At 48.5% G+C, this 107,986-nt stretch overlaps 2 protein-coding genes across 3 annotated transcripts; both read right to left on the bottom strand.

The window, feature by feature from the left end:
• Nucleotides 1–23,218: 23,218 nt before the first annotated feature.
• On the bottom strand, nt 23,219–77,753 carry TUFT1 (tuftelin 1). Its single transcript, XM_040999019.1, has 13 exons — nt 77,649–77,753; nt 50,282–50,383; nt 44,688–44,774; nt 43,368–43,457; nt 42,193–42,246; nt 41,886–41,891; nt 39,438–39,557; nt 32,901–33,029; nt 32,314–32,408; nt 28,937–29,042; nt 27,614–27,697; nt 26,747–26,847; nt 23,219–24,776 (listed from the first exon to the last, which is right to left on the bottom strand). Exons 1-13 carry the CDS (start codon nt 77,706–77,708, stop codon nt 24,713–24,715), a joined length of 1,098 nt encoding a protein of 365 aa, XP_040854953.1. The 5' UTR covers nt 77,709–77,753; the 3' UTR covers nt 23,219–24,712.
• Nucleotides 77,754–79,408: 1,655 nt separating this feature from the next.
• CGN (cingulin) lies at nt 79,409–100,015 on the bottom strand. Of its 2 annotated transcripts, none has more exons than XM_040998544.1 (20): nt 99,149–100,015; nt 98,381–98,481; nt 98,223–98,289; nt 98,008–98,106; nt 95,042–95,169; nt 94,246–94,378; nt 93,320–93,532; nt 92,779–92,927; nt 92,415–92,547; nt 88,383–88,592; nt 87,932–88,138; nt 87,460–87,717; nt 85,294–85,464; nt 84,815–84,976; nt 83,271–83,360; nt 82,851–82,934; nt 82,638–82,756; nt 81,979–82,087; nt 81,156–81,319; nt 79,409–80,832 (listed from the first exon to the last, which is right to left on the bottom strand). In XM_040998544.1, the coding sequence occupies exons 1-20, from the start codon at nt 100,013–100,015 to the stop codon at nt 80,691–80,693; spliced, it is 3,606 nt and encodes a 1,201-aa protein (XP_040854478.1). In that variant the 3' UTR covers nt 79,409–80,690. The 2 variants fall into 2 exon arrangements, with proteins under 2 accessions (XP_040854478.1, XP_040854479.1); XM_040998545.1 differs by having other exon boundaries at nt 98,008–98,079; nt 98,220–98,289; nt 99,149–100,010.
• Nucleotides 100,016–107,986: the final 7,971 nt, after the last annotated feature.

Below are 107,986 nucleotides of genomic sequence, written 5' to 3'. Positions count from 1 at the left end.
GATCCTATGGCCAAGCCAGAACCCAGAGAGTTTCCTTGGGATCCCCTTCCATTAATAACTAGGAAATGGATCCAGTGAAAAACCACAGAGTCAGCAAGCTGGGAGCACCACAGCCGGGGATCGTGTAAATCAACAAAGTGGCATTTGGAAGTAGGACTTGGAGAGTGCGTCCCATCCCAGATCCTGTTCTCACCATTACAATGTCAGTACAAGTATCCATTGTGGGGCCGGCAGGATAGTATAGTATACTAACCCTCCACCTATGGTGTCAGCATGTGGGCACTGATTCATGTTCTGGCTTTTCCACTTCTGATCCTGCCTGAGAAAGCAATGGAAGGTGACCCAAGACCTTGGGGTCCTGCACTCTTGTGGGAGACCTAGAAGAAACTCCTGGCTCCCAGCTGCAGACCAGCCTGGCTTTGGCTGTTATAACCAATTTGAGAGTGAGCCAGCATGTTTCCACCTCTCTCTCCTTCTCTCTGTAACTTTCTGACATTCAAGTAAAAGTTAATCTTAACAAAATAAAAATAGCAGCTGGTATGGTGGTATATCAGGCCAGCCCTCTGCCTGCAGCACCAGCATCACGATGGGTACCAGTTAAGTCCTGGTTGCTCTACTCTGATCCAGCTCCCTGCTTGTGGCCTGGAAAAACAGTAGAGGATGGACCAAGGCCTTGGGTCCTGCACCCGTAGGGGAGACCTGGAAGAAGCTCCTGGCTCCTGGCTTAAGACCTGTGCATCTTGGCTTTTACAACCATTTGAGGAGTAAATCAGTGTCACCGTCTCTCCCTCTCTCTGTATAACTCTGACTTTCCAAGTAAAAAACAGTCTTAAAAAAAAAATAGGCTTCGGGCCATGAGGTTGGGGCAAATGCAGCTCCCTGCAGGGTGGCGGCTGTGGAGGGGTGCCACAGCCAGGCTGGACCCAAGGCTGGGGACTCAAGCCAAAACCATTGCCGCCAGGCAGTGACTGAGTCCTAGGCTTTGGACAGCCAGTACACCAAGTGGTGCAAGGCTCTGCTTGCTGGCTGGCCGGTGGCAAGCTCTGGGGTTTTTAGGATATGTAATTGCTGCCTAGGGACACCCATGAATAAGGCCAGTGTTAGTGTAGGTGACAGATGAATTCTGGGTGATTCCCAGTAACAGGGTCACGAAACTTTCGAGCAAGCATGGGGAATGAGACCTGATGGTTTGGAGGGGAATGTCCATAAGATCTATTTGGGCCAGACTGATTCACCAGCCCAATTAGGAATCCTGAGATGGGCTGTTGGCATAGAGCATCACTGACTGCCACACACCAGTCCATACCAAAGCTATGGATGGGGGCCTGTCTAGCAAGGCCAGGTACCAGTACCTGACTGGGTGGTAGAATAATGGACTGGTCACACTTGGCAGGGTCAAAACACTAACCAGCACGTGAGAGAACTAGGTCCGGGGGTAGATTCTATGGGGGAAGTGTGGGCCCAACCCTGTGGAATATAATTCCCACAGGTTAGCTCGCAAGCTGGGGTGGCGATGGGTTGAGCTAGGTGTGACCATGGCATCTGCCATCACTTACAGGTAAAGGAACCGATAGCAATCTGGGCAGGTCAAGGCAGCACCACTTGAAGGTGCATCCTAAAACAGGATGTGAGGTGAGCCGAGCTGCAACTGGAAGGGGGTGAACAGGGCAGGGTCAAGCAAACCTCAACTCATAAGAAAGAACAGAAATCAGGATGGAGCACATGTCATGCCGAACTAGGCTCTTACACAGACTAGTCTGCATGAGGCAGGGATAATAGGCCATAGCACCGAAGGCAAAGGCTGAGACAGGTGAGGGGCTAAGCCAACTGGGTCAGAACAACTACTGGCACGTGCGTAATCTAGGGCTGGAAATAAATTCAGTTGGGGAGCTGTGAGAGCACACCCTTGATGGGTTGGGGTTCCCATAGGAGAGTGTGGGGGCCGGAGTGGGGGCTGTGTTCCAGTCGGGATTTGGCTGCAATCTCCCTTTGCACAAGTATGGACTGGGGTTGGGCGCACCGAGCCAGGCTAGATGCCAGCACCATCTGGTGCTCTGGAGAACCCAGGTAGATGTAGGATGGAGTAGGCTAGGTCTCTGCTCCTACTGAGCCATGTGTGAGCAGTGTCTGGGTAAGGACAAGCCTTGGCTGGGCTAAAACATCCAACAGTAAGAACTGGAATGGAGTGAAGCCCAGCAAAGAGGGCTGGCCCATGGAACCACCATTATGCGCAAGATCTGGCATTGGGAGAGGTTCTGAAGGAGGAGCTTGGGAAACTCCTCTGTTGGAGCACAATCCCTACAGGTGAGTGCAAGAACCACCATGATAGGGAGCAACCCAGACCAGGCCAGAGGAAGATACCCACTGGCATACATATGGCATAGGTGGGGGGCAGACTGGGCTGAACCGTTCACATCAACCGCTGGCGGATCCGAGCACCAGAATAGAGTGTGGGTCGGGCCAGGTTTGGTTGCAATGCATACCAGTGCACATTAAGGAATGCCAAGGTGAGGTGAGCCATACCAGATGTGGTCGCAGCACCCAACCAGCACACATGAGTAACAGCAGGGGAGGGAGCAAAGCAGGCAGGGGAATGTGGGCTCTCCTGCTGGATAGCCACTCCCACTGGAGAGCGTGAGTTGGGATGGAGGCAGACCAGACCAGGCAGGGCTACAACACCTGTGGGCCTCATGTGAGCTAGATCAGGGAAGGGCCAGGTTGGGCTGACTGTTCCAACTGGTGCAAGCAGAAATTAGAGTGGGTGAGAGTCATTTGTGCTTTGCCGCAGCATCAGTTGGCAGAGGCTGGCACTGGGGGCTTAATCTGTCAAGTTAAACTCCAGAACCACCTGAATAGTACTGATCCAGGAGTGGGAGTGGCCTAGCAGGGAGATAATGGGCACCTCCCTTTTGGGTTACCACTCCCACTGGAGAGCATGAAAACCAGGCCAGGGCAAGGTGGTTAGACAGAAAGGCACCCGCCAGCATGTGTGTGGCTGGATAGTAGGATTGGTTGGGTTAAACTAAACTTCAATACCCATTGACATGTATGAGAGCTAAATGGGATGTGGGACAGACTGAACAAGCCTGCGGTACATACTGGCATGCATGGGAACCAAGGTAGGGGGCAGGCCTGGTGAAGGTTATGCGGAGTCGCCCCAACTAGGCTGCAGCTCCCACTGGTTTGTGTGGGGCTGAGTATAGAGTGGACAGGATTGGGTTGGACTACAACACCCATAAGTTTGCGTGGAAGACAGGGCTGGAAACAGAACTGATCCAGCCTTTGCAACCACCAGCATGTGTATAAGCTGATTGGGGCGACGGATGGTACCAGACCCTGTACTGGCAAACGCAAACAAGAATCGGGTCTGGGATCACCTCAGCTGAAGTTTCTATGGCGATCCCTCCAACTGAACTGCTGATCTCAAAACCCCAACCATTAAGAGACCAAGTCAGTCAGTGGATTCTGAATAGGTTTCATCATGCTTGGAACAGCGAGATTGGCAGTAATTCATAACTGTTGAACTATCAAAACTGCTTGAGCAGGACCCTCGGAGCATGCCCCACATCGGGGACCTGGGATGGGTGGGCAGCTGGGTGGGATTTCTCCCTTTCTCTCCTGACCCCAGATACAGGGGGGAAAAAGTGATAATATTAGTGTGGAAACAATGGTCTTATCCACTTTCCTGTAGTCCTTGACCCTTTGTACCCTAATCAACTAAGTAGGATTATTTAAAAATATAATAAATAAATAAAATAAAAATAGGGTATGGTGCGATAGCATAGTGGCTGAAGTCCTCACCTTGAATGTGCTGGGATCCCATATAGTCTCTGGTTTTAATCCCGGTGGCTCTGCTTCCCTTCCAGCTCCCTGCTTATGGTCTGGGAAAGCAGTCAAGGACGGCCCAAAGCCTTGGGACCCTGCACCTGCGTGGGAGACCCAGAAGAAGCTCCTGGTTCCTGGCTTCAGATTGGTGCAGATCTGGCTGCTGCGGTCACTTGGGGAGTGAACCATTAGACGGAAGATTTTCCTCTCTGTCTCTCCTCCTCTCTGTATATCTGCCTTTCCAATACAAATAAATAAATCTTTTAAAAAAAACAATAAATTTTTTTAAAAGGACATATCCATAGTGAGCTGGGGTAGATTACTCTTACCCAGGCTCTTGTCTCACCTACAGACACACACAAGGTGATCACAAAATTGACTCAGAAGGTAAGAAAGTCGGTACACCTGTGTGTGAGTATACAGGCTACCCCACGTGGACAGTCACTCTGAGCGGGCAGTGTGGGTCAGAGGATTGCCCAAAGCAAGAAGGGGCTGGGAGGACAGATGGACGCAGCACCTCCAGCCGCAGTGAGGGGCAACAGTGACGGGCACAGTGAGGGGCAACAGAGAGAACCCCTCCCAGAAACTGATCTCTTTCATGAGAAAAGGGGCTGGTGGGAAGCCACCTCGGAATTCTAAGACACTCGACAAGTTCTGCTCACAGCTTAATATTGTCATGACATTCCTCCTTACAGCCCAGGGTAAGCAGAGGCGTCCCCAGGAAAGGAGGTGTTTTGACTGACAAGTACAAGCGTAGAATCACGTACAGGGACTTGCAACTTCCAGCTTCAGCAGACCTAAGCCGGCCACCTGCCTGCGGAGCTGACCCCATGAGGACACCCAGCGTGCTGGACAAGCAGCAGCCCCAGCCACACTGAACCTTGAACCCAAACGTACGTCTGCTCCCTATCTCTACCACCCTGCCTCCTGTGAGCTGGAGAAGATAAACTTCCTCCCAGCCTTCACCACCTGCCGAGTCGCCGGGTCTGCCTGACCTCCTGTAGCGAGGACCAGCTTTCTTGGCCAGAAGCAAAGCACATGAGACTCCCACCTCCACACGTGGCTTCTGGGGTCCTCGGGTCTGACGTGGCCCGCCTCTCCTCTCAGCCTCCTTGATGGGCTTCACCCTATAGACCCTCCAAGTTCCAGCTCAAGTCCCTTCAGAAATTCTCCCCCAAGGACTCCGACATTTCCCTTCGGCATTCCCCAGGCAAATATACCTTCATACCTAACATGAGTCATGCTCTTGAGTCATCCCTGGCCTTTGAGATCGGGTCAGGCTGTGCCTTGCTTCTGGCCAAGACGAGGACTTGTCACTCCTGTAAGTACACAGTGTTAGGCATGAACATTGTGACTTTTTTTTTCCCCCTTAAAGCAGATTTATAGAGAAAAGAAGAGACAAAGATCTTCCATCTGCTGGTTCATTCCCTAAATGGCCGCACAGCCATTGTGAGCCAATCTGAAACCAGGAAGCAGGAGCTTCTTTCAGGTCTCCCATGAAGTGCAGGGTCCCAAGGCTTTGGGCCGTCCTTGACTGCTTTCCCAGGCCACAGCAGGGAGCTGGATGGGAAGCTCAGTAGCCAGAAAAGGAACCGGTGCCCATATGCGATTTGGGTGGATGCAAGGTGAGGATTTAGCCATTGAGTCATCGTGTCAGACGCATGAACATTGCTTCTTCACTTGATCTTAGCCAAAAGGCCGGAAGTGATTGAACATTGCTTCTTAACAGACTGCAGCAGCAGCCCCTGCCGCTGGTCCCAAGGAGGCAGGCGGGCATGCTGTGAGCTACCTGCCGAGGGTCCCTGGATCTGCGGGCAGTTTCCAGCTGACAGGAGAGAATGGGGCCACCAGTCTTGGACCTTTGGGAATTCTGCCAACAACGATAGGAGCTCGGAAGAGGGTTCCAAGCAGCACAGCCCAGATGGCCTTGTGAGACACTGGAGCAAAGAGTTCCGATTCCAGGCACCTGCTGGCCCAGGGAGGACACAGACTTTAAGCTGCTCAATGGGCGACCGTGTGTTACATGTAACACACAGCCAGTCTAGCACCTGTTGTGCTTCCAGCCAGCACCATCTGGCTTAGGCTCTAACAGTAAATGGTTTGCCTTTACCATGCTAATCTGAACATCAGCTTCCTGGACCCCAGAAACTGGTGTCACAGGACTTATGGTGCCACCACAGGGTGTCAACGTGAGAGGCACCGACAAGTTGCCCAGCGAGTGTTAATAGGTAGTCCAGGAGATGGCCCCAGTCTGGCCAGTGAGACCAGCCGCACAGGGCTGTGGGGCGGCACGTGTGGGTAATCTCTGGAAAACACCTCAGATAGCGCTTGCCACACACTGGTTCATCATTCCAATATCACACCTGGCTCCATTCCTCATTTTCTCTGGCGAAGAAATAGCTCCTGTTGAAACTGATTTACTTATTTGAAAGGCAGACTGGTAAAGAGATCTTCCATCCAGTAGATCATTTCCCAAATGTCCACAACAGCCAGGGCCGGGCCGTGCTGCAGGAGCCAGAAACCCACCCCCACTCGTGGGGAACCTCAGGGAAGCTTCCTCCAGGTCTCCCTTCTGGACGCAGGGGCCCGGGCACTTTCCAAACACATTAGCAGAGAGCTGGATCAGAGGCAGAGCAGCAGGGGCTCCCGCTGGTGCCCGGATAATGGGGTGCTGCTGTCACAGGCATTGGCCTAACCCACTGCGCCACCATCCACCGAAAAAAGCTCCCCATGCAAGGTAGAGCAAACAGTCAAAGGTCACTCCGTGGATCAGTAGCCAGAGCTTAAGCCTGTGAAGAAAAATTAAACGGCTGGACACGAAAACAAAGGGGTGCCATGGCCTGTCGACTCGTGGGTTGAGAAAACAAAAGAGGGGATCCATTTGTAGGCCTTCTCCTGATTCTCCTTTTCTCTTCATTACTTTTTTTTAAAAAAATTTTATTTTTAAGAATTTATTTATGTTACTTGAAAGAGTTACAGAAATAAGGAGAAACAGAGAGAGAAGAGAGAAAGTTCATCTGCTGGTTCACTCCCCAAAATGGTTGGGCCAGTCTGAAGCCAGGAGCCTCTTCCATGTGTGCCATGTGGGTGCAGGGCCCAAGGTCCTGGGCCATCCTCCGTTGCTTTCCCAGACCAGAAGCAAGGAGTTGAATCAGAAGAGGTGCAGCCCGGTCTAGAACCAGTACCCATAAGGAATGCTGGCATCTTAGCACACTGCACCACCGCTCCTGCCCCTCTTTACTGCCTTGCTAACTCCTTCCATGGACACCTCAAAATCACTTTTTTGGTGAACTGAGTAAACATTCCTGGTGACCTAATACCTAGAGACTAGAAGATGTATTTGTCAAATTATTTTCTGGGGGGGGTGGGAAGAGACATGTAATCACTGATTTAAAAATTATACTCACAGATTTTTCCATTTGCCTCTTATTTCTGTTCATCTCTGCTTCTCTTTGCCAGCAGAAAACCACACACACACAACCCCCTTGTTTTTCTCAGCATCTGCAGGTGGATTCCAAGGCAAGGACTTCGTTCATCTCTCCCTTGGGTCCCATGTCCACAGCGTGGCCCCAGGAGAGTTGCTTAGGAATCAGGATTGTCGGGTCCAGCATGATAGCTCAGCGGCCAAATCCTCACCTTGCATGTGCCCAGGATTCCATATGGACACTAGTCCACGTCCTGACTACTCCACTTCCCATCCAGCTATCAGCTGTGGCCTGGGAAAGCAGTCGAGGAAGGCCAAAGTCCTTGGGACCCTGCATCCACATGGGAGATGCAGAAGAAGCTCCTGGATCCTGGCTTCAGATTGGCTCAGCTCTGGCTGTTAGAGCCACTTGGGGAGTAAACCACGGATAGGTGAACTTTCTCCATCTCTTCTCTCTGCAACTTTGGCCTCCTAATTAAAAAAAAAAAATCTTAAAAGGGGCGCACCCAGCACGACAGCCTAGTGGCTAAAGTACTCACCTTGCACACGCTGAGATCCCATATGGGCACCAGTTCTAATCCCAGCAACCCTGCTTCCCATGCAGCTCCCTGCTTGTGGCCTGGGAAAGCAGTCGAGGACAACCCAAAGCCTTGGGACCCTGCACCTGCGTGGGGGACCCGGAGGAGCTCCTGGCTCCTGGCTTCAGATTGGTGCAGATCTGGCCGCTGTGGTCACTTGGGGAGTGAATCAGCAAATGGAAGATCTTCCTCTCTGTCTCTCCTCCTCTTTGTATATCAGCCTTTCAAAAAAAAATTATTTTACTTTTAATGGAAAGTCAGACTTTATCTGCCTCTCCTCTCTGTAAAGCTGCTTTTCCAATAAAAATAAAAATTAAAAAGAATTTTAAATGCTTTTAAGAAATAAGACTTTGCAGGACACTTATATAAATAGTCCCAGTAAATAACCATGGCCATTGAAGACGCTAAGCTCAGTGATGGAAGTCAACACAAAAGACAACATTTGTGTGATTCTTTCTTTAAAAAAAAAAAAGATTTATTTATTTTTATTGGAATCAGATATACAGAGAGGAGGAGACACAGAAAGGAAGATCTTTCGTCAGATGATTCACTCCCCAAGTGAGCGCAACGACCGGTGCTATGCCGATCTGAAACCAACAGCCAGGAGCTTCTTTCCAGGTCTCCCATGAAGTGCAGGGTCCCAAGGCTTTGGGCCATCCTCAACTGCTTTCCCAGGCCACAAGCAGGGAACTGGATGGGAAGTGGAGCTGCTGGGATATGGACTGATGCCCATATGGGATCCTGGTGCGTTCAAGGCGAGGACTTTAGCCACTAGGCCACAGTGCCAGGCCCCTGTGTGATTCTTTCTACATGCGATCCATAGAGTAGTAGAATTCATAGAGGCAGAAGACAGAATGGCAGTCGCCAGGGGGGAGGGGGAGGGGCTGGGGAGATAGAAGTTCATGGATACAGAGCTTCAGCTCGCGAGATGGAAGGCAGTAATGGCTGCGTAACAATGTAAATGGATCCAATATTGCAGGATGCGTGTTTAAAAACAGCTAACATGGTACGTTTTATGTTATGTGCATTTTAGTCAGAATAAAATAAAATCATACACAGTGAGGCTATTTCAAATATGGAGCAGGGGCTGGTGTTGTGGCACAGCTAAGCCACCGCCTGCCGTGCCGGCATCCCACGTGAGCGCTGGTACAATCCCGGTGGCTCCACTTCTAATCTAGCTAGCTGCCTGCTGGCACCTGGAACACAGTGGAAGATGGCTCGAGTGCTTGTGCCCTTGCCCCAAGTGGAAGACTCTGGAGGATTTCCGGTCATTTGGGCAACGAGCCAGCAGATGGAAGAGCTCTTTCTGTAACTCCGCCTTTCAAATAAATAAGTAATTTAAAAAAAAAATCGTTAACATGGTAAATGTAATGTTAAGTGTGTTTTATCATAGTAGAATAAACAGGTTATTCATGATGCAGAGCAGAGCAATTGTACTAAACTTGAAAAAAATGTATATATTTTTAAAAATTATTGTTGAACTTGTGCCTGTTTTCAGTTGCGATGTGACCCTATCCGTCTCCACTTGTGGGCTAGGGAGTTCATTAGCGTTCCTTGGGCTGGGCAGGAACAGGAACTGGGCTTGTAGCTAAGAACACCTAGACTAATTGGACTCATCTGTATCCAATTTCCTGATTAAATTGGGATGGGGCAGGGGGGAAGAGTGAGGAGAGGTGAAGGAGCAATAAAGAGACTTGGCAGAGACGTCTACATCACTGGTCTCCTGTCGGTGCTTCACCCCCAGACCCTCTTCCTGTCCACGTCTGGCTCTGCTGGTCGGAGCATCCACTGTTGCTTCTTTCCCAAGGATGTGCCATCTTCCCCTGTCTCCCCAGACCCTTGGGTGTTTTGCTTAAAGTGCAAATCAAGAAACCCCATGCCTGGGGCCAGGGTAGTGGCACAGCATGCTCATCTTCCACCCTGTGCCATCAGCATACCATTTGGGCACCTGTTCGTGTCCTGGCTGCTCCACTTCCCATCCAGCTCCCTGCTGAGACTTGGGAAAGCAATCAAGGATGGCCCAAAGCCTTGGGACCCTGCACTTGCATGGGAGACCCAGAGGAGATTAGCTCAACTCCAACTGTTGGGCCACTTGGGGAGTGAATTAGTGAATGGAAGAGCCTTCTCTCTCTTTTTCAATAAGCTGTTTTTCAAATAAAAATAAATAAATCTTTAAAAAAAAAAAAAGAAAAGAAAAGGAAAAAAAGGAATGGGCCTGGCATATTAGTCTAGTGGATAAAGTCCTTACCTTGAACACACCAGGATCCCATATAGGCACTCGTTCTGATCCTGGCAGCCCCGCTTCCCATCCAGCTCCCTGTTTGTGGCCTGGGAAAGCAGTCGAGGACGGCCCAAAGCCTTGGGACCCTGCACCTGCATGGGAGACCTGGAAGAGTCTCCTGGCTCCTGGCTTCGGATAGGCACAGCACTGGCTGTTGCAGCTACTTGGGGAGTGAATCACCGGATGGGAGATCTTTCTCTCTATCTCTCCTTCTCTCTGTATATTTGACTTTCTAATAAAAATAACATAAATCTTAAAAAAAAAAAAAAAAGAAAAAAAGAAGTACTGTGTCCAGAAAGTAAGTGCCCTGCACAGAATGGACCCCATCCCCATGCCACATGTCTGTCCAGTGGAAGGCTTCCTCCACCTTGCCTCTGCGGCTGTTCAGGACAGCTGGCTCTCCCCAGACCCACACAGGAAGTGTGGGGACAAGGAAGCACCACCCCCAGAAGCCCTAGTGGACACAGGCACCTGCCGGGGGTCCTGTTTACAGGCAACCCAGCTGCACTCATGTTGCCAGATCCCTGCGGTGCTGCCCGGTGAGGTCAAGCTGGTGGGAGCTGCTCTCAGAGGTCACACCACCTGGAGCCAGGTAAGCCCCACCCCTTGCCCAGAGCTGACCGGAGTCCTCCCCTATTCCATCACACACCTTTGAAATCAGAAGCCATCCACTCACATATCAGCAACTTGCTCTAAACTGTGTTTTCTGAAAAAGCACATACATTCCAGAGCCTAGTCACACCATCAGAAAGTGTTTCCTTTCTAATTAAAACACAGCCTACACAGTCTGCATGGCGTTTTGAATGGCATCTGCCCTCCAGTGCCCATGTCCTTAAAATGCCAGCATTCGGTTCTGTGCCTGTGTAGCTCTGGATGCCAGGCAGGTGCCCAGGGGCTCCCTAAAGGGGTGATTATCTTTGCTCTGAAATCCCAGCTGACAAGCAGCATGACATCCTGCTGGCTGGAGGAAAAGGAATCCACTTAATTTCCACCAGCATCATCAGCTGAGAACCTATGACCTACCAGACACGGGGCCTGGGGCTGGGGACAAGGGAGCTTAGTAGTCAGGCCCAGTCCCCCAGGACTCGCTGGGTCTGGCGGGAGAGGCAGGCAGGAAAATAAACAAGGGCTGTGGGCACCTGGAGGCAGGGTGATGAGCTCCCGCTGGGATTCTCTGGAGAACGCCACCAAACAGGTATCACTGAAGTGGGACTTTGAGAGACAACTTCAAGTTTCCCTCAAAGCACAAAGCAAAGGCTTCCAGACAGAGGGGGTCGTGTGCAAAGGCAAGGAGGTGGGTGAGGAGGATGTGGTATGGCTCCAACCCCAGCCAGGTAGCAGAACTCCAGAAATGAAGCTGAGCCAGTGGGACAGCATGGTCCCACTCCTTCCCCTTGCGTGTCCCAGGGTGAATGCAGCAGCAGAGTGGAGCTCCAATGACCAGCATTACCCTTCCACGCACAGATCCCATCCTGGGGGCCTCGGAAAGGCTGCAGCCATGCCACCAGCATCCCCTGGGAGCTCCGGTGGGAGGCCCAACTGTCCTACTGTCCCTTTGGGAAGTGAATCAGTGGATGCAAGATCCGTGTCCCTCCCTCTCTCTATGCCTCTGCCTTCCAAATCAAGCAATCAGTCTTCAAAGAAGGCAGGAGCAGGATTATGGTGCAGTGAGTTAAACTTCTACCTGCACCGCTGGCATCCCATATGAGCAAGTCCCAGCTGCCCAACTCCAGTCCAGTGTGAGGAGTCAGATGGGCCAAGAAGCAGTTAGGGTCTCGGTTCTGGTGAAGATACCTTTTAAAGTACAAAATCTCACTTCTCCCACTTTTTTTTTCACCCTTCCAAGAACACTTTCTCCCTAGCTTTGTTCCTCAGTCCCTTTGAGGGAGAACAAAGGGACAAGATCAGAATATCAGTTCCCATCAGCTAGAGTTGTGTACAGCCCAGACAATGGAAAATGGTGACAGCAAGGTTAGGTCTTCTGAAACACTGCTGGGACATGTCCATAACATGACCTTTGCCATCAAAGTCCCAAAAGGGAAGTCTGAGTGCTTGTCACAGACACTATCTCATTGAGATGCTTTTCTTTTACAGCTGAGGCAGTAAGCTGGTTGCATACATGGATTTGGGAAGTCCTATGTACCCGGTTCTGTTCAATGGGATGAGACTCTTACTGATTGGATAGTTTAGAGTATACGACGCTTAAGCGGATTGGGTATTTGGGTTCCACGTCACTACAGATGATTGGATCATTTGCGTTGTGCACTGATGTAAGCTTGATTGATCGAATGATTCATATCAGTGTCAGTGCTCCCTAAGAGCCCCTGAACACGGCTGATCGGAGCAGCTCCCCTCTTTCACGTGTGTTGGAATGGGATGGTCCACTGGTCGGCACCTGCTAATGAATAAAGACACCACTTCCGCCATTTTCCTGGGTCTTTCCTCCCTTAGACTTCCCTGCTGTCACTGGCTGGAGACCTCTCTCTCATTCTATCTTAAACAAATCTTGCTTTGCACACTCAAACTGTCCACATGAAAATGTTTCTTTGGTGGGAGACAAGAAACAAGGTTGCTGTGTCTTTTTGCGTCAGATTCCTTGCAACACCAGCTCCCTGTTAATGGTCCTGAGCAGACAATGGTCCTTAGCAGATGATGGCCCAAGTGCTTTGGCCTCGTACCTGCATGGGTGACCCACATGAAGCTCTGGCTCGAACTGGCCCAGCTTGTCAGGATGGCCATCAGGGAGGAACCTGCAGATGGAAGATCTTTATCTCTACTTTTCTCTAACCTTGCCTTTCAAATAAACAAAGGAATCATATTTTTTTTTCAAAGATCATGCTGAAAGTTCCTGTTCAGTGGATGTTCTCAGTCTTCTATGAGATTAAAACTACTGGGGCCAGCGTGATGGCTAAATTCTCACCTTACAAGCACTGGCATTCCACAAGGGTGCCGGTTTGTATCCTGGCTGCTCCACTTCCTTTCCAAGGCTCCCTGCCTGTGGCCTGGGAAAGCAGTCGAGGATGGCCCAAAGCCTTGGGACCCTGCACCCACGTGGGAGACCTGGAAGAGGCTCCTGGCTTCAGATCACCTCAGCTCCAGCTATTGCATTTATTTAGGGAGTGAATCAGCAGATGGAAGATCTTTCCATCTTTCCTTCTCTCTGTAAAGTCTACCTTCTAAATAAAAAAAAAGAAAGAAAAAGAAAATGATTCATTTGTTTCCTGCACTAGGTAGAGATCTTCCACCTTTTGTTTCGCTCCCTACATGTCAACACAAACCCAGGCTGGGTCAGGTACCAGGGACTCCATCCAGGTCTCCCCATGTGGGTGTCAGGGACCCAAGGACTTGAGCCATCATTTGCTGCTTCCTAGGGCATACTGGGATTTGGAACAGAGCTGGGATTCGAATCCAGGGACTACAATAGAGCATGTGGACATCCTAACTGGCGATTTAACCACTGTGTCAAACACCTGCTCCTAAATATTTAAAACCAGCTTTCAACCTACCAAAGCATTTATCAGCTCTTTGCTTCTAATGATACAAGCTGTAGGCAACATAAACTGGGACAACGATACATTTTCAAGCTGTCAAAATATTTACTTTCCTAAAATCCAATCTCTTTGTAGGCCTTTTTTTTTTTCCTGGCACTAATTTGCAAAGCTGCTCCCTCATCTTATCCTAACACGGCTGGGTGCACTTTGCTAAAGAACTGAATTTGTGATTTATAGCATGTATCAATTCCCTCCTTCCCACACTGGCCCTCCCCAGAGCCGGGCCAGGACTGGACAGGTCCTATTGTCTTCTCAACAGGCCGGTGGCCACCTGCCCAGGTGTGCGAGGATCTGCTGCCCCCTAGCGGCTGAAGCCTGAGACGCTGTAACATCTCCACTTGGCAAAGAAAGAAAAACATTTTTTTTTCTCCTTTGGAGGTTCACTGGCGAAATGTACTCTAAAACTATGGCTTCCCTTCCACTGCCAAGACCCACATAATTTTAGAGCTGAGAGATTTTTGGTCAAGCATCCACATTTTTCAGTGTTTTTTTTTTAAGTGTCCTGAAACGATTTGATTTTTTCAGCAAAGGATGTGGTGGAGAGGTAACTGGGAAAAGGAGAAGACAGTTTCCATTTGCAAAGGAGACAAGCTGAGGCTGGAGAGCTGGGGACTTGATGATGATCAAGGGGGTCTAGCCGGGGAGAAGCTCGGCCAAACACCGGGCCTGTCCCACCTCGGGTGCGGGAGGGGCGTGCTGCCTCCCCGACCCCACCCCTGCCTTAGGGCGCGGTGGGGACCACCCAGGAAATCTTGTAGTCTGGCCCTGCTGGTGTAACTGCAGGCAGGAGTCACAGTTGCATCCAACGACAGCGGGCTCCTTTTCGAGTTGATGATCATTTTGTGTGTGGATAATTTGTATAAATACTCACACAGCCCTCATGGAAAAAAATAAAATCTTCCCCAGCCTGCTTTGGCTCAGGAAATGGTGCTGTAATGTGATTCTGAGTCTTGTCCAAGTTGCAGCTTTTTTTTTCCCCCCAAAGATTTATTTATTTTTATTTGAAAGGCAGACTTTATAGAGAAGGTCTTCCATCTGTTGGTTCACTCTCCAAATGGCTGCAATGGCCAGAGCTGAGCCAATGTGAAACTGGGAGCCAGGAGTTTCTTCTGGGTCTCTCTCGTGGGAGCTGGAGGGCTTGGGCCGTCCTCTCCTGGTTTCCCAGGCCGTAAGCTGGGAGCTGAATTGGAAGTGGAGCAGCCGGGACATGAACTGGCATCCATATGGGATGTTGACACTAGAAGGTGAAGGATTAGCTTACTGAGTCACTCACTGCATTAGATCCGAAATAGCAACTGTCAGAACTCAGAACTCCACCTAGTCTTGAGTCCCAGGACAATCCAGTAAAAAGGTGAGAAGCAGGATGAGGAAGCTGGGCTGGGGGCTTATTCTCCAGTGGCACTTCTGGACTGGCAGGAACTGGAGGGCACTCTTCCCTCTGCACAGAAGCTCATGGGATGCCTTTGACAAAGTAAGCACTCCACAATACTGACCAACAATGGCACATTTTGATTCCCCAGCTAATGGGCACCGCTGAAGCGCTGGCCTACACTCTGCGCTGTTGAATGACTGAGGCAGAAACTAGTTGAAGGAGGTCACAGGTACTTTATCGCTGATGGCAATAGCGTCGGACTCCAGGGCTTCAGATTCCTTCCCAGGCACCAGGAAGAGCCAGGCAGGAGACAGCTCAAGGAGAGCAGTGGGAGGTGTGCTTTCCCCCAGGAAGAGCAGGTTCTAGACCAGGAGTGCATGCTGGGCGGCGTCTACTTGCTGGCAGGACTAGCTTCGGGCCCTGCGGTGCAGAGAGCCCCAGGCATTCTTGACTCCTGGTTGGGGGGCAAACGCACGCCACGCCTGAGTGAAATGCCAGCTAGTGTGTTACTGACCCTCCAGGAAGATGGGATGGATTCTGGGGGGAACATGGTACATTCCTGAGACTCCTGGGGGGCTTCACGGCAGGTGGGCTAAGCCTTCAGAGAAGGAGTAAGTTCCTTAGGTGCTCTCTGGGTTTTTCCTTCATCTCCAGCCTCCCGCTGACTCTCCAGGCCCTCCTGGCCTCCTGCTCGGAGGTGCCCTCGCATCTGGCTGGACCATCTGCCTGGGCAACTTCAGCTAGCCGCTCCTTGGCCCAGCCACCTTATTTCATCGTGCATCAATCCTGTCATTCACTCGATCCAGCGGGGGCCCTTTCTCCTTCCATCCACCTGCCCAAACCCTTCCTTTAGCATAGACTTCTAGCTCCTGTGCTCTGCTGCTCTCATGTTAGCCTTTCCCACATTCGATTATTACTCAGCTATTGTTGTCCCCTACCACAATAAGTGGTGGATGGCTGAAGGGCCACTATATGTGTGTGTATACATAGCTATAAGATTTATTTATTTATGGGCCTGGTGCAGTAGCCTAGCGGCTGAAGTCCTCGCTTTGCATGCACCAGGATCCCATATGGGTGCCGGTTCTAATCATGACAGCCCTGCTTCCCATCCAGCTCCCTGCTTGTGACCTAGGAAAGCAGTCAAGGATGGCACAAGGCGTTGGGACCCTGCACCCGTGTGGGAGACCTGGAAAGGGCTCTGGGCTTCTGGCTTCAGATTGGCACAGCTCCGGCCATTGAGGCCACTTGGAGAGTGAATCATCAAATGGAAGATCTTCCCGTCTGTCTCTCCTCCTCTCTGTATATCTGACATTCCAATAAAAATGGAATAAATCTTTTTAAGAAGATTTATTTATTTTATTGGAAAGGAAGATATACATATATCTATATATGATATATATATATAGAAAGAGACTATTTATCTATAAATATAGATATAGTCTATATCTATATATAGATAATATATATATAAATATATATAATATTATATATAATATATAAACATCATGTTTATATATAATATATGATACATAAATAAATATATATAATATTTATTCACTTTTAATTAAAAGACAGATTTACAGAGAGAGAGAAAGGAAGAAGGAGAGGGATCTTCCATCTACTGATTCACGCCCCAAACGGCCACAATGGCTGGAGCTGAGCCAATTCAAAACCAAGAGCCAGGAGCTTCTCCCAGGTCTCCCACGCGGGTGCAGGGTCCCAATTATTCGGACCATCCTTTACTGCTTTTCTCAGGCCACAGGGAGCTTGCTGGGAAGGATACAAGCAGGCACTCTTATGGGATGCTGGTTCTTACAGGTGGAAGATTAGCCTATTGAGCCACCACACTGGACCCTGGAGAGCAAGTCTTACACTTTCCACCTGTTCTCCCTTCAGTGTCCGCCCCTGCATTATGCAAATAGGCTTTTTCTTCCCTCCCCCCTTTTTTTTCAACAAATTGTTTTCCTATAATTTATCTTCCCTAAGCTACACAATACCCTCATATTGGCGATCAATTCATACTTAATGGATTCACAAGTCAAAAGGGGAAGTCACCAGAAATGAAGGCGATAATAGGAGCAAATGTACAAGGATGACCACGAACCCAGCAGGTGCCAAAGACAGCGGCCACAGAGAGAAGAGGGAACCATCCAGGAGATTTGTAAGATGAGTAATAACAGTAACACACAACAAAGACCAAAGCCACCTCACTGACATCTTAGCAGCAGGTGCACTTACGTCCAACCTCTCGGGAACTTTTCTTCTGCAGGGCTGTGATAACTGTCCACAAAATGTTGTGTCCTACTTTGCTCACTTAGCGTTCTGAGCGCTGTTCCCTGAGGAAACGGAGCCTTCATAAGTCATCTATAGTGAATGCCTAATACATGGCGTGGCTGTTTCCTCGTGGACTAAACCATTTCACTATTGTGGGACGTGCTGCTTCCCGGCTTACAACAAGCACAGTGAGTAAAACAAGCATTGCACAGGGAAAAAACAGAAAGAAATTGGGTGTTTGGTGAGACCCTCTCACGCCAAGCTACCTTCTGATGGCTTTCCTGAGCCTGCAGCTTCTCTGGACTCTTCCATCCACGAGGTCAGTAAGAAGGACCTGATAGTGTTCTGCATTTTTCTGATTTGCAACCTGAGTTATCTGACCGAACACCAGCTCTCCAGGGACAGGGCCACACCTGTCATGCTCGCTGCCATGGCCCTATCCCAAGCCACTCTCCAAGGTATGGCGGAATGCAGAAAATAGGAAATATGCAAAAAAGTAAAACCAAAACAAACAAAACCCCAAACTCCAGGAAATACCCATTCTTGTTTTTTTTTAAGATTTTTTTTTTTTTAAATTACAAAGTCAGATCTACAGAGAGGAGGAGAGACAGAGAGGAAGATCTTCCGTCCGATAATTCACTCCCCAAGTGAACGCAATGGCCGGTGAGCACCGATCCATAGCTAGGAGCCAGGAACTTCTCCAGGTCTCTCATGCGGGTGCAGGGTCCCAAGGCTTTGGGCTGTCCTTGACTGCTTTCCCAGGCCACAAGCAGGGAGCTGGATGGAAAGTGGAGCAGCCGGGATTAGAACCAGTGCCCATATGGGATCCTGGCACGTTCAAGGCGAGGACTTTAGCTGCTAGGCCACAGCGCCAGGCCCTTGTTTGTTTTAATATTTTTAAATTTTTATTGAAAAGACAAATTAGATTTACAGAGAGGAGAGGCAGAGAAAAAGGTCTTCCATCACTGGTTCACTCTCCAAGTGGCCACACGACTGGAGCTGAGCAGATCCAGAGCCAGAAGCCAGAAGCTTCTTCTGGGTCTCCCCTTGGGTGCAGGGTTCCAGGGCTTTGAGTCATCCCCCACTGCTTTCCCAGGCCACAAGCAGGGAGCTGGATGGCAAGAGATGCAGCCAGGATAGGAACCAGATTCTATAGGGATCCCAGCACTTGTAAGGTAACGATTTAGCCATTGAGCTATTGTGTAGGACTCAAGCTATCCATTTTTATCCTGATCATTGATACAGTGAGATCTTAGTATGTATATTAATTTGTTATAAATTGGCCAATTTATTGTCTCATGATCACATTTGCTCTCACTCTTTCAGACTTTTTACGTTTTATTCATTCAGAAATGTTACTTTGAGAGAGAGTTCCCATCTTCTGGTTCCCTCCTAAATGCCTACATTGGCTGGCACTGTACTGGGACAGAAATTAGAAGTCGAGGATTTGACCCAGGTCTCCCACATGGGGGGGTGTCATCATGGTTCCTTCCCAGGACGTGGACATTGGGAGCAGGACTTAGATCCAGTCCTTCTGGTAAGGTATTCCGGCATTCCAACCAGCCTTGGTACCCCCCAGGCCAAATGCCAGTCCCTAGAAACATCACACGAGGGTGTTTTCTTTTTTTTTTTTTTAAAGATTTATTTTTATTATTTTTTTTATTGGAAAGGCGGATATACAGAGAGGAGAGACAGAGAGGAAGATCTTCCGTCCGATGATTCACTCCCCAAGTGAGCGCAACGGGCCGATACTATGCCGATCCGAAGCCAGGAGCCTCTTCCGGGTCTCCCACGCGGGTGCAGGTTCCCAAAGCTTTGGGCCGTCCTCGACTGCTTTCCCAGGCCACAGGCAGGGAGCTGGAAGGGAAGCGGGGCTGCCGGGATTAGAACCGGCGCCCATATGGGATCCCGGGCGTGCAAGGCGAGGACCTTTAACCACTTGCGCCACCGCGCCGGGCCCACGAGGGTGTTTTCTTACACAACTTTAACACTAAAACTCTGGGCCAGTGTTGTGGTTCAGCCAGGCCAAATCACTTCCTTCAATGCCAGCATTCCATATGGGTTCTGATTCAAGTCTCAGCTGCTCCATTTATGATTCAGCTTCCTTCTGATGTGCCTGGGAAGACAGCAGAAGCTTGCCCAGGTGCTTGGGCTCCTGCACACACATGGGAGACCCAGATGGAATGCGAGGCTGCTGGCTTTGGTGTGGTCCAGACTGTTCACTGCAGACATTTGGGGAGTGAAACCCCTCTCCCTCTTATCCAGCTTTCAAATAAATATTTAGGAAAGACCACTACAATTCTTTTTTTTTTTCTTTATTTTTGATGATCTTTACATAGTTAATTAGGGCACAAAGGTTCAAGGGCTACAGGAAAGTGGGTAAGAGTATTATTTCCATATGTTTTTTCCTGTATCTAGGCAAAAGGGGGAGGTGAAGGGAGAAGCCCCACCCAGTCTCCCACCCATCCCAGGAGTGTAGGAGCACAGGGAGCAGGAGCGCAGGGTGCAGAGTGCAGGGTGCAGGATACAGGGTGCAGGGTGCAGGGTACAGGGTGCAGGGTGCAGGGTGCAGGAGTGCACAATGAATGCATACTCCTAAGCAAGCCCCGAGTCACAAAGCCTGACATGTCACTAAATACTGCTCCTTACTGTTACACACTAGCTAACGTTGTGTCACATTCATTCATATTTCATACATCTCATACACCAGTTAACATCTGGTTTAATCAGTTCACATTCCACATACTTCACATTTTAAGGGGATGGGTTACATGCAATAATATTAACAAGTTTCATTATTATGCTTACCACATCTACACATTATGTGATTCCATTTGTTTAGTTAGTTAGTAAACGCCCATTTACAGAGAGGAGACAGAGAAATATCTTCCATCTGTTGATTCACTCCCCAAATGGCCACAATGATCAGAGCTGAGCCAATCTGAAGCCAGGAGCCAAGAGCTTCCTCTGGGTCTCCCATGTGAGCATAGGGACCCAAAGACCTGGCCCGCCCTCTGCTGGTTTCCCCATCCATAAGCAGGGAGCTGGATCATAAGTGGAGCAGCCCAGACTAGAACTAGTGGCCATATGGGATATTGGCACTAGCACACGGAGAATTAGTCTATTGAGCTATCGTGCCAGCCCCTAGGTATACTGCTCAAGAGTCATTCTTTTTCCCCAATTTTAAACCAAATGATCAAATGTCTTTTCCCCTACTTTTTAAAAAAATATATAAAATTGGGTCTATTCCTGCCTGGCTGATCTGTTACATTAATGTTCATTCTTTTTTATGATTTATTTATTTATTTTACCAACAAAAATCAGTATACCCAGGGAGAGATGTCTGCCCTTCAGAGCAGTTTTCTTCAACGCCAGTTCCAATGCAAATACAGATGGCAGACAGCAGGGGCGCAAGGCTCCCGCAGGCCTGTGCAAGTCTGGGCCCGAGTGCCAGTGAGAGGGAGGAGAGGGCTGGCACGAGGCAGAACTGAGGTGATAAATTAAGTCATGAGCACCAACGACTTCCTTTGTCCTGTGGTCTAATCCTTGGCAGGACGCTCATCATCCTGCGACCGTCTATTCCCTGCCCATGTCCCAGGGTGCTCCTGGGGAAGAATATTTCAGCAAAGGGTCACACACATCTTCAAGTTCAAAGCAGGTCCTGCTGCCAACCCACAGCACATGCCGCACTGGAAATGACTCACTATAGGAAACACCTCTTCCATTCTCAGGATGGCTAAGGATCCTCCCTGCACCAGCGGGCACTGGCAGGTATCTAGTCTCCATTTTGGAGTTTCAAGGGCATGGCACTTAGAACTGGGACGGGGAAGATAGAAAACAATTTCTCCCCGCAGAGCTAGAGCTCTAAATGGAAGCATGGAAAGGAGGCCAAGGGCCCTAGGCAAACATCTGCTGTTGGGTGGGAGCCTGAACAAGCCCAAGCCCAAACGCTTGACGCTGAGCAAGGAAGGCAAGAGGGGAGGAAAACAGAGGCGGGGCCATCAACACTGCAGAGCTGGCTGGCAGCAGAGGGAACTCTGTTTTGCAACACAAAGGGCGTTCCTCTCCCCATCAGATGTGATTATTGTCACATTAGAGCATCGTTCCAAAGCGCAAACATTTCACTGTGCAAGGTGCAACTGATCCTACATGGAAAGGGCCCAATCCGTTTTTGTTTTTTTTTTTAAGACTTATTTATTTTTATTGGAAAAACAGATATACAGAGAGGAGGAGAGACAGAGAGAAAGATCTTCCGTCTGATGATTCACTCCCTAAGTGATCGCAACAGCCAGTGCTGTGCTGATCCAAAGCCAGGATCCAGGAACTTCCTCCAGGTCTCCCACATGGGTGCAGGGTCCCAAGGCTTTGGGCCATCCTCAACTGCTTTCCCAGGTCACAAGCAGGGAGCTGGATGGGAAGTGGGGCTGCCGGGATTAGAACCAGCACCCATATGGGATCTTGGTGCGTGCAAGGTGAGGACTTTAATCACTACGCTATTGCGCCGGGCCCTTCAATCCATTTTTGGCCTTGGAAAGTTAACTTCCAAAACTGCTCCAGGGAGGCATGTGGTGGTAAAGCTTGCTTTTGAGAAGGCACAGAGGGAGGCTGGAAGATGGGCAGCTCTTGAGGTGGTAAGGAGGCTGGCACTCTGTGACACCAGGTCTCCTGTGTGGCTGTGTGTGTAGGCAATCACTCCCAGCTCACAAACACAGAGGCAGAGGTCTCAGCACATCAGACTCTCTCCCTCCACCAAAAGCAAAAAACCAACATGCAGAGGAGCTGGCTTCGCAATCACAAAACACAGACAAGGATAGCTAAGATGCTGAACCAGACCAAAAGGGTTCCGTTTTGTTGGGGTCCCTTCCCTCCATCTCTAATCACAAAGATTGTCAAGACGTGAGCTTCACTTCGCTGCACAATTTTCTCTTTCCATGGCGGGTCCCCTGTTCCTTCTGGCAGGGGCATAACTGAATGCTGGGAGAAGACACCAGAGGCATTTGTGTGTGTGTGTCTGTATGCGCACACGCGCGTTCAGGCTCAGGAAAGCCTCCAAGCCATTTCCTTAACCTCTGTCCCCACTGCACGGCCAGCAGGCCCCTGTGGCCAAGCCTCCCACTCCCTCCTCACGCCCACTGCTCCTCCAGCCCAGCCAGTCTTCTTGGCACCTCAATGAACCCCACCCTGCTTCAGTCCTGTTAGCATTCTGCCAACAAGCATGGTCTAAATCGACCCTGGGGCCAAAGGAGACTTCCAAGCGAGAAGGGAGGGGAGTGGCAGTAACAAATCCAGGTCCAAGGTAGAGGGAGGCTCTCGGTGCTGCAAGAAGTAGCTGAGGGCCAGGGGTCACGGGATTTGCGGGGTTGGCGGGGTGTGCGGGGAGCAGGACAGAGGGAGGGGCTGTTTCCAGTCTTTGGTTCAGAGAGAATTCATGTAGCTTCAGCTCTTCCTCCTTTGGCTCTGTAGTCAACTGTCTTCTTGGTAGAAAGAAAGTAAAAAGAGAGAGAGAATCTCGGAACTAATTGAACGTTGCCTAGAGACAGTAAGAGACCAGATCCTCAAGCCAGGGCAGTGAGCACTGCGCAGAACCTTTGATCTCTGCCAGGAGTGCAGTTACTCATCTCTCTCCAGTGCCCACGGGCACATCCTCCAGGGTCACAGGACCTTTGACTGGAAAGAACACGTGATGGCCAGTGGCCGGACACAGGACCCCCATGAAGTCACCACCCTGGAACAGTCAACACAAAAATCAGGAGTCCCCCACCCCCACCCACGGTGACTCCGACCACGTGGCTGAGCTGCTTCTGCGTCTTCTGACCACCACACAGTGCTCCCTGGAAGCGGTGCTTCTGCTGCCGGCCCTCGGCTCACAGGCGTAGGCAAAAGGAAGTCGACTCTAAATGATGTTCTCACATCCTCCCCCCAAAAGCCAAAGGAAACCAGGATGGGTGGTCCAAGAGCCGCATCATCATAATTTATTAAATTGACCTAAGAATAGGTGGGAGAGGGGGAAAAAAAAAGCCCACATGAGAAGTGGGAGGGACATGGAAGTGTCTGAACTGACAGCTTCATTTAATAGAGGTGGGGACCACTCCTCAGTGTGGAGAAAGTGAGCTTGACCCGAGGCAAGGGTGCACGCGGCCTGAGGACATAACCCACGGCTGACTTTGAACTTCCTGCTTCCTCTGGTATAGCACTCTGTGCTGATCCGCCTCTTGGGGGCTGCAGAACCAGGATAAAGCTGGAGAGAGCTCTTGGGAGGTGTGTTTGGGGGGGGGGGTTGGATCTGACTCCACCCTAAGGTAGTCCTGACTGCCCTTGTCCCCCAGACATGACGCACGCAGACCCTGGTGCCCAGAGCACTGCACCTTTTTGAGGGACAAGTCAAATTCAGAGAAGGGGAAAGCAGCATGTTGAAGACAAGGAGGGGAAAAAACCAAAAGTGTTCTGCTACCAACAGGTTCCACAAACACGCTTTTCCCAGCTTCAAGCCAACCCAAACTCCACCAGAGAAGGCTGTGGCACTCTCGCATGAAACAACCACAAGATGAGAGCAGAAACACCAATAACTTAGCAAAAATAAATACAGTGGGGTTGTTGGCTTTGGGGCTTTTTGCCTTTTTTTTTTTCCTGGGACTTATAAGACCCAAAGAAAAGGTTTTAGGCTCTGGTGGCACACCTTAGGAGAAAAACCCTACAAGACTGCAAGTTTCCGCAACAGAGAACTCATGCCCCCGACTGTGCATGGCCCTAGCCAGTCTTTTCTGCTAGACCCTTTCCCCAGAGTGACAAGGCTGTGCAAAGTTCAGGTTCAGCAGCTGGCCAGACCTCCACAGGGAGCCTTCCTGGCAGTCTGTATGAGGCCCAGGTCAGCCCCTGGCCTGCACCAAGCGTAGAGTGAGGAGGAAAAACAGAGTTTGCTGCTAAGAACCCAGGTGTCTGCAGAAGGAACTTCGTTCCCCTAGGGCACACTGCAATCACCCTGGCCTCTGTTCCTCCAGTATTCAGGGCTGAGCCAATCTTCAACACCGTCACTGGTTTGGCTGCTCCAAGGAGGACCTGCCTCTGGGGTGGCCCAGCTCCCCTAAATACCAGAAGGGAGGCTCTGCTACAGGGCTGAACAAGAACTCTGGGGATGAGGATGCTGCCCTGGCTCCTGCTGGCAGCCACAGTCTTCCAAAGGGCTGCAGACAGCATCCAGGGGAGGCACCCGTGCTCTGTCTGCCCAGCAAACAGAGGCCAGCGCTTGGCACAGGTGGGACACACGAGCTCCAAGCCCTGGGGTTGCAAGCCAGGGAACGGTGACAAAGTCAGAGTCAATGCCAACAGCCTACAGGGGTGGTGGGCCTGTTCACAGGTGAGAGGTGGCAGCAGCAATGGCTGGCTGGCGATGTCCATCTTCCTGGCAGCTCAGGTTTCCACAACACGAATGAGTGGCATGGGCTTGGGGCTGGGCGGCTTGGATATCCTGACACTGCAAGAAAAAGCAGCAAGACTGAGTGCTACAATGTGGCCTGCCCTTCACCCAGCCTCCCCTCTACCTCTGCCTTCAGGATCTCTCATGGTGGAACCTTTGAAGCAGCCCAGTCAGGGTCAGCTAAGAGAAGACATGTGGGGATGTAGGGGGTGGGGCTGGCACAATGGCTCAATTGGTTAATCCTCCATCTTCAAGCATCAGGATTCCATATGGGTGCTAGTTTTTGTCCTGGTTACTCCACTGCCCATCCAGCTTCCTGCTTGTGACCTTTGAAAGCACTGGAGGACAGCCCAAAGTCTTGAGACCCAGCACCAAAAGGAGAGACCTAGAAGAAGCTCCTGGCTCCTGGCTTTGGATTGGCTCAGCTCCAGCTGTTGCAACCATTTGAGGAATGAACCAGTGAAGGGAAGATCTTTCTGTCTCTTCTCTCTGCAAATTTTTTCTTTTTCTTTTCTTTTTTTTTTTTAAATTGGAAATGCAGATATATATAGAGGAGGAGAGACAAAGAGGAAGATCTTCTGTCTGATGATTCACTCTCCCCAAGTGACCACAACAGCCGATGCTGCACCAACCTAGAGCCAGAAGCCAGGAGCTTCCTCCAGGTCTCCCACGCAGGTGCAGAGTCCCAAGGCCTTGGGCCGTCCTCGACTGCTTTCCCAGGCCATAAGCAGGGAGCTGGATGGGAAGTGGGGCAGCCAGGATTAGAACTTATGCCCATATGGGATCCTGGTGCGTGCAGGGTGAGGACTTTAGCTGCTAGGTTACTGAGACAGGCCCTCCTCTCTGTACATCTTTTTAAAAAATCTTTACATACATTAAAGCAAGCAAGCAAACAAACAAAACAAGAGCAAAGACCTAGGGAGCATGACGCAACTGTCTGGTAGTAGGGGTGGTGAACAGAAGGGGGAAACTAAGTAAGAGTGGGGATGGCTGTGAGTCTCAATTTCCTTCCCAAGACTGTGTGCATCTCCCAGGAGCAACCACACCCTCTTCTCTAGAAATACACATGCATGCAACAGGCCAGAGTTACAAAACACACTTGCATGTACTTCCACACACTTCCAGAAGTCATTCGTGGACCTCCTTGGGTTCCTGGTTTGGGGCTCTACTCTTACGTAGAAAATGGGTTTCATCTATCTATCTATCTTTTCATACTTCCTAGTTATTTGTATCTTTCTCAATAAATCTCAATAAATGAGGTGATTCATTCATCAATCATCCATAACAGACTGATGGATTGTAAACACCTGAGATTGCTAATGTCCCTCTTATCACTGTTATTGCTACACTGCATGAGTAACAGTGTCCTAGTCTTTACTGCAATTTCTTTGGCACCACGTGAGTCATGCGCTGGCACCTATTCCTACATGAAGGTTCTCGATATTCTTTTTCACCACCACAGTGACACATTGGCATTTTTGTTACATGTTCATTAACTGCATGTGGATGAAAGTTCACCATTTTTCTCCCTGTGGTGAACTGTGTACACTGGCTCTGTATTTAAGGGGACGCATAATGGAAGTGTAGCGGAAATTGATATGTTCCTAGGTGGAAACAGAGAGAAGCATGTCTCTGTGCATACAGTACAAGGATGGACTCCCAGTGAAATGGCTGATGATGTCCTGACAGTTGGATGGTGGACTCTCCGACACTGTCCACACCTAATTGTTGGCAATCAGTGGCAGCACGATGGACTTATGAAAGTTCATGAAAGACACCCATTGTAAAACTGGAAGGGAAGTCAGTGGGGAGGGTAGGGACAAGGGGAGGGGTAGGAGAAACCCCAATGCCTATTACACTGTGTCATAAGACAAAATGATGAAAAGAAAGAAAGAAAGAAAATGGGTCTGGTGAGAAAGGGTCAGATTAGAGACAGAGGCAGGAAAGCTGGATTGAACAGAGCCTTGCCCTTAGGTTTGGTGAAGCTCTGTCTCTCCTTCCTGGCCACTCGGAACAGGTGCACTCACCTGCCCAGGTTCTCCGTCTTGGCTCGGGTCTGAGTGCTGAAGTTGCTGTGACTGATTTGTTTTTCTATCAGGTGTTCCATCCGGTCGTGCATCTCTAAATTCTGAAACACAAGCCGCAGGGTGAGCATGGGCCTGTTCCCCCGTGTCCGCATGGCTCCTTCCAAGCTCTCCTGTGCTGCTGCTCTGATTCTTCCCCTGTGTGCCAGGACCCAGGTCCTGCCTCTCCCCATTTCCATCACTACAGATCACCTCTTTCGCCAGTCCCTACTCCTCAACAATGTTGTAGAACACCAATCATTTCCTGGATAAACTCCACATAATCTCCTGTATAAAATTTCTTCTTATTGGGTGAGATGTCTATTTGGTTTTTGTCAACATGCTCCTCTATAGAGCATTCTTAGTCTTTTTGTTGTTGTTTTTTAATGTATGTGATTGCTAACTCTACACTGCAAACTCCTTCACAGTGAGCAACCTTACTTCTCATTTATAACTGGCACTGGAAGGGATGTTCACACTTTCTTTACACAGTCACTGGATGGGAGGCTCTGTAGCAAAGAGGACATTAGACCAGAAAGACATAACAGGCCTGAGCCTTGGAGGAGCCTCCGGCTTTGTCACACCTCCTCCTCCTCTTTCATAGCCTCCCAGGCCCCTCATTAAGAGGTGGCCTCCAGGCTGTCCTGGGACTCAGCTCACACAAGTTGCCTGAGCTGCCTGCAGGCTGTGTCAGGTCTCACTGTAGTTAGTGACTCCTTGAGGTTCTCAGAAAATGTTTCAGCTGCTGAAGGGAAACTAAGGGAGGCTTCATATAGTCTCACATGCCACATGGGTGGACAGCACTGAGACGCCCTCCCCGGGCGCACACACCTCTGCCTCCAGATACGCGACTTTCTCCTTCAGCTCTTGGATGGTGGCATCCTTGGACTGGATCACAGATTTTGAATTCTGGAGCTGCAGAAACAGACAAGATGCTGGAGCTCATTCCACAGGCACTCATGCTCACTCAATGCAAGGCAGAGCCTTACAGCTCTTTTCTTTTCTTTTCTTTTTTTGAAAGGCAGAGTTACAGAGAGAAAGAAAGACACAGATCTGCTGGCTCACTCTCCAAGTGGCTGCAACAGCTTGGGCTGGGGCTAGGGCTGGGCCAGCACAAAGCCAGGAACCCAAAGTTGCTTCCAGGGCTCAAGCACTTGAGCCATCCTCTGCTACTTTTCCAGGCATATTAACAGAGAGCTGGCTAGGAAATGGAGCAGCTGGGTCTTGAACAGTTGCCCAAATGAGATGCTGGTGTTGCAGGTGGCAACTCAACTTACTCTGCCACAGCATAGACTCCAAAAGCTTCATTTTAGTCTAACATTACTCTGGATTATAGTGGTACTGTGCAGGCAAAGCCACCATCTGAGGCACTGACATCCTATGAGGGCATTGGTTTGGTTGAGTCCCAGATGTTCCACTTCTAATCCAGCTTCCTGTTAATGCTCCTGGGAAAGCAATGGAGGATGGCCCAAGTGTTTGGGCCTCTGAATGAGAGAAAGCTCCTGGCTCTTGGCTTTGAAACCATCCAGCTCTGGCCACTGCAACATTTGGGGAGATAGAAGATCTCTCCTTCTCTGACTTTCAAATAAAATAAATAATTAAAAAATAAGAATCATCTCTGGATTGTTCCAGGGTTGTTGAGGGAAAAGTGTGAGGAGAACCCTGAGGATCCGAAAGGGTCTTGTGAAACCACTACATCTGGCTTTGGAAAACAAATTATTTACTACTTTCAGAAATAGTCACCGAATGCAGACTCTATGATGGGCACTGTTCTAGAGAATGGAAAACAGCAGTAAACAAAACAAACACAAATGAGCTCGCATGAAACCAACATGCCCCTCCTAATTAGCACATCTTAGATTCTCACAATTCTGCAAACCGGCATATCCTGAGTCTGCTGCCCTAAGGTTCAGGCAGGAAACCTGCCATGGGGCAAGGGGACTTCTCCTGCACGCAGGTTACTGAGTGGAAGGTGACTCAGTAACTCACTTACCAAGACTCCTCACAGAAGCTACAGGAGGTAAGCAAACCCCAATAGCAAAGACTCCTAGCATCAGGTAAGTACAAGACACACAGGGATATAAGCCAAGCTCCCTAGGAGAAGAGCTGAGCAGAAGCAGAGACTTGGGCTGGATAGGCTCCTTCCCTGCTTACCTGCTCTATCATCTGCCGGACCTTCCGCTGCTGGCTCTTGAGCATGTCATCCAGGTGGTGGATCTTCTCCCGCAAGCCAGCTACTTCCTTTTCCAGGGTGGCAACCCTGGGCATAAAGAGCAGAGGCTGAGGCCAGGGATGGAGATGCTTTTTCCACCCAGGCACAGCCAGAGCCTGGGGCCTCGGGAGGCTGTCAGCAGGTGAGACTCCCTCAGCCCACACCCCTGCTTCTCCAGGTGTCTACCTGTTAGGTAGCAGGACACCCTCAAGTGTCCCACTGGAAGCTTCATCAGAGATCACCTAGTACCAATAAGGAGACGGAGGCTCAGAAGGGAGAGAAGCGAAAGGTTATTCTGGCTAGATCAGAGCTAACTGGTGGAGGTGAAAGGGGAGTAGATGCTATCTACAGGACAGATTTCCTTGGTGCTAAAGTTATCAGAAGGCGGGCTGCCACAAGCTTGACAAGTTCCTGTTACTGGAAAAGCTCTAGGAGAAGACGGATTACTTTACACAACACCACTGAGCTGCTGCAGGCATTTTCTAGACTAGAGGGAGCCCTAAGGCATCTTCCCACAATTCTAAGCCTCCCAATTCTCACACCATCATTGGCTCCTCTGCATCTTACCAGCAGATGGAGCCAAGACACCCAAAGGCTAGTGTGACATAATATGACACAGGTCTTTGATCCCTATCTGAGTTTCCAAAACAGATTTCCTAAAACCCTTGCAAATTCTTGCATATAGGAGTGCAAGAACATGTTTTGTTATAATGTTTGGTTTTAGTCCCCAGCTCCTGATGAGCGTCTAGAAATGTGTGCCGTGCCTTCTTACTGTCTGCTGGTCATGGTCCCGGGTCTACAGAGACTAGTCACCAGAAAAAAAAAACCAAAGTGTGATTAGAGGGTTGTCAGCTTTCAGCCCCACCAATCCCCCACTCCCAATCTCTAGAGAGAGGAGAAAGCCCAGAATTGAAGATTGGGTTAATCACAAGAGCCCAACAATTTAGTCAATTATGCTCACATAACAGAACCTCCATTAAATCCTGAATGAGGGGTTCCAGAGAGCATCCAGGGTGGTGAAGGCAGCCACATGCTGCAAGCCTGGCACACCCCAAATCCATGGGACAGAAACCCCTGCACACTTCTGGATCCTGCCCTGTGCTTCTCTTCATCTGTTCATTTGAATTCCTCTTTAATCAAGTACTGCCTGAGCTCCAGGAGCCATTATAGTAAATTATCAAATCTGGGTAGGAGACTATAGGAACCCCAATTTGTAGCCAACTTGGCCAGAAGCACTGCGTATCCCTGGACATGGTTCTTACACCTTGTGTCTGACATGGGGCTGGTGTCTTAGTTAGTTTCCATGCTAAACTAGACTGTAGGACACCCAGTTGGTGTCAACAGAGAATTGCTATGTGGAAAACCCACACATGTGTTAGGAGTAGGTTAGCTTTCTGCTGAAAGAGATTCTAGGATTTCAGGATCTTGGGGAATTGCTGGTACCCAACACTTCCCAGCTCTGCCCGGAAGCTGACTATTGCAGTGACAGAGGGTGGGCAGCAATGGGGTGCAGTGTGGCTACAATTTAATCTGAGCTGCTCCATATCCTCCCAAAGCTTCAGACATGCTAAGTTTCTACCCTCAGCTCTACAGTGATCTACGTCATCTCCTTTTATTTAGAAGACAAGTATTCAGGGCCTGGTACAGTAGTCTAGTGACCAAAGTCCTCGCCTTGCATGTGCCAAATCCCATATGGGCGCTGGTTCTAATCCTGGAAGCCCTACTTCCCATACAGCTCCCTGTTTGTGGCCTGGGAAAACAGTTGAGGATAGCCCAAAGCTTCGGGACCCTGCACCCGTGTAGGAGACTTGGAGGAGCTCCTGACTCCTGGCTTCAGATTGGTTCAGCTCTGGTCATTGTGGTCAATTGGGGAGTGAATCATTGACTGGATCTTCCTCTGTCTCTCCTCCTTTCTGTATATCTGACTTTCCAATAAATGGCACATTTGCATAGATATCACATAAGCCTCTCTTATGCTTTATTTTTTACATTTCTTTAGTCATTTTGTATGCTTGAAAGGCAGAGCAAGAGAAAGGTATCCTCTATCTAGTGGTTCACTTCCCACATGTTCAAAACAGCCTGGGCTGGGCCAGGCCAAAGTCAGGAGCCCACAACGCCACCTGGGTCTCTTATATGGGAGGCAGGGTCCCAGGCCCTTGGGCCATCATCTGCCACCTCCCAGGGTACACAGTAACGGGAAGCCGGATTCCAATGGGAGTGGTGGGGACTTGAACTGGTACTCTGCTATGGCATGCAGGTGTCCCAAGCCGCTGTTCCTCACTGCCCATCACCCCGCCCCCTTTTATTTTAGTTATCTCTAGGTTACTTGTTATAGCTGACACACTGTAAATACTATGTGGAGAGTTGCTATACAACATCATCTAGAGAATAATGACAAGAAAAAGAAATCTGTGCAGGTTTGCTCAGATATGATTTCTTCATTTTCTAAATATTGTTTTAATTCTCAGTTGGTTGACTCCATGGATATGGAATCCACAGATCTGGAAGACCAAGTGTAACCTAAAGTAATTCCGACATGAAGCCAAGATGGAAGCAGGGCTTTAGCCCTTCCATGCCAGGAAAGTCAAATCTGGGTGCTCCTAAAAGACAGAACATACACCCAGAAGATGTAGGGTCTGGAAGGTAAGTATCATGTCTGTTAAGAAATTCCTCAGAAGGACCACAGGCAATGTCTGCTGAACTTGCAAAAACCTCAATATTGACATTCAACAGAGACTATATCCCATACGCTGATGTTAAGTTTGATTTAGTGGGGCCAATGCTGTGGCAAAGCAGGTAAAGCCATCATCTGCAGTGCTGGCATCCCAAATGAGTGCCACTAATTCTAACTCACACAAGCACCATTTATGACAATGTCAATCGACTTTACCCTCAGAAAGGTCAGTCTATTTTGGGAGGAAAGGTTGTGATATGATTGTATTTCAAAAAGTTCAAGGGAAATAAAATTAAAAGATAAGTTCATTTAAAAAAAAGAAAAAGTTGAAATCCCTACAGTTTTTTCATAATGTGTACCTCCCTCGTACTTGGGATGTCCCTTCGCACACCCAGTGTGACAGCAGATGCTTTGCCACCCTCATTTGACATTGACACCAAAACCAGAAAAGCCTTCTCTCTGGGTTCTGACCCTCAGGGACAATAACACCTCCCACCCGCCCTACCCCACTGGCAAACCAGTCAGAGCTGGCAGACCTGAGATCAGCACCAGCTCCCTCCCCAGGCCTGGCCACCATGGGAGCTGCAGGCTGCACGGCCCCGCCCCCTCCCTGCACCCCAAGTGCACAGCGAATGGGGCCCTTACTTGTCTCTTTCCATCTGGCAGTCTGCGTTCTTGCTCTGGAGTTCCTCTAGGGCCACTTCCCCTTCCCTGACTTTTGCCAGCAAAGCCTGGTGCTCCTGGGTAACCAAGGGAAAGGAAGTCAAGGACGAGACGACCACGGCAGCAGCAGCTGTTTGGAGCGAGATGGGCACTGCTGGACCTGGCACAGCTGCCTGAGAGCAGCAGGTCAAGCTGGTTTGATGGGCACCTTTCGCTGTCAGGGATCACCCTTCCCACCCTCAGCACTGGGGCCCTGCCCAACCTCACCCAGCCCCGGCCTGCTTGTCAGCCACGGATGGCTTCTTAGGAACAGTTTGCAAGAAGCCCAAAGGGACATCTGTGCAAGAACCTCATAGAGGTGGCACTGGGCTCCACTCCTGCTAGGGGCAGACAAGCTAAACGAGAAAAAGGCTTATCCATTTCACAAAGAGCTCGCCACCGGAGGCCACTGCTGGGTGTGCCTGCACAGTGCTGTGGGGAAGGGCAGCCTTGGGCGCTGCCTGGGTCAGTCTCGGGGCTCCTTCTGATGCAGGGGTTCAAGCCACAGCAGTGAGAACCCAAGCAATCACCGTCTCCATTCCCAGCAGGCGCCTCTGCAGCTCTACGACTTCAGCCTCTTTCTGCTCCACTCTGCCCTCCTCTCTCTGGAGGGCCATGTTACTCTGTTCTGCTTCTCGCTGGTACCGGCTCAGCGTGACCTATGACACGGGATGGAGAAACAGTCAATGATGGCAGAAAACAAGAAGATCTAGTGTGGACAAAAACCCTACTGAAGAATGCTGGACCCAAGATTGGGAAAAGGAGGCAACATGGTTGCCACCTCCATAACCCCGACTGTGTAGGACTGTCACATGGTTGATGGCCTCACTTTAAATTCTGTTGACTGAGTGCCCACTCTTTGCTATTCATTTGAAAGGCAGAGACACAGAGAGAAGAGTAGAAAGAGTTCCCTCTCACTGGTTTATCCCCCGGCCCCTACCACCACCAATGCCTGTAGCAGTCAGGACTGAGCCAGGGGCTGGAACTCCATGTCTGTCTCCCGTGTGAGCGGGAGAGAGCCATCATCTGCTTTCCTCCAGGGTGCTCACTGGCAGGAAGGTGGACTGACCTTGGTGGTGGGGAGGGAGGGCGGGGAGGGGCACGGCAGCAGGGAGTGGCACTGTGTATAGTGAATAAAGCCACAGTCAGCCATGCTGGCACCTCTTATGGGCACTGGTTTGCATCCTGGCTGTTCTACTTCCGATCCAGATTCCTGCTAATGGCCTGGGAAAGCAGGGGAGGATGGGCCGAATGTTCGGGCCCCTGAGCCCATATAAGATGCCTAGAGGATGCTCCTGGCTTTGGCTTGGCCTAACCCTGGTTATTGTAGCCATTTGGGGAGTGATCCAGTGGATAAAAGATTTCTCTCTATGTCCACTTCTTTCTAGCTCTGCCTTTCCAATAAAATAAAAAGATTTTTATATATTTATTGGAAAGGCAGATCTGATTATTGGAGAGAAGGAGAGAAAGCTCTTCTATCCCCTAGTAGCTGCAATGGCCAGAGCTGAGCCAATCTGAAGCCAGGAGCTTCTTTAAGGTCTCCCATGTGGGTGCAGGGTCCCAAGGCTTTGGGCCATTCTCTGCTACTTTCCCAGACCACAGCAAGAAGTAGATGGGAAGGCCTGGCGGCGTGGCCTAGCGGTTAAAGTCCTCACCTTGAACACGCCGGGATCCCATATGGGCGCCGGTTCTAATCCCGGCTGCTCCACTTCCCATCCAGCTCCCTGCTTGTGGCCTGGGAAAGCAGTCGAGGATGGCCCAAAGCCTTGGGACCCTGCACGTGTGTGGGAGACCTGGAAGAAGTTCCTGGATCCTGACTTCGGATTGGCATAGCATTGGCCGTTGTGCTCACTTGGGGAGTGAATCATCGGACGCAAGATCTTCCTCTCTGTCTCTTCTCCTCTCTGTATATCTGACTTTCCAATAAATAAACAAATCTTAAAAAAAAAAAAAAAAAGAAGTGGATGGGAAGTGCAGTAACTAGGACATGAACCAGAACCCACATGGGATCCTGGCACTTGCAAGATGAGGATTTAGGCAATGAGCCATCGTGTCGGGCCATAAATATCTACATCTTAAAAGAAAAAAGAAAAGAAGAAGAAGAAATTGGAGGCAGGACTCAAACCCGCTCTAACATAGGACCTGGGTGCTCCAAGCGGCAACTTAGCCACTGTGCCCAATGCCTGCCCTGACTGCTCCACTTTGGAAGGTGCAAACACCGCTGTTTAGGGGACTTCCTCAACCTCACATGAATCTTCCATTGCCACCCAAGCTTAACCTAAAGCTATGGCTTTCCTACCAATTCAAGAATAAAAGGCTCATGCAAAGCCATGTTCTCCTTCCTGTTCTCCCTGCTCTTCCTCACCTTTTTGACAAGGAATATTTCATCTGAAAGGGCTACTGAGCACCATTAGGAAGAATAAGTCTTTGAGCAAAGACAAGAGACCAATTAGGGGTGGAATGTTAGATTGTTAGAATAAGAAAGCAAAGCAACCCCTTGCCTCACTCCTTTCTCCCATCTGCATTTTAACAATTCCTCCTAGTTCTTCAGTACTCAGGCACCCCATCTCCTTACTTACAGGGCATAGGGGCGTCCTCCTAGCCTGAGGGAGGCATCCATGGAGGACCCGCATCCCTCCCTCGTGTAGCACTGAGTGGACCTGACCCAGTCACCTGTGTGCGACCCAGATTAGCCCAGCAGCTTCAAAACAGCCTAGACAATTCCAAGGTCACAGACGTTCGTGATCATTGTAGCATTTCCAGCTTTCTGCAAGGTCCTTAACACCCAATAACTGCTCAAGAAAATCACGAATGGAACTGATGTGCAAACCTGTCCAAACCTGAGTCCAAACCTGTCCTTTCACAAGGGAGTCAGCTGAGCTCCTCAATGTTATACAGCTAGCAAATGATCAAGGCAGTGCTAGGACTTGGTTACCCACCCCCATCCCTGTGTCCCCTGCCTAACTCCATGTTGCCTATCGAATCCAGAGGAGAGAGGGGTGTTCAGTTGAGCAGTTAAGACGCCTTCACTCCACACCCAAGGGCCTGTGTTCAATTCTCAGCTCCAACTCCGAACACCAGCTTCCTGCCGTTGCAGAGCCCGTGAGGAGGAAGCAGTAACAGCTCAGGTAATTGGGTCCCTGACACAAGGAGAACCTGGGTTCTCTTCCAGGCTTCTGGCACTAGACCAGTCCTGGCATCTGAGGATGGAACCAGCGAATGGCAGCTCTCTCACTCTCTTTTTCTGTCTCCTCAATAAATACATTCTTTAAATATATATATGTATATATATAAAGATATATATATTTAATATAAAAATATGAGCTCGGGAAGCAGCATAAGGACAGTGGTGTTGGGATGATAACTGGAGGGACAGGGAAACCCATGCTGATACAGAAAGCTGGGGGAAAAATAGAAAAAACAAAAGCAGCAGCAGCCAGGTAACTTCTGGAACATTTAACCTGCCCTGGGAAACCTAACACAGTAGTCAGTTGGTCCAGCTTCTCCAGAAGACAGATTCAGGGAGGGGAAAGTGCACGCAGGGTGTGTGTCCCTCGGCACGCAGGCCCTTGTCAGCCACAAACTCCCTACAAATCCTTTCTGACAGCAAGCAGCCAGTAGAACAGGAAACACATGCTAATGCCAGGTTATTCTTCTGGTAATTGACAACCTTGCCCTTCCTCCACCCTCCCCCCCCCCGCCCCCAAGTTCACAAAAGTTCAAAAAAGTACATGCAGAGCCCAACTCTCCAGGACAGCTAGAAAATGGACCCAAGAGAACCACATAGGTCTGAAGCAGAGCAGCTCCCAGGGCGAGAACTTAAAAGTCAGGGTCCTTGTGGCTGGACAGAAACACTGCCCACACCCAGGGGATGTGTGCTCAGAACATGTCTTGACAAAGACACCGTCCAGCGCTTGGGACCCTGTACTATCCTTCCAGCTTCGGGCTCTGCTGGAGAATCACAGGAGCCAGGAGGAAACAAAATGGACACTCTTTGCCCACCAGGCCCTGCAGCTACAATCAGCCTGGCCACCACTCTGGCACCTAGTATTGCAGCTGGGTGCTGACACCATGAGGGTTAAGACAACAGCCCTTTCTTCAGACAGCCTTTTACAGTTTATTTATAGGGACTAGCACTGTGACACAGCAAATAAGGCTGCCACCGATGGTGGCATGCTAATATTCCATGAAGTCACAGGTTCAAGTCCCGGCTGCTCCACTAACTCCCTGCTAACGTACCTGGATAAGCAGACGAGGATGACTCACTGTGAGAAATCCTGAAGAGAAGTTCTGACTCTTAGCTTTGGACAGGCCCAACTCTAGCAGCTGAGTCCATTTGGGGAGTGAACCAGTGGACAGAAGATCTCTTCCCGTCCCTCCCTATCTCTTTCTCTATAATTCTGCTTTTCAAATAAGTACTTTTTAAAAAATGTATTTATTTTTATTGCAAAGTCAGATATACAGAGAGGAAGAGAGATAGAGAGGAAGATCTTCCATCCGATGATTCATTCCCCCAGTGGCTGCAACCACCAGTGCTGCCAGTGATGCACTGATTTGAAGCCAGGAGCCAGGAGCTTCTTCCAGGTCTCCCATGCATGTGCAGAGTCCCAAGGCCTTGGGCCATCCTCGACTGCTTTCACAGGCCACAAGCAGGGTGCTGGGAAGGAAGTGGAGTTGCCAGGAATAGAACTGGTACCCATATGGGATCCTGGCGCATTCAAGGCAAGGACTTCAGCTGCTAGGTTACTGTGCTGAGCCCAAAATTTATACATCTTCTAAAAAAATATATTTATTTATTTATTTGAGAGGCAGAAAGCCAGAATTCTGATCTCCTAGTCCACATTCCAAATGCCCACAATGACCAGTACTGGGCAGAGGTTGAAACCGGAAGTCTGAAGCCAGGATGTAACCCAAGTCTCCCATGAGGGTAGCCGGAACACAGCCATCTGAGCCATCACCGTTGCTTCCCTGTGTCTGCATTAGCAGGTGGATAGGAGCAGGAGCTTTACCCAGCACACTGTGGGATACAGGTGTCTCCGCTGCTAGGCCCAACGCCCACCCCAAGAGCAGCCCCTCCTAAATGGTGGGCTGTTGGCTGCCCCGGTCAGGGGCCTTCCAGGCTGAAGAGCCAGGGTGCTGGGCTCAGGGTCCCTCATACCCCTTGCTATGTGGTCAAAACCAGAAAGTATTTCCCAATCTTCTGCAACTTCATAATGTCTGGAAACATGAAAATTTCTTTACAATATTCACAACCTGACCAGGGCTGTGGCCACACCCGCCCCTGCTTCCTGCTTTGTTCCTTTTAAAAACGGGGAAACGGTTGATGATGGGAATGGATGAGGACAGAATTGATTCAGCTCCAGCCAAATTATTCAAATTGTGGAATGTGAAATAGATACAGCTAACACTCCTTTCCCACAAGGCTATTTTGTTCTAAGGCCATAAACTAATCTTACTATTGTTCTCAGTCAAAACTACACACAATAGGAAAAAAATCTGCTTGTTAAACTGATAAGAGAAAAATGTAATAACCTATATTATTATATATTATATTATTATAGTCATAAAGGGATCTCATATGCCTTTTCCTTCCCTCAGCACACGTGTGAGGTATTATTTCATGATTCCTTTTTGTAAAAGGTGAAACTCATGTTTAAGGAAGTGAAACTGCTGGAAACTCTAAGTTAACGGTTGGTACCCTGGCACAGCAGGCTGATCTTCCCACCTGTGGCACTGGTGGGCACCAGTTTCAGTTCCGGCTGCTCCACTTCTGTCTAGCTCCCTGCTAATAGTCTGGGAAAGCAGCAGAAGATGACCCAAGTGCCTGGGACCCTGCAACCATGTGAGAGACCCAGAAGAGGCCCCTGAATTTGGACCAGAAGAGCTCCAGCCATCTGGGGAATGAACCAGAAGATACAAGATCTACCACTCCCTCTCCTTTATAACTGCCTTTCAAATAAAAACAATTACGCTTAGGGACAAAAAAAAAAAAAAAAACCACCCTATAACCTAGACACAGTTGATCACACTTGATTTCTTCATTGCTCTCTCACTTCTCTCAATAAGTTCCATGAAAAAAGTAGAGCTCAAAGCTTTCTTCTTTCTACCAGTTCTCAGCATGCCTAGGCAGGATTTAATGCAATCATAACATATTTATGACATTAAAAATGCTGTGGATGAACAACAGTAGGTAACAGATGGTTAATTCATAGAGCTGTTTGGAAAAACTGCCCAGTGAACTTCATTTTATATTCAAATAATTTTTTAGAAAGTATACACAAAACCTCATATACTTTCAATCATAGAGAGCCTTCACTCGTTCATTAAAAGTTTGTGTTTTCTAAAAATTCTACAATAATCTACTTATAATACTTCTTTAAAATAATCTATCACTGTGTTTTGTTTTGTTTTTTAATTGGAAAGGTAGATTTACAGAAAGGAGGGACAGAAAGATCTTCCATCCACTGGTTCACTCCCCCAAATGACCACAACAACGAGGGCCAAGCAGATCTGAAGCCAGGAGCCAAGAGCTTCTTCTGCATCTCCCACATGGGTGCAGAGAGCTGGACGGGAAGTGGGCAGCTGGAATATGAAATGATGCCTATATGGGAGCCTGGCGCATGCAAGGCAAGGACTTTAGCCATTAGGCTATCATGTTGGGCCCAAAAATCTATTACTTTTATAACAATATAATGTAATATAGTAAAGCTAAGTCCTCTGACTTTAGTCATAGTTCTTCATATCTTTACTTATCTGAAAGAGTTACAGAGTCAGTCGCATACACACATATCTTTCATCAGCAACTCTGTTTTTCAAACACACACACACACACACACACAAACACAGACATATTTAAAAGCTGATCACTGAACTGTGGGCGAGATGGGACAGCAAACACTACAAATGTCCAGGAGAAAGGCAGGGAAAGCTCCAGGCCTTAAAGCCTTGTCTTTCTAGTCGGTGGCATCCAGCCAGAAACACATGAACTCCATGTCGAGAAAGTCCTTGGCACCTGCATCCAGTCGCCCATCCCTGGGGGCACCTGCTCCCTCCATCTCAAATCTCACCTCAAAAGCCACACGGTCCGACTGGTGTTGCCGCTCAGCCTCCTGCAGCTTGGCAAGCAAGTCCCGCACGGTCTGCCTTAAGCTCTCAGCATCTTCGTTTGCGTAGGTGTCCGCCTGCAGCTGGTGAAGCAGAGAGGGAAGGTGGAGCCACTGTCTTTGTAACCTTGTGAGAGCAGGTCCCCTCCCTGGCACAGCCTGGTGTAGAGCTCACACAAAAGAGCTTAACAAGGAGAGGGGAGAGGGTTTGTACTGTTGGCCAACAGTTCTGAGTTATCCAAAGGAAAACATTCTTCCTTTGTAGCGGCAGAATTTAGCTGACCTCAGCTAAGTTCACTCCTCTGTTGTAGGACACATTCCAACATTCACACATGTTATCCACTACAGGGTTTCCTGATGGGCAGGTGTCTCCATCTTGGCATGCAGCCTACTTGTCCACCAGAGCTCTGTCAGCCCAGAGCTCTCTGAGAGCAGGGGGCCTGTAGGCCCCTCAGGAAGAGGGCTCTCCAAGCAAGGACAGGGCCTGTGCCACAGCATCACAGGGGAGCACCCTCCTAGCCCTGCATCTATTTCATGTTCTGCTCTGCACCCAGCAGGGAGATGGGCTTTGAAGGGTTACTGACGGATGGACAAGGAGAGGGTAACACAACCCCACCCGATGAGGAGTGCGGGCACCTGGCTGGATGTGGAAAAAGGTGTCTCATCAAGGTGACTGCTCAGCCTCTCTCCCAGACACACCCAGCCGTGGGCTGCTGGTTATAGGGCTGAGCCGGCGACGTGTAGGGTCTTGCCCCCAGCTCAGCAGCGCCAGCCCAACCGACACTTGGGTTACAAACTCCCATGGGAGTTAGACAGAAAAAAAAAATCTCTCGCCTTCCTCACTCAGTGGGAAGTGGCAACATTTTTGGACCAGAGCAGAGAGCAGGGAGAGAGGGTCCCTGTCACTACCTCATACCAGGTCCTGTGGCCCGGTGGCATTTTCTTTGTGAAGGTGTGAGAATTCAGACTCCCCACCACACCCTGCCTCACGGGCTATCCCAGAAATGAGCCAGATAATATCCGGCGGGGCCTGGAACTCGTGAGAAGAAAAGCTGAAGGGATATCACTGGTTATTATTATAATTTGTGGCCAACAACGTATTTCTGCCAAATGGGATGATTCAAGGGGAAGAAAAAAATATCAAAACTGCACATGGAAAACAAGTAGTTGGAATCACAACCATTTCAAGTCTAGATGTCAGCAAATCAGCTAGCTGATTCCCTCAGGACCCCCGTCTAGGCTGCTGGGGGTAATAAAAAGGGGGGAGGTTTGCATAGAACAGAAATCATGTATTCATTTCAAACAGGGTTTTCATAAGACTATTTCATGGCATGGAATTTTTTTTCATGAAGATAACATCTCATGGTATGAAGGAACACAAGTTATACAATTTTACATGGAGGAGGCAGAAACAACAAACTAGATTTGACTACAGTGATGCATAGATGCTAAAAACATACTGGCTGGTGTGGGGGAGTGTGTGGGAACCAGGGTGGGGACAGGAAAAAAGTCACAGTCCCAGTCCCTCAGGTGAATGCCACAAAGAATGGCACTGTCAGGCCTTGAGGGGACCCACGGTGGCAATACACTACGGACTCCCACTATTTTTGACATCTCAAAAAAATACAACATCAACCAAAGGGAAACAACCCTAAGGCTATCTATAGCACAACCTCAATATTGTAATGACCCTGAATTTGTGAAAGTATGTAGACTACACACACACACACACACACACACACACACACACACACACACACACACACATACACACACACATATATATGGCATTTAAAAAGAGATTTATTTTATTTGGAAAGGCATATTTAGACCGAGAAGGAGAGACAGAAAGATCTCCCATCTGTTGGTTTACTGTCTAAGTGGCTGTAATAGCTGGAGCTGAGCCTATCTGACGCCAGGAGCCAGGAGCTACTTCTGGGTCTCCCACGTGGACACAGCATCCCAAGGTTTTGGGCCGTCCTTGACTGCTTTCCTGCCACATGCAGGGAGCTGGATGGGAAGTGGAGCAGCCAGGACATGAACAGGCACCCATATGGGAACCCGGCACTTATAGGAGAAGAATTAGCTAACTGAGCCATCACACCAGGCCCCCATACATATATACACACACACTTCTATATATGTATAATTTTAACATAGCATGTATATATATACACATGTATCTATGTACGTATAATTTTAGCATAGTATGTATTTGACATATGTAGTATTTAAGCCTGACTGTCCGTATACAGACAAACACTCTAGAATACTGGTACTCACTTTGCCTAAATAACAAAAATATCACCTGAGGATTGTCTAAAGGTCTCAGGGACCGGGCCATCCCTCAGAACATTAAGATGCAATTTCTGGGGATGGGACCCTGAAGTAGTACCTCCTTTAAAGACTCACAGGGCTCTGGATGGCTCCATGTCCTCAGTCAGGCCCTTGCCACCTCTGGCCCAAGAGTGTGGGGGAGAGTCCCACTGTCTATATTTCTTGATCGTTCAGATTTTTACATCAAGTGGTTATTTCTGTTGGGTGAGGGTACTTAAAACTGTGTAAAAAGTAGAACCAAAAGGTAATGCACATTTTCTGCACACTTCTTGAAGAACTCGGATACATAAAGAGAAGGAGATAGAGAGAAAGTATAAGGGAGGAGGAGGAGTTCCTGCCCCGGCTAGGCAGCAGTCCGCAAAGGGTCCGCCCCGCAGCCTACCTCGTACGGGGCCGAGGCACTCTGACTCCAGCCATGGGGTTTTTCTAACACCACCTTTTCAGAGAAAAATAAAACTGGTCAGTAAAACGGACCCACACAATCAACTTGGAAACACCATTTTCCAAGACCTCACACCTTAGACAGAGCAGGGAGGAAGAAAGGGACGGAGGCTGGGTGGGAAGATGGAGAGAGTTGGGGGAGAGCCACAGAATCCAGAAGGGTAGAGGAGCGTGGCCTGGACAGGAAGGAAGGAAGAAGCCTCAGGTTGAAAGCTTGCTGCAGATTGCAAAAACAGAGAGGGCCCCCTCTTGCCAGGATACAGGCAGCTGCTTGTCCCAAACAAAGAGTTGCCCTTGCCCTCCGGGGATGCTGACAAGGTTTAACAAAGCCTGGATCAAAATCGGAAGCAGCTTTCGATTCAATTCTGCCCAGCCCTAAGCCTGGATATCCACAGGACTGCTGACTTGGGCCAAAGAAACTTTGGGGTCCCATCTTTTGACGTAGCAGTTCTTTTGCCACCTGACCAAGTTCCTTTGCTGGGCCAGAGATAAGTTGAAGTACCAGAAGTACCCTGTCAGGCAGAGGCTACACGGCTTAGAGCAGTGCTGTTCCCCTGCAGAGGAATCTGGGGAACCAACTACTGTGAAAACACAGATGATCCCAACTCCCGCCAGCTGTGCTCAAACCAACTGCATAAAGAAGGGCCAAGGGGCAGCTCTCCTGAGGATGTTGTCATTCTCAGATTTTGCCAAAGCTGAGGCAGGATTATCCACCCCCAGGAACAACTTTTGCAAGACTCCAAATGAAGCAAGATCAACTTATGAGCAGATGGGATTTACAGGGGATTGTACTTTGGAAGACTGTCTTACTAGAAGACATACAAAGAATCCTTATAGTTAAGAGGCTTTGCCGATGACCCCCAAGAATTAACTGATATAAGCTCAGTGTCTGCATAGCGTTTTAGGAGCAGGTGCGCTTAGAGGCTGACAAGGTTAAGCGCAGAAGCTTGTCTGCCGGACAGCCCACACTAGATTGTGAGCACCGGGCAAAGCCAGCATCACCCATCCATCCGTTCTCCCTTCCTGGCAGCGGTGCCAGACTTGGTACACAGCGGCGAAGCCCACATGAGACTCTCTGGCAGACCCCACCTCCTCAGGGGCAGATGGGTGTGTTACCTGTATCTCCTGCCGCTGGGAAGGGCCTCCTGGATCTCTGTCAAGCTTGCTGCTGATATCCTCCCGGAGCTTTTGCAGACAGTTTCTGGCCTGGGAGGGAGGACAGGAACCTTGAACGTTAGGGGGCGGGGAAAGAGAGGGTGCTCACCCACCTTCGTGCCCCACCCCCACCTGTACCTGAACCACCTTTCTAAGCAACAAAATAAACACAATTCCCTGCCCTAGTATTACTAACATGCTAGCTGGGAAGATGCACATTGCTGGAGACAAGTAAAATGTGTAGCACGTTCTATCCTGATCTGGACCATTGAGAAACATGAGCCAGTGGAGGGAGAGAGCACTGTGAAGGGAGGGGGCTTGGCCAACAATTTCAGACTGCATGGCTGGAACATAGTGGGAAGCATGAGCTCCCTGATAAGTATTTGTTGATAACTGACTGATCCCATAAAAAGGATAAAAACATTTGAACACATGGGAGGGACTGATGGTCACTTCGGAGGGAGCACAGAACCCATAAAGAAGGAAGACAGGGACTGATGACATAGCACAGTGGGCTAAGCTGCCGCTTGTGACATTCCAATAGAATGTTGGTTCGAATCCTGGCTGCTCTGCTTCCAATGCAACTGCCTGCTAATGCATCGGGGAAGGCAATGGGAGATGGCCTGAGTGCTTCAGTTCCTGCCACCCATTTGGGAGACCAGGTAGAATTTCTGGCTCCTGGCTTAGGTCTGGTCCAAACTTGGCTACTGAAGCCATCTGGGGAAAACCAGGGGACGAAAGATTGCACTCTGCCTTTCAGATAAATACATCTTTTTAAAAAATGAAACAAAGGGCGCGGTGCAATACCATAGTGGTTAAGGTCCACACCTTGAACACGCCAGGATCCCATATGGGCGCCGGTTCTAATTCCAGCGGCCCCACATCCCATGCAGCTCCCTGCCTGTGGCCTGGGAAAGCAGTAGAGGATGGTCTAAAGCTTTGGGATCCTGCACCCACGTGGGAGACCCAGAAGAGGCTCCTGGCCCCGGATAGGCTCAGCTCCAGCCATTGCGGCCGCTTGGGGAGTGAATCATCAGAGGGAAGATCTTCCTCTCTGTCTCTCCTCTCTGTATTTTTGCCTTTCCAATAAAAATTAATGAATCTTTTTAAAAAATGAAACAAAACAAACAAATATAAAACAGATCATTTGGGGAGAGGACTAGTGAATGAAAGAGCTTTTTCTGCCTTTCAAATAAATAAATATTTAAACAAAAAACAGGAAATAAAAAAAACAGCTTTACAAAAGTGTCCTGGACACCCCTCAGAGTGAGGGGTACCCACCTCCTGGATATACTGGACCTCACTCTTGAGCTGATTAATGTTCTTCTCGTGGATCATCTTATCCCCAGACCGTCCCTTCAAGTACACCTGAAATAGGAAAGGCAGGTCTCATGAGTCAGGAAACCGAAAGTAAGTGACTTCCACGCAAACCAGCACCTCCAGCACGTCTGCTAGTGAGGGAAGCACTTAGTACCAGCCTACTAGGCGACAACGTAGTGTGATTTACATCGGGGGACTGAAACAGAAAATGTTTCCTTCTGATCTATCATCTGTTTCTGGAAACTTAACCTGATGCCATCCATGTAGCTAAATGACACACAGCAATCCTGGTGCAAAGAGGCACGGAGACGCAGGAAAAAACTCATCACCCAGCCTGTTTCTAAGGAAAAGAGGGACTGAAACACTCTGAGAAAGTATTTCTGTGGTTTTTATATCTTAAAAATGCACGCACAAATTTAGTGTTCAGCAAAATACCATGTATGGCTACAAAAAAAATGAAAACAACAAAAATGTTGAATACCGGATATGTAGTTAAACAGATTATAATTAAGTCTAGAATAGTATGGAAGCAAGCATGTTAAAATGCCAAACCTTTACACTTGTAGACACGGAAGATGCTGTAGTTAAAGTGCATCTGTGTGGGGGGAGCAGGTTGTAGAACACAATGTGTGATCTTTTTTTTTTCAAATACATACACATGCGGGAGGTAGGAGGCTACAGAAAACTATGTTAATTAACAATGCTACACTGATAGCATGATGGATTAGTTCTATTTTCTTCTGGGACATGAAATGACTTTAAGGAAAAGAAATGAAAGGATTCTAAACGAGAATAAAGCTATTTCTATTTGCAGATGATCTAATCTTATATTCATATGCAGAACGTCCTAAAAAATTCACTAAAAATCTATTGAAGTAGTAAATAAATGCAGCAAGGTTGGAGGACACAATAGCAATATAAAATTAACCATATTTCTGTAACTAGAATAAAACAGTCCAAAATGAAAGTAAGAACCCAAGTCCGGGGCTGCATCGTGGCACAGTAGGTAGAGTCACTGCCTGTAATGCTTACATCCCACACGGTTCTGGTTCAAGATGTCGCTGCTGTACTTCTGATCCAGTTCCCTGCAGTCGAGGATGGTTCAAAGCCTTAGGACCCTGCACCCAAGTGGGAGACCCTGAAGAAACTCCTGGTTACTGGCTTCGGATCCGCTCCGTTCTGCCAGGTGCAGCCATATAGGGAGTAAACCAGAGGATGGAAGATTTTTCTGTCTTTATCTACGTAAATCTACCTTTCCAATAAAAACAAATAAATCCTTAAAAAATAAAAAGTGAGTGGGATTTCATGTAAAGTATAATTAAAAAGTAAAATCAATTCTACTTATAACAGCACCAAAAAAAGGAAAAAAAAACCATTAGGAATCAATGTAACAAAAGCTTAAGATTTATTCTTCAGAAATGAAAAAAATATTGTTGAAAGAAATAAAAGACCTAGAGAGAGAGAGCATCTTACTTCAATAGGTCCGAAAAGTATAATTTTTTTTTAATTGGAAAGTCAGATTTACAGAAACAGAAACAGAAAGACAGATCTTCCATCCGCTGGTTTACTCCCCAAGCAGCCACACCGGCCAGAGCTGAGCCAATCCAAAGCCAGAAGTCAGGAACTTTTTCCAGGTCTCCCATGTGGGTGCAGGGTCCTAAGGCTTTGGGCCATCCTCAACTGTTTTCACAGGCCACAAGCAGGGAGCTGGATGGGAATGGAGCAGCCGGGATACGAACTTTTTTTAGTCACTATGCTACCGCGCTAGACCCAGAAAACTCAAAATTGTTAAAACAGCAATACTCCAGGGTCAACACAATAGCACAACCGACTAATCCTCCACTTCCAGGTGCTGGGATCCCATTCAGGCACTGGTTTGCATCTCAGCTGCTCTGAAAAGCAGTGGAGGATGGCCCAAGTGTTTGGGATTCTGCACCCACTTGGGAGACCCAAAAGAAGCTCCTGGCTCCTGTGTTTGGATCTGCTCAGCTCTGGCTGTTGCAGCCATCTGGGGAGTGAACCAGTGGATGGAAGATCTTTCTCTCTGTCTCTCCTCTCCACAAATCTGCCTTTCCAATAAAAACAAATAAATTTCATAAAAAAGACAGCAATACTCTCCAAACTGACTGACAAGATAAAACACACTTCCTATCAAAATCCAAGCTAGCCTCCTTGCAAAAACTGATCCTAACATTCATATGAAAAAATGCAATGGATCTTGAGTAGCTAAAAAAATAACCAAAACAAACAAACACCTTGAAAAAGAACATAGGTGGAAGCTAGCTTTTTCCAATTTCAAACTAATTCAAAGCTAAGGTGATCAAGACAGCATGGCACCTGCATAAGAGCACGGGGGAGAAGGGAGCTGCACAACCTGCTGGGATAACTGAGTATCTACAAGCCAAAGAACAAAGCTGAACTCCTTCCTCATACTATACAAAAAATCATTTCAAACTGGGTCATAGATCTATTCATAAGATCAAAAACTGTATCTCTTAAAGAAAATATGGGAATAAACCTTGGGTTAGACAAGCCTTAGATATGACACCAAAAGCAGAAGCAATAAAAGAATAAGTAGACAAATTGAACATCATCAGAATCAAAAACCTGGGTGAGCTGGCACAGCAGGTTGAGCCAGCATCCCATGCAGAACTGGTTTCAATCCTGGCTGATCCAGCTCCCTCCTAATGTGCCTGGGGAAGGAAAGGAAAATGGCTCAAGTGCTTGGGCTCCGGCACCCACACAGGACACCTGAATGGAGTTCCAGGTGCTTGGCTTCAGTCTCAACTACTGTGGCCAGCTGGGGAATGAAGCAGCAGATGGAAGATCTCTTTTTCACTCTTTCTTGATCTCTCTTTCTCTATATGGCACTCTGCCTTTCAAAATAAATAAAAATAAAACCTGGGGGCTAGCGATATGGCACAAGAGATTAAGCTGCTGCCTGCAACATCAGCATCATATATGAGAGAACTGGTTCAAGTCCCAGGCACTCCATTTGTGATCCAGCACCTGGATAATGCACCTGGAAAACCAGATGATGGTCTAAGTGCTTGGGAAGAGAATTAGCAGGTCTAAGATCTATTCCCGCCCCATCTTTCATTCTTTGCAATAAATAAATAAATAAACAAATATTAAAAAAAAAATCTTCTGAGCCTGGCACGGTGGCCTAGCAGCTAAAGTTCTCGCCTTACACATGTTGGGATCCCATATGGGCACTGCTTCTAATCCATGCGGCCCCACTTCCCATCTACCTCCCTGCTTGTGGCCTGAGAAAGTGGTCGAAGGTGACACAAAGCCTTGGGACCCTGTACCTGCATGGGAGACCCGGAAGAAGTTCCTGGTTTCATACTGGCTCAGCTCTGGCCATTGTGGCCACTTGGGAAGTGAATCAGCTGACAGAAGATCATCTTCTCTGTATATATAACTTTCCAATAAAAATGAAATAATAAATCTTTTTTTAAAAACCTTCTAAGAATTTTAAAACTTTGGTATTTTAAAGGCTATCATTAAGAAAGAAGGGGCTGACATCATGGCATAGTAGGTTAGGCCTCATTCTGCACTGTGGATATCCCATAAGGTTGTCAGTTCATATTGCAGCTGCTCTACTTTCAATCCAGATTCCTGTTCATGGCCTGGGGAAGCAGTGGAGGATGCCCTGAGGCCTTGGGCCCCTGTATCCATATAAGAGACCAGGAAGAAGGCCCTGGCTCCTGCTTTGGACTGAATTCAGCACCAGCTGTTGTCGCCATTTGGGGAGTGAACCAGCAGATAGAACATCACTCTTTGTCTCTCCTTTCCTATGTAACTCTGCATTTCAAATAAAAAGAAAATAGATCTTAAAGGAAAAAATAAAGTAAGAGGAGGGCTAGTGCTATCATACATGAGTGAGTAAGCCATGGCCTACAATGCTGGCATCCCACATGGATGCCGATTCCAGTCCTAGCTGCTTCATTCCTGATCAAGTCCCCTGGTAACACTCCTGGGAAAGTAGGAGAAGATGGTCCAGGTCACTGGACTGCAGTATCCCCGCAGGAAAGACATTTCACCCATTAGTTCACTCCCCAAGTGGCCACAACTGAGCCAATCTGAAGTCAGGAGCCAGGAGCTTCTTCTGGGTCTCCCACATGGGTGCAGGGTCCCAAGGCTTTTGGGCTGTCCTCTGTTGCCTTCCCAGGCTATAAGCAGGGAGCTGTGTGGAAAGTGGAGCAGCCGGGATTAGAACTGGTGCCCATATGGGATCCCAGCGCTTGAAGGGGTAGATTAGCCAATTGAGCCACTGCACTGTGCCCAACAAGTTATTTTTCTAAAGAGAAAATGAATGGGCATTTGGCACAGCAGCTAAGGGGTCACTTATGATGCCTGCACCCTGAGAGCTGGTTTGTATCTCAGTTTCTCTACTTCCAGTCCAGCTCCTGCCAATAAACACTCTAAGGGCAGCAAGTGATGGCTCAAGTACTTAGGTCCCTGGCATGACAGACCTGGATTGAATGCTGTGTTTCTGGCTTTGCCCCATTCTGACCCTGGCTGTTGCAAACATATGGGGCATGCACCTCAGACAGATGATTTCTTTCTCTCTTTCAAATCACATGAAAATAAGCAAAAATAAATTAAAATGAAAGAAAAGGAAGGGCAGGTGATTAGCTGGGTAGTGCAGATGCCATGTCCTATATCTGAGCACCTAGATTCTATGCCCGGCTCTGGTTCCTGAGCCCACCTTCCTGCTAACTCAGATCTCAGGAGGTGGCAGGGATGGCTCAGGTAACTGGGTCTCTGCCATCCATGTGGAAAACCTGGTTTGAGTTCCCGGCTCCTGGCTTCGCCTGGCTAAAGCAGGTTTTTGCATGCATTTCAGGAGCACACTAGCAAATGGGAGTCTAGCTTCTCTCTCTCTGCCTCATAAATTAATTACTTAATGAAACATTCTTCATCTGAAAGACAGGGGCAAAGAAAGATCTTCTATCTTTTGGCTCACCGAATGAACAAAACAGCTGGGGCTCAGGCAGGCGAAATCCAGGAGCCAGAAACTATATCCAGGTATCCCATGTGGGTAGCAAGGACCCAAACACTTCCATCATCATGGCTGTCTCCCAGGGTACGAGGCAGCAGAAAACTCGAGTCAGAAAGAAGTAAAGCAAGATTCCAATGCCAAGCATTCCAACATAGGATGCCGGTATCTCAGACAGCATCTTAAACCCTGTGCCAGACACTTACCCCAACTATGCTCATTTAAAAAAAAGAAATTCTATAGACTGATCTATCTGTCTCCATAACCTCTAGCAGCAAAACACAACTCATGGGCAGGTCCCTCAATAATTCACCCCAGCCATCTCCAAAGTGGGGGCCAGGAGGCAGTGGGTCACTCTCAGCAGACTGTGGTTCCCTTCTATGTAACTGAGATCCATCTGTCCAGGAGTTAACCAGGACCCAGCCTCTTGATCTAGTTCCTTCTAGTCAAGACTCTAGTTAGTTCCCTTTGGTGATGTCACCTGCTCCCTTCCAGGGAGGGAGCCTACAGGGAGAGAGGAGTGAGCAAATGTGGAGGTGAACTAGCTTACCTTAATGATCTCCTCATGTCCATCGTTGGATTCGATCAGTTCTGAGGCCAGAGAATGACCAGTTGAGTGGCTGGACACCATGGCATAAGTCTTCCGGGCCGCCTGTCCGAAAAAAGAAGAGAAAAATACAAGTGTTTCAAAACCACACGGCAAGCCTGCAATGCCTGCCCCTCGACCAGTGCAAAAGACCTGCTCCTCCAAAGATGGGAAGGGTTAGTCTGATCTCCACCTCTAGAAATCCACTTTGGAAATCTTAACAGAAACCGAACCACCGCAAGGACACCAGATGGAGAGAATGAGGTGCAGTCGTGGTTAGTTTTCACTTTAGTGGGAGCCTGTCTCCCCACCCACAAAGCAGTGCATACTGTGGAGGTCAGCTGGATGTGCTGCAGAGGAGGTGCCCCCAAGCTTGCAGGTAGCACTGGGGTGGGGTGAGAGGTCACCAGCAGGACAGAACAGACCAAGGGGGGAGAGACCTTGTCCAACAGGAAACCTCAGTACCTTCTGGGCTATGTGCTCAAGTTCATCTCCTGTCAGTTCACCCTGGAGAGTCAGCCTGAGAACATCCACGCCGCCCTAGTAATGACAATGACAGCCACGATAACCCATTTACCTCTATAGGCCACAGGACCCAAGTGCTACTTGCCACACAGACATGCTAGCAGTGGCCTTAATCATCACCACTTACAGTCAAGGGAGACTGAGGCTCAAAGAGATAGCATTAGCTCACCCAAGATCAGGGCACTCTGGGCCTGAGGGTGTCTCTGGGAAGCCCTCCCCAGGGCATGGTGGCTGCAGTTCTTCCCTCCCTGCAGCCCCAGGGGAGCCTCCTTGCTTCTTAGATTATAGAGAGCACAGAGCCTGGGCTGCCCTCACGCTGGTTGTGCAACGTGGCATATGACACCAGGAATGCCTACTCTGACCACCAATGGGAATCTAGGGATGCACTTGACAAGATCAGAATATCCTTCCTGAACCAAACTACAGGAAGGCACCAGTGTCCAAAGCCCCCTTTCAATGAGCTGCACAGAAATGAAGCAAATGAGAGCGGGTAAGATGCATTCACCTAGAGATCTGCATCATTTCAAAGCATGAAGTAGGTTCTTGTTCACTGTTCAAAAAAAAAAAAAAAACCGCACAAATGCACGCTCAGGGATCCCATGGATGCTGGTTCATGTCCTGGTTGCTCCACTTCCCATTCAGCTCTCTGTGGCCTGGAAAAGCACTTGAGGAGGCCCAAAGCCTTGGGAGACCTAGAAGAAGCTCCTGGATCCTGGCTTCCACTGTGGCCACTTGGGGAGTGAACCAGCAGGTGGAAGATCTTACTCTCTGCATCTCCTTCTCTCTGCAAATCTGCCTTTGCAATTAAAATAAAATAAATCTTAAAAAAGAGCAATATCGTGGGCAAAATTAAAAACCAGAAGGGAAAAGCACATAGTGAGAGGGAGAAGGGGATTTAGTAAGAAAACATTGAAAGACAGAGAGAAGGCCAGCTACGCAGAGTGGGTCTGGCTCTGCCAGTACCTGTGTTCGGGACAGAGGAAGGCAGGGGAACCTGGCAACCCTGGGCCTGTGGCTCGTGCTGCTGTAAAGGGCAGCACCAAGTAGGTCCCAGCCTCCTCTGAGTTCCACACTGTGGGCAGCACAAAGTACTGGGAGTGCTCCTTCTAGTGCAGGGAGTGCCTGGGAGTGTCTACCTCTCCCAGGCAGTAAAGGAAAGGTAGATAAGTGCTGGGCAATCCACACATAAAAGTGACCATGAGGGCCCGGTGTGGTGGCCTAGCGGCTAAAGTCCTTGCCTTGAATGCGCAGGGATCCCATATGACCACTAGTTCTAATCCCAGCAGACCCTCTGCCCATCCAGCTCCCTTCTTATGGCCTGGGAAAGCAGTCAAGGACGGCCCAAAGTCTTGGGACCTTGCACCCGTGTGGGAGACTTGGAAGAAGCTCTGAGCTCCTGGCTTCAGATTGGCTCAATTCTAGCCGTTGCAGCTACTCGGGGAGTAAATCATCATACGGAAGATCCTCCTCTCAGTATATCTACCTTTCCAATAAAAATAAATAAATCTTAAAAAAAAAATTAAAAAGAAAAAAAGAAAAGAAAAGAAAGTGACCTTGAGGCCACCTCAGGCCCATCTTACTCTGATTTTTTTTTAAGATTTATTTATTTTTATTACAAAGTCAGATATACAGAGAGAAGGAGAGACAGAGAGGAAGATCTTCCATCCGATGATTCACTCCCCAAGTGAGCGCAACGGTTGGTGTTGTGCCAATTTGGAGCCAGGAGCCAGGAACCTCTTCTGGGTCTCCCATATGGGTGCAGGATCCCAAAGCACTGGGCCGTCCTCTACTGCTTTCCCAGGCCACAAGCAGGGAGCTGGATGGGAAGTGGAGCCGCTGGGATTAGAAGCAGTGCCCATAAGGGATCCTGGCATGTTTAAGGCAAGGACTTTAGCCGCTAAGCCACACACCACCAGGCCCATCCTGATGGATTTTAAGGAACCCTCCTAAGCTTCCCTCTTGGTGGAGGAGAGAGCAGTCTCAGGCATAATGCATAATTCTCGGTGTTCTCATCAGTAAAAAAGGGGACTACTTCTATACCATCGAGAGATTTTTCTCAAGATGAACTGAAAGTACATGGAGGATGCACTCATGCAAGAGGGAGACAGTCAAATTTACCAGCCTCCTCCTACTTCCTGGACCCTGAAGCCATCCCGATCCTGGCAAACTAACTGCTTTTAACAAAGACAACCAATTCCTACCCAGTGCAGGCCAGATCCCTGCAGCACCTGGTTCCTTTACTTGTGTTTCATGAGCAATCACCCCTTTTTAGCTGCTCATTCCTTAAAGTTTGGTGTCTGCCCTAAGCACAGGGAAACAGTCTGTGAATGCTCTGTGACGTCTAGGTCAAGAGAACACTTCAAAAGAAAAGAAGAATTCGTTTTCAAACAGCCACAGTGCCTGCCTATTCCTTTTTCCCAGTAGGCAGGTATGCAACGGGATTAAAATGTCCTGTACCTGGGGACAGCTGGGGAGGGCAAGAGCACCCTTGGTCAGAACAAAGGGCTTGTCACCAACAGAAATCATCCGGTCTCATTATTTCACCAACGAGGCATCCCAATTATAAGAACACAGACAAGTTAGACTGGGTTTGAGCATGACAGACTGCCTACTCTTGTTACCAGAATCTCAGGGGAAAAAAAATGAGACATGGTGAGTTGTGAATTGAAATGATACCAGGAGTGGGAAGTATGGGGGTGGGAGGAGTGTTGCTGTTGTGGTATAGTGGATTAAGCCACGACCTGCAATGCTGGCATCCCAGCATTTGGGCAATCAGTTCAAGTCCCAGTTGCTCCACTTTCAATCCAAATCCTTGCTAAAGTACCTGGGAAAGCAGCAGAGGATGGCCCAACTACTTCAGTTCCTGCACTCTGGCTTCAGCACAGCTCAGCTGTCCCTTACCCTGGGCTTCCATTCCTGTGTGTTACAGCCTTTTGGAAAGTGAAGCAGCAGATACAAGATCTCTTTCTCTCCATCTCTCCTTTTTCTGTAACTCTACCTCTCAGATAAACAAATACATCTAAGAGAAGAGATGAAATAAAGCACAGGGGCGGGCATTTGGTGCAAGTCATTACTTAGGATGTCCACAACCTATATCAGAGTGCCAGGGTCGAGTCCCATCTCCACTTCCCATCCACTTTCCTAACAAGGAGTACCGGGGATGCAACAGATGATGTCTCAGGTATTAGGTCCCAGTGACCCATGAGGGAGACCCAGATGGGATTTCTGGCTTCAGCCGGGCCAGTCCTGGCTGTTGAAGGCATACGAGGAATGAATTAATGTTGGAAGATCTCTATCTCCCTGTTGCTCTGCCTTATAAATAAATAAAAAATCAATGAGTAGATAAACTTTTTTTAAAGGACAGGCATCTGGCCTAATGGTTAATTGTTAAGGTGCCCACCTTCCACTTGGCAGTGCCCAGGTCTGGTTCCTGGTTCTGGCTCCTGATTCCAGCTCTCTGATAACACAGATCCTGAGACGCAGCAGAGAAAACTCAGGGAGAGGAGCCTGCCATCTTCATGGCAACTGGGTTCCTATTCTGCCTGTGGCTGGCATTCCCCCATCCCCTTGCTCCCGTTTTAGTTATTGGGAAGTAAGTCAGAGGATGGGAGTATTCCCTGTCCTTTTTGTACCTACTAAACAAACAAAAGGAAAAAAGAAAAGAAAAGAAAAAGTACTTAAATAATGGCAGCGGTGGAGAGGGGCAGGCTACTATTGTGGCTCAGCACATGAAGAGACCACCTGCTACACCACCATCCCACATAGGACTGCTAGCTGGAGTCTGCTGCTTCACTTCTAATCCAGTTTCCTACTAAAGTGCCTAGAAAGGTAGATATGCCAAATACTTGGGCCCCTGCCACTTACGTGAGAGATCAGGATAGAATTCTGAACTCCTGGCTTCAGCCTGCCCAACTTAGAGGCTGTAGCCATTTGGGGGATTCAAATGTCTAGAACATGTGCACATTCACAAAATATTTAGCACGGGTAAAAGAACTTTCTTTCTGCCTTTCAAATAATAAATAAATATCTTTAAAAATAATGCCTGTAAGCTTTCTAAATTTGGCAAAGCACATAACCTATAAATTTAGCAAGCCAAGCAAATTCTAAAGAGAATGAACTTGAGGGGCTGGCACAGGTTGTAACACGCCAAGTCTCCTCCTGCAGCACTGGCATCCCATCTGGGCATGGTTCCAGTCCCAGCTGCTCCACTCCCAATCCAGCTCCCTGCTTGTGACCTGGGAAAGCAGCATGGGGTTGGCTCAAGTCCTTGGACCCCTGCACCCTAGTGAGGGACCTGGAAGAAGCTTCTGGCTCCCTGCTTCAGACTGGTCCAACTGTGGCTGTTGTAGCCATTCAGGGAGTGAACCAACAGATGGAAGATCTCTCTCTCTCTCTTTCTCTCTGTGTCTTTTCTTCTCTCCCTGTAACTCTGTATTTCCAGTAAAAATAAATAAATCTTTTAAAAAGAAAGAATAAACCTGAAATGTGCATCATGATACATCATAAACTTTTTTTCTTTAAGATTTATTTATTTAGTTTGAGAATCAGAGTTTGAGAAAGAGAAAATCTTCAAGTTGTGATTCCCTTCCCAGATGGCCACAATGGCCAGCACTGGCCAGGCCCAAGTCTAGAGCCAGGGTCTTCTAGGTCTCCCAGGAGGCTGATGGGGAGGGGCCTAGGTAATTGTTTTCCCCAGGCGATTAGTAGGGAGCTGATTAGAAGTGATGCTAACATCACAGGTGTAGTTTTGTGCACTACATCACAATGAAAGCCCTTATAATTAAACTTCTGATAACCAAAATCAAAAATGCTTGAAAGGAGACAGAGAAAAATGACATGTTATCTGTTGGGGGAATCAGTCTAAATGGCAGATTTCTTATCAGAAATGACAGGCCACAGAAAGTAGCTTATCATCTTTCAAGTGCCAAAAGAACTGTCTACTCACAATCTTATACCTAAGAAAGTAAATCAAGATATTCTTGGATATAGGAAAATTAAGATAATTTCTCCCTAGCAGACCTCCTATTAAAAGAACAGCTTTAAAAAAAATAGTTCTATAAACAGACAACCAAAAAGCATCACTGAAACTTTAAAATGAAACACAGATAGAGAAAAAAAAAAAAACAGGTAAACCCAATTAGGGTTTCCTTCTTCAAACCTTGCCAGTAATTACATCAAATGTAAGTGGTCTAAACATACCAACTAAAAGAGATTGGCAACATGAAGTTTAAGTAATGAGAATATTCTTACCACAAAAACAATAGCTATGTGAGGTACCATTTATGTTAACTAGATTTAGACATTCCACAAAGACCAAAACAATGTGTTGTATGTGGTTTAAAAAAAATCATCCAATAATCCAATATGCTCACATACTATCTGCAAGAAACACCCTTCAAATATAAAGATAGTAGGTTGAAAGTAGGATAGGCAAAGTTACATCATGTAAACATCAAAGTGGCTAAACTGTTCTCGGATAACTTTAGAGCAAAGATTAACCAGAGACAGACAGGAACATTACATAATGATAAGAGGATCACTTCACAAAAAAGGACATAGCAACTGCAAATGGATATGGGACAAACCACAAAGCTGGAAAATGTGACACAAAACTGCATAGACCTGAAAGGAATAAAGCCCAAATCCACAACTTCAGTTGGAAACTTCAACTTTCATCTCTTAGGAGCTGACAGAACAGGAAAACTAGACAAAATTATCAGCAAGAGGGTTCAGTGCAGTAGCCTAGCAGCTAAAGTCCTCGCCTTGAACATGCTGGGATCCCACATGGGGGCCGGTTCTAATCCCAGCCGTCCCATGTCCCATCCAGCTCCCTGCCTGTAGCCTAGGAAAGCAGTAGGGGATGGCCCAAAGCCTTGGGACCCTGCACCTGCACGGGAGACCTGGAAGAAGCTCGTGGCTCCTGGCTTTGGGTTGGCTCAGCTCTGGCTGTTGTGACCACTTGGGGAGGGAACCAATGGATGGAACATTTTCCTCTCTGTCTCTTTTCTCTGTACATATAATTTTCCAATAAAAATAAAATAAATCTTTTTAAAAAATCAGCAAGAATATATAAGAATTCAATTCCACCACCAATCGACAGAATCCAAACAACGTTTATAGAACACTCAAAAACAGCAGAGAATACATTCTTTTCATGTGTTTATGAAGCACTCGCCAGGGTAAGCCATAAACTGAGCCATAAAACAAACCTCAACAAATCTAAAATAGTCAAAACCATAAATTGTACCTGATTTGATCCAATGGAATTAAACTAGAAATCAACAGAAAGAAGGTAAAAAAAAAAAATCTGCAAATACTGGGAAATGAAATTATATACTTTTAAACCACCTTTGCATCAAGAAAGACTTCTCAAGGAAAAATTTAAAATAATTGAATATACTGAACAAAATAATAAGCTTCTCTATGTGAAATTCATTAGAAGAGAGGCTAGGCACTGTGGTGCTGAGGGCTAAGCCGCTGGGGGAGACATCAGCATTCGCATTGGATCACCGGTTTAAGTCCCAGCTCCTCTGTTTCTCATCCAGCTTCCTGCAAACACACTTGGGAGGCAGCAGATGATGCCTCCATACTTGGGCACTGCCACCTGGGTATGTGGAAGACCCGGATGGAGATCCTGGCTCCTAGCTGGCTTTAGCCAGGCCCAGTCCTGGCTGCCGCAGGTATTAAGGCAGCAAACTGGCAGATGGAATTTAGTCCATCAGCAACTCTTTCTCTCTTTCCCAAAACTCTCACTCTGTCTTTCAAAGAAACGAATGAATACATTTTTCAAAAAAAAAAAAAAGAAAAGAAAAAGAAAACCTTAGTTAGTAATATAAGCTTTTACAAGAATTTAGAGGAAAAAAAAAAACTGAGCCTCAAAGCAAGTATAAGGGAGAAACTAATGAGCAGAAATTAGCAATATTTACCAGAGGAAAATAGAGAAAATCAATGAAAACAAGGATCTTGGTGATTTGGAGAAGACAAACGAAACTGACAAGGCTTCAGCAAGACTTACAGAATTAAAGGACAAATTAACAATATTTGAAATGAAACAGGATATCTTTTAAAAAGCCCTGCAGATGCCAGAAAGACACAGGATTTAATACTATGAACAATTCTATAAAGATAAACCTGATAATTTAGATGAAATGGGTTTATTTCTGGAAAAACACAAACTATTACAACTCTTCTAATACGAAATGTATAACCTGGATAATCTTGTATCTATTAAGGAAATTAAATTCATAACTTTTAAAAAAAATCCTCACGCCCAGATGGCACCACTGAAGAATTTCAACAAACATTTCAGTCAGTACAAGGAGGAGTCAGAGCGAGGAGTGAAGTGAAGCGAGAGAGAGAGGAAAGGGGGGTACTCCACCAGATGATATCTCTCACAAGCATCAATTCTATTCTTTGGTATCTCATTGCAACCCAGGGAAAACATAAAGAGCATTTCATTGAAGAAGACAAATAGATGGGCAAGTAAACACACAAAAATATGTTTAACATCAACAGCCTGTAGAGAGATATAAATTAAAACTACAGCAAGATATCATGGCAACACCAAGGGCTTCACAGGATGTGGAGAAATTGGGTCCATCACACATGACTGGTAAAAAATGCAAAATGACACACTTACTCCGGAAGATAGGCAATTTCCTTTAAAAATTAAATGCGCGACTACAATAGCAATCACTATCCTGGGCATCCAGAGAAATGATGAGACAGTTTCACACAAAACCCATGCAAATACCCGTTCACGAATATTTATAGCAACTGTGTAAACACCAGAATCTGGAAACAACCCAAATGTCTTCAGTAGGGTAGGCGTTGTGGCACAGTGCCCGCTGTAACATCAGAATCCATACCAGCTCCGCTTCCCACCCATCTCCCTACTAATACATTTGAGAAGGCAGCAGATGGCCCCAATATGTGCACCCCTGCTACCCATGAGGAAGACCCAGATGTTGTTCCTGGCTCCTGAACCAGGCCTGACCTAGTCATGATCGTTCATGGCCACTTGGGCAGTGAACTAGCAGGTGGAAGAGCTTTCTCTGTCTGTCTCTCTCCGGTACTCTGCTGTTCAAATAAATAAAATAAATATATAAATATTTTTTTTAAAAAAAAAACCTGTGACATATCCATTATTATAGAATATCACTCAACAACAGAAAAGAACCAACCATGGAGACAGGCAATAACAATCTCCAGAGAGATTTGTGCTGAGTGAAAAAAAAAATCACAAAAGGTTACATCTTACATGGTTCTGTTTACATAACATTCCTTTCCTTGCATGACAAAACATAGACATGAAGATTAGTGATTGCTAGGCCTTAAGACAGGAGAAGGAAATAGTAACACAGATACCGGAAGATAGCCAGGGCATATCTCCTGAAGGCCCAGCAGAATGTAAGCGTATTGTTGGCAGAAAATTACTATAGTCAATGAAATCTGCTTGACAGCATCATATTGAACAAGTGCAGAATTTGTAGCACTGAGGCAAAGAAAAGTGTTGTCCACTGTTTGGAAAATGACTTATGTCTCACTATGAATCTTCATGGAAAACACAGATATTCAAAATGTATGCCAGCAGACTTGTTCAACCTGCTTGGAGGACAATTCATGCCTCCTGTGTTGCTGCTTGTGTCTTTCCAGGTGGACTCCCATCATGTAGAACCTCTTGGGAAAAAATGCTCAAACAAGGCTGCCCATGTTCACTAGATACGTACCCTGCTTTTTAAACAAAATCAGATATGGGAGGTTAGCCCGGGGATAAGATGCCATCAGGTTGTTGGAACGTGACCCCCGATGCTCTCTGCAATAACCTTGTAACAGATGGTCCACAGCCCAGCTCAGTACCTTAGGCACGAGATGTAGGATTTGTGAATCCTACAACACAGCTCTAGCTGGAGCATGCTGGATTTCACTGCAACTGCAATGACCTGCCTACATTTCACTCAAAAACCCAGCATTTTCTTAGTATTCTATTGTCATAATGTGTCATAATCTATGCAACAGGATTCATATGTTCTGTTACTATCGAAGCATAAAATCAATTATATTACAAATACCTAAGGATTCAGAAGCCTGGCATTATGGTATTGTAGGTAAAGCTACCACCACCTGCACTGCCAGCATCTCATATCAATGCCACTTTGTGTCCTGGTTGATTCACTGCTGATCCAGCTCTCTGCTAATGGCCTGGGGAAAGCAACAGAAGATGGACTCCTGACACTCACAAGGAAGACCCAGATGAAGCTCTTGGCTTCAGCCTGTCCAGTGCTGGCTGTTGTGGCCATCTGGGAAGCAAATCAGCAGATGGAACACATTCTCTCTCTCATTATTCTCTCTCTCTCTCTCCCTCCCCACCCCACCGCCTTTACCCCTATTCCCTCTCCCTATAACTCTGAGTAAATAAATCTTTAAAAATAAATTACAACTTAGGCGCAGTGCAGTAGCCTAGCAGCTAAAGTCCTCACCTGGCACACACCAGGATCCCATATGGGTGCCGGTTCCAATCCTGGCAGCCTCGCTTCCCATCCAGCTCCCTGCCTGTGGCCTAGGAAGGCAGTAGAAGATGGCCCAAAGCTTTGGGACCCTGCACCCGTGTAGGAGACCTAGAGGAGGCTCCTGGCTCCTGAGCAGCTCAGCTCTGGCTGCTGGGACCACTTGGGGAATGAATCAGCGGATAGGAGATCTTCCTCTCTTTCTATTCTCCTCTGGATATCTGACTTTCCAATAAAAATTAAAAAAAAAAATTTTTTTTAAATTACAGCTGTATATTGGATGAAAGACACAATCTTGGGTTTTGATCAGCAATTCCTTTAGTGTCAAATGTTGGGAAGCTGACAATTTGTCAACAATATTAACATTTGTAAAGTTATGGAGTATTTTCATGATATTTTAAGAGATGCTAAACATGCAAGTTGTTTCCTAGTTTTTTATAAACCTGCTTTCAGTTCTGTGTTTCAGGCACTGTTATAATTTATTTATATTTGTAACCATAGTATCATATTGTATTACACAATTGGAGCATAACAGAATAATGAATTAGCAATCAACCAAGGTAAATTTTCAGACAATATGAAATAAGATACTTTTTCCACTAGTCACGAGTTTGCTTCATAAACGAAAACAATTTAGACTTTGTAAATCTCAGTAGTACTCTTGACTTTAAGGACTATGTAACAGTAAGCTCTACCTAACTATGAAATCTAGTTATATACGCTTTAGAATTTTCTAAAATACTTCTTTGGAATAGACACATGAATTTTAATGTAATAACTCTTAATGAGATTATACTAAAAAAAAAGATTATATTGAACCCAAAAGAGAACATGGGGCAGGATGGGAGTGTGAGTGAGTGTGGCTCTAACAGGACAACAGCGATGGAGATGTCTTCCCTCAGTGCTAATATCCAGGTTGTGATGGCTGCTATGGTGCTACAAGATTTTTCCACTGGGGGAAACTGAACAAGAGATGCAGAAGGCTTCTATTATTTCTTGGAACAGCATATGAAGCTGTAATATTTTTTTCTTAAAAACAAGAATTTTTTCATCCATTGTTCAGAGAAAAACTGGAGAATACAATAAAGAAAATAGGCATTTATAATCAACCGCCTGCAAATTGCCACTATTAACATATTAGTGCATCCTTTGTCATTTTAATGTACATTCCTCACGTGGATCACTACACACAGTTAAATGTTTGCTTTTGTCTGCTTTAACATTTCAATTTCGATCATATTAAATATTCTTCAGAATTGGTTTTTAATGGCTATGGGATTCTACTTCATAAGGTCAGTTATTCAACCTAACCAGTGTATTAGGTTACCAATTCCTTTTTATTTCATTTGAATGTGTGTCAATTGTACCACAGTAAAAGCTATCTTCCCTGTTCATACTTTGCAGGCAAGGATACGGGGCAGTACTGCAGAGCCTAGAAAATCACCAGACCTCCTGCCCACTTCACTCACAGTCCTTCAAGCCAATTTCTCTCCTTTGCAGGGAAAAAAATCAAAAAACAAAAAGAAAGAAAAAACAAACAAACACATTTGGAACAGTAAGGCCTTGGCTCAAACAGGTCTGGTCTTCATTTGTTGTGTATTTTGATTATACCCTCCTTCAGCTTTAGCATCTTAGTTGATGGGATGGACAGCATGATATACTCAAATATCAAACAATCAAGTGATCAATACAAGCAGACACGTGAAAGTGCAAAAACTGCGTAGAGAGGAATGTATTTCAATGTTTTATTTCTCTTCATTTTTTTTTATTAAAAGAGAGAGGCCTCTCATCTATTGCCTCATTCCTCCAATTCCTTCAAAATACAATATAACGCCAGATAAAGCCAGGAGTCCAGAATTTAATCTGCACAGGTGGTACAGGTGGTAGAGATACATGTATTTGGACCATCACCCCTACTTCCCAAACTGTCCATTAGCAGGAAGCTGAACTGGAAAGAGGGGAGCTGGGACTCAAACCAGGCACTCTGACCTGGGTTGCAGGCATCCCACATGGGATCTTAAGTGCTGCATTCAAACGCTCCTGCATATTGACTCTTCAAGATATTTTAACAATTCTATATGTTTAAATAAAAAATGTCTCATTCTGGAAGATTTATATAACTCCTACTTCACACTCTACACCAATTCTAGGTGAATAACAACAGATTTAGAGGTAAAAAGCAAAACAATAAATGTTTTACAGGAAAATGCCTTTATAACTTTGGAAAAGACAGATATTTTCCTAAACATGGCATAAAGCATCCTCCCTATAAAATGAAAAATGGATAAATTGGACTATAGTAAAGTTTAGAACTTTTATTTCTCAAAAGACACCGTTAATAAAGTACACAGCAAAGTCAACATGTGGGTACCAAGGGTTAAGCAGCCCCTTGTAACACCAGCATCCTATATTGGACAGCCAGTTAGTGTGCCAGGTTCTCTGATTCTGATTTAGCGTCCAGCTAAAAAGCCTGGGAAGAGAAAGAGACCAGGACGGAGTCCTGGTCCCCAGCTTCAGGCTGGCCCAGCCCTGGCTGTTACAGTTATTTGGGGAGTGAACCAGTAGAAGAAAGACTGATCTCTCTCTCTTTTCTCTCTCTTTCTACCTCACTTCTCTGTCACTCCGCCCTTCAAATAAATAATTAAAAAAAAATACGGGAAAAGAAGGTACATAGTAATCCACAGAACACAAGAGATTTCCTATACATATGTTGAAAAAAGGATATCCAGAAGATATACAAATTTCTGCAAAATAAAAATAAACGCAACATAGTATCCTAGACTGGATTCTCGATGGAGAAATGAACATCACTGGAAAAATAGGTAAAATCCAAATAAAGCCTACCATTAAGCTAATGTCATTGTATCAACATTGATTCTTCAACTGTGACCACGGCAATGTAAGATGTTAACATTGAGGGAACTGGTGAAGGGTGTATAAGAATTTTCTGTACTATCATTTCAGCTTTTCCACAAATCCGATGTCCTTCCAAAACAAATATCTATTTAAAAAGAGAGCCTAATAGTAAAATGGGTACAAGTCTTTAACAGACACACACATAAAATGGTAAATAAATATATAGAAAGATTCAATTTCATTAGGTAGCATAAAGAACTAGAAACTAAAACCGTAAGGCAACACCACCATCAAAATGACTAAATCAAAACAACAAAAATCTACTTGCTTCCATATATCTCAGGTCAGGGGAGGTAGAACAATGGTAGCTTTTGTCTACCTGTGATGGGATTGCTCTCAACCAGTCCCTCTGGACCGCTCAGATGCACCCACCAATGATGAGTGCACCTTTGCTCTAGGACGCAGCAATTCATTCTACACAACAGCCAACACACACAGAAACTCCCACTGACACATACACTAGAATGTTGTGCATGTGTTCTGAATGTAGCATCCGCACAGTAACCAAACACTAAGAATTATCCAAATGCTCATCACGAGTCAAATGGATAAACTGGACAGATGAATAAAAGACAATATCGGCCAATGTCAGTGAACCTCACAAAGATGCTAAGTAAAAGACACTGGACACAAAAACATACTATACGATGCATTTACATAAAAAGTTAAAAAAAAAAACAGGGCCTGGTGCAGTGGCCTAGCGACTAACATCCTCACCTTGAACGCGCCAGGATCCCATATGGGCACTGGTTCTAACCCAGCAGCTCCACTTCCCATCCAGCTCCCTGTTTGTGGCCTGGGAAAGCAGTTGAGGACGGCCCAATGCTTTGGGACCCTGCACCCATGTGGGAGACCCAGAGGAGGTTCCTGGCTCCTGGCTCCGGATCAGCACAGCAGCGGCCGTTGAGGTCATTTGGGGAGTGAATCATCAGGCGGAAGATCTTCCTCTCTGTCTCTCCTCCTCTCTGTATATCTGACTTTGTAATAAAAATAAATAAATCTTTTAAAAAAAGTAGAAAAACAAGCAAAACTAACATACACTGAGGAAGTGAGGCCTGAAGTTAGCCTTGCGTGGAGGGCAGGTCGCAAATAGGGAGAAGGCCTGAGGTTTCTGGATGCCTGCAATGATTTGTTTCATCATCTGTTCAGTTTATAGACTCCTTGACTATACTTAGGATGTATGCATTTTTTTGTGTGCATGTCACTATTAAGTAAAATACTTTTAAAAGCAAAAAATTAAAAGTTCTCTATCATCGCTTAACATTCCTTTATAATCTGCCATCACGCTGTTCACACCATATGTTTTGGCTCCTTCCAGGACCCACGTACCCTGCACTCTATTGCAAACTTTGCTTGGTAGGAAGGGACCCAAATTCAAATGTTTTTGTTGATAAATCTTCTCTTGCAATGCAAGCTCCACCTCCCCCAGGTGCACACGATGTTTTCCCCTCTCAGGATACTCTCCCCTTCCTTGTCTTCCTGAAGAATACCAACACAGACTCCCACATATCTCAGCAAATCCCCAACAATGACACCGTTCATTTGTAACTACTTTCTCATTCATCTTCCTCAGTGCTATGGTTGGATTTTTTTTTAAGTTTTATTTATTTTTGTTGCAAAGTTAAATATACAAAGAGGAGGAGAAACAGAGAGGAAAATCTTCCGTCCGATGATTTACTTCCCAAGTAACCGCAATGGCCAGTGCTGTGCCAATCCAAAGTCAGGAGCCAGGAACCTCCTCCAGGTCTCCCACACAGGTGCAGGGTCCCAACGCTTTGGGCCGTCCTCGACTGCTTTCCCAGGCCACAAGCAAGGGTGCTGAATGGGAAGTAGAGCTGCTGGGATTAGAACCAGTGCCCATATGGGATCCTGACGCGTTCAAGGTGAGGACTTTAGCTGCTAGGCCAACACGCTGGGCACTATGGTTTGAATTTTTAAGATTATTTTTAAAGGCAAAGTGAGAGAGAAACAGAAACACACACAGATCTTTCATCTGCTGGTTCTCTCCAGAGGGTACAACAACTGGGGTTGGGCCAGGCTGAGGCTGGGATCTTGGAACTCCACCCAGGTCTCTCATATGAAGAGCTTGGGCCATGTTCCACCAGTTCCCCAGGTGCCTTAGCAGGAAGCTGAGTCAGAAACAGAATAGCTGGGACTCCAACTAGTACTCCGATACGGGATGCTGGCATCCTAAGTAGCAGCTTACCATACCGTACACCACAGCACCAGCAAATGGTTTCAGTGTTTGTTCCCATCCAAAATGCAAACTGAGATCTAACTGGTACTGCAACAGTATTAAAAATAAGGCTGGCTCAAGAGGTATCTGGGTCGTGAAGGTGCTGTGCTTGTAAATGGATTGATGCCGTCAAGGTGGCAGTCAGTCATCTTGGAAGTGGGTTGATTTTAAAGGCAGACATCCCAGCTCCTTTCTCATATGCACCCTCATGATGTGATGCCCTCTTCTGTGTTATAGCACAGCAGAAAAGTCGTCTTTTCTTTATAAACCAGCCTGCAGTAGTCTGTTCTAGCAGCAGAAAGCAGACTAAGACACCTGGTAAAAATCTTAAGGTCCCTGGCACATGGCTAGTATGATGCCTGACCTTCAGCAGGTACTCAAAAAATAAAATAAAATAAAATAAAATAAAAAAACAGATGTTAGGTGAATAGTCAGGAATTCTTCTGCAGTTTATTTTTAATTTCTTTATTTATGTCTTCTTCAATTTAGAGAAACAGAATGGAAGAATGGGAAAAGCAGGCATGGAAAGTGGCAGAGAGAAGTTAAGAAGAATAAAGAGGGGCAGCCATTCGACACAGTAGGTAAGTTGCCACTTGGGGGATGTTGTCTCAGAGAGACTGGGATCCTTAAGATCCATGGCAGAGACCTGCCTGGCTCCAGTCCTGATGGTTGTGGCCATCTGGAGAGTGAAACAACAGATGGAAGCTCTCTCTCTCTCTGTTTCAGTCTAACTCTGCCTGCCTGCCTTGCTTCCTTTCTTGTCTTTTTCCTTCTCTTTCTTTCTTCCTTTCTTTCTCTTTTTTAGATTTACTTATTGCAAAGTCAGATTTGCAGAGAGAAGCAGAGATAAAGATTTTCTGTTGGCTGGTTTACAATGACCAGAACTGAGCCGATTTGAAGTCAGGAGTTAGGACTTTCTTCCAGGAGTTTGGGTGCAGGGTCCCAAAGCATTGGGCCATCCTCTACTGCCTTCCCAGGCTACAAGCAGGGAGCTGGATGGAAAGTGGAGCAGCCAGGACACAAACCAGCATCCATATGCGATCCTGGCAGATGCAAGGTGAGGATTTAGCCTCTAGGCCATCACAACAGGCTAGTTAGAATTCTTTTAATGTCCTGTTTCCTTAGGTAAGTACCCCATATGCAAGTGTCCATTTTATTGCTATGCTTTAGAATTTTCCATCTATCCAAATCTCTTACTTTTCTGCAAAACACTGTTTCCATGTAAACCCTGTAGAGATAAAACCTTTAGACCAACTACCTATCAAATATTAAAGATAAGAATAATAACCAGGATCAGTAAGAATGCAGGGAAAAATACAAACCTCCTATGTCACTGAGGAGAACGGAAATTTATATGGCATCCCATATCAGAGTGCCTGGTTCAAGCCCCATCTACTTCGGACCCAGGTCCCTGCCAATGCGATCCTCGGAGGGAGTGGGGAATGGCTCAGTGGCTGAATCCCTGCCATTCCTATCGGATACCAGGATGGAGTTTTGGGCTCCTTGTTTAGGCCTGGTCCAACCCTGGGAACTGACATTTGGAAGTGGAAGGTATATCTGTTGCTCTGCCTTTCAAGTAAATAAATAAACTTTAAAGACAAACAAAAAGGGTCTGTATACTTCCTAAGTTCTAGTCATTCTATTTTTAGGAGTATACCCTGCAAAAATCCATTTTAACATGATGGAAGTTATATGAAGAACTCCTGATTGCAGTATTACTTACAATCACTAAAAATTGGAAACAATGCAGATATTTTCAAGTAGGTGGAGTGATTAGAGTAATAAGGATAATAGGAGCTTTCATACCATGAAGTACTATACTACTAACAAACCACACACACTGACAGAAAAAACTCTCCAAGAATGTTAAGTGGGGGGAAAAAAAACAAGCAAATCACACACTAATTCATAAGCCTTGTTATTTTGTACACATAATATACACATCATTGTACAGTGCTAATAATTGCAACTTCTACCTATACACAGCAATTACTACATGCTGGGCTATATTGGCCCTATCCCAAGGGCCAATTAACTCATTCACAACAATACTATATAGTGGGTAGTACAATCAACATTCCCATTTTCTTCTTTTTAATGTTTTATTTCCTAAAAGAGAAAAAGAGTCTGCACTTATAGCACATCAGGTTAAGTCAGTGCCTGCAGGGCTGACACTGGGGCAGCACATTAAACTACCATCTGAGATGCTGGCATCCCATGTGGGCACCGATTTGAGTCCTGGCTGCTCCACTTCCAATCCCCTGCTAACATACCTCAGAAAGCAGCACGACAGAAAATGGCCTAAGTCCTTGGGCCCCTGCACACATGTGAGATCAGGATGAAGCTCATGGCTTTGGTCTGGTCCAGCCCCGGCTGTTATGTCTATTTGGGGAATGAACTAACAGATGAACAATCTCTATCTCTTCCTCCCTCTCTGTAATTCTGCTTAGAAAAAGAGAGAGAGACAGAGATCTCTCATTCTCTGGTTAACTGTCCAAATGCCTACAGCAGCTGGGGGTGGGCCAGGCCTAAAGCAGGAGCCAGGAACTCCATTCAGGTCTCCATGTGGTAGTAGCAACTCAATTATTTGAGCCATCACCACTGCCTCCCCAGGTCTGCACTAGCAGGAAGCCAGAAATGGGAGCCAGAGCTGTGACTTGAACTCAGGCACTCTGATAGGGTATATAGGAAATCCAACATGTGTCTTTTTAAGATTTTTATTTTATTTATTGGAAAGAGTTAGTTAGAGAAAAAAGAGATCCTATCTCAACTGGTTCACCTTCCACGTGGCTGCAATGGCTAGGGCTGAGCTAGGCTAGAGCCAGGAGCTCACTTGTGAGTGAGTACATGGTCTCAAACACTTGGGATGTCCTTCACTGCTTGCCCAGGCATACCAGTATGCAGCTGAATTAGAAGTGGAGCAACCCCGACTCAAACTGTGGAACCCATTTGGAATGCCAGTGCTGCCAGCAGCAACTCCACCTGTTATGCCACAGGGCCAATTTGTTGAGATGTGCCTTAATCGCTGTATAAAACACCTGCCAAAATATCCCCTTTTACATATGAGAAAACTGAGGCACGGAAGTTAAGTATCTCGTTCAAGGTTCTGCAATTAATTTTTTAAATATTTTTATTGCAGAGTCAGATATACAGAGAGGAGAGACAGAGAGGAAGTTCTTCCGTCCAATGATTTACTCCCCAAGTGAGCGCAATGGCCAGTGCTGCACTGATTAGAAGCCATGAGCCCAGAGCCTCTTCTGGGTCTCCCACGTGGGTGCAAGGTTCCAAAGCTCTGGGTCATCCTCTACTGCTTTCCCAGGCCACAAGCAGGGAGCTGGATGGGAACTGGAGCTGCCAGGATTAGAACTGGTGCCCATCTGGGATCCTGATGCGTTCAAGACTTTAGCCACTAGGCCACCGCGCCGGGCCCAAGGTTGTGCAATTATTAAGGTGCAGAGACAGGATCCAAACCCAGGCTTCCATCTGGGCTGTTCATCAACATGCTGCATGGCACTTGTTACAAACAAATCCAAAGGAAAAACACTGGACTCTTAGACACAAACAAGGACAGGGAGTGTTCTAAACTTTGAAAAAAAAAAAAAAGGTTTGTGCAATGCTCCTAGCATAAAGCATATACACCAAGAGAAGGAAAGCAAACAAGTTAATTTCTGTGTGTCAAATGGGCGTGATGAGGCCCAGCTGCCAACACTTTAGACAGAGGTGCAACATGCACATGCTTGGCACTTGCCAAGTCACTTCACTAAGGGGAGCCAGCATCTCTCTCCCGCGGCTTCTGGGAAGTCGGCTGGGGTTGGGTGGTCCCCACGAAGGACTCTGAAGTGAAGCCTTCTCTAGGGAAAAAGGTGCAACACTAATCACAAGGCAGGCGGCCTCTAACCTCATAAACATTCTCAGAGAGAAGCAAATACCTCCCAATTATGGCGGGGCCTCTTGGTGCAAACAAAACTGCTGTGACTCATGCCTGGAGCAGGGAGGGGTAAACCGTAGCTGAGGGGTTAGAGATCAGGACGCTAGCGAGAGATAGCGAGATAATAGGGAGTCCCTGGGAAGTTAAGCGGGGGCGCCCCAGGGGTTCTCACACCATTGGCTCCAGTGAGTGGGGAAAGAGCCCAGCTCCTCCAGTTCTGACACCCCAGGCTTCCCTTGGGGGTCACTAGGACTGGATGGATGGAGGTGGGGGAGTCAAGGGATTGTTCTTCCTGGAGTTGGAAACCACGTCCTTAATTTCACCTTATATTCTACCTTCCTCCTCCACCACTCTATCCCAGAATGGATGGATGGCATCTCTTAAGTTGCTGCAGTAGGGGCCATCAGTGTGCCAAATCTGAGAAATGGGAATAGCCAGCCCCTTGTAAAAAAAAAAAAAAAAAAGACTCGAGAGCCTGGAATGAGGAAAGCCGCAGAAAATCAAAGCAAGCCAGATGGACACTGTTGGGTGTTGATGCCCTCCTGGGCGGGCAAACCTCCAGCTCCTGGGCTCCTAGTTTCGGTACTGCCCTCTGCCCAGTGCTCTGCAGGCAGGAGATGGCCTTTTGTTGCACCTGACACAAAGACTCACTCCCTTTCTTCTCCACAGGTTAACTAACAAAATAGCTGTTTGCTTTTTATCTTAGCTACCTACCCAGAGGCATGGGCTGGGCTAGCTCTATGCAGAGGGCTGACCCAGAGTGACTAGGAGGTGAAATGAGGAAAAAAAGGATTTAGTAAGGTGACACTCTAAATAGGGCGGCCCTTCTCATTATCTGGAGCCCTACAAAGGAAAAACACAGGTGTCTAGGAGCGAGAGTGGGGGCCCCTTTCCCAGAGCCAGGCTCTCCAGGACACCTGTCTGGGATATTCTCTTCTGTGCCCAGGCCTTTTCTTTTTTTCTTCCTCTGTCTCCCCAGTCCCATCCTACCCTAGCCTATATTTCTCTTCTCTTAGCCTCTGCTTCAATCTGGTCCTGCCTCTGCTGGCCACGAGCAAATCTGGGCCAACTGCCTTCCAGGTCACATACCTATTTCCCCCACTTAGCCCTCCCACTCCCAGGAAGCAAAGATATTTCATAAGCCTGGACACTGTGACCCCAAGAGACGGGTACCATAATTACCAGGAGGTGGGGAAGCTCGTCCTACTTGCTCTGAGCACATGTGTCTAGAATCAAAACCATCCGGGTGCACACCCCCCTCCACCCCAGAGAAATATGGGCAGATGCCGGTGCCAAATGCCTGGTGCCTAGGCAACCCTCCTCTCTCAGATCCTTCCTGTGTTCCTCTTCCCACAAAGCCCAGCATCCCCCCAAATTCCCAGCAGCCTTGGACGCATCAGTGGCCCTGTTGCTGAAAGCAAGAACCTGGCTATGAATGGGGGAGGTAGGCTGGTGTTCAGAGGGATTTACGGGCTATTGGGGACAGTTCTCAGGAGAAGGGACAGACTTAAAAGGTTTCTCTGCTCAGCAGTTTCTTCTCTTCCTGGGGTCACAGAGTTTGGACTTCTACCATTTTAGAATCCTTCCATTCCTTTGGAGGAAACAGCAATGATGCCAAGATGAATCCTTTTTAAAATGCAAAGATTCTACCCCAGCAATTCCATGCTAAGGCATTTCTCGTCAAGAAAAATAAAAACATATTTCCACACAAAAACTGGCATGCCAAAGTACACAGCAGCATTAAGTCTAATAGCTAAAAAGCAGAGATAGCCAAGTGTCTACCAACAATTACCCATGGCAAACATGTCTGGGTTGAACCACTCATACAACAAAATATTACTCCTCCATAAAAACGAATGAAGCACTGATTTGTATTACAACATGCATAAACCTTATAAAACCACACTAACTGAAAGATTCTGTGGCCGGGCCGGAACTGGTGTTGTGACATAGTATATTAAACCACCATCACCCTGCAGTGCTGGCATACTATATGGGCACAGGTTTGAGTACAGGCTGCTGCACTTCTGATCCAGCTCCCTGCTACTGCAACTGGGAAAGCAGCAAAGAATGGCCATGTCCTGGGCCTCCTACAGCCACATGAGAGACCTGGAGAAATCTCCTGAATCCTGGCTTTAGCCTCGCCCAGCCTTGACCTTTGGAGTCATTTGGGGAGTGAACCATGGATGGAATATTGATCTCTTGTTCACTCTCTCTCTCTGTGCCTTTCAAATAAGTAAAATAAATCTTTTTTTAAAAAAGTAAGAAGCCAGAGGCCCCCCAGGGCAACACGGGTCATCTCATGCCTGCTTTGTGTGCACCGGCCACCACGTGCACATGGTGAGCCACTCCCAGGCCTGCCAGACGGAGCTGACCTCTGGGAGGAGAGTCCCCGGCTCTGTTAGGCGGGTCGGGCCTCTCCTACTGCTCGCTCCAGCTTGAGCTGGGGAGGAGGAGGGGAAGGGCCACACTTGAGTCCGGGGATTTTAACTTCCTGCAGCCACCAGGCCACGGAGGCCCCCCAGGGCAACACATAAAAAATAAATAAATAAATAAATAAATAAATAAAAAGTAAGAAGCCAATCACAAAGAATCACATACTGTATGACTACATTTATAGAAAATGTTCAAAATAGGAAAATCAATAGAAAAAGAAAGTAGACCAGTAGTTGCCTAGGACTGGGAGATTAATGGTTAGAATGTTAATGATTGGAATTATGGGGTGATGAGAACATTCTAAACTGATGTAGAGATGACTGTATAACTCTGAATATACTGTAATGTGAAACTGTACACTTAAGTGGGCAAACTGAATCAGGTATGAATTATATCTCAAATCTGTTATGAAAATATATAAAGTTCGGAGCCGACACTATAATACAGTGGGTTAGGTGGCTGCCTGTGATGCTGGCATCCCATCAGAGTGCTGGTTCAAGTTCTACTTCTTCTTCTTTAAAAAAAAAAAATTCATTTATTTTTATTACAAAGTCAGATATGCAGAGAGGAGGAGAGACAGAGAAGAAGATCTTCCGTCCGATGATTCACTCCCCAAGTGACTACAAGGACCGCTGCTGTGTTAATCTGGAGCCAGGAGCCAGGAACTTCCTCCAGGTCTCCCACACGGGTACAGGGTCCCAACGCTTTGGGCCGTCCTCAACTGCTTTCCCAGGCCACAAGCAGGGAGCTGGATTGGAAGTGGAGCTGCCGGGATTAGAACCGGTGCCCATATGGGATCCCGGTACATTCAAGGCAAGGACTTGAGCCGCAAGGCCACTGTGTCAGACCCAGATGTTCTACTTCTGATCCAGCTCCCTGCTAATGCACCTGAAGAAAGCAGTAGAAGATGGCCCAAATGCTTGGTCCCTAGCATCTGTGTGGAAAATCTAGATGGAATTCCAGGTTCTTTGCTTTGGCCCGGCCTAATTCCCCTCACTGCTAAGCCCATTGGGAAATGAACTAGCTGATGGAAGGTCAGTTCATGTTGCTCTCTCCCTGCCTTTCAAATAAAGGAATACACCTCTAAAAATATATATGTATAAAGTTTCTGGTAAACCTTTATTTATTTTTTTAAAGATTTATTTATTTTATTGGAAAGGCAGATGTACAGAGAGGAGGAGAGACAGAGAGGAAGATCTTCCATCCGATGATTCACTCCCCAAGTTCCCGCAACGGCTGGCGCTGTGCCAATCCAAAGCCAGGATTCAGGAACTTCTTTCCGGGTCTCTGACACTGGTGCAGGGTCCCAAAGCTCCGGGCCATCCTCAACTGCTTTCCCAGGTAACAAGCAGAGAGCTGGATGGGAAGTGGGGTTGCTGGGATTAGAACCTGTGCCCATATGGGATCCTGGCGCATTCAAGATGAGGACCCTAACCATTATGTTATCGCGCTGGACCCTATTTTTTTTTTAATGTTTGAAATTTATCATACAATTCTGCATAGTCTGGGATTCCCCTCTGGTAAGATTTTTATAACTCACAATTCTGGCTAAAACAAACCAACCACAGGATTCAGGAAAGACCTTCAGACTGACACCACCTATTCTGCAGAAAAAAGGTTCAGCTGATGAAAAATGTCCAAGCCACAGAAGTACCGAAGGAATCTTTCTGATCAAGATAACAAAAATAACAACAATCAGAGAGGATGAAAACAATAAAGAGCCAACATCCTAAGAAAGTGTAAATATGTCAGATTAGTTTCCATAGAGCCCAGAGCCACAGAGGCCACTGCCTTGGCCACGAGGTCAGAAAAAGAAATAAAAGGAAAGGGACCAGAAACGGATGCCAAAAGATAAACCTGACCACCATCTACTCTGGCAGAGTTAGGACTACCAAAGGTCACTCAGGTCTACATCCTGAGTCTACCATACATTTTCCCTCATCCATAGGACCTTCTACCATTAGACGGACACGAATCATTAAAAAAAAAAAAGTAGGTGGGGAGGAAGGAACAAATGAGAACAAACAGATGTCAATACAATGAAAAGGAGCAAAGGAGCAAACGTTTGGACCAGGGAGTTTCCAGCCTCTTCCTCTACCCCTTGACCAGGGTCTCAGAGGAGGTTAAAGTCCAGCCTAAGCCTACAGCAAAGGGAAGACAGGCACGTCCATTGTGCTAGGCACTGCGCTTAACATCTCACACATATTGCCTTCTTTAATCCTCACCACTACCTCTGGGAAGGGTCTGATGATTATCAGTGTTTTTACAGATGAGGAAACTGAGAATGAAGAGATGAGGTAATTTACCAAAGGGATCTTGGACAGAGCAAACATCAGAGCCCCAAACTTCACTCCACCCCAGAGCCAGGCCCTTATTTACAATGCTATTAGCAGAAATCATACTTCAGCCAAAAACTATAGTATAACTACATTGGGAGGATGGGCCAGGAGCCTGTGGGAGCAGGAGTACAACTCTTCCTTGAGTGTGTACAGCGAGAAGCCAACAGATGTCAAAACTAATAAATCAAGAAAGATCACAATATGACTTAGAAACATGCAGGTGAACATCATACAAAGAGCTAAAGCAGTTGAATTTCTGTTACGATCAGATTTCTTTTAAGCTTTTGTTAGAAAGGCAGAGTGATAGACAGAGGGAAAGGCAGAGAGAGATTGATCTTCTACATGCTAATTCACTCTCCAGATGGCCACAATGGCCAAGGTCAGATCAGGCTGAAGCAAGAAGCCAGGAACTCCATGTAGGGTCCCAAGTGGGTAGCAAGGACCCAAGCACTCCACTGATTCCCAGGTGCATTAGCAGGAAGCTTGATCAGAAGTGGAGCAGCTGAGTCTCAAATGGGTGCAGACAGGAATGCTAGTATTGTAGACAGTGGCTTAACTCACTGTGCCACAGTTCTGGTCCCTATTAAATCTTTTTAAAACTCATACACATATATTCCTTTGATTAAAAACGATGGAAGGAAAGGATGAGGGAGGGAGAGGAAGAGAAAGAGAGATATCACCATGACTAAGTCTAAGGTCACAGCCATGTGTTCTTTGACCACATAGCTTCCATTCCTTTCCCCTGAAAAGAACATATGTGGGGGAAGGAGCCCCATTGCTGGGGAGAACAACACCATCCTGTCCCCGGCGCCTAGGGCAGAATGGCAGGAAGACCTAGGCACAACTGGAGTCATTTGCCTAGAAGCAGGAATCTCAATAACTACCCACCCCAGCCTCAGGAATCCCTTGGTTAGGAATTTTTGTTAAGTTTTCCTTTACATCTTGTGAGCTGCCCCATTTCTTTCTAATTAATTCCTCTTCTGCTTCAGCTAGCTGGACTCACTCTGTTGTTTACTATAACCAAAGGAATTTAAATGGAAATGTCTAGTAAAAATGAGCTTCAGGTTTACCTACTCTTTTCAGTGTAACTATATTACAATGGCTTGCAAACTTGCACCTAAAAAAATATTTTCACATCAGGATACAGGAAGCAAACACACATATATGATACATTCACATACTTATCATGGAAACTAAAGCTTTGCCAAATATGCCCACTAACACTGAGAGGAGTATTATTATTATTATCACTTATTTATTTTTGCATTGGTTCTAACCTACAAAGTTGATTTCCAGCCCACTATGGTTATGACCTGCAGTTGGTTGCTTGTACCTGCTGTGTTTGTGTCCAACCACAACAACAACCGGAGAGTGTGTTAGCCACATTTCTGCACCCACTTGGTATGCATTTAACTTAAAGCATAAGGCCTGGCTGGTGGGGAAACACCCACAGAGTCCCAGGGTGTTGGCTCCCACTAGTTCAACTGCTGAGGTGAACACTCCAGAAGAAACATCTGTTCACTATTTGTCCACTCACTCTGTATGTGTACCGAGCCCTTGGTCAATGATCTGAATATACAACAGCTTCCTGAGGACTGTCCAGGGTCATAAATTCTATCAGTAAGCTGGCTCAGAGGAGAGGAATCCAGACCAAGCCTGACTCCTGACTGATCGACTGTTTACCATCTCCTCCCCTTCCTTAACGGCCCAGGAATGTCTCCCAGATCTGGGCAATTGCTATTTCAGGATCAGTTTTAGAGGGAAGTTAGTTTCACGTCCAGGCTTGAAAGAACGAATAAATGGGAATTTCTGCCTACCCTTTGTTTGAAAGATTTCCAGCTACCCTGAAGCTGATCCATGGCTGCAGACTGAATTCCTTGCTCACTGTGTTCCCACCTTGTCTTTCTGCCCATGAGACAAGAAGCAGAGCCAGCAAAGGCTTGCAAAGGTGACCACGCATGCTCAGTGCCTCCAAGGCCTGGGTCGCACTGCTTCCTCTGGATCTCTTTTCTACAGCAAGCAAAAAAGAAACCCAAGGACGCTCTCCTTTATCTACCTCATAACCACTTCCCCTGCCTCTACCACCCCAAATCAGCGAGCAGGAGCACACAGTAGGACAAAGGACAAAGGGGATTTTTTTTTTTCTTTCTTCAGGATCCTACAGCTGGAGTAGTGTCAGGCTATGAAAGAGCAGGATTTGGCAGCACAAGACTGGTGATGCAATGGGGGCAGAAGTGAAGGTGGGAAGGTGAACACTGCTAAATGGTCCTCTGTATCTTAAACTTAAAATGAGCACCTGTACCACAAATACTCTTTGAAGAAGAGTCCTTAAATCAGCGGTAGCTGGCTTAGCTCCACCCGGGGCATGCTGAGCTGGGCAGAGGGCCAGGCAATCCGACGGAGGGGGAGGCACTGACTCCCCATCACCTTGGCTCCCAGTTCACCTTCACCCACAGAAGCTAGGAAAATGATGAGATGTACACACCACTGCTAAATTACCCCAGTTGAGCCCAGAAATAGAGTTACATATGGTGAGCTGGGGCGGGGAGGAAAATAGGGGCACGGGAAGGATGAGAGCCAGGGCACAAGGGGAACGGGCAAACTACCTTACTCTTACCCCACCTCTCCACAACTCTCATCCTTTGCGTGGGTCACTTCCGTTCCTTTCTCAGTCGCGATTCTAACCCCCTTCATCTACCTACGTGCCCGGGGTTTGTCAGCTGGACACCAAAGCAAAACCAACAAACCAGCCGTCCCAGAAGCCCTGGGTTGGCTGATAGGGGGATGGGTCAGAACAGCGGCAGGAAAAGGAACGGAGCAGCAGGAATCTGCGAGAAGTGACCTTCCTCCAACACCAAGCATACACCCCAGGTGGACAGCTCTAGCCCTCCAAACGAAAGCGAAGGGTTCCTGGCCCGTCTCGGCGCCAAGACCAGTCGCGCTTCGACTTGGGCTCTCGGTTCCCATGCCTTCGGGTTTTGCCCGCGACCCCTTTTCTTGTTACTCATCACCCAAAGCAGCAGAAAATTCCTAAAAACGTTTCTGAGGCCACCAGGACCGATGGACAAGTCCGATGATCTGCCCGGTGGGACACCCTGCCTGGAGCTCCTTCTCCTAGGACCCGGTTTAGGACGCCTGAGGAACGCACACCCGCGCGGCTCCCAGTGTTCAGACCCGGGCGGCAGCTGCAGTGTCCTCCTCAAAGGGCAGGGACACCTCGAGCCTCGACAGTTCATCCCGCGACTCCCCGGTACCCCCTCGGCCTCCCACAGCGGGGGCGACAGGGAAAAAAGGGGAGTGAAAAAGAGAGCGAGCGAGCGAGCGCCGCGCAGGGCTGACCGCGCGCCCGGTGATGTCAGCGACCTCGGCGCGGGGCATGGGAGGGAGGGGCGGGATTAGAGACCAAGAACAACGAGCGGGCAGGGGCGGGGGAGCGCCTTCTCACCGTGGGCTGGCCCTCCGGCTGCAAGTCCACCAGGGTACACCAGTTCCGCGTCCCGTTCATCCTCCTCCGGCGGAGGGCGTCCCCCAGCAGCACACAGCACGCACCGCCGGCCACGAGTGTCCGCTCCTACTAGGCGGGCGCGCGGCGAGCGGCCCCTTTTATAGGCGCGTCGGGGGGCGGGTTGCAGGTAGGCCACACCCCCATGGCGCTGCTCGCCAATTACGACGAGGGAGAGCGCGAGCTGGGCGGAACCGAGACTTCGGTTCCCGCCCCCGTGGACTCTGGCTCGGATTTCCGTAAAGGTGTGGCTTGGAGTGACCCGAGCAGCTTCCCTGGACAGTTTTGCGTAGGACGCGTAGTTGTATCTCACCACCCTTCATTAATCTCGCTTTCTTTCAATTCCCAAGATCAGAAGGTCAGACGAATCGCCCTGCCTGCCTCTACAGGGGTCAGAGACTATATCTGTGTAAGTTTCCCTACATTCTCCTCTCCCTGTACCTAAGCCTAGACAACTTTTCCAACGCCTTGCAAAGGCAGGCACCGAGGGCCAGCTCATTCAGACTGGCCTAAGCCAGTCTGGCAGGTGCCCTTCCCTGGCAAGCCGCCCAGGCCAAAGTCACAGCCAGCCAGGTTCTGGGTGGGGCTTGTTCTGCCTAAGCTATTATAACCAAAGCTGCCCTTATATGGTAGGGAGAGGCGGGTCACATTGCCTTGAAAGGAATTTGTGGTCGTCAGAAAGGATGAACCCGATTCGCCAATGGTATTGGCTCCTCAAGCTGTGGCTGGGACTTTGGGGCAGAGAAGAGGTTAGCCATGCAGAACCCTGGAGCCTCCTCCTAGCCCTGCCGCTTTCCGCAGAGGTCCGGGTGAGCCACATGGACAGAAGGCAGTTGTCAGAAGGCAGCTTGACCCACCCTGTGATAGGAACAGTGCTCCCAAGTGTGCAAATAGGCTCCAGTGAGGGGCCAGCTCTCACTGCCAGACCACACAAGGGCAGGATGACAGGAAGTCCCCCAACACACATGGTCAGGAACAAGTCTATTCCGATTGGGAATGGATGGGGATTATTGAAACTAAGAGGTAAATTCTGGGGCCTGGTGCGGTAGCCTAATGGCTAAAGTCCTTGCCTCGTACATGCCGGCATCCCATATGGTCGCCAGTTCTAATCCTGGCAGACCCACTTTCCATCCAGCTCCCTGCTTGTGACCTGGGAAAGCAGTCGAGGATGGCCCAAAGCCTTGGAACCCTGCACCCATGTGGGAGACCAGGAAGGGGCTCTGGGTTCCTGGCTTTGGATCAGCTCAGCTCTGGCCATTGCAGCCACTTGGGGAGTAAATTATCGGATGGAAGATATTCCCCTCTGTCTTTCCTCCTCTTTATAAATCTGACTTTGCAATAAAAATAAAAAAATCTTAAAAAATTAGGTGAATGCTGGCTATATCTTTGAATCAAACCCTATTCTCACCTGTTGTCCCTCTCAAAGAAGTTATTTTCTGGCCTTGCTATTCCCAGGTTGTTCAAGAGAGACTGGGGGAAACTATTAACTTGCCTGATGTCTGAGGCCCCATCCCACCTGTCACCAAGGGTCTCTCTAAAGTAGGGCCACGAAAACTGCAGATCAGTCTCTAAGCTGTACAGTAGAACTACTTAGTCATCAAATGTGGACTTCCAAATAGGCTAGGAGAAAGAACAAGAGTCTGAGAATTTCAATACAGATATATAATTTTAATATTTATTTTAAAATAAAATCAAGGCTGGGTTGCATGGCAAGGGAATGTCTGATTTGCAGAAGAAATCATGAAATTACAAGTCATTGGCAAGAACAGCCTTCTGCAGGCTCCCCACGGAACCTGCTTAGGAGATAAAGGAGGTGAATCATCCCCCTCTCCCCAGCAGGGCTTGGCTCTCCCCAACTTGCAAGAGAGGAATTAAGTCTTCCATTGCTTCTACCCTTTGCTACCAAGAGTTGCCTTCTAGGCCCAGGACAAACCCTGAACCAGGGCAAAGGTCCTGAGAACATGAGGGTCCCTGGGTTTGCTGCAAAAGCCACAAGAAGACCATGGATGGGGTCTGAGATCGCTGTGCTGGAACTGGTAAATACCATCGTCAGGGCCCCCGGGTGCAAGTACTTGAGTAGTCACAGAGGAAGAAGGATGGAAACCCTGGCAGAACCCAGCCCCCAGCACTTTCCCATGGTACTCCCTGAAGTCTCCCTCCCAGGGGTCCTCAGGTGGGAAAGCAGGTGACTCTTAATGAGTCACGGGGGTGACCGGGAAAGCTGAGGGGCCCAGCTGGGGAAAGGCTGGTCTTCAGAGAGGTATGAATGTGCAAGACAGAACAGGCAAGAGCATCCTTGTCTCCTCACCCTGGCTAAGGCACCGAGAGGAAAGCAGCGCAGGAAAGGTGAGGATGGGAGACAGAAGGGACAAACGGTCCCTTGGACCTGCTGGATGGGGACAAAATTATACATATTGGAAAAGGTGGGGACCACCACATAGGCGCCCCAAATTGTGCAAAGAGGAGCATCTGAGAAGCGGGTAATGCCACGCCTGCGTGTCCAATACCCACCACGCTCCCCTAACCCTGCTCCAGAGGAGGAGAAAAAATGGGATGTTGGAATTCAGGGAGGATATCACAGGACATTTCCCTGAGCCTTAGGTCAAGGGCTAGAGAAATAAAGCTATGTACACGCATGTGGCAATTTCCACTCTCCCTCTCCTGCTCGGTGCAGCACTCCCACTCCTGCCTTGGCTACCTGTTCACCATCCTTCTGCTAGGAGGGGAGCGAGGCAGCGACTGGCACTTAAGGGAAGGGTTCGAGCAACCTGGAGCTCTCAACCCTCCACTGGGAAAGGGAAGTCCAGGCATCAGCTTATTACTGATGTTGTATTATTATTTTTTAATCACCATCACTCTCAGACCCATCCTGATGGTACAACTGAGTGACCAGGTCACCCACCAGCTGAGATGGGCAGGGGCAGAGGAGGGTTGACCCAGGACAGGGCGCAAGCCTAGTTTCTCTGGACCCTCGAGGACCACACGTTAGCAGGAGCTGGTCTGCAGGTTGCTCTCTGTAAGCAGGGATGCGATGGATGAGGGATCGTAGACGCCGTCAAATTCTTCATCTGAGCTCAGTGCCTCGTGTTTGAGGGTTGACTCAGCAGCTGAGCGGGAAGCTTTGCGCCTGAGTCAGAAGGAGAAGATTGGTGAGAGAGGGGGATGGGAGCCACTGAGAGAGCCACCTTTCCCATGTTAAGCAAGTTCTGGTCTGCTAAGGCCTGGAGTTATTCACAAAGCACCCCCGTCCACCTTCTGCCCAACTAATCTGAGATTTGGCAAGACAGGGTATGGGATGAAAACTGAGACAGAATGAACCAGACTGACTCACAGGCAGTTTTGTGCTTGCACAGTCCCAGCTTAAGGCACCTTCGCTCGTGCAGCTAGGGAGGGGCCGCTGTCCACCTGCTCTCCTACCCAGCTCCCGGGGAGCAGGAGGGTGGCCCTTACCAGGAGTCCTTCTCCAGGGACTTGATGCGCGCCTGCAGCTGTTCATTGACCTCGTGCTGCTCCTCCAGCTCCCGCTGCGCCTTCTTCCTCAGGCCATCCAGGCGCTCGATTTCCTCTTCTGCTTCATCCACCTGCCGCTTCAGAGCCTTCACCCTCAGGCTCAGCTGGGCAAGATCCCAAGTCCCCACGTTAGCAAATGTCAGCTACCAGAGCCTGGGATAACTGTCCCTGGAAGAACTGTCCCAAAGACTTGCTACATGGGGCTCTCCTTGGGGGTTTAAAGGAATGAAGAGGGCTGGGTGCTTAGCTCAGCAGCAGCTTCTGGCATTCCATCTCAGAGTGCCTAGTTTGGGCTCTGGCTGCTCCACTTCCAATCCAGCTTCCTGCTACAGGGCGGCCTGAGAGGCAGCAGATAATAGCTCAAGTACATAGGACCCTAGGACCGAGCCACCCACATGGGAGACCCAGATGGAGTTCTGGCCTTCTGGTGTCAACCTGGCCCAGCATTGGCTGTTATAGGTATCTGGAAATGAACTAGCAAATGAGAGATCTTGCTCTCTCTGTTTGCCTTTCAAACAAAATGAAAATAAATGAAATCTTTTAATTAATGTATCAGGTAATATCATATAACACTCGGCAAGAGAACTGTAGATATCGCAAACACTCAAAACATAATGCTTACCACTGCTCTTAGTCTGTTCATCTAACCCGCCATCCTTATCCAAGGAAGGTCTGAGTTGGGCAGACGTGGGGGTTCCCTTGGCTTTTTGGTGAATGTATCATGTGTACACAGGTGCCCAGTCTGGCAGTCTCGTGTTCTTACCTGATCTTTCTGGTCATTGACATGCTGCCGCTCATCATCAATCTGGATGGACAGTTCTTTAACTTTCCGTTCCAGCTTCCGGTTTGTGGACTGCAGAACTGATTTCTCCCTAAGAAAGTGAGGCAGGTGATAGGGGGTGGCACTGTGGCACAGTATGTGAAGTCACCACCTTCAATGCCAGCATCCCAGGCAGGTGATAGTTCAAGCCAGCTACTCCATTTCCATTCTAATTCCCTGATGATAGGTCTGGGAAAGCAACAGATGATGACCCAAGTGCTTGGGCCCTGTCATCCACGTGGGTGACCCAGAGGAAGCTCCTGTCTCCTGGCTCTGGCCTGGCCCAACCTTGGCTACCACAGCTGTTTGGGAAGTGAACCAGCAGAAGGAAGATCTCTGTCACCTCCTCTCTCTTTCTGTAATTTTTTCAAGTAAAATAAGTAAACCATTTAAAAAAAAAAACCATAGATCTGAAGGCTGATCCGGCTTTAGGCTGGAAGGATCCAGGACAGATCCAAAGATAAGGGGCAAGGATTAGACACAACTCAGGACTTCAGGCTGGGCTGGCCAGCTTTGAGGTGAGCAATGGAGGAAGCCCCAGAAGAGCACTGCCCAGGAGGTGGGAAGACAGGGAAGGGGGAGGAAGGATGGGCTTGGGTCACCTCTCCTCGGCCTGCAGTCGCTCCTGCAGCAGCTGGTTCTGGGTCTCAAGCTGAGACAGGCTGGCACTGGGCTTCTGGAAGCCTTCGGAGCTGGCCAAGCGGCTCTTCAATTCCTTGTTCTGAGGGGAACAGAGGCCTTCCTGTTAGTGGTCCACTGTGCCATCCAAGCCACCTCCTGGGCTCCCCCCACAAGTCCAGCCCCTCCCTCTCAACCTGTCTTTCCAAGGAGATCTTGTCACATTCCAGGTCCTGCCGAGTAGAGCGCTCCTGCATGAGCTCTGCTCTCAGCTGATCAACCTGGTGGAAACCAGATATGAGAAGGGTTGAGGACGAATTACCACATGGAACCAAGTGAGGTAAGACCCGCAGGACGGGACCCCCTGAGGCCCCTCAGAGTCCCAGGCCACTAAGAAGTCTCAGCCTCTTCCAGGTAAGGGGCCATGAAAGGCGAAAAGGTCCTCCTTTATCTCACTGGGAAGCAGCCTCCCTTCTGGACCCAAGCAGCCCAGGCTAGTGGGCTTCTTTCCTCCACTCAGGTTATTGGATTCTAACTAAGCGAGGGTCCCCTAGGGGCCAATTCATCCCAGAGCAGCCCCAGGCCATGCACAAATGGGGGGCTCAGGAAAGGAATACCTGGTCCCGGCCACGATTGACCCGGTCTGTGAGCAGCTCCACGGTGTTCTTCTCCTCGTCCAGCTCCGCTTCAAGCCGTGAGACTTTCTCCTATGGCACAAGGACAGGATCTTTGCGCCCCACCCCACCGAGCTGCATGGATGTGTTCTCATCTGGCGGTTCTACCCGCATCTCAACTGTCACGTTGAGAAGAACATAACGATAGCTAGCATCTTTTTTTTAATTAAAATAATCCTTGATGCAACTTGCTTTTGGGGGTGACCTTTATGATCAGCAGGCCTGTATTCTCCATGACTAGCTGTGTAAGTTTATACTGGAATAAATTAGCTTTCAACATTAAAAAATATTTGCTACAAATGCTGGATACCCCGATGCCACAGCCAGGCAAGGTCCTTCTCCAACTCCAGCCTCCATAAGCTTTTTTCTCTGTCTCACCACAGTTACCCTGTGGACCTTATCCCTGCCAACATGGAATTAGTGCCCTCTGCTGACCAAGTTGTGGCATCAACACATGGCTCCTTGGCAGGAAGGTAGTCCCCAGAATCCACCATGGGGCTTCAAAGAGTTACATAAAAATTCAATAAAAAAAAAAATTAAAAGCTAATGTGAGGGCCAGAGTTGAGACGCAGCAGGTTAAGCCTCTACTCATTAGAGCACTGGTTCAAATCCAACAGCTCTACTTCCAATCCAGTCCCAGGAAAATATGCATGGGAAAGCAGCACAAGATGCCCCAAGATGACTTCCCTGGGGGAAAACTGGATGGAGTTCTACAGTCCTGGTTTTGACCTAGCCCAGTCTTGGCCACTGTGGTCATTTGGGGAGGAACCAGTGATTGAAGATCTCTCTCTCTCCTCTTTTCTCTCTTTCACTCTGCATTTTTTAACAAACAGATAACATCTTTTTAAAAAAGTAGTATAGGCTAAGACACATTCTGCCTTTCCAGTATTGCAGGACAGAATAGATAGATGTATTAATAAAAACAAACAGCTGTACATATTGTTCTTTCTTCAGAGTACTCTGTACAATAAATGCAGTATATAAAAGTGTCAGATTGTTGTTACGAACAGCACCTTGTAAAATTCCTGTTATATTCTTTTTAAAAAGTTGTATTTTAGATAGAATGTGTGGGGGGGAGTAATATAGGCTGGCATTGTGTTGTAGCAGGTAAAGCTACCAGTTTGTGTCTTGACTGCCCCACTTCCAGTTCTAGTAGCTTGGGAAAACTAGCAAAACATGGCTTAAGAGCTTAGGTCCCTGCATGTATGTGGGAGACCCTGAAAAAGCCCCTGGCACCCAACTTTGGATCAACCCAGCTCGGCCATTAAGGCCATTTGTAGAGTGAACTAGCAAATGGTTTACTCTTTTTCCCTCTTTCTCTCTCTAAAAACAAAAATCAGTGTATCCAAAGGAAACCCGTCAGTGACTAGCCGCTAGTTTTGATCTCTATTATAGAAAGAGGCTTGGAGTGTCCTGGCTTCTTTCTCCATTGAAATCGAGTCTGCTTACCCACCCCCATCCCCCATGTAGGAACTGGTGGTCCTCACCTCGAGCCCCTTCACCTGCCGGGCCCTGTCATCCTGAGAGCGCTTTTTGTTCTCTGCCTCCTGCTCCAGTCCCTGCAGTCGCTGGGCCAGCAGCTCTTTATCCAGCTTAGCCGAGTCTCGTTCAGCCTGGGATGCCTGAAGGGCCTGCCGCAACCTCTGGGTCTACAGAGGAAAATGCAGCAGCTCATTGTAATTAGGAGGTAGGATGTAGGGGTTGAGGCGTGGGTACAGTCTGCCCCAGGATGAGGGGAACGGGGATAAAGAGGTAAAGATGTTTATAACATGCAGCAGAGTTTGAAAGCCACAACTCCACAGACAATACACCTGTGGCAGACACTTCTTCCACCCTATCCCACATTAGCACATCACTGCAAGGGGTTGGTCCAGGACTCGCAACCACACGTTCATTGAAGAGGCAATGCCCTTCACACCCAAGGACATTGAGATGATCCACACCCAGCAGCCATTTCAGCTCCTACCTCATCCTGAAGCCGGCTCAGGCCCCCAGAGGTCTTCTCAGCCTCACTGGCCCAATCCTTGGCCTGACGATGGGCATCTGCTACTTCCCGCCGGGCCTTTTCCTTATAATCCTCCAGCTGCGTCTGAAGCTGCTGCAGAGCTTGCTTGGACTCTTCTCCAATCTGCTCCAGCTAAAATGGAGACAAAGCAGTTTTGAGCACTGTACCCCAAGTCACCAAACCACACTCCCAAGACTCTGCCACAGGACCCTTCTCTGCTAAGGCAGCCCTCTCCAATGCTGTGTGCGCTAGCTCTCTAGTACAGTCAGTAGTTATCCACAGATGCCTCTGTTCAAATCCTAGCTTTGGGGCACCTGTGCCATGGTGTAGCAAGTGTAGCCACTGCTTGTGGTGCTGGCACCCCATGTGGGCTCCTGTTCCAATCCCAAATCGCAGCTGCTCTACTTCCAATCCAGCTCCCTGCTAATCCTTCACCTACAAGTGCCAGCATCCCATACGGATGGCAGTTCGTATCCCAGATGTTTCCATTTCCCATTCAGTTCCCAGTTATGACCTAGGAAAGCAGTGGAGAATGGCTGAAATGCTTGGGCCCCTATAGCCGCATGGGAGACCTGGAGGAAGGTACTGGCTCCTATCCTTGGATTGGCCTAGCTCTAACCATGGAGGCCAACTGGGGTGTGAGTGAACCAGCAGATGGAAGATCGCTGTCTTTCCCTCTTTCTCTCTCTGTAACTCTGACCTTCAAATAAAAATAAATAAATCTTCAAACCATAACTCAATCACTTACTTACTAGTAACCATAGACAAGTCACCTGTCCTCTCTGGGTTCTATTTCCTCATCTATAAAATGGGATAATAATAGTATCCATGATGGAAGGCTATGTCATTTAATCATATAAAATATTTATAAGTGCCTGACGCGCTATAGTAAACATAAATGACCATATTTCAGCAAGCCCAAGGCATCAATAATTATAAAATACACAACTAAGAAAAATCTGCCAACTGAACTATAACATATCATTAATTATATGACCCAATTTCAGAAAAGATTAAAACATGCACTTTGGTCTTATGTTGTAGTAAGTTAAATCACCTCCTGGGACACTGGCATGCAATGAGTGCTGGTTCAAGATCCAGCTGCTCCATTTCCAATCAGCTCCCCACCAATGTATCTGGGAGAGTAGTGGGAGATAGCCCAAGTACTTGAGCCCTTGCCATTCATGTGGAACACTCAGATGGACCTTCTGGCTACTGGGTTTGACTTGAATCAGCCCTGGCTACCACAGCCATTTGGGGAGTGAGCCAGCTGGTGGAAGATCTCACATTCTCTTTCACTCTGTCTCAAACTCTCATTTTCAAGTAACATTTTCTTTTTAAACCTATGCACTTTGGGGGCTGGTGCAATGGCTAAACTAGCTAACCCTCTATCTGAAAGCACCAGCATCCTATATGGGCATTAGCTCGTGTCTTGAATGCTCCACTTCCTATCCAGCTCTTTATTTATGGCCTGGAAAAGCAGCGGAGGATGGCCAAAGCTTTGGGATCCTGTGTCATCATGGGAGACTTGGAGGAAGCTCCTGGCTTCAGATCAGTTCAGCTCCAGTCATTGCGGGCACTTGGGGAGTGAACCAGCAGATGAAAGATTTTTCTATCTCTCCTTTCCTCTGTAAATCTGCCTTTCCAATAAAAATAAACAAATTTTTTTTTTTAAAAAAAGGGCAATGCATATTGGAACAACTATTGTTTTCTTTTGTTTCAGGGAGAAGGAAAGACCCTAACTAGCTAAAAGCAATATGTACTTTTTACTTCGTTTCTCCTTCCCTTCCCCTGCATTCCAAGTTCTGCCCATGAGGACTCTTACACTGTGATCCTATGGGCTTCTAAGGGAGAATCCTGGGGCTGACTCTCCAAGAGTGAGGACCCGAAATAATTGAGCAGGAAGTGGAGGGGGTGGCGAGCAAGCGGCCAAGAGGCCAAGGAGAAATGTTACTTCCTTCAGATTTCACCTTGGCCTACCCAACCCTGTACTCGGGGAAATCAAGGCCCCCTCCCCTCCCCTCCCCTCCCCTTCCCTCTCCTCTCCTCTCCTCTCTTCCTCAGCCCCAAGTCCAAGCTGTCCTATGAATGGGCCTCTTGTTAAGGTTCCTGGGCCATCCTGCCCACCTCCTTGTTGAGCCGGTCCACAGTGCGGTCCAGCAGCCGCTTCTGCTCTTCCAGCTCAGCCTTGCTGCGGCGCAGCACCTCGCGCTGCTTGCCCTCCTCCTCCAGGGCCCGGTTCAGGGCCTGCTGCTCCTGACCCATGCGTGCCAGCCCTCGCTGGGCTTCTTCCAGCCGGACCTCCAGGGCTCGCTTGGCGGTCGCCAGGCTCTCCTCTTCCTCTTGGGAGGCGTTCAGGGCCTGCTCCAGTCGCTGTTTCTCTGCCTGAGGGGATAAGGGGAGGCGGGCGGGGAAGATAGGCAAGCTAGGCTGGGAACACCCATCTGGGGCAGTGTATATCAGCTTCAAGGAATTGCTAAGAAGTGAAGGCATTTGACAATCAATGCCTGGGCGCCTGGCAAGGGAATCCTAGGCTAGAGACCCCGGAAGGGGAGGAAGGGGTTGGGAGCAGGTGCATAGCTTGGGCAAAAGCTCTCACCTCCAGCCGCTGCACCTTGTCACGAAGTCGTGCCTCCACCGCCTCCCCGCCTTCCGCCAGGCCGCGTGCCTCCTTCAGCTGCTGCTCCAGACCCAGGATGCGTCGTCGGAATTCGTCGTTTTCCTCCTGGGTCTCGCGAAGCGTGGTCTCCACCGCGGCGCGCCGCTTCCCCAGCACCGCAGAGTCCGCCTCGGCTGCCAGCTTGGCCTGCGGACGGTTTAGGGAACGAGCGGCTCAGACCTTGCGCGCCGTGGGGACCGCAAGAGACAGGGTGGCCCCTTCACGAGAGGCATCCCAGGGATTCCAAGCCATGGCTCAAGGCTGAAGCCAACGCCTTGCACTTCCCCTGGCAGGTCCAATAGAGCATGCACGCGGAGCACAGACAGTCAGCCGCCTGTGGGTACCTACCCCTCCGCCTGCACCGTCTAAGCCCTGGGCCCACTCCCCTTGCCTTGGAAGCGTCTTCACAGTCCTGCCTCAGCTGCTGGATGGTCTTTTGCAGCTGGAGGTTCTGCTGCTCCAGTTCCCGGCCTCGCTCAGCCTCGACGTTCAGGGCAGCCAGCTGCTTCTCCAGCTCACGGTCGCGGTTCCGCCCTGCCATCTCCCGGTTCTCCAGCTGGGCCTGCAGCTCTTCCAGCTCCTCCTGGGTATTGCGCAACTCCTACCAAGGGAAGGGCCAGACTGAGATGGCAGAGGCGTGGTCAAAGTGCAACCTTCAGCCAATGCCAGGGGGATGTGCAATGGTGCAGTCACTTTGGAAAGGGCTGGGCAGCTGTGCCAGTAAGTCAAACCCTAAAACCTTAGACCAGCAGCTGGGCCAGAGTCACCGTGTGCCACCGCACTTTTGGTCCTTTGCTATACCCTGGAGAGAACTGAGAATATAGGTTCCCACAAAAACTGGAGTGTGTATGCTCACCACGGCTTTATGCATGATCCCTCAATGAAGAAACAACCCAAATGTCCAAAGAGACAAAGAGTGTGTTTCTCTAGAGAGGAGTACTATTCAGCCATGAAAAGGCCTGAAGCACTAAAATAGGCCGCTACTTAGAGGAACCTGACAACATTCTGCTATGTATGGGAAAGAAGCCAGAGTCAGCAGCAAAACCATACGTGGCTATCTGAGGATGCCAGTCCCATGCAATATCTAGATGAGGCAGATCCAGCAAAACACAGAATAAATAAGTTTCTCAGAGGATTGGGAGCACGACTGCTAATGGGTACAAGTTACCTTTCTCAAGTGATAAAAAATATTCTAGCATTCGATACTGGTATGGTTTGCAAATCTACACCTTGTGAGTACATTCAAAACCAATGAACTGTATACTTTAAGAGAATGAGTTTTATGGTACAGCAAATATTACATCATAAAAAATGTGGATAGGGCCCAGCGCCGTGGCCTAGCGGCTAAAGTCCTCCCTCGCCTTGAACGCCCCGGGATCCCATATGGGCGCCGGTTCTAATCCCGGCAGCTCCACTTCCCATCCAGCTCCCTGCTTGTGGCCTGGGAAAGCAGTCGAGGATGGTCCAATGCTTTGGGACCCTGCACCTGTGCGGGAAATCTGGAGGAGGTTCCTGGATCCTGGCATTGGATCAGCACAACACTGGCCATTGCACTCACTTAGGGAGTGAACCATCGGATGGAAGATCTTCCTCTCTGTCTCTCCTCCTCTCTGTATATCTGACTTTGTAATGAAAATAAAATAAATCTTAAAAAAAATGTGGATAGACAGTGGATGATGGTATGGATTAGTGATTGGCTGCTTAGAAAATATATATTGGGCCCGACGCGGTGGCGCAGTGGTTAAGGTCCTCGCCTTGCACGCCCGGGATCCCATGTGGGCGCTGGTTCTATCCAGGCAGCCCCACTTCCCTTCCAGCTCCCTGCCTGTGGCCCGGGAATGCAGTCCAGGACGGCCCAAAGCTTTGGGACCCTGCACCTACGTGGGAGACCCGGAAGAGGCTCCTGGCTTCGGATCGGCCATTGCGCTCACTTGGGGAGTGAATCATCGGATGGAAGATCTTCCTCTCTATCTCTCCTCTCTGTATATCCGCCTTTCCAATAAAAAAAAATAATAAAAATAAATCTTAAAAAAAAAAAGAAAATATATATTGAAATTCAAAATATGTGGCAAAATGATAGTGCAGCTCTGGGTTTTTTGTTTGTGTTTTTTTAGTTCTGATTTCTTTTCGAAAGAAAAGTAAAATATAAGTTCTGGTTCTAATTCTTTAGCCATGAGCTACTTCTGACATTCACCAAGAACCATAAGTGGGTAGGCCCAGCATGATGGCTCAGTGGCATCTACTGGGATCCCATATGAGTGCTGGTTGGTGTTGCAGCTGCTCCACTTCCCTTCCAGCTCCCTGCTTGTGGCCTGGGAAAGCTGTGAAAGATAGCCCAAGACCTTGGGAACCTGCACCTACATGGGAGACCCAGAAGAAACTTCTGGCTCCTGACTTTGGATTGGCTCAGCTCCGGCCATTGCGGCCACTTGGGGAATGAATCAACAGATGTAAGAACTTTATCTCTGTATCTCCTTCTCTCTGTAAATCTGATTTTCCAATAAAAATAAATCTTAAAAAAAAGAAGAAGAAACCACAAGAAGGCTAAAGGACAATCTTATATAGAGAGAATATTCAAGGATTCAATGTAAAACATTAACAAAATTAATTAGAAGAAAAAGTGGATGGTCTGAGTTGGGCCTGATTCATCTGTTTCCCAGATGTATATTTTGTTTCTTAGTTAACTACTGGATAAAATATACTTCATATATAAAATCAACAAAACATTGATGCTTTTTAACTTCACTCAGCATAATCAATTAACAGAGACTGTCTGGAGGGCTGTTCACATTCCCTGTGTCACTATCTATAGTGAGCCGACTTCAGACTACCCTGGATATTCAAGTTCAAAACAATGTTAAAAAATTGTGAGATTCATATCCACTTCCCCAATCTCTCAGAAGTTCTCCTGAGAAAGCACATTCTCAAGTTTCATAATCCATCAATCTCCAAAGTTTATTTGGTTAACATTTATTACATTTTTCTCCACCACATATTTTGCATGATCAGTTTTCTCTTTATCTGGAAAGCAGTCATTGACAGCTATATCCTTACTCATTTAAAAATAGGACCACCATGATTACAGGGCTGTCTGCATAGTAATAGTAATAAATAACGATTGATTTACTAATACTAACTGAGCAACTGTTACATATCTACTGTAATGAGTCCTTACCTTAAAATGTATAGATAGCTTCAGGGGCTATCAAAGCCAGCTTCCAATAACTAATGATTTTTATGGGGCTGACAGAGTGCCACTGAATGCTGAGCCTCTCTGCAGCACCTGCATCCTATATGAGCATTGGTTCATGTCGCGGGAGCTCCACTTCCAATCCAGTTCCCTGCTTATGGCCTGGGAAAGCAGCAGAAGATGGCTCAAGTCCCTGGGACCCTGCACCCGTGTGGGAGACCCAGAGGAAGTTCCCAGCTCCCAGTTTTACTTCAGCTCAGCTGTGGCTGTTGCAGCCACTTGAGGAGTAAATCAGTGGGTGGCAGATCTCTGCCTCTTCTTCTCTCTCTGTAACTCTGCCTTTCAAATAAAAATAAACAAATCTTGTTTTAAAAAAGATTTTTAAATGTATCTAAGTCACTCAAAATAATGAATTACCATTTTATCCTTCAAAAGCGAAAACACCAGAAATATGAACATTGAAAGAACAGAAATATTGGAATGTTGGAATAAACAGAAATATTAGAATGAACGGAAATATTGGAATGTTCATTTCAACTTTATGACCTTATCATTTGTTGGGTCTTCTAAAAATATCATCCATGAATGGTAAAAACACAAATAACTTAAAAAAAAAAAAAGAAAAAAAGACCGCAGAGGAAATTGTAACATCAACCTCACGTACTATGGGCCCATCAGCAAGGCTGTATTTTGAAGACTGAGGAAACGAATGTGTTTAACACCACAATCTTTTAATTCCCCATGTCCAGATCGTATGTTCTCTAAACAACCTTCAGACAACAATTTGGCTTCCCATGTAGGTCATCTGGCCATGCCACGTGATGCTATGTCTCATTGTAAATTAATCAACTGTCATCCTAACTGTAAACATTTGCTTCCTGAACACAATTACTAAGCCCCCCACAGAAAAGACAGAGCAGCTTTTGCTATGCTGACCTAATTCATTTTCAAGCCTACAAAAATGACCCTGGAGTTTCACAAATCCACCTAAACGCTGCCACCCATGAAGGTTCTTGGGAGGCAGCCAGGAGCCTCCGGCCATACCCCATCCTAACTACTGACAGCCCTTCCTGTTACAAATTGCTCAATTCAACAGGGAGACCAGTCCTACCGTGCCAGAAAAAGAACATTAGGGCAAGCCCCAAAGCCAAGCATTCGGAAGATGGCCCACCCGGGCCAGAGACCCTGGAGGACCTGGCATCCCGCCCCTCACCCCGCCCCAGCTCCCCATACCTTCTTAAGCTCATCAACCTGGTGGGTATCTCTCACACCAGCTCTGGCCTGCTCTAATTCTCTCTGCAAGGCCTCCATCTTGTCCCCAAGCTCCTCTTCCATCTCCTCCTTCTCCATCCGCAGCTGCAGGAGTCTAAGCCCAATGAAGGGAGGTAGGCAAAAAAAAAAAAAAAAGAACAGGGTCAGGCCTCCTGCCTGGAGGAGGAGGTTCATAGGACAGTGGAAACCACCTTCCCTAAGCACTCACTCCCAGGAGGGAAGGAGGTGGGCCAGGAGAGAGGCAATCTGAGAAATGGGGGGAGGAGGGGCTGGGGGCATGAACATGGAATAGATAAGAGGTCCAGGGAGCAGGTGAGCATCTTACTCCTGTTTGGTGGCTTTCAGCTCCTCCTTGTTCTTCTGGAACATGTTCTGCCAGTGCCCCGTCTCCTCGGAGGTTTCCTCCAACTCCCGCTGCAGCCCCCGCACCAGGGCTGACATCTTCTGCCGCTCAGCCTCCAGCGCCGCTTGGTCCTAGGGAAGGCAAGAGTCAGATGCCTTGAGGCTTGGAAGGAGGATTGTGTGTCAAATCAGAACATGTGGAAAAGAAGGCTTGGGTCCACTGGGCACCAGGCCAGCCACACCCAGGCACCCTGCGGTAGATGGGACAAAGCCAGCAAAGTTCTTTCCCCAGATCCCCTGCCCACCCCTCCAATGCCTATGGGAAGTCTCCTAAAGGACTTGAGGCACCACCCATCCTCACAGCTACTGACCTGCATGCCCTCCCACTGCCTATACAGGTCCTCTACATCTCTCAGGTGTCCTTTAGGGGGACTTCCCAGTCACAACCAAGAGAAGCCCAGAAGTACAAGACCCGAGCAGCCCTGCTCTCTGGCAGCTCCACGCCGCCCTGGCCCTCGACACACCTGGGTTGCATCCTGCATGCTCCTGCGAAGCTGTTCTGTGTCTCGCTGGCACTGCTGCCGGACAAACTCCACTTCCTGGTCACGAGAGGCCACCTCCTCCTTCAGCGCCCCCTTCAGGGCTGTCAACTCCCGCTCCCGGAGCCGCAGCTGCTCTTCTACACGCTGTTTGCCCTCCAAGACCTCTTCCAGAAGCTCCCGGGTCTCTACGAGGTCCTGTGGAAAAGAAGGGTAGAAACATAAGGGTACCCATATTAGGAACCATCTGCCTACTAATTCATTCACTCATCAGTTAAAAAAAAAAAGGAATCAAGGGACTAGTATAGTGGTGTAGCAGCAGGTAAAAGCCTTTGCTTGCTAAGTTGACAGCCCATATGGGTGCCAGTTTGTGTCCCAGTCGCGCCACTTCGACCCAACTCCCTGCTGACGGTCTGTGAAAGCAGTGAAGGATGGCTCAAGTGCTTAGGCCCTGGTACCCACATGGGAGAGCCAGAGAAGCTCCTAGCTTCTGGTTCCTGGTTTTGGCCTGGCAGTACTGGCCAGTGCAGCCATTTATTAAGTGAAAAGAAGGAAGTCTCTCCCTCTTCACATTTCTCCCTGTAACTCTGACTTTCAAAACAAATAAATAAATCTTAAAAAAAAAAAAAAGCATCAAGCACTCATGTGAGGCACAGTACCAGGTGTGTCTGTCCCCCAGGATGCCTAGATAAGACAAAGGAAGCTTACCATTCTGGGCCCTAGTTGGCCTGACACTGAGGCCACTGAGTTGGCCCCCCCCCCCCGCCACTGAGTTGGCCTGACAGCAAACCCAGGAGTACCCAGTAACAAACAACCTACTCCCTGCACTTTGGGGAAGCCATGAATGAGCAGATGAAGGCTTCCCAGCTAAAAAGGTGGCCAGGGTCAGGGTACGCATGGCCCGTCCCTACCTTCAGGAGCGCATCCTTTGCAGGCTCAGACCCCTGCACCTGCTTCAGCTTGCTCTGCAGCTCTACCATCTGCATCTCCAGCTTGTGGCGTTCGTTTTCGCCTTGGTCCAGGAGGCGCTTCATGTTCTGCACCCTGATGATGGGTAACATGATCAAGCATGTATGTCGGGTGGTTTTCTACATACTTCACATGTAGGGATTCTCAGAATTGCCTTTTTGCTCCAAATATTTTTTTCTATTGGATATATTTTGTAGATGACATACTTTTCACTGACACCATAATTAAAGGCTAAATAAAGACTTCTTGTTCCACCCTCAGCAAGGCCTCCCGGGACTACCTGATTGGACACCACACCCTGCTCCTGCACACCTGGCACTCTTCATCTGCTTCAACCTGCTCTGCTTACCGCCTTCACACACGCTCCACATGCGCTTACACAATAGCTCTGTTTACTGTGTATCCTCTCACCAGAAACTGGGCTTCGGCGAGCCTAGAACCCCTCACCTGTTGGCTTCGCAGGCGCCTAGGTCAGCATTCACTGCAAAAACACCTGCTGATTGGGGGATGGATCCTCCTAAGGATGCTGTGAGGTGGACGCGATTATGAAGCCCATTTTACAGACCAGGAACATGAGGTACAGAAGCAAAATCAGACAGCCTCACTCCAAATCATACGCTCTATTACTGAAAGAGGAGGTATCTGGGGCTTCTAGAGAGTTTTCTCTATCTCCTTTGGTCCTTGTGCAGAGTGCTGCCCTCTAAGTCTGGCCCCACGAGTGCTAACGGCTCCACTCACTCCTTGGTGCTCTGCTGGGCCTCCCCCTTCTTCCTCTCCAGCAGCTCCTGCAGCCGCTTGCATTCTTCCTCCTTCTCCTCCAGCTGCCGCTCCAGCACAAGCCGGGAAGGCTCCAGCTTCTGCCGCTTCTGGAAAGCACAAGAGAATAGAGTGGGAGGGAAGTAGGGAAAGGTTTCCAGGAAGATCAGGACCCTGGGAATGTCTAACAGTTGTTAGCTGCTCACTTTCTGACAAACACTTTATCCAGAGCATGTCTGTCTGTACTTCACTTTCTAACAAGCCTCAGTGCTTGTGATGGTTCAAAACATGTCCACAGGAGCCAGCAAGATGGCACATCATGCTAATCCTCACCCTGCAAGCACAAGCATCCCATACAAGCACCAATTCAAGTCCCAGCTGCTTCACTTCCAATCCAGCTCCCTGCTCATGGCCTGGGAAAGCAGTGGAGGAAGGCTCAAGTGCTTGGGTCCCTGCCCCCCACATGGCAGACTTGAAAGCAGCTCCTGGCTCCTGGCTTTAGAATGGCTCAGCTCTGACCATAATGGCCATTAGGGAAGTGAACCAGTGAATAGAAGACCTTGTCTCTCACTGTAAAATCTGCCTTTCAAATAAAAATAAATAACTAACATTTTTAAGTACATCCACAAATCCTCTCACAGCCCTTTCAAAAGGTGAAGCCCAACTTCTCTGGAGTATGCACCAGACTCAAGGAATCCCCTGTAACAAAAGGAAATGAGGAAGTGATAGATCAATTCTGAGATTGGAACATCAGAAGGCCAAACAGCTTCCTCCTTCCCTTTTGTAGAAGCTTGACTCACTCTGAAGAAGAAAGGCAGTGGGCATACTGCAAGGGGCACCAGTTCTGAGAAGAAATGTGGACAGCTGGGGAACTGAGGCCTCCAACCAACAGCCACGTGAGCAGCATTTCAGCAGAACACTCTGCAACCTTACTCCATCAAGTCTTCCAATGATGACAACCACAGCAAAAAAGCTTCAGTAACTTACCCAGAGCCACAACCACCCAGCTAAATTCATGCCCTGGATTAAGCCAGGGGTAGAGACTGTCCAGCTCTAAGTGATATAAAACCCATACATTCATGTGGTCTGGCCCTGCCAAAGCAACTGCAGGTGGGATTCAAAATGCAATACATCTTCAGCAGGCTAATGTTCAAGCTGATCACTCTATGGCCTGTGAATGATGTCTGAAATAGCCATATGGCTCCTGGCAGCAAGCAGATTCCCACCCCTGGTCTGCTTGATAGGAGTGATTTGTCACACAGCAATAAACAATTGAATCATAAGCAACAGTACTATTACTCTGCACACTCTATAGCTGAGGATACAGGAGCCAAGGAAATTTAAACAACTTATCCAAGATGAGCTATGCACTGACAAGTACCAGGTTTTGAACCCAGCTGATCTGACTCCACAGCCCTCCACCTTATCAGGACACTACATTGCTTTCCAGAAAACAAGCAGTTACGATCCAAATCTCACTGGGTATCAACTACATAGAAGGCAACTCTGTGAAAGAAGGAAACAACATTTGATTAATGGGTACAGAGGCTTTGGAACAAAACTGAGCTGGGAGTGGAGATGCCGCCTGGGACACCCACATCTCATATCAGAGTGCCTGGGTTTGCATCTTGGCTCCGCTTCCAGTTCCACCTTTCTGCTAACGTACATTCTTGGAGGCAACAGATAATGACTCAAATACTTGGGTGCCTGACCCCCACAGGGAGAACCAGCTGCAGCTCTAGGCTAGAATGGGCATTTGGGGCGTCAATCAGATTTCTCCTTGTTTACCTCTGTTTTCATTTTTTAAATAAATAAAAACAAACATAAAAATATTTAAGAGAGAGTCCGGCACTATAGCCTAGCAGATAAAGTCCTTGCCTTGATTGTGTCTCGATCCCATACAGGCACCATAGTTTGTATCCCAGTGGCCCCTCTTCCCATCCAGCTCCCTGCTTGTGGCCTGGGAAAGCAGTGGAAGATGGTCCAGGCCTTGGGACCCTACACCTACATGGGAGACCCAAAAGAAGCTCCTACCTTTGGATCAGCTCAGCTCTGGCTGTTGCAGCCACTTGGGGAGTGAATCATCAGATGGAAGATCTTCTTCCCTGTCTCTCCTCCTCTCTGTGTATCTGACTTTCCAATAAAAATAAATAAATCTTTAAAAAAAAAAAATTAAGGGAGTAAGTCTAGACTGCAACTCAATAACCACACGTAATTCACTTAATTTCCCTGATGTTCAATTTCCTCAACAAAAAAGGGCCAAAGATGCCTTGCATACTTAACAGGGTTGCTGTAATGACTGCATGTTACCAGGATAGTATCTACTACAAAAATTACATTAAAAGAAAATGCACCTCAGGGTCAGTGCAGTGCCTTCACGGAGTCATGTCCTGCTGCTCCACTTCCCATCCAGCTCCCTGCTTGTGGCCTGGGAAAGCCTTGGGACCCTGCACCCATGTGGGAGACTAGGAAGAAGCTCCTGGTTCCTGGCTCCAGCTCTGGCTGTTGCAGCCATTTGAGAAGTGAACCAATGAATGAAACATTTCTGTCTCTCCCTTTCTAATTCTGACTTTCCAGTAGAAATAAATAAATATTTAGGGGGAAAAAAACCAGCTCATATTATTCCAACATTATCACAAGGATGAAAAGAACAGAGGTAGAGAGAACCGAAGCAAGTGTCTCAAGCTTCATGCAGCCATTAAATGGCAGCATCTGAATGGGAACTCCCCCAGGCAACTTCAACGGAGGTAGCTGGACCTCCTGTGACTGCTGCCGCCCATAGAGCTTCTGGGGGCCCCCCGATAGTCCTAGCTGGGACCAGGGTATCTGCCCTCGTTTGTCATCTCACAGCACACAAGAGGGCTCGTTCTGCTGCTAAGCAGAGCCAGCCTGGTGCCCCCCAGGCCAAGGTTTACTCCCTGCAACCCTTCAGCCCACCTGCCCCTCACCTTGATCTCTTCATCCAGCTTTTGCTGCAGCTCTTCCACCTGGCGGCTGAGCTCCCCCTGCCCTGCCAGGGCCTTTGTGGAGCCAGAAGAATTCACTACCTGCCAAAGATTTCAAGGGTGGGAAGTCAGGATCGGGTCTACATCTAAGCCCCCGGCGGGCCCTCGAGGACCTCCTTCCTCCCCTTTGTGCACACCCGGACACAGTGACTCACCACCAGTGGCTGCACCTGCTCCATGACCAAGCTGACCTTCCTCCTCACAGAGGCCTCGCTCTCCGAGCTTCTGCAGAAGGATACAGTATTGAGGGTTAGGGACCCGAGTCTGGGGAAGGCTGATGCTGGCAGGGAAGGAAGGGGACAGGTGAGCCACTCACCCCTCCCTCAGGATGCCAAAGATGGTGGCTTTCATGTAGTCTACACTGCCGGGTGGGGCTGCCTCCTGCTGGTCTCGGAGAAGGTCTGGAGTTGATTTCAGCTGCCAAAAACAAAAGAGAAAAGAAATGGGAATCCTGGCAAACGGCCTGCGTGATATCCAGAGCAAGCAGAAGTAAGTGGCAATGGATGCTACTTGGGGAGTGGACGAAGAGGGGGCAGGATGAAGAGGCCTGCAGAGTGGGAGAGAAGCCTGGCTGCAGGCTGGGAGAAGGGCAGGCATGAGATGTCTCAGCCAGCTGGGAGCTGTGTCACACTAACTCATCGCTGATGACAGTTAGTTAGGCTTTACAAATGAGTTACACTTAGGATGCACCAAAGCAGGCTCACTCCTCACCTCCTTGCGTTCCTGAGTGGGAGAGAGAAAGATGTACAGTACCCTGGAGTAAGGAACTTTCCATACATCCCATGCCTGCCTTCAGTCGGTCACACACCCAGCAAGTGCCAGGACTGGAGCATGGGGGCCCTGACAAGTTCCTCTGCAGGCTTCTGAATATTGATTTGATCTGTTAGGTCTGCTGTCTTTAGAATTCACCCCTGGAAGCACCTTGTGCATGTCAGTAGCATCTCTACAGTGGCTGGATAAAGCCGAAAGCAAACTGCAGAGATTTCCCCTTCTCCGCCACCCCTGTTACTGGATTTAGCAGGGAAGTCCCAGGGCTGATGAGAAGGGGCTGGGGGCTGGAAGGTGGGGAGGTGCTGGGTCTGACCTGCAGCACAGCAGGGTCCGGTGTCCTCCCACGCGGCTCCTCAAAATTCTGTAGGACCCAGTCCTGGGTTTGACGGGAGCGGTTGAAGCCCCCGAGAGCACTCTGGCTCTGGGCCGACTGCTTCGAGCCACCTGTGTCGTTGCTGTATTTTGGGCTCGGGGTCCAGTGGTCAGGTGACTGGCGCTCCCGTGCCTCCACAGTGTCTCGAGGCGGCCGGCTATCCAGGCTCTGGCTGCGCTTGCGCTGTTCGAAGGCCAGCGTCCGCGATCGGCGACCAACTCTGCCCCGGGACTGGCCCGTGCCTTTGCTGTCAAACTTGTTGATGAGCGAGTCCACAGAAGACAGTGGAGCGGTGTCAATGGTGCTGCCTGGGGAAGTCTCTTGGGGAGCCAGCTCCAGCAAGCTGGCGCTCCTATTGCTGGAACCCCCAAGGCCAGACCCTGCCAGTGAAGCCTGGGACTGGGACCGAAGCAGCCTTCCATTCCAGGGGGTGCCCAGCTCCTCATCGGAAGTGCTGCTCTGCGAGGGAGCAGGAAACCCCTTGACCTGAGAGTAAGGGTTCTCTGGGAGCTCCGAGTCGGAGCTCAGACCTCCCGGCCCCCCTTGGTTGTTGCCTCCTTTGATTTGAACCCCAAAGGAGTCACTGCCTTTCTCCCCACTGTTGAGCACCACAAAGGGTTGCCCCGCAATGCCTTGCACACGCACGGCGACTCCATAAGAACTGGCCCTTGCATCCTTGGCTGGGCGTCGTCCACCACGACGCAGGGTGACAGGCTCCATGCCACCTTCCGGCTCTGTGATAAAGCGAATCTGCACTCCATGGTCAACGGGACCCCGCAGCTCAGCCATTGTGGCTGCCTGCTCCATGGGGAGGAAGAGTTCTAAAAACAAAGACAGGAATTTCATCTCAGAATGCTTGAAATGAAAACCCAGATACCTTGGGGCAGGGAGTATCACTGCCTGTGATGCTGGGATCCCATACGGACAGCAGTCCCCACTGCTCCACTTTTGATCCGGCTCCCTCCTAATGTGCCTGGGAAAGTTATAAGGAATGGTCCAAGTGCACGGCCCCTACACCTTCATGGGAGACTTAGAAGCTCTTGGATCCTGACTTTGGCAGGACCCAGCCCGACCCAGCCCTGGTCTGCTGAGTGAACCTGTGGGTAGAAGACTCTATCTCTGGCTCTCCCTCTTTTTCCCTTTCTGTCTTTGTAACTCTTTGCTACAAAAAAATAAATCTTAGAAGCGAAAAGAAAGGACACCTGAGCCAGCCATTTGCCTCAGTGTGTGAGTTGCAACTTGGGACACCCACATCCCACATAGGAATTCACACTGGAGTGCCTGGTTGGAATGCCAACTCCTCCTAATTCTAATTCACTTTCCCAATTTCCTACAAATATGCACCGTTGGAGGCAGCAGATGATGGCCCACATACCTAGGACACTGTCACTCACATGCGAGACCCAGATAGAGTCCTGGGCTCTTGGCTTCAGCCTGAGTCACAGATCTGGCTATGCAGGTGTTTGGGGAGTAAACCAGCAAATGCAAGTGCTGTCCCTCTCTTTTCCTTTCTGTCCTCTCTCTGCCTTTCAAGTAAGACAAGGAAAAAAAGTCCCAGAAACCTGCATCTGCTCGCTGCTGAGCACTTGGTCAGGGCTTTGCACATGGTGATTCTCAGACTTCATCCGAGTAGCGGATCAGCTGCAGGGCCCATTAAGACACAGGAGGCTGGACATGACCCCAGAGCCGATGACTCTGACTCAGCAACTGGGAATCTGCAATCCTAACCACGTTTCCAGGTGAAGCTGCCACTACTGACTCAGAGTCCACTCTCTGGGATCCGAGACCTAAAAGAGTCTACCTCCTCTAACACAGTCCTGGGAACCCGGCTTTGTTAAGAGTTTAAAAGTTTTGGGGGATGCCACAGAGGCTCAACAGGCTAATCCATAGCCTGCCATGCTGCCATCCCATATGAGCACTGGTTTGTGTCCTGGCTGCTCCATTTCTAAACCAGCTCCCTGCATATGGACCAAGAAAACAATGGAGGGTGGCCCAAAGCCTGAGACCCTGTAACCCCATGGGAGACCCCGAGGAATCTCCTGGCTCCTGGTCAGCTCTGGCCATTACAGCCATTTGGGAAATGAACCAGTGGATGGAAGGTCTCTCTCTGTCTCTTCTTTTCCCAGGAAATATGCCTTTCTGATGAAAAATAAATAAATACATAAAAGTAAATCTTTGAAGAGTTTAAAGATTTTGCTTGATTTTTCACTCATGCTCTATATAAGCCACGAGAGGCCTCACTTCTCTGAGTGGAGGCAGCCTCCAAGTGTCAACTAACAGATCACATCCCTCCCACAGGAGAAAAGGGGGCCTCCCTGTCAGGGCTCATTCGGAATATAGAATGCCTCCCTGAGTTGCATCCCTTTCCAAGGAAGATACTCAAAGAAACTGACAACAGCAATGTGAGGGAGAAAGGCCAAGGGGGCAGGGAGAGCCAGTGGTGGGGGTCCCAGGACAGTAGATTTGTCCTTCCAGAGGTCCCCACGTACCACCTTTCTCCCACTTGGTCCAAACTAAGGGTTAGCAAATGGAATGTGTTTCAGGCATGCTCTGGCTCCAGGAACGTGAGGAGAGGTTCTCTTCGGAGCACATAAAAATTCCCCACCCCTTCTGCTAGCTTCCATTGGAGCCTAGCACCAAACTGGAGGAGGAACCTCTCAAGTGCCAAGCGGGTGCTAAGCAGCCAGGGAGACAGTGGGGAGGAGAGGAGGGAAAGGCAGGGGTGGGAGGGGCCGAGACCCAGGTAGTGAGGGAAACTGGATTCTATCAGAGTTAGAGCATTCTTGGCATTCCCAGCCCTTCCCCTCAAGGAAAAGGAACAGAGGGAGGAGTCCAATATTGGGAAATGGTCAGAGGACGTCTTGGCTCTGGGATGTCATTCCAGGACCCAAGGAGAGCAATGTGCCCTCCCCCAGGACACAGCTGGAGCACAAAGGTTTACCAGCTTATCAGGGCTGTGCAAGCAGGGGTTTAAGGTAGTTCTCCAAACCACTTACTCACTACAAAAGGCACTGGATGAGAGCCAGGGTCAGGCTCGGAAAACCTAAGCTCTGCACCCAGGGGGAAAAACACGCTACTTGCCCGAGTCTCATCTTTCTCATCTGTGAAATGAGTACAGTACCTCCCAAGAGAACTACCTGGGTACATCAGTCAGTAACCACACAGAGGCATCCAGTGTAAACACTGTCTACTCATTCGCTGCAGATTTCCGTGTTTACTGTACAGGGGTTCCACTTGAATAAAAGCAAGGGAAGCAACAAGCTCATGAACACCACCTAGGCAAGAGTCTGGCTGTCCCCAAGCTGACAACAGTCACTACCCTTACTGCTTACTCCTTCCGACAGGAACTTCCTGGCTGCACCTGCTCCGGAGGACGGTACCTCCTCAGAGAAGCCAACCTTGACCACCCCTTCCCACAACCCAGGTCAGACCCGGCTCATCAGCCTCCCAACCCTATCAGTCTATCTCAGCTTATCCACGGCTCACTAGTTTCCTGTCTGTCTCCCTCACATAATTCTAAGTTCCTAGAGGGCACAAGCCATTACTATCAGCCAATCATGGTGTCCCCTGCACCTGCTGCCTGGTAGACGTCAACAAATATTCATTGGCAGTTGTATACTGAGCCAAAGCAGACTCACACAATTTCCAAGTTTTGCCTAAGAATCACTCACAGCCACTTCCCCTTTGCCTGCTGGCAGGTCTTCCTCTTGGCCCAGACCCTCTGTGCCATACAGTCACGGGCTCAGAACCAGATTTGCCTAGATGGTGCAGCCAGTCTAACTTATTTATAGTGAGGCTCCACTTGGTCAGTGAATTCACAGATCTTTCAAATCCAGGCCAAGGAAATTCCATACCCAAACCCAGCAGGTGCACCACCTCTAGCAAGAGAACGCTTAGCTGCCCAGGGGACACACTAGGTGCTCCTCCTCAGGTTCCCAGTGACTTCCCAGCTTCAGTCACCTCTGGGGTCAGGGGCCACAAGGGCCAGCAGAATCCACAGGGTGGGTCAGAAAGCAGGGCTCTAAATGATTCAACACGGAAAACCCGAAACCTACCCGCCTTCAGTTACAGAGGACACGGGGCGGGGCCAGGAGGGGAGGTGGGGCAGGCCCAAGGCCTTGCGTAAGCCACAGAGGCAGGTAAACAACAGGCAGCAGGCAACATGGAGTCAGGGCCCACAAACTGCTCTTCCCTCTTCGGCCCACACCCAGGGCTCTGCTCTTCCCACTGACTGTACCCTAGGAAGGGATCGGGCACAAGGTAACTCAGCTTCCACTGTCTTGCCTGTGTCATTCCTACCTGCCGGGAAGAGAAGGAGGTGGCCCTTACCCCTGTAGCAGACAACCTCTTCTCCCTGGGTTAATGATTAGCCTGCCCTGCCCCAATTCCATCACCTCTGGCCCAGCCATATGTATCTGACTTCCAACTAGGAGTGACAGGGTCCCTGGACTTCGAGGAGGAAGTGGGGGTGGGGTGGTTTCAAGTCAAGACAGACAAGCACAGAGCCCGGGCGGCGGAACCAGATTTAACAGCTAAGCAGGAGAACCAGAGGGCTAGAAATTAGAGTCCTCTCGGAGGTAGCAAAGAAAGCAAACGGTCAAAATGGAAAAGGATGGCTCTTCACTCTTGATCCTGTAGTTCCCTTTTCCTTCCAAAGTGAGGGTCCTCATGGATCCAAAATGAACACACACACACGTGCGCGCACACACGTGAGCGCGCGCCCCAAGTGGACTCCCAGCCAGGTCCGAAAAAAGTAGAAACCTGAGAGCCAGGCTGGAGCTGCTTGGCCAGTGGGGGGGCGGGGGGAACAATGAGGAACTGGGCCCCTGCAAACTGGCTGGACTGGTTTTAGAAGCAAGGGGAAGGGGAGGACCAGGCAGACCAGACCAGAGAAAATTCCACACCCCAGAGGAGACCAGGGAGCAGGCCAGCAGCAGGGGCTCTGTCCAGCCTGGATGCCAAAACCACATCTGAAGGAGGAGGGAACAGGGCACAGGCAGGAGGGGCCTGTTGAGTGACAGGCCGGCATGTGACAGTAAGACTTTGTCTCTTTCGACCCCTCCCTCGACCCCTCCCTCGGCAGCTCCTAAAGCCACATTCCTGATCCCACACTCCCCTTTGGCCACTTCCCTGCCTTCCTCCAGCCCTCCACCCTCTGCCTCCCACAAGGGTAATGGCATGCCGGGCCGGCCTGGGAAGCATTCTAGGAAGCCGAATCCTCTTAGGAGCCTAGTAAATCTGCAGATTAGTCAGCCACTGCGGCCCCCGCCCCCCCCCCCCAATATCCAGGATGAAAGAAGAGGTGCAGAGGCACGTGTGGGCCACCTATCTACAAATAGAGCACTGGATAATTATTTCCCAATTACAACCACTTTCCTCAGCAGGGCATCAAAGGGACCAAGCTGAGGTTGGCTCTGTGGCCCTCACCACCGCCAGAGGCAAGGAAATTCGCATCCAAGGTCTGGTCTTGGCCATGGACCTGGAAATTCAGAGATCTAGAGGAGTAATTCCCCTAGTGTCCAGGCCCCAGAGGACTCTGCCGCATTGGGCATCTCTAGTGCTTGCTGCCAGGCTGCCAGGAGGCAGGGATGCCTACAGGGGGGGCTTTAGGGAGTCACCGGGAATCAGGGAGACATCAAGGAAACCTGCTAGGCTCTAAATCACCACCGGTACCACTCTCCCACCACCTGCCCCTACCCCACACCTCTCATCTAGAAGCAAACAGGAAAATAGGTACGCCTGGAGGAAGAGTTTGACACGAGCCCCATAAAGAGGTCTTACAAGAAAGAAGGAATTCTAGATGTTCTGTAAATCCAAGAATGTAGACTTCCTCACATTTCTCTTTTAGAAAGCAAATGGACTCTCTCTCTGGAAGAAAATATCCTTGGTATAAAAGCAAAAGGAAGACAGAAACTGAAAGCCTTGGCTTCTCACCTAGCCAAGACATGGGCAGAGTGCCCTCTTGTTCTGTACCCCCCCCCCAACACACACACACACAACACGTCTCCTACTGGCAACTGCCTTCACCTGTAGGTGAGGGTGAACAGTTAGTTAAAGCTCCCACACCTCCGAGCCATCGCAAAGCCAGAAGGGGAGGTGGCAATCAGCGCAGACTGGCCGCAGGGAGAACAAACCGCAAGCAAACAGCACCTGCCGAAGCCCTCCCCTGGCCTCTCTCAACCTCAGGCCGCAGCTCCCGGCGCCCCGGGGACTGACTCCTGCCCGCCCCTCTTCCCTTGCTCTCTGCCCCCCTAGGGCTGGTGTCTGACCTCCAGGGATATGCTGGCTCTGGGAGCAGCCGCCGCCGCAGGTGCCTCTCTCCTGGCATCTCTCCGGCCACCTGCGGCCAGCACCGCCCGGGTAGGGACCAGCTCCCAATCAGGACTGCCACCCAACCCTGACGTCCCCCTTCCTCCCCTCTCCAACTCCGCACCTGCAGCGGAGAGCGGCGGACCCTGACCTCGCCCTTGGAGGAGCCCGTGTGCCTCCCGGATACCCATCCCGGCCCCTGCCCAGGTCACTCACCCCGGCGGGCTCGGCGCTCCCGGCTCGGGCTCGGGCTGCGGTCTTCTGGCAGAGCTGCACGCGCGGCTCCGGGCCCTCCCCCTGCGGCGTCCCCTCCCCTCCACACTCCTCCCACCAACCTGTTACTCCCCTCCCGAGCTCCACCCCCATTGGCCGTCACCGCCAAGCTCCTCCTCCGGTTGGTCCGCTCTGCCCGCGGGGGGCGGGGCCTCCGCCGCGGGGACCCGGACCCGGGGTCGCCAGCCCGAGTGGCCGGGAGGGGCGGGCCGGGTCACGTGGGCCGGCGGGCTCGGGGCGGGGCAGGGCGGTGAGGGGCGTCGGAGGCCATTTTGGGGGCGTAGGGCTGGCAGCCCCCCGCGTGCGGCCCCCGCCGGGCATCTGTCTCCCGCCACTGTACGGGGAGATGACCCCCACCCCCTCGCCGGCGCCCTTCCTGCGGTTCTCCTGCCTCCGAGTGACTCGAGATGCTCTGAGGGAGGCGCCGCCGTGTCCCCGAAATCAGAGCCCCCACCGCTCATCCCCGATCGTCCCTACTCCACGGTTGTTTTCCCGTCAGAAGCCTTTTCCTCTGTAATATTTATCACATTCCAACTTACCTGGATTTTAAAGCCACCATTCTGACTAAGAGAGACCCGGGGGGCAAGGGTCTGCTTTATCCCGTCGCCTCCAACAAACTCCATCAATGGCTGGGTGCTTGGTATTTGCTGAATGGGCACTAGGACCAGACGTGTTCATTTGCATGAACTGGGCATGAATGACCTTCACGCTAAGCCACGGGGAACTCAACCCCAGAGGATAAGCCCACCTAGATCAGCATTTAAGCGTGGCTAACATACTCATCCCAGTTCCCAAGCTTAAGTCAGGGGGGTACTCTGGCTTCCAGCTGACTTCCTGATAGCCTAAAAGGAGACCGCCTGGTTTTGCTGGCGGCACCTGATTCTTGTGCTTTTTTTGTTTGTTCAGCAGGTATTTATGGTGTACCTAAGGCAGCCACTGAGTCGGCCAGAGCCCATGTTTTCCTTCCTTTCCCCAGGAGCCTTCAGCAGTTAGGTGTGGGTGCCTGGGGGTTAAAGTCCGTCTCCCAGCACCTGAATTGGGAGGCAGCCGGCATTCCGGAGGAGGCTTTAGGCAAGCAGTGGAGGAGCCAGACGCCAGGTGTGCTCTGGCGAGGAAGCAAAGGAACACAGCAGAAATGGCCCTCTAAGACGGTGCCACCTCCAGATGCCTGGAAAGGTTTCAGAGTTGGCAGTACATTTTTGGAAAAGCAGAAGGACCCAAATTCTCCCAGGTAACACATTGACAGTTAGGGTACTTAGTGTCCTTGTGGCAGATACAAGGTTGGGTGGTTCCACAGCAAGAGGAATTTAGATTACAAGGAAAACTGGGAGCCTCTGAGTCAAGTCTTAGTCACCTGGTCCTCCAGGAAGCACTCCATCTCAGAGAGACACCGGCAGGCGAAGGTGGCGTTGGGGAAGGTGGCGGGGGCCTTACCCGGATTTGAAAAGAGAACAGATGCCACTCCTTCAATGTTACATTTTGGCAAAATTGGCAAAATTTGGCAAAATGAATACAATGAAAGTAGAACATCAGAACAAATATCATGTCCAGAAATAAGAAATAAATGATAGTGGAATACATTCAAGAGAGTGATTTTATTTTGTGGTTTACAGGAGATTTCATCAAACAGTTGAATCTGAGGCCAAATTCCTTTTCTATGGTTCTTTCCTGAATCTTTTCCAGAATTCTCTTGGACTAACGACTACCACGAGCAACTCTAGTGAAATTGTCTGGCAAAGATCACCTGTTAAAAAATAATTGAGGATGTAGTGTGGGGAGCATGGTGTTATATCAGGCTAAGCTTTTGCCTGTGACACCAACATCTCATTTGGGCACCAGTTGGAGTCCTGGCTGCTCCACTTCTGATCCAGCTGCCTGCTGATGGCCTGGGAAAGCAGCAAAGCATGCACCCTCGTGGGAGACCCAGAGGAAGCTCCTAGTTCCTGGCTTCTGATCAGCTTAGTACCAACCATTGAGGTTACTTGGGGCGTTAACCAGCAGACAGAAGGTCTTTCTCTCTGTCTCTCTTTCTCTGTGTAAATCTTACTTTCCAATAAATACATAATAATGATAATAAATCTTTAAGAAAAACCACTGAGCAGGAAGAATAGGATAAATTAACTTTGGAATTGGCAGTGTTAGTGGGAGAGTGAGAGTAATGTGTTTGCCAAACAACTGGAAATGAGACTTAGAGAA

The sequence above is a fragment of the Ochotona curzoniae genome, unplaced genomic scaffold, assembly GCF_017591425.1.
Source record: "Ochotona curzoniae isolate NIBS_2020 unplaced genomic scaffold, NIBS_Ocur_1.0 scaffold_1037, whole genome shotgun sequence".
Lineage (NCBI taxonomy): Eukaryota > Metazoa > Chordata > Mammalia > Lagomorpha > Ochotonidae > Ochotona > Ochotona curzoniae.
Note: the sequence above shows the minus strand (reverse complement) of the source record. Positions and strands in the feature narration are given on the sequence as shown.

Coding starts and splice junctions, on each gene's coding strand:
- TUFT1 (XM_040999019.1), bottom strand. CDS start 77,708: ATGAACGGGACGCGGAACTGGTGTACCCTGGTGGACTTGCAGCCGGAG. Junction 32,409..32,900: donor GCCTGCTGGGAATGGAGACG/GTGATTGCTTGG, acceptor TTGGTTACCCAG/GAGCACCAGGCTTTGCTGGC. Junction 27,698..28,936: donor TCCGGCAGATGATAGAGCAG/GTAAGCAGGGAA, acceptor CTGTTTCTGCAG/CTCCAGAATTCAAAATCTGT.
- CGN (XM_040998544.1), bottom strand. CDS start 100,015: ATGGAGCAGGCAGCCACAATGGCTGAGCTGCGGGGTCCCGTTGACCAT. Junction 84,977..85,293: donor TGAGCCGGCTTCAGGATGAG/GTAGGAGCTGAA, acceptor TTTCCTCTGTAG/ACCCAGAGGTTGCGGCAGGC. Junction 82,088..82,637: donor CGACTGCAGGCCGAGGAGAG/GTGACCCAAGCC, acceptor TCACTTTCTTAG/GGAGAAATCAGTTCTGCAGT.